General features: G+C 39.7%; 1 protein-coding gene and 1 pseudogene across 1 annotated transcript; both read right to left on the bottom strand.

Annotated features, from left to right (window-relative positions):
- Positions 1 to 44,695: 44,695 nt before the first annotated feature.
- C11H1orf87 (chromosome 11 C1orf87 homolog) lies at positions 44,696 to 115,764 on the bottom strand. The gene is made up of 12 exons (XM_057784578.1): positions 115,731 to 115,764; positions 113,744 to 113,876; positions 100,996 to 101,230; positions 89,048 to 89,188; positions 88,176 to 88,439; positions 83,254 to 83,375; positions 79,244 to 79,409; positions 72,201 to 72,298; positions 61,718 to 61,782; positions 55,413 to 55,486; positions 51,500 to 51,707; positions 44,696 to 47,150 (listed from the first exon to the last, which is right to left on the bottom strand). The coding sequence occupies exons 2-12, from the start codon at positions 113,848 to 113,850 to the stop codon at positions 46,990 to 46,992; spliced, it is 1,641 nt and encodes a 546-aa protein (XP_057640561.1). The 5' UTR covers positions 113,851 to 113,876; positions 115,731 to 115,764; the 3' UTR covers positions 44,696 to 46,989.
- LOC130883547 (60S ribosomal protein L13a-like) lies at positions 106,521 to 107,083 on the bottom strand (annotated as a pseudogene).
- Positions 115,765 to 144,179: the final 28,415 nt, after the last annotated feature.

Below are 144,179 nucleotides of genomic sequence, written 5' to 3'. Positions count from 1 at the left end.
CACACACGTATATAGTCCCCAGCTTAGAAAAAGAAAAAGACCAACACTTGTGACATTTCTGTATTGCAGCACTCCCAATGCCCTGATCCTGCGAGTCTTCCTGAAGTTGGTATACAGGTGGCAAGCAAGGCAGGTATCTGTCCCCTGCAGCTTCCTGACTCAGCATCCTTAGCTGCTGGTCTCTGAACTTGTCAGAAGGACCTGGGGTGGGGTCAGGGATCTGAGTAATGAAGAACCAAATTTGAGTTTGCTATCTTGAGCCAGATTGAAGCAGCAGCTAGAGTTTTGAATTCTAAGAACATTCTGGACTTTTAATCATGTTTTCTTAACCCAGTAAGAGAAAATTTTACTTCAAAAAGAAAAGGTGTCTCTCATACGTTTCATAAAAATTTGTTTACGTTTGTTTTTTGGGTTTTTTGTTTGTTTTATTTTAAGACAGGGTTTTACTAAATATTTAGCTTAGGTAGGCTTCAAATTCCAGGTCTACCTTCTGCAGCTTCCCAAGTACTAGGATGTCAGGAGTGGGTCACACCTTGCAGAAGCTACTGCGTTATAATTTGGAATGAGACTCAGGATATTTGGGTCTACTTGCTGTTTCTTTTCTGAGACGGGGTCGGCTAGCCTTCCCCTCCTGTGTCTCTGCATGCCTCACGGCAGCGATAGCCGTGGAGCTGTGGCCTATAATGATGGTCTTCTCATCACAGTGCAGCTCTGTCTCCATGAAAGGCAGCCAGATACTCTCTCGGGCTGTAACAGTGTTCAGGGTAAAACAGTCTGGTACTCAAAGAGGCAGTTTGTAAGTAATGCGGTCCCACCTTTAATGAACAGCAGCTCACCACTTTTAAACTGAGGTTGCGTCTGGTATGGTTCCGGCCAGACACTGGAAACCGGGAACCTGCTCCAGTCTCTTTCTCACCCAGCCGTACCAGGCCTGGGTTGCCACATCCCCGCCTCCGTTCCCGGGAAAAATCACTGCCTTGCTAGGGAAAGCCATGAACGCTGTCGTCAGAGACCCCCGCCCGGCTCGGACCAGCAGCGCTCGAATCGAGACTGCATCTGGACAGGAGCCCGCACTGACGCCTTCTGGGAATTGTAGTTCTTGGGATGCCCGCAGGTACTCTGCTTCACTGTCTTGAGTACAGGCTGCCAAACTAAAACCCTTTTTTCGGCGAGGCAGTCACATCCTGCTTCCTCTCTGACTGGGTCACGACTGCGCAGCCTAAGACTTCTTATGTGTGCTTTTGTAATTCTTACACTTCAAATGAAAATTAGAACATCTAGCTGGATCTACCCTCCAAATGCATCTCTGTCTTCCAGTCCCTTCTCACCATCTCCACTTGCCCTTGCCTCTTTTCTTCCCTGTGCTTGTTCTGTGAGCGGTCAGGCCCATTCTTGCTGGAGTAACACATTACAAACAAAACCAGGTCATACCAGGCAGTTTCTCAAACAGCTGTCTACTTGCTTCTCAGCTTACTTAAAGTTTTCACCACGTCCTGTGTGGCCCCTGTAATCCGACTTTTCGAATCCCCCAGACCTTGTCCACTACTCTTTTCTGTTCGTGCGCCTGGTCTCACTTGCCCTCAGTGAAGGCAGCAGGCAAATGGCTGTCTCATAGTCCCCTCTCCACCTGCAGAGCTGGACGGCTACATGGTTTAGTATATGTTCTCCTTAGGGGCTTTGCTCAAAACCTCAACAGGGTTTTTCCAGTCACCTGTACAAACCTCCCCTCCCCTTTTCATTTTCATTCAGCACAGCCCATGTCCAGATCCCGGATCGTCTCTCTCTGATGCCCAGTAGGAACTGAGCTCCCCATGGAAGCTGTCAGTCAGCTTGGGTCATGATGATATTGCTAGTGATTAGAAGCAGTTAAATGCTCAAGAGTTATTTTTGCCGGTTGAGCCCATAGATCCAAAAAAGAAAAAAAATCCCTCTCTAAGAAGCACGTATCCAAAAACAAAAATCTGAAAGACTTTGTCAAAGCTTTGAAAAGATTAGACTTCATAAGAAAAAAAAATAGAAAAGTTTACAGTAGTAAAAATTGTCCGTTGTAGTACTAATAGCACCAGCACAATTTCTAACTATGAAAATTTATCTTTTAGAATTCCAGTGATGCTATCTGAGACATGTGGTTTTTATTCATTGCTGACAGCCATTGGAAGGTTTCAAAATAAATTTTAGAAATGAATTTGGTGTGAAGAAGGTGAAACAGGCAAACTGAGGCATGAGGTCAAAATTATTTTCCTGCCCTTCTAATGGCAAAGACAAAATCTGGACCGAGGTAGTCCCTTGACTGCTAATGCTGTTATCTAGTCCTTTTTATTGCACAACTGTATTCATTCTGGCCAGGGCCCCTCTTGGGGACTACTTTTCTTATCTGTACAACAGAGGGTATGGTGTCAGAATGTATCATGAGCTGAATTCTGTAAAAGGAATGAATGTCAGTGGATCCTGTGTAGTTGCAAACTTAAAGAACACATTTGAATTCGATCTGGAGAACAGCAAAACATAGTTAAAACTTGAAAAGTACTGTTATTATTTCTATATATGCATTTGGACAACACAGAACAATACCCAAGGGCAGTGATTTGTAAAATTCATGGAAAATCTGATCGAAACTTTGAGCTGAGCTGGAGCTTATCTTGTGAGATGTGATGGCTTCACACCGCCCTCCGGTGGTAACAATGTGAAACTACCAAGCAAGTCTTTTTTTTAATATTTTATTGCTTTATAAATAATACCATTCAAAATTTCCACTTCCTCCCCTCCTCCCATTTCCTTCTTGCTTCCCCCCTCCCCCTCCAATCCTAAGGGAAGGCAGGGTACTCTTACTGAAAATAGGCTCTTCTGTTTCCTTCCAAACATTATGATCCAGATCTAGGGTTTGGCAAGACTCGGCCCATGTCCATACCAATGTATTTATTGAAAAGTACACGATCTGAAATAACTTCAGGGTAAGGCATGAATTAATAAGCTAGTGCATCATTCCTAGCCCTTTGTGATCTGGGGTCGACTTCCTTCCTGAGCTATGCTCCAAATAAAGCCACCTGTTTCCTGCTCACAAAGCTTCCGGATTTGCGAACTGGTGGTATCAATGCCTTATGCAACCACTTTTCTTAGAAGATGTCGCTATAGCTGGAAAGCCAACTAAAACATCTGTAGGACCAAGAGCTTCTGCCGCTGAAAGTTTATTTTTCCAAAGTTGGATAGTGCTTGGTTTGGCTTTTATATCTCCCTGAACATAAGACCATGTGACCTTAAGAAAGTGGGGTACACTTTGTGATTTAAAATATTACTTCTGGAATCCCAGGATAACAAAGACAATCCTGTACAATAAAAGAACTCTGGAGGCATCACAATCCCTGACTTCAAACTCTACTACAAAACTACAGTACTGAAAACATCCTGGTATTGGCATAAGAACAGACAGGAGGACCAATGGAACTGAATTGAGGACCCGGATATTAATCCATACACCTTTGAACACCTGATTTTTGACAAAGAAGCAAAAAATATCAAGTGGAAAAAAAGAAAGCATATTTAACAAATGGTTCTGGCATAACTGGATATCAACATTTAGAAGAATGAAAATTGACCCATATCTATCACCATGCACAATACTCAGGTAGGTCCAAATGGATCAAAGACCTCAACATAAAGCCAGCCATACTGAACCTTATAGAAGAGAAAGCAGGAAATACACTTGAACATATTGGCACAGGAGACCACTTCCTAAATATAACCCCAGCGGCACAAAAACTGAAGCAATTAATAAATGGTACATTCTGAAACTGAAAAGCTTCAGTAAAGCAAAGGACATGGTCAACAAGACAAAATGACAACCTACAGAATGGGAAAAGATCTTCACTAACCCGACATCAGACAGAGGTCTGATCTCTAAAATATACAAAGAACTCAAGAAATTGGTCATCAAAAGAACAAATAATCCAATAAAAAAAATGGAGTACAGACCTAGATAGAGAACTCTCAACAGAGGAATCTAAAATGGCTGAAAGACACTTAAGGAAATGTCCAACACCCCTAATCATCAGAGAAATGCAATCAAAACAATTCTGAGATTCCATCTTACACCTGTAAGAATGGTCAAAATCAAAAACACTGATGACAACTTATGCTGAAGAGGTTGTGGGGTAAAGGGAACACTCCTGCATTGCTGGTGGGAATGCAAGCTGGTACAGTCCCTTTGGATATCAGTGTGGCGATTTCTCAAAAAATTAGGAAACAACCTTTCTCAAGACCCAATAATACCACTTTTGGGTATATATCCAAAGGATGCTCAATCATGCCACAAAGACATGCACTCAGCTATGTTAATATCAGCATTGTTTGTCATAGCCAAAGACTGGAAACAACCTAAATGCCTTTTGACTGAAGAACGGATAAAGAAAATGTGATACGTTTACACAATGGAGTACTACACAGCAGAAAAAAACCCAACATCTTGAATTTTGCAGGCAAATGGATAGAGCTAGAAAGAACCATTTTGTGCGAGGTAACTGAGACCCAGAAAGACAATTATCACATGTACTCACTCATAAGTGTCTTTTAAACATAAAGAAAAGAAAACCAGCCCACAAATCACAATCCCAGAGAACCTAGACAACAATGAGGACCCTAAGAGAAACATACATAGATCTAATCTACATGGGAAGTAGAAAAAGACAAGATCTGAGTAAATTGGGAGCATGAGGACCTTGGGAGAGGGTTGAAGGGGAGGAGAGAGGTAGGAAGGGGAAAAGAGAAAAATATAGAGCTCAATAAAAATAAAAAACTTCATTTTTGAAGAGAGTGGTGGAGATTGACTTTATGGCCTTGGGCATGCTAAGCAAGCATTCTTCCACTTCTATCACTGAGGCGCAGCCCCAGCCATAAAACATATGTTTTTGATGACAGGATCTCACACAGGGTTTATTCTAGCCTTGAAATTGCTATGTAGCCAAAACTGATATTGGATCTTCCAGATCCCACAAGTTGGTATTATCTGCATGGACTACCACTCAGGGCTTAAAGTATTCTTTCAATTTATCCCAAGAGTTTTATACAATTGAAAAAACGATTAGCTAGCTCAGGCTGCTATTTCCCACTTGGGGGTAGTTAAATGAGCCTGTGATTGTTTTTCAGTTCTATTCTTCCTTTGTTCAGTCAGCTTCCAAACAGGTGCAGAATGCAATTTCCAAACCTAATCTCAACAGGCAATGATGAGGGACGTCTTTCTATTGCCACAGTGACGTCAAACAGCTAGGTTCGGTGCACCTACAACACAGATCTACTTAGGTTCTACGATACTCACAAGCTATGTATGGTACAGAATACATAAACAGTACTGAAATATCTTATGCATAATCTAAAATTGACCTTATACTGTCATATTTTGATGAAAGGAAAGTTATTGAATGTGTTTGATAGTTTTTGAAACTTGTAGGTCAATACTCTTCTACTTTTATTTCGTTTGGTATCCTACTTTAGTGACTGTTGTAGCAATATCATCATCACCATTATTATTATTATGTTTGGTGTATGTTGTGTAGATGTTTAGGAGTGTGAGTGAGTTTGTAGAAGTCACTCTATCACTTCCCACCTAACTTCTTGGCACAGGATCTGCCACCAAACCTGAAGCTCATCTATTTGGCCCAACCAGCTAGCCAGGAAGCTCTGGAGATTGTCTAGCTTCCATTCTCCCAACACTGCCACATGTTGATTTTCATGCTGCCACATCTGGATTTTCATGTGGGTGCTAGAGATGCAAACTCTTGTCCCCATGCTTTGTCACATGCACTTTGCTGCTGACTGAGCCATATACCTAGTCTGGCAATCCTATTATTATCAAAAGCTTTAAAAATCCAGTGGGGAGCCTTGTACACTGTCGGTGCCTGTACAAATCTGCCTTGGAAATTACTGCCTGAAAGAACAGAAACAAAACTCTTCAGGCTATGAAGACTGATCAAATCTACCTTTCACCCTGCTTCTGAATATTGTGTCCCTGTAGTTGACACATTTGGTCTCAGGCCCCTAGGATGAATTGTGGATCAATGGTGGCACACTCCCATACCCATTTCTATGCCCCTGTATACATGCATGGGATGCTCCTATAGACTTTAGCCTGCAGTGTACTCATCAATGAGTCCCCAGCTGTATTTTTTTTATTAAAAATTAAATTAATTTTATTGACCCACCCCACCGAGTACATTTGCCACATCTTGTGCATGGAAGTCAGAGGACAAGCTTTGAAAGTTCTTTCTTTCCACCACGGATTCTGTTGATCAAACTCAGATCTTCAATCTTGCAGTGAAAGCTCTTTTACCTTTGAGCCATCTTAGTGGCTAACAAAACTCCAGTTTGTTTCTGACAAAATCATGTTGACGCCACACTGTGAATCAAGACAAATACAGTTATCATGGCATTCTAGCCTTGCTCTTACACCCCACCCCGGGGGTGGGGGGGGAACCTCTCCCATATCCTTAGTCTTGACTCTGTCTGCATTTGTTATCTTCCATTCATTAACTTTTGACTAAGAAACACTTTGGACGTGTCTCCTCCTCCATTTCCCTGCACTGCCATCCAAACTGCGAATCTGACAACTCCATTATGTTCACAGTGGAAAGAGAAACCATGTCTGTTTTGCTTACCACTGTCTGTGCACGAAAAGGCCCATATACTATCGTGCAGCTTAAATTAACTAATCCCATTCTTTAGGATCGCCCTGGGAACTAACAAGACTCCGACAGATTGACTGACAGAGAAACATAATAAACTTCTGTGAGGCTGTCTTTGTGCCTTTGAGGGGCATAAGGGCAGGCTGTCTCAGAGGGCCTTCCCCTGAGTCAATCAACTGAGCAATCCCAAAGGAAGCCTGCCTAACATTGCTATAATGAACCCTGAGTCACAGGGACCAACTGATTGCCAATTCTCTATGCATATGGCGCTCTTTCTTGCTAAACTTCCCTAGAGCTCCTCCGCTTGTTTAACTTTCCTTAATAACCAGCAGATGGCTTCTGTCTGGGCAGTCATCAGCTGGTGCTTAGCAATGGCACATTCAAGAGGAGGCATGGGGCTTGTTAGGGGTGGGGATCCAGATGCTGACATGCACAATGCCAGGTGAAATTATCAGGCACTGTCTAATTGGTGTCTGAGAGGCAGCGAGGACAGCTGAGAGGGGTGTTAGGAGGACTCCTTCTTGGAAGGGATGACTGTTGCTCAGCAGCATGTACCAACTAGCAAACGCAAAGTTTGTGGTACCCAGGAACTGCTGTAGACTAGAGCCTTCTTATTTTATGAGTCCTCAGCATTACCCATGATGTCCTAGGTATGTGGGGTTTTCATTGATGTAGAGTGACTAGAAACTCAGAACCATCATCTAATTCATTCAAATACCCAAAAGTTTTGGTATGGTCTTGCAGTACATCAAACTACATTCAGTGTATTAGGATTCAATGTATCACTTAGGATAAAACAGTGAAAAATGATGTTTAATCATTAATTGTTATTGCATTTTAAGATTCATACTATTATTTTGTTTGAATGAAAATGATAATTGTATGGAGTTTTGGGTACAAGTTGGTGCTTTGATATATGTACATAGTGTGACGTTATATAAATATGAGTAAGTGTATTTATGAAGGAGAATTGGGAGATAAATAGCTCACTTAGCTTAAGAGGGAGTGATTTAGGTAGACCTTGAAAAAAGTTGATGTTGAGCATCTGAAAGACAAGATAACTGAAGTTGATGCTGCCGAGGGTTCCTGAGGTTGTGGTTGATGGGTCTGAGGGAGGTGATGACCACGGGTTCTTGCATCATCTTGCATTGAGGCTTCTAGAGAAGTGCCAATTCATACTGAGAGTTGGGCACCTTGGAAACACCAGAGGTGATGAGCATGCTGTGTTTGATGGGTGTCTTCTTGACTGCCTGCCTACTGGGCTAAGTCAGCTGATGAATTGCTGTTTCTGTTACTGCGTCCAGGTCATTAGAAAGGTGGCTTTCTCAGCTGCTGCTGTGGGAGGCGTTGTTGGGACCACTGTTCTCACCAGCACAGTTGTCATCTTCTAAGTCACCTCCACCTTGGGTGGGAAGTGGAAATGGGAGTCTAATTTGCTATCTACATGGGGCCAGGACTGGACAGTGGTGACAATGGTGATAATGGTATCATCAGGCATAATGGTCTGGTCCAGCTACATCTTCTTGGTGTGATGCTAGGGCAAGGGGTAGAAGAGGTGGGTGTACCCAGGTTCTGAAGGGAACTCTACTCATAGTGCAACTATGCTGTCATGGTGGCTGCTGGGCTCAGGGGTTTCCCTGGCCCTGGAGTTAATGGGCCACAATGTCCATACAAGACTACACAGGCTAACAACAACAGCAAAAGGAGCCTAGTGCCATCAATGGGTTACTTCTTTTGGAATTGTTGGTCAGTGATGTCCCACAGACACCTAAACATTATAGTTTGTTGCCAGTGTTCATGGTTGCCTCTCAAACTTGCTGACAAAACCCTATTGTCAAAGATACTACATACTTGAGTCATAGAAGATGGAGAAACCAAGCTAGTACTAATCTAAAAGCTTCGTTCATAGTAGGTAGCTTTCATAGTGCTTGAAGGTGATATGCAGTCTATTTGAGGAGAAGATTAATGATCAAGCATACCCACTTGTGAACCCTGTAATCTACACTGACTGTCTGGATGACATAGTCAATGATGAGTAGGGGCATGAACATCATGAGAACATTCAAGCACTTTAAATTGAATTCAAGGTACACTTCACAAGATGAAACACCTGCATCGTTATAAGGCACAGAACCTGTGGCTAGACAGGTAGTAGGCTCAAGGAAGAATATTAATATTATTTTACAAAATGGACATAATATTAAATCCACACATAAAATAACTTAATAAACTATTCATCTCTCAAATGCCTCTCTCATCCCTCATCTAAGAAGCTCATGTTTGTAGTTTATGATGATCAACACAGAGACCTTTAACTGGCCAAGGTGCAGAGAACAAAAGATGGCATAATATTCAGCCCTAAAGGGAACATATATACTGAACCGTCTGCTCCAAAGCTCAGGGATCATTGAAGAAGAAGGCATAGAAAAGCCATAAGAGCCACAGGCAGAAGATGACTATAGGATAGTATCTTCTGGATACAAAAGGGCAGCTGCACATATGAACTGACACCAACGTGAAAGCATGCACAAGACATAGGTAGAAACCAAGTCCCAGCGTGGAGAGGAAAATGGGGCATGCCTGCCTGAGGAACTGTTAGCATTTGTTCGCTGTTGTGAAAGGATGGGCCAATTTTATCTATGAGTATAGAGCCTATCTGTCAACCCTGCTCCAGTGGAAGGTCACACATACAAGACTTTTTAGACAATACAAACTAACCTTGATGGGAGCATAAAAATATATAAAGTTGGGTAGGAAGAGAAAGGAAGGAAAGGCAGATCTGGGAAAGGCTACATCCAGGAGATTAAATATGACAAAAACTCAATTTTCAAGGCACAGAAAGCCTCACATTGGTGGGATATAGTGTACTGACTTTCTAAATGCAAACTAATTACAACCAGACTGACTGTATCAAAGGCTAGACATGTGAATGATGGCTATTTAACCTGTATGAAAAAATTAGTAAGTAAAACGTATTTTTTTTTTAAAAAATATAGCATTCTCTGAGTTATCTACCTCTCCTTCATGTAAGATTTTGCTGCCTTCTGACAAATGGGTGCAAGAGATGAAGAACTGGTTGAGGTAGCACTTGGTGACTTATGAAGTGAGGCCGTGAGAACACTGACATTTCTGCCTGGTGTACAACTCTAGAAAGATATCTCTGATATACTGGTGAATAATGTCCTTCTACTCTTAGGCCTTTAAGAGACCCAAATGGAGAGGTGACAGGAAGGAGCCTAAGACTCATGAAGAGAGACAATTTGTCTCCCTTATAGTGCTGTTCTAGCACTATTTGTCTAAAACTGCAAAAGTGCCCTAACCTATAATGCACATTCCCTGGGCACTTACAGAATTTAGGGTGTACAGCAACTATGGGAGAACATAAATGGTTGTTTTTATCTTAAACCACTGTTTTGGAATAGATAACTGTCTCATGAAAGGAAAAAAGGAGGTATCAACAGAGAGGGAGGCAGTTTCTAGGGTTTGCAGAGGGGAATGAGAGCAAAGAGAAATTTAGTTGACACCCCAAACCTTGGGAAGAACTTTGAGGTAGCTCCTACCAAGGGAGGTGAGGGTGGAACTTGGATTTGGAAAGAATGTTGTTTGTACTGTTTTCTGTTTTCACACAGCAGCTGAGTCTGCGTTACCCTTTGCTGCCAGGTAGGTGCTTTCACTTTCCTTTGGCAATATGTAAAATGCAGCTCTGTGCAGAAATGGAAGCAGAAATGCTTCAAATTGAGCAACATCAGAGTAGAATTCACAGAGAAGTCTTCATACTAAAACTAGGAAGAGTTAATGAGTAAAGCCCTCTGCTTTATCCTGTATATACACACACACACACACACACACACACACACACACACACACACACACACAGCACCAATATTAAGGGTACTAAATTTTTAGCACTGGTCTTGCAATTTCTCCTACCAGACCATCAGGATGACACGCTCTTTCTGTGCTGTTCCTCTATCCTGACAGATGGCAGAGGTCCTTACTTAAGATCTTCCCATACCACTTGTATCTGTGTCTCTAGACAAGTTTGTGTTTTCATTGATTTGACAAAACGAATTCGACCTAATGACACAATCCTTACTTTGTTATCAGTAGTCTTCATGTCCATAGTCTCTTGTGGCTACACTTCCTTGTTCTACCTGGAACAAGCTTCTCTCAATGACACAATGTACTCCACAGTCATTTCACATAGTTCTATATTTCTTTTCACATCCTGTGTGCCTCAGTTGGTGTTTTTGTTGCTGAGAAGAGACACATGACCACCTCCGTATAGTGCCACTCCCTTTGGGGGCTATTTTCTTTCAAGCCACCACATTAATGATATTGTAATGCAAAAATGCATTTAGTTCAACTTCAAAAACCTGCATAGTGTATAACAGTCCCAAACTTATTTAAAAGTCTAAAGTTTAAAGTCTCTTCTGAGATTCATGCAATTTCTTGACTGTAATTTCTTGTAAAATCAAATAAAAAGGCAGATCACGTACTTTCAATATAATGGCATGGGATATACATTACCATTCCAAACTGCAGGGAAGAGAGCATACTGTGGAAATACTGGCCCAAAACAAGACTAAAAATCAGCCGGGCAAACTTCAAATTCTGCATCCCCATGTCTGATAACAAAATGCTCTTCAGATCTCCACCTCTGTTCAGCTTTGTTGATTGCAACATACTTCTTTCTTTGGGCTGGTTCCACTCCTGTTAGCAGTTCTTCTGGGCAGGCATACCATGACTCTGATATCTCTAATATCTCTAACATCTCCAAGGCAATCCAGGCTTCAACCTCATAGCTTCCCTCCATTCAGGAAAATCCCTGACACATGCCTGGCCTCAGCAACTTTTCTTAGCATGCAGGCAAATTCCATACTTATTTCTTCTATATTTAACTTTAAAGCCAAGCCAAAGCTGCCAAGTTCATCTGCTTGCTGTAGCTGTAACATGCCCCCCCTCCCCCTTCAATTACAACTTCATCAGCTTTCTGTTTTTTATTGTTGCCTTTACTGTCTAAGTTTGACTGTCCTTGAACTTCCTTGTAGACCAAGCTGGCCTCAAACTCAGATATCTCTGCCTCCTGAGTTCTGGGATTAAAGGCTTGCAACATTACACCTGGATTAAAGCTTTGCTTTAATTCCTTTTTACAAGTTGGAAACTTACCTCAGTGGCATCTTGTCCTAAGGTCCCCACTCCCTTTATTCCATTTCTTTTTCCATTTATCTTCTTAAACATAGGATTTACCTCTACTCCACTTCCTCACGCGTCTTTTCTCAAATTTTACATTTTGTAATTTACCCTGTTTAGCTTGTTCCTTTTTATTATAAATCTTCATTAGAGTTACCACTAATAACCAATGACAGAGTATGTACTAGGCTGTTTTGATATTTCTTCTGCCAAGAGAACTCTTCACTTTAGCCTTATGCAAACTTTTCAGACAAGGGCAACAAGAATGATCTCTAGGCAACATATCAAATTTTACTTTAAAACATCTTGGCCCCCACAGTTCAAATCATTCTCAGCATCATTGTCTTCCATGTTCTTAGTAGCATGGCCCATTAAGCAGGGCTTAAAACATTCTACTGCTTTCCTAATCCAAGGTACCAAAGTCTAAATTCCTCCAAACAAAAACATGGTCAGGCCTATCACAACAATACTCCAGTCCTCAGTACTAAGTTTTGTCTTAGAGTTTTGATTGCTGTGAAGAGTACTCATGACCACAGCAACTCTTCTAAGGATAACATTTAATTGGGTTGGCTCACTTACAGTTTTAGACGTTCAGTCCATTATGATCACAGGGAACATGCAAGTATGCAGGCAGACATGGTTCTGGAGTAGTACCTGGGAGTCCTACGTCTTGTAGGCAAGAGGAAATGGTCTAAGTGTCATACTGAGTGAAGATTGAGCAAAGGAGACTTCAAAGCCCACCTTCATGGCGACACACTTCCTCTAACAAGGCCATTCCTACCCCAAAAAAGCCACACCTCCTAATAGTGCCACTTTCTTTGGGGGCCGTTTTCTTTCAAGCCACCACACTGTGCATAACCGGAATCAAAAAAGCAACTGGTCTATGCCTCTTTGCCCTTTGATTTCTCTCTTTTACAATGCTAAAGTTGATGTGAGGCACAGTCCTCTCTAACCCACTAGTATACAGTTAGTGTCTGTCACCTTTGTTCATTGACATCCTGTTTGCTTTCTTTATTCCCACATCTACTCCTTTCATTCTACTCAATATTACAAAAATCATAATTTTCTCAAACAGTAACTACTTGCTTGATATCATTCCCTTCAGCAACCTTGATTTCTATACCAGGTGGTCTAATGTTTCCATTAAACTAATCTTTCTTGTCTTACTACAATATCTTTCCAAGTTCATTCACATGCTTATTGGCTAACCTTTGACTTTATTGATTTTATGAACCTTATTTTGATAGTGGGATCTCTTCCTACCCACTGGATCCTGTTCCAAAAGAGATTGCTCTCTCTATGCATACATCTCTCGCACCATCTCACAAATTTCTCTCTGCTGTTAGGTACCTCCTCATTTGCATCATCAATAGCTCTAAAATTGTTGAAACGCTATTGCAAGTCTGTAAGCATGCTTAGTATTATCAAACATGTAAAAAAAAAATCCAACTCCATGTTTCTTTGTTATTCTCTCCATTTAGAAAAATACTCGAAATGATTACATTTTATAGCCTTACTTTCTCCAAAAGTATGCACCCATTGAAGTCAAAAATGTTTTGTTTCAGATATCTCCAAAAACAAACCTGGAGATACGGAGCTTCTAGAGAGGGATTTGAGGGAAACAATTTTGGCGAACATTGCCAAGAAGGTGCAAAAGTGACAGAAGGGGAAAAGTCAATAAAGACTGTCGTACTAGCAAAGCCAGTCATTACTGTGGATGGATGGGGCTAACTCTAGCAACTCTGAGAAACAATTAAAACCACCAATTATTGATGACCATGATTTCAAGGTACATTCATTTGTAAATATGCAGTATTTACATACTGGACACATCAAGAGGTTGAAAGTGCTGGGTATGACTGTAATATCTTTATAGCCTTTTTTACAATAATATATTTAGATAATCCTTGGGGTAGGGTTGTTCCTTTTTCCCATGTGCATTCTCTAGTCTGTGTGGGGACAATTCTAGCCTTTATATCAGTGGGGACCAGCTAATGTGGTCTACTCTGTTCCAAGGAGACATCAGGTAAAGAGTTGAACTTCTACATTCACCCATGGCTCAGCCCCTGCAATGCCCCAGTTTCCTCCCTTCAGTTCCCTTTTTAGGTCCACACTGGAGAAAGGATGATGAAGGTCACTCACATCAATCAAGGTGGAAGAGGATGACTTTCTCTTTCTCATAGGAAAAAGATGACCTTCACTTCAGGTACACTTTGCTGACACACTTATTTGTATTTCATCATATGTATTGAAAGGCATCAAAAATCTTGCCACCAAATCATGGTTGCATCAGTGATGTTGGTTAACTGAGTTTTGGAAGCTCTTAAGTTTTCTCAGTCAGCCAAGATTCCCATTTCTAGCATCCTGTACACTGCTCTCACCAAAAGCTCCCTGCCCATGAAGGGAGGGAATTTGACTTTTGACTGAGGACTTACAGATTCTGTGCTCTGAAGGATCCCAGGCAGTTACCTTTCGGAGACCCATTAGAGGTAAATGAGTAGTTGAATAAAAATTTCAGGGTCAACTCAGGACTTGAATGAGGTACTTGAGATATCAGTCCTTGGAGCCAGGAATATGAGCTGAGAAAATGATTGGTCTTCTGTTTTGGTGCCACAGGAAAGCAAGCTTGCCATGGAAAACTGACCATATCTGAGCTGTTCATTTTCTTTACTGCTCTCATGCGAAACTTTATCTTCCTGTCTCCAATCAATGAGAAGCTGAGTGCAAAGTTCAGAATGGGTCACACTCTTTCCCTATTTCGCTACAGCATCTGTGCTGTCTCTAGACTGTGATGTCTGAGATGGAAAGAGAACAGAAGAAGAACTGACATGTGCTCTCAAGATGCTGGGGCCTGCTCACCTGGGACGGGACAGGTTGAAGACAATAGAAGATGGAGACCAATGAAATTGTATGTAATTCCTAGATAACTATTATCTCCATGTTATCTCTGGACAAATCACTCTAATGGACCCAGTGACATATCTCTTTATCTAAAGGGGACAGAAAATGGTAATTCATTTCATAAACAAAGTACTTATAAGAGTCAGAGTATTTATGAGATCCATGGCAATGGGAGCAGGGCTGCCCCTGGTGCTTTGACTGGTTCTTGGTCACCTATTCCTTATGCTGGATTGCCGTGCCCAGGGAGAAGTACACGATCTTAAGGCATCTTGTTAATGTGTGCTTTCTTGATACCCATGGGAGGCCTGCCCCTTTCTGAGAAAATATGGAGAAAGGGTGGATAGGGGAGGAAGAGAGGTGGGGAGGAAGGAGTTGGAGGAGAGGATGGAGGGGAGGCTGCAATCAGGATGTAAAATAAACAAATTTTAAAAAATAAAGAGTCAAAGTAAGCAAATAGTTGAATAAAAATTATCTAGCTTATAAATAGCATCATAGTAGTTATATCTTCAGTGTTCATTTTTTTTTCTCATCCTGTCATAGGTATGTACTCACTTCTGGTCTATTCTAGTAGTTCATTTGGGTAAGGCAAAAAGAATCAATAAAGGTTAAAACTAGCCCCTGGGAGAGCCATAATGGCTCACCATAAAATGCTCTCCCAACTGGCAAGTCTGTGGTTGCCTCATTTTTCTCCACCTGAAGGGTCCTCCTAGAAGTTATCAAGATAGAGTAGTTTCCTAGTCACAGTCTGGAAAAGCCAATAGTGTGCCTCTGCACCCTGTTCTTAAATGCTACCAGAGGAAGCTCTCTGATGATGACTGGATAAGGTGCAGACATAAAAAGTATAGCTGTCATATGCCACCTTTTTTGGGGTGACTTCTGCCATAGTCCAGTCGAGGCAGGTTTGTACATTTCACAATAGGGGCATGAGGATTAGAAATGCTAGGTAGGCAGAACAGAGATAAGAAACACAGAGACGTAGGGTAGTACTGAGAGGGCAGCTCAGGAGATACTGAATGCCGCATTTTGGGTTCTAAGTGTGCCCATGTTTATTTTTTGCATGCTTTTACACCCCAATACAAAAGAGGAGGAAAAAGGTAAAAGACTACTTTAACATGACACAAAGAACAACCAGAATAGGTGCTTGTTTTAATAATTGAGGCATCAAACCATTATTTTCTGAGTAAAGCATTTGATGTTTAGGGCAGTGAACACAACCTGGACCAAGTGTCCTGTAGGCAGCTACTCCCTATGTCAAACCTCCTATTTTAAATGAAGGAGAACAGGAGTATGCTTGACTTCTTTGACCTTTGTTCAGGGTGCAGCGGATCCACCTCTATGGGCCATCTTCCTGTTCAAAACACCAAGTAACCACACCCTAGGTCAGGATATCTTGTTTTGTAGCCACGCCTGTTGTCATCAACTTTGAAATCTCTAAAATTATAAAGATGGACAAAGAAAACACTAAGCAAACAGAACAAACAAAGAATATTAAAAGCTGCAAAAGAAAAGACCAAATAACATATCAATGCAGATCTATTAGCATTACACCTGACTTTTCAATGGAGACGCTAAAAGGGAGGAGGCCTGAAGTGTTGTGGTACAGAATCGTAGAGACTACAGATGTCATTCCAAACTAGTACATGCATCAAAATTTTGGTCACCATAGATGGAGAAAATAAGATCTGGTGATTTTAATAAAATGGTCCCCGTAGGCCCACAGGGAATAGCACTATTAGGAGAGGTGACCTTCTTGGAGTGGTAGTGACTTTGCTGGAGGAGGTGTGTCACTGGGGGCAGGCATTGAGGTCTCAGAAGCTCAAACCAGGCTTAGTGGCTCACAGTATCTTCCTGCTGCCTGTAGATCCAGATGTAGAACTCTCAGTTCCTCTTCAGCACCATGTCTATCTGCATGCCACCAAGTTTCCTATAATGATGAAAATGGACTAAACCTCTGAAACTTTAACCAAACCACAATTAAGTGTTTTTCTTTATCAAAGTTATTCTAGACATAATGTCTTTGCACAGAAATAGAAATTCTAAGTAAGACATAAGACATTCCATGATAAGATATTCCAAGTCAAATTTAAACATTATCTATTTATAAATTTGGTCACATAGAAGGTACTGGAAGGAAAACTCTAACCTAAGGAGGTTAACTACACCCATGAAAACACAGGAAATATTGTCCACTAGCAAAATCAAAAGAAGGGAGATAGAGATAGAGAGAGAGAGAGAGAGAGAGAGAGAGAGAGAGAGAGAGAGAAAGAGAGAGAGAAAGAACCAGCACCAGCATAGCCACCACCACCAAAATAACAGGCATCAATATCTGTCAATATCAATGATCGCAATTCTCCAATAAAAAGACACAAACTAAGAGAATGAAAAAGAAAACAGGATCCATCATTCCGCTGAATCCACGAAGCATACCTCAACATCAAGAATAGACATGACTCAGGGCAAAGGGTCAAAAAAGGATATTCTAATTAAATGAACCTAAGAAACAAGCTAGTAAAGCCCCTTTAAAATCTACCAAATAGACTTCTGTCCAAAACTAATCAAAAGAGGAAGGGAAGGATACTTTGTATTCAATAAAGGAAAAACTCATCAAGATGACATTTCAGTACTTAACATATATGCCCCAAACACAAGGGCACTGAAATTGGTCACCAAATTTTTTAGATGAAAACTCTGTGTCGTTTGACTGCACTGTGTTAAGCCATATCACTCACCTGTCTGAGAGCAGTGCATTCCAAGTCTTTGCAGCCATTCTGTTTCTCGGCATAACTGTTTTTCTCTTCAACAGATAAATAGCTCCAATGAGTGAGAACTGATGAGATTTATGCCTTCTTCCACATTTCATAGTTTTAAAAATCAATGTAGCTAAATTGATAAAAATTCAAGGTCAGCCTTGACTACCTACCAAATTCAAGGTGAGCTTGCAATATAGGAAACACTGTTGCGGGTGGGAGGGAAGGAGGGAGGAAAGGAAAGAAGGAAAGAGGAAGGAAAGTGTAACATGAGAGCCAGCTTGTTGGGGTTTCTGTCCTGCCCAGTTCCTGCAGCCGTTTAGCCTCAAAGAAAATCACACAGAGGTCTATATTAGTGATAAACTGATTGGCCCATTAGCTCAGGCTTCTTATTAGCTCTCGTAGCTTATATTAACTCATTGTTCTTATCTATGTTAGCTACATGGCTCAGTACCTTTTACAGCAAGGCAGGTCACATCCTGCTTCTTTGGTGGTCTGGGAAGGACTGTGGAAAGTGTTTCCTTCTTCCCAGAATACTCCTGTTCTCATTGCCCCACCTCTACTTCCTGTCTGATACCGGCCAATCAGCATTTATTTAAAATATAATTGACAGAATATAGAACGGTCCTGCACCAGAAAGCCTCAGCTTACCTCATTTCCCAGGCCTGAGCATTCCTTATTTATATATTTTTCTGGAAATGCATATGCAAAACTTGATCTATTCCAGGCAGTCTAAACTTGTTTATTGCCTCATTTAACTGAATTATCATTGCAGCCCCATGCTGCAGATATTTTTTACTTTACTGTTCCAGGTTTGCAGATGTAGAAACTGAAGATCAAGGAGATGTGTAGTTGTTAATGACAGAACTAGGAACAGATCAATTTAACTCCAAAGCTGCTTTTTTGTTTTTGTTTTTGTTTTTTTTTTCTGTTTTATTACACTGCTTTTGCCAAATGCCATGTGGCATCAGCTGGAAATGTAACAAATCTTCTAGGTGTGTTCTAGTAGGCTTCACTAGAAATAAGGCAGATGGGGTTGATTGAAAGTTTGAATGGGCTGCACATCTTTAAACATCTTTACAAGAAGGTTAGCAGTAACAGAAGATGAAGGCTCTCCCTCACTGTCTTCACCTATCAATCAGTTTGTCTGAGTTCAGATTAGAAAAAAGAAGGTGCAAAACATACATTTCCATCCATATCACCTAACCAAGCATCTTTGATTGCTTTATTGGGTGGTTGTTTATCATATCGTTGTAGCCTTTATGTCTCAAGCTATTGTATATTTCGAAACTTAGGTCTTTGGGCGAAATTGTTCCACACGCTAATCGAAAATCTTCCCCCTTTTATTCTTTCTTTGAAATATGACCTTGGCTTCCACCTCTGAACCAGCTAGCCTTTGAGAAGATGCAGTTTATCATTCAAGTTGAGAAACCCAGATTCAAAAGCCTACAGGAGTTTTAAGAATGAGCTGAGCTAAACACATAAGAAAACTCTGGCTGGAGGCGCCACAAAGCCAGGCGTGGATATTCCAGCCACGCAATTACAAGCAGTTTATGCAAACCTCTCAAAGGAGCTTCACACAGATACACATAAAATTTCCTCTTTGAAAAGGAGCTGTTTCTACCCAAAGAGTGTTTAGCAGAGCTTAGCTGAGTGTGAGCTGAAGGCTGAAAGAAGATGGGGCTTTAAGAGCAAGCCTTTTCATTAAAGAAGAAAATAACCCATAAGATGAATTATTACAGCCTGCCCTCAAGCAGCAGAGAAAGGGATTCTGTGACCCAGGGCATTCAGGTGGGCTGGGCACACAGTCTCTGCTTGTTGGACCTGCCTTGTTATCTGCCTCCTGCAGATGATTCTGGCTTTGTGTTTGAAGTCTTTGGGCATGTATCTGTGGGCAATTCGGCGTCATCTGGGATCTGAGTTTGAATGGGATGGGCAACATACTCAGTAAAGTATCTGCCTCCCACGTCTAAGTCTTGGATAAAGTTCCTTTCACATTTCCATCACACGAGAAGAGGAGGTCTGTGCTGGGTGTGGGCATAGTAGGATTACGGTATTTTAAGGCACGAATGGTGACCTTTTAAGTAAAACTGGAAAGTATTTCTATACACCTATAATTTAGTCGTTTTGTCTGGAAGGAAAATGAGAAAAAAATATTCAATATACAAAAAGTCAATATACAAAAATCTACAATATATTCAATATATGAAATGTCAAGCTATTGGGCAGTTCACCAGCCCAGGCAGGTCTGTCTTGAAATCCCAAGAAGTCCCTGGGTTGTCTTATCTTAGTTTCTTGTACAGGTCTTTATTCTTTTCTTTTTCTGAACAAATGGGATATGAAAGGCATACAGGCCATTCCATGTTAGATGTCTATGTATTGATAATAGTGTTCAAGATGACAGAGATGATATAGAAATCACTTACTTGAAATAGATATTTCAACTCTCAATAGAAAGTTTGTGGTTCTAGTATTTTTATTCCTCAAAAAATATTTTGTTCAAGAAGATTTCCAAGTTACCAAACATAAGATAAAATTATCTTAATTAAAACAAACAAAGCTATTTAGAATTGTTATGACACTGTGTTTTCTTCAACCCCTCCCCCTCACCTTCCCTGATACTGCTCTCCATTCTTGTCTCCTATCTGTTTGCTGACCCCTACTTCACCTTTACATCCCTTATTGGTCTCCTTTTCCTCCTAGGAGAGGCCAGCTACTAGAGTGCTTGTAGGAGATAGGTAGGGTTGCTGGGAGGAGAGACAGGGAAGGGCCACCGCCTGAACAGCAGAGAAGATTGTTAACTTTGATTCTAGGGCATTCCTCCATCGGGAAGCTCAGCAAAGACACTGGCATCCCAGCTGGCTATCATTGTGGTGTGGTGGGTGATGTCATGTGAACTACATGTCACATGACACCATCAACACTGACATCAGATGGGTATGAATGGTCTGACTAGGGACACTGCAGCTTGAGGATTACTAAGACAGCCATTCTATCTTTTCTTTGTGTTGAGCATGTGGCTGCAGGTGCTTCAATCACGGGTGCTGCTCAGCAGCTCAACATCATCCTTAGCCAGGTTTAAAACTGCCGGAGAGGTTTAATCAGGGAAAGCTATTGTCTTATTACCCTGGGTATGAGGGATAAGTCAACTGTCACTTCACAGTGTGATTCCTACCTCTCAGAGCCCTTGGTTCTTCTCACAAAGTGATGGCAACAGAAGTAACCCCGTGGTGTGCCCAATCTTGGTAAGTTGAAGACTGGCCTGTTACCATGAAGGAAGAAAGCCATGGTGTCAATACCAAGTGTATGGGGGATGGTTGGTGCTGAACAAGTATGGATGCTTTCCTACTCTGCTAGAAAAGTTTGGTCTTGAGACTGCTGTCTCGTGAGTCTCACAGGATTTGGATCCATCTGGAAGGCACCTGGGGACAGTCTCACCTCAGCACTCCCTGAAAAGGGGCGCTCTTAGAGGAGCTTGCCTAGTGACTCCCAGTGAGTTTTCCAGGAAAAACGCTCCTAGACAACATCAGGATTGTGGGGTTACCATATGCGTTTATGAATCTATCCAGCCCTGAGGTGACTCAAGTTGCTCTCTGGCCTTGGGCTACACTGCCTCATGTTTCTTTCCTTGCTCTCACATGGTTGCTCACTGATCCAGTTTCCAGATTCTATGAGGCAGCAACGGAAGGAAGCATCTCTTTGGTTAGAATCTTTGACCTGGATGCTCACACTTGTCTTCTCCTTACTTCCTTAACACAGCTGGAAGAACACTGTGTCTGGAGTGGACTGTCAGTGAGAATTTACCAGCGGCAGGGCAGGGTGGTAAGTGACTTATGCATTTTCATTGACTGGCACAAGAAACAGCAGCGGTGGTCAGTTCCTGCTTGCTTCCGGACCTCTGCAGGTGACCACCCAATTCACCCCAAACTGGAAAGAAATTCAAACACTAGCTGTGTCTCGAGGAAGGAATTGCATTTTATGCTTATCTTAGTTTGTTAATGGAGACAATGCAAGTTCTCTTTAGTCCCCTTAAGTGTCCTTTTCACAGATTTTACTCCCTGTCCACTTGAGGGCGCCGGAACCCACGTTACCGAGCCTCGCTGGAACTAATATCCAGGGATGCTCAGAAGCCATCCAAAGGGGCATGCTCCAGATGGTGGCACCAACCTTGCCAGCCTGCCTATCTGTGAACCTCCAAATGTGCTGACTCGCTCAAAGGAAAGCCCTAGCTCCCATTCAGGAATCCCACAGCACAGGTTTGAGCTCATTTTGAGAGAGGCATTCACCACGGTGGAAGGGACCAGTGGGAAATAATTGGAGAAGGGGGCACTTGCCCAGGGACTTGGCACCGGTTGGTCAGAAGGAACACAGATTTGGGGCAGTGGGAGCTGGCTCTGCCTTTCCGAAGGGCTTTTGTTTGGAAGAGGAAATAACTTCATTTTATGGCTCCTATAGCCGAACTGGGGCCTATAAATAGTATTTCCTTCGCTGTAGCGAAGAACAAGGTAAGAGGGCCAGCAGGGTGGCTGATGCAGCAAGCTGGGGTGGGATTGAGGTCCCAGATCAACCTATGGCCTGGTATTGCCACCACCTGAGAGTTTGACTAGCCACTTAACCTTTAACCATCTCCTATACTCAAACTTCGCGTCAAACAGTATCACAGTATCAGTCGTGTTTCCTGGGTATGGCTGTGGAGATCCCATAAATAGAATATAGAGTTGGGCATAGTGCCTAGCAATTTTATTTATCTCTATTTTTGAGAGTGCAATTAAAAAGGAGATCATATAGCTGACCCTAAAGGACTATGCTGAGCTCTCATGAAAGGCTGCTGGTTCCCTTTAAGCGTCCAAGCTAATGTAGTTGATAAGCACGGCTACTCTTTTTTTTTTTTTTTTTTTTTTTCAAAAGGGGCAAAAGCTGGGCTCAGAGAGCTAAGAGATTTGCCAAGGTTTCCCGGCTCTGAAGTAGTCATGCTGAAAGCCCAAGCCTGGTTTGTGTCTTCCCGTGGCCCCCCGCCAGGACACGCCACTGCCTGCCTGTGTCAATGCTGGGTCTGCACCCAGAGGCCCCTAGGTCTGGTGAGCTTTTGGCGGGTTTATTCATCATACACAATGGCGCAGGGGCACATATGTTGCTCTGGCAAGGCCGGGCATATTTTCCAACGTCGGGGGAAGCAGTGGATGAATGAATAATACAGGGAGTGGGATCAACAGAAGGGGCAAAAGGAGGCCAGAGCCATATCAGCTCCCCTGCCCCCAGCAGGGCAGCAGAAGGCGCAGCTGGCGAGCTGCAGACTGGTGCTCCAGTCCAATCATCTTGCCGCTGGATTTTTGCACAGCTTTTCTTCCCCATTCTTCTCGGTTTTGACACTTGTGATTATTACCAATCCTGGTGGCGCTGACGCACTGAGTGCAATGGTTACCATGGCATGCTTAATAGCGAGAGCAGATGTTTGGCAGGGAAACACCATGCATTCTAAATACACAAGGCGAAAGTCGGTGGAGGGCGTAATTGATTTGCTGACTGCCCTGGGAAGCCAGCCCATGCTTGCTCAGGGCCAGGGCACCCCACCACATCCTCACTTTAACACCATAGTCTCAGCAGCAGCTGACCTCTGGTAGGCCCCTGGTATCCATGCTATCAAGTCTCACCTGCTTGCTTGTCTTAAGTACTTAACACCTGCAGCCTCACAAACAGGCTGTGTCTGGTTTGTCTCCTGTCTTGGTTTGGCACAAGCTGTTCCCACAACTCAGGACTAGGTTCCTTTGTCTGCTGAACAACACCCATGCAGCCCCCACTTCTCAACCCGCTCGGTGGTGGGCCTTGATGGTGTCTGATTTGCTGAAGCCCTGCTTGCTCTCTTCATAGGACTTACTCATGTGTTGTTGCTTGCTTGACTTCTCTCTCAGCAGAATGGTGGTTTCCTGATAACTATAAGAAAAATCGACTATAATTGGCAGGGGAAATTACACCAAATCAAACTTTTATTTGTTACAACCAGGAATACATTTCTTGCAAAATAATACGTAACCCGTAGCAACACCAAGCGCTCACACCCTCCCTCCACACGGGACAGCTATCTGTATATACAGGGCCCTTTCCTATTCCCCCTCTAACTCTAGAAATCTGCAGTCCTTCTCTCATTCTTCTCTACCTTTTTGAATCCTGCCTGCCAATCAAGATGCTTCTTCTTAAATGCTCCGCAGTTTCTCTGGCATACCCTCTCGAACACGTGTGATCCCTTCTTGCTACTGCTTCCTTAGCACCTTGTGTTAATTGCTTTCTCATTGCTATGACAACATACCCTGGCAAAAGGAACTGGAGGGAGAAAGGGCTGATTTGTGCTTGCCTTCCAAGCAGGATACGGTCCATCATGACAGAAAGACATAGTAGTAGGCAGAGAAGGCATGGTGGCAGGAGCAGAAGGATGGCTAGTTACACTGCGTGCAGGCTCAGGAAACAGAGAGAGGGAACAGGAAAGCAGGCGAGACTTAAGTCCTACTCCAGTGTCTCACTCCCTGCAGCAATGTCCCATAGCCTTGTCTGAGAACACCACCAGCTGAGGACCAAATATTCAAAATATGAGCCTATAGGGACAATCCACAATCGAGTCCCAAGTTCCACACCTGACTCCTATCCAATTTCAAAGGCCCCTGTACTCTAACAATCCCAGTGCTGTTCTGTGATGATATTTTGTTTGTGGTTTAATAAATAAAGCTTGCCTGAAGATCAGAGTGCAGAGCTAAGCCACTAACTAGTTAGCCATTGAGGCCAAGCAGTGGTGATGCACACCTTTAATCCCAGGGCTCGGGAGGCAGGGACAGACAGATCTCTGTGAATTCAAGGCTATCCTGGGCTACACAGGATTGGTTCAGTCTAAAAGAGAAACAGAGTCAGGTGGTGATGCTTAATACCTTTAATCCCAGTATAAGTGAGTCACATGTCTTTAATCCCAGCACTAGGAAGGTGGAGATTGGAATGGATATGATGGGGTAGAGAATATAAGGCAGGAGGATACCGGAACACATGGCATTCAGTCTAAGGATGTGTAAGACAGGCTACCCCATTCAGTCTGAGGGTTTCATAGCAGTAAGAACTAGTTGCTGGCTGCTCTGCTTCTTTGATCTTTCAGCTTTTATCCTCCTAATATCTGACTCTGTGTTTTTATTATTAAAACCAATAAGAAATCAAGCTAAACTGTTTGAAAGTCCAATGTATATTCTGAGACTCACGGCAGTCTCTTAACTGTGAACCCTGTGCAATTTACAAAAATTAATTAATGCTTCCCCACATGCAATAGCAGAGCATACGTTCCCACTCCAATATGGAGGAACAAGATATAGCAAGGAAAGATAGAACCAAGCAAGACCCAAACCTAGCAGGGAAAATATTAAATGTTACAATTCTATATCTAGCATTTGGAATCATCTTGGTGACCTGCAGAGATATCTTTTCTAAGATGAAAGATAAATTATTACACCTGTGTTGTAGAATATTATCTTAACTAGGCAAAGTTGTGTTACATTTGTCCGTGCTGTAGAATAGTACTTTAACTGTGTAAAGGTGTGTTACTTTTTTTTATGCTGCATGTGTTTAATTATGTAAAGAAGTGTTGCATCTGTTTCACCATGCCTGCCTAAGGCACCTGAATGGTCTGATAAAGAGCTGAATGGCCAATAACTATGCCAGAGAAAGGACCGGCTGGGTTGGTGGGTAAAGAGAATAAATAGAAGGAAAAGATCTAGGTTCGAGAGAGAAGAGAAGAAGAATGAGAGAAGAAGGAGTAGAGAATGGGGGAGGTACTTGGGGCCTGAAGCCAGGCGGATACCAGTCAGTCAGATATAGAGAACAGCGAAAATGAGATATACGTAATATAGAAATGAATATTTTGCATTGGTATTGATCTTTGTCTATTGATACAAATTTAATGTTGAATTTTTACGTTGTGTATATATAGTTCTACTCTTATTTAAGGTATGTTTGTAAGCATCTCATTTTAAAATGTAATGTAAAATTAAGAAATATAGGTTAATAGTCATATATAATAATCAAACTTTTAGTTATGTTAGTTAGGTTTTCTAGATATACAGAGATACATTTCAGTTAGATATATAATCTTCAACTCTTCAAAGACCCCAGAAAGATATAATATTAGCTAAGTAAACAAGAAGTGCATTGTAAGCAACTTCCAAAGTTCTAGAATTGACAGAGATTTCTTGCAGCCTGGACAATCACCCAAAATTCTTTTGTAATGTTTGGGTATCCATCCTCAGCCTACAGACCCATAGTATCAAGCAGATTTTTTCCATAAAACGGGAAATTTGAAGATCTGTTTTGCCTTGTAATGGCAAAGTTCATCAGTTGCTTTCTTCTGTGTCCTACAGAATGTCTGGCAGTTTCTTCTGTGAAGCAGGGACCCTAAAGGACCATCCCATCTTTTGGAAAGATTTGCAGTTACTTTTATGTGGGTTCTGCATGTTCAGTTTAAACAGCATACCAACAAGTAATTTAGGCATGAGTAGTTTCTTGCTCACAACACCAGCCTGATCACAATGAGGACAAATTCCATAGTGAATTTCTTCAATACCCATCAACCTCTCTGAAGTAATTGGTGCTGCCAGAAGCAGACATGTCTCATTGTCAAAAAAAAGGTCTAAGTTCTTAAAACATTTTTAATGTCATATTCTGTAGATCGTTGAAGTCCTGAGGCAAAGGGTAGATAAAGAAGAATAGGTTAATTTAAGTAAAAACAGCTATTCAGGAATGTGCCTAAGAAGTCTGAGCATCCAAAACTAATAAGTCTGTGTCATGATTTGGCAACTGGTTGGTGGTCTAAAAGGAAAAGTCTGGTAGGCACCTGGCATCTCCTTTCAGCACGAAAGGAACACAATGCTTAGTGGACCTATTTGGATTTTGGAGATAGCACATTTCTCATATAGACATGTTTCTCTGTTCTAAAGACCCAGTGACAGGGAAAACTGCTGGGTTTTGAGTGAGGCTCAAAGCAGAAGAAAGCCCTTAATGGGCCGAGGATCCTGTACAGGCTGCTCCACCACTCTAGTCACATGTGACTCGGAACACCAGATGGTACCTAGAGTGTTAGTGGCAGGTAGGCATGCTATTTGAAGGCATTGTTGGGCCTCTGCAGGGGAGTCACAATGGAGGCCCTTTGGATTTAGGGAACAAGGTCTTCTGTCACCTGCAGACATTCATACACCCTTGTGAGACAATTTTTTGATTTGACTTTGGGCCTTTTGTGGAAACTGAATGTTTGCTATCAGATCATTAAGTTACTATGCAACCTGAGCTGACATCATGAGATGTTATCTGGCCCACCAAGTCATGATGAGAGTGCACAGTAGCAGTCCATCATGAAATGGAAGATGCATATGTATGCATATTATATATAAACTTTATATATATGTATATATAAGTGTATATATGTATATAATTACCTCCAATGGAATTTGAAGACACAGCAAGTAGCATGAAGAACTTGTCCAAAGGCTTTGATTTCTTTTACTTTTACAATGCCTTCTGTCTCCAAGCATGCACCCATGGCATCATGGTTGATTAGCTGAGGAAGAGAAGACTAGGACCTCTTTTAGACGTGGTCCTTAGACTACATAAGCACCACCCATAAGAGTACTACCACAGCATTATAGCCTCTTTATTGGTCAACTCTGAAGGACACTGATGCAAAGGCAGATCTTCACAGTGGTAGAATTTTGAGCACTTGAAATGGTTTTGTAGTTTGGTTGAAAGGATAAATGGCCACACACATAACTATATACTGATTTATTCTATAGCCTATAGTTTGACTGGATGATCAGTGGCTTGGAAAGGAAATGGTTAGAAAATTGATTTAAAAGATATTATGGAAGAACTATGTGTCTAAGTATCTCCAAATGGGCCAAGACATGAAGATACTTGCATCATATGCTCATCAAAAGATGACTTTAGCAGAAGAGGATTTCAATAATCAAGCATATAGGATTTCTGTAGTTAGTATCAGTTTCTTTTTACAGCTATCCCTGTCATTGTCCAATGGGTCCATAAATCGATAGTCACAGTGTCAGAAATAGAAGTTATACTTGGCTCAACACCATGGACTTCCACTCACCAAAGCTTACTTAGATATAGCTGATGCTGAGTGTCAAATATGTCAGCATCAGAGTCCTTGATATGGTATAATTCCCTGGGGATGGTCATACCAGGAACATGATGGTATGTGGGCTACATTATACCAGTTCTATCAGTTAAAGGGCAACACTTGTCCTTACTAGAATAAATACTTCTGCTTATTGGTTTGTCTTTCTTTCACCTAATTCCTTTTCCAAAACTAGCTGTGGACTTACAGAATGTCCTATCCAATAATAATATCATTTCTGACTGAGGAACTCACTTCATAGCCAAAAAAACGTGTGGTAGTGAGCTCATATTTATGGAATCCACAGGTCTTTCTATGTCCCCCATCACCCTGAAGTAGCTGGCTTGCTGGAACAGTGAAATCGCCTTCTAAAGATACAGTGCAGTACCAATTAGGGGGTCATAGATTGAAGGATTCGGTGGGGTTTGTCTAAAAGGCTTTATGAGCTCCAAGTTAGCATCCAATATATGACACTCTTCCTTCGGTGGCCAGGATTCATGGTCTGGGAATCAGAAAGTAAAACTGGGAATGATATCACTCTCCATTATTCCGAGACCCATTAGAAAAAAATTGCTTTCTATTCTCACAGCCTTATGCTCTTTTGGCCAGAAATTTTATTTCCAGAAGGGGAAATGCTTTTGCTAGAAGGTCACAATACACATTCATTGAACTGAAAGCTCAGACTTCCCCTAGTTACTTTGGGCTCCCTATAACCTTGATTCAACAGGTTAAGAAAGGAATAACAGTGCAAGAAGGGTAACTGATCCAGACTATTTGGGTAGAAATTGTACCGCTTCTCTATATTGGAGGTAAGAAAGAGGAGCACTTCAAGTGTACAGTAGATCCTTTAAGACATATCTTGGTGTTACCATGTCCTATGATTAAGATCAATGGGGTCTTATTGAAACTACAATAACCTAATCCAGATGAAATGATAAATTGCCCAAATACTTCATCAATGAAAGTTTAGGTCACTCCTCTGAGTAAAGAGCCACCATGTGCTGAGAGACTTGTTGAGAGCAGAGGAAATACCGAGTAGAGAGTAAAGGAAGGAAGTTGTCAAGAACACACAGCTCGGCACAGAAATGAGGATGGCAGTTACCAGGAGTGTTCCCATGCTATTCTGTTAAGAACATGTTTGTGCATATCTACACATATATTAAGTAGATATTTGTGTGTCCTTTCCTTTGTTTCTTTATCATGTAATAAAACACTGGTAATCAGATAATGTATCTATGCTATCATATTTACATTGTGGGACACTGAATGACTAAGTATTCTTTAAGGGACTTTGCTGCCTATCCTCAGGGAAAACGGTTAATTTGCAGTTTTGCATGGCATAGCTATATCATCTTGGGTCGAATTCTGGGGTTATTTTTTATTATTTTCATTTTGGAAATTAAACATAGCATAAGGAAGTAAGATTGGTTATAAGGCTGTCAAAGAGTGAACCTGTAATGATTCATCTTAGGTGTTAACTTTGCTGGATCTGGATTCAACAAACAGACAGGCTGATAGACACACCTATGAGACATTTTCTTGGTCAGGTTATTTGAAGTGAGAAGACTCATTCAAAATGTACATGGTATCTTCTGGTGGCAGTCTATATAAAAAGAAAAATGATTTTTCTGCTTTTTGATCCTTTGTCTTCATGTCTTGCTGGAGGGTTCAGCACCAGTCTCTTTGCTAGTTCATGTACGCTCTTCTGCCATCAATGTTGCTGCTGCCAGTGCTGCGACATTCCTTTTTTGACATCAGAATCTAGCTTCTTCAGTCTTCCAATGTGAATGGGAGACCAGTGGCTCTCTAAGGATTCTCTGGACCTTCAGTGCCAGACTGAGACTGCTGAGGCATCCAGCTCACCAGAATGAGCAACTCTTGGGATCTCAACATCCATAGTGTGAGGACAGCCATTGTTGTTTTATCGGGTCTAACACATCGCATTTTAAATATATACCAGTACTGTTCATCTAGAGATTCCTAATACACATTTACATACATCACTTCTGTGACATTAGGAATACATTTCTTTCAGGACCTTTAATTTTCAAGATGCAGGAAAGCCTCCTGTTATAAGCCCAGAGTTTGTCTACAAGACTAAGTTTGCATCCTTACTCTGCCAATGACTCCTTATTTATCATGTTGGTTATGTTAAATGACCTGTCTCAACTTAATCTTTATTTACTTGTTTAACAAAAATGTTTAAACCCGTGACTATGTGTATACTGTGTGTGGGTATATGGAGGCAAGAGGAGGGTGTTGGATTCTTTGGAGCTGGAGTTATAGGTGGTTGTGACCCATCTGCCATGGGTACTCGGAACTGAACTTAGATAGTCTGCAAGAACACATTTAACAGTTGAGTCATCTTTCCAGTCATTCATATTTTAATGAAATGGAGGTGATTATACTCCAATAGATGCTTTGCAAATTAAGAGACATTGTGATAGTTAATCTTGATTGCCCAGTTGATTAGATCAAAGAAATGCCTAGAACATTTCTTTATAAATAAGCATGTTTTCTGAGAGGATAAGCAAAAATGTCAGTGTGAGCTTGGGTGGCCCAATTCCATAAGCTGGAATAGCCACCAAAACAAAAAGAGAAGATGGTGGAACCCCTTGGCACAGCCATTATTCCTCTCTGCTTCCTGGCTGCAGTGGTGTGAGCTGCTTTATGCTGTCACTTTTCTGCACCGTAATGCATTGAAATTGCAGAGACTCCAAGACAAATATAGATACTTTCTCAATTAAATTGTTTCTCTCAAATATTTTTTATAGCAGCAAAAAAAAAATTTGACTAATGTAGATGATGAGGATGGGCATAGGAAGATCTCATTAAATAGTTGTTATTTAAAGGTGATTGTTTACATAGTTGCCTATAAAGCCACTAGTGACACCATTCCTTTGGTGTTGTATGTCATAATAACTCTGCATACCCTATGGCATGGTCTAAGTCTATTGCTTCTGTCATGAATCTTACCCCATCGATTGATATCTACTACCTTGTATGTAAATTAGACACATGAGGTAGAACATTAAATATTTTTGAGTATTTAATAATAAATCTTGGCTGGGTGGTGGTGGCACATGCCTTTAATCCCAGCACTCAGGAGGCAGATGTGGGCAGATCTCTGTGAGTTTGAGGCCAGCCTGGTCTGCAAGAGCTAGTTTCAGGACAGTTAGGACTGTTACACAGAAAACCCTATCTAGAAAAATAATAAAAAAATTCTTAAAGACAATTCAAACCCACTTAAAAGGTGCAATATAAGAAGAAATACACAGAGAAGTTTCTCCACCATTCCTACTTTACTTTGAAATTGCTTAGGCTAAGAATAGTTTGCAGTTGATAATTGTCATAGAGATACCAGTGAGTTTAAATTTCCTCGTGAAAGAATTCTGAACTTAGAAAAGGAAGATAGTCTTTGTCTATCTCTTTCTCTCCCTCTCCCCCCTCCATCCTTTTATCCCTCCCCCATTTCTCTCTGTGTGTATAGTGCAAGGTGTGAAGGTGTGGGACATTCCAGGGATGGAACCAATGAAATTTACCTGAAGACAAAAAAGAGGAACACTTATATGTTAGTATTACTTTTCAATAGTCACAACTAAGACTATTAATAGATTATGAGTTTGGTGATTGTGATCAAGGTGTCATGTGACTGGAGGGGAATAAGAATGTAAGTATAAGAACATAAGTGAGACCTGTGGACAGAGGGCCTTGCTACTGCCTTCCTATTCTGAAGAACTTCTGCAGCTTCCCACAAGAGTGGCAGTCCTCTAAGTTCTGTGGTCCACAGCGGTGGATTCAAGATTATTTCTGCTTTATGACACTGAGGATATTATCTGTTGCTTTCATTGGTTAATTAATAAAGAAAACTGCTTGGCCCTGATAGGACAGAAAATTAGGTAGGCAGAGTAGACAGAACAGAATGCTGGGAGAAAGAAGCCGAGTCAGAGAGTCGCCATGATTCTCCCACTCCAGACAGACGCAGGTTAAGATCTTTCCTGGTAAGCCAGCTCGTGGTACTACACAGAATATTAGAAATGGGTTAGATCAATATGTAAGAGTTAACCAATAAGAGGCTGGAGCTAATGGGCCAAGCAGTGTTTAAAAGAATACAGTTTCCGTGTAATTATTTCGGGGCATGAGCTAGCCATGCAGGCGGCTGGGTGCCGGGAACGCAGCCCTGCCGCTCTTATTACAACATCTTCTCATTAGAAGAACTCCAGTGTTAGACTTCACTATTATTGTTTATGTGGTGGCTTCTCTTCTTTACTTTTTCATTGGTTGACTTTTGAGGTTAAATCAACCTTCCATCCCTAGTACAGTCTCAGTTGGTAATATACACTGTTGCATTAGACTTGATAATATTTTGCTAAGGATTTTCAGAGTTTAGTCATAAGCCATATTAGCATGCACATTTCCTTGTAATGTTTTGGCTTTGATGAAAAATATGTATTGTCTCTGCTATTCCCTCTTCTATATACTAGAAAAACATGTATACAATTGATGTTTTTCTTGAATGTTTGTTTGAATTTTTCAGTAGACTGCATCACTTTGGAGGTTTTTTATGGTCCAGGGAAGTCCAGGTGATGGAGAGTCCTTTTAGGATGACCCAAGTTTCCTCCTGGAAAAGGAAGGAAGGTCCTTGAGAACCTCCATGGCAACGGTGCAGCTCAGATGGTCCCATTTTCTTGAGGTACCACCTGACCACTTCTGATGTTCTCCTTTCCATTTCAGGCCACCATTGTTCTGTTTCCCCAAATGGAGTCTTTGGAGATAGTGTGATTTGGAGGCTTGAAACTCTAAAGTCTCACTACTTCCTTTTGTATCTGTGTGTGGGAACTTAAGCTCACTATGTCTTGAGGATGGATTGGAAGATTACTTCCAAAATATCTGACAGCATAGTAAGAAGTGATTTGGGGATTTTTGATAGACACAGTAATTGTCTGTCTATCTATCTATCTATCTATCTATCTATCTATCTATCTATCTATCTATCTATCATCTTTCTAGATAAGATGCAATTTTTAAAAATTTACCTACACAATTATTTAGTGACTGATTCAGGAGACTTTAGTATATCCATCACCTTGAGCATTTATTACTTCTTTGTGTGGGTACCTTCAAAGATCTCTCTACTTTCTCCCTCAAATGTACAATGCATATAAAGCTCAGTCACAGTTGCAGAGGAACCAGAGAGCTTATCCTGCTTACCATTGCACCACTGTACTATGGCATCATAAGCTTTCAATGGACTCAACTTCCTTTCTCAGGAAATGGAGCCATTTTTCTCAATCTATGAGGCCCACCTGGGTAGAAAGTCTGCCAAACTACGAATCTGAGAAGAGTTTCCAAAATGGAGTCCTGGACACAAACGAAGTCCCTCTCCTTCCATTCCACTCTCTGTGTCCCTTCTTACTCCTCCTGTCTTCCTCCTTTCTTTTTCTTTGCTCTCTTTACTCTCCAAGATCAATCCTTTCACCTTAAACACGGCTACATTACACACTGCAAAGTGGAAATGATTTGGAGATGGGAACAATCTGTTCTAGTGTTTCAACTGTAGCTTTTTGCCAGATGCAGAGAGGACTCTCTTTGTTACTGAGGATCCTGAGCCTTCCTGATGTGTGTGAAGTAAAAGCAGCTTGTCCAATTCTAACTCCACTCTAGAAGGGGAGTTCTTTTTGGTTGAAAAAAAAAATCATGAGTCAGCTACTTAGAAAAGTGCATCTCTGATGATATTAGTACCTCAGAGCAATTTCATCAGTCTAGGAAGCATATTTTCAAGAGGCAAAACTGGCAGGGCAAGAAGGACAGAATATTAATAAAGCTGTCAGAGACAATACTGCTGTTTCAGTTCTGGGCAGCAGAGGGAGCTGTTAGCTCCAAATCCTTAAATCCAAGTTTGGCAAGGTGTCTGGGAGAATAAACTTGGCCCTTTCTTAGCAAAGTAAATTTGGTTTACTTCACTAGAAAGAACGGGAAGGGCAACATGTGGTTAGTTATAATGAGGGAAGGTACAATACATGAGACTTGCCTTGAGCTAGGCACTGGTCTGTACGTACGTTATGAATTTGAATGCATTAATTCTCAAAGTATGGAGAGGTGATATTACTGTGATCTTTCTGATGGTGAGGAAACTGAGGATCATTGATATTAAATGACTTCTCTAAAGTCACACAGTAATTGGCAAAGGTGGGGTTTGAACCAAAGCTCTCTGGCTTCGAAGTCTGAGGTCTTAATTATGAATAATCACCTACATATGCATGTTTGATCCCATTTAATATTGTGAACAGTTGATATTTCCAAAGTTCTTTTTCTTGCCATGATTTCATTCACACACAGTTACAGAGGTGGGAGAAAGAAGGAGGACAAAGCAGAGGATGATATCAAATAGAGAAGTGGAGAGATGAAGGGAGATGGGAGGGGAGACGAGGAGAGAAAACATTAGACTGAGAGAATGAACAATTTGTCTCAGGTCCTCACGTGTTTATTTTTCCTTAAACAATTTCACTGCTAGCATGTAACATCTTATGGTTCCATGTTCTTTATCACTGATCAATAACACAGAGAACCTGTCAAGTTTGACTCCAGACCAGGTCATCTGTCTCTAAGGCTAGTGCTGTTAATTATTCTATTGTGTCCTTCACCTCTTCCTCTATGCTAGATTTTGCTGTTAACAGTCATGACATTTAGAGCCTGAAGACTACATTATCCTAACCTCATCTCTTCTTGAGCCTGGGTCACTAAGTCAGAAACACAAGAGTTTCTACTGCTTTGATGCATCACAACACCTATGTTTTGTTCACAAGGTAGCATTTCATGGTACTTCTTTCCTCTCCCTCTTCTGTGAAATTTCCTGTGACTTCCACAGAAGTATCAGGTCTGAGCTATCTGCTGGTGAGCAGGCCTCAAATATAATCATAAAATAGATTGTAATCCCTGTAACAGCCATGCCACTATTGCATTAGTGGTACACATGGCTGTCAGGTTAGTATTTTCATAGCCAGCCTTTCCAAATCTTGGGAAAGCGTCTTACAAAATCAATATAACCTTAATATCACATTTCTACTGAAGCAGATCTCAGATAGTGAAGTGCTTTGCCCTTGACATTGTGGTAATATATTGAGAACCCAGAATATAAGTTCAATTTTCTGAGTTTAGAGTCTACTCTTTTATTTTTTAAGATCAGAAACTACTGATTTTATGATCTCACCAAAAGTGATTCTCTGCCCCGTCTAGCTTCAGGGCAGCATCAGGTCTTGACCAGGAATTATTCTTATTTCGTATGATAGTTTTCCACCACTACATGATACAGTTATCCAAAGCCACAAAATTTTTGCATCAATGGCTCCCATGCAAAAAGCGCTTGAACTGTTGGTATTCTGGTAAGAGTGTGTGTGTGTGTGTGTGTGTGTGTTTGACAAATAGTCTTAGCTTTCTCATATATAAATTGTGTAACCCTAGTCAGATCCTCAGTGTTTTCTTCTGTCAAGTGGGCATCTTATGTACTTGTTAGTTGCTGCAATTGTGCAATGATGAACACACTATGGGAATAAGGTCTAGAAGGTTGTCAAGTTCATGTGGAATCCAAGGTATTGTGACTCTTTCATCCTTCCTACTGTCTAGTAAGTGTTTTTTTCCATTCACTCTCATTACACAGTAACCAATAACAGTGGACAATCTTTATTACTAATGTGAAAACCATCTGGGAGAATCCATCTCCCTCTATCAAGACTAGTCAACAGGGCCTCATGATCCTGCTCTGTCCCGCTATGAGCTCATAGGAACAGATGGAAAATGGGTTGGGCAGATGGAAAGACTCCATTTTCTGACAGGAATTATTTATTTGTGAAGTTGGAAACACTTGGAGTGACTCTTTTGTATTGAGAGGATGAAATATTGTGAAATGCACAATGGGGGCCACGGAATTAACGAATGCACTGTGACTACGAGAGTCTCTGTGAAACAGGGAGAAGGAATAATAATGGAGCTTTGAAAAATGCTTCAAACACATAAATTATTTACTTGGTGTATGTCAACCATTCCCTTGCAGCTATTTCTGCTGTTGGAACTATCCTTCATGCCCTTCCTATGAAAGACGCTGCTCTTTGTGACTGAATTCTTACAAAACATGAGCATTGCAAAAGACATAGCTACCATTAGGAGATCTGTTTAGGGCTAGCCACCATTTGTGTTACTTTGCATATCTTATATCCAACCTTTATGGTAGCTTTAAAATGGCCTTTCCAGGTGAAGAATATAAAATTCAATGACATTGATTTCTCGAGGTCATTGAAATTACTTGAAATAGGCTTTTCATTGCCGTTGTTTTTGCATATCAGACCTGTTACTTCAAGTGGCAACCAAAACATTAATCAAGCCCCATGATACCCTGTGCCTTTTATATGACATCTTAGAGAATATTCAGCGTTTGTTGGGGTCTGACCCTACTTCCCCTGACTTTGTATCCTTGTTTTTCATCTGGGCTGTGATTTGTGCTTGCAAACAATTCACAGTAGAGAGTGGATTTCTGACTCAGAAATTTTGCTCGTCTTACTCTGCACAGAACATTCATTTCTGCTCTCCATGGGCCTCATTTAACCAGCTCTGGCCAGTTGCTTCCCTTTGTTTAGCTTTGATTTGGTCCTTGTCTAGGAAACCATTTCTGAAGCAGTCATGGTCCTGTTACCATACTGAGCACTGTTTCCTTGCATGACAGTTGATCGTACTGGCATTCTGTCATATGTCATTAACGTAACATAAGATACTACTACAGTCAACGGGGTCAGTGTCCATTTTCACAAAAACCTGGAACTTCTGTCTTACTTGTTACCATGTGAACGAATTTCAACATGAAACAGATTGTGTTTTCTAAACTGACGAATGAATGGATGGACAGATGGATGGACAACAGTGACAAGGGCTTCCTTCTAAAACATCCACAAAGAATGCTTGCAGTATTTGTGATGACCTTCGTCAATGTTTATTTAGTATCACCCAAGGTTCAGCCCTATTTTGGACCTTGACATCTTAGCACAATTGAATCAATATGTATAGGCCACTTGGAAGACTAGGGGTGTTGGAATATCACTTTGAATAGCATTTCCAATAGTGTTTCAATTGTTCTTAGAGATGGTTAAGGTGTCATTTGAAAATAATTTCAGCGGACTATGTTTTAGTAAAATAAAAGTTGAGAAGTTTTTTGTTTGCCTGTTTGATTTTAATTCCTCTGTGCCTTAGATAATGAGATATATTTTACTAATAGATAGTATGAGACAGGGTTAAACAGAATGGAGTTGATATTTCTCTCCCAGAGGAGAAAATCACTAGTCATAGGCCAAATCTGATATCAATGAGGGGAAGGAAGTATCATCCTAATGTGGATTTCCCTCTATATGCTGTGAATATGTTTTTATTACCATTGGTTAATGAAGAAGCTTCTTTGGCCTATGGCAGGGCAGAATATAGCAAGGCGAGAAATCCAAGCAGAGATAAAAGAGGACAGAAAGTAGAATCAGGGAGATGTCATGTAGCTACCAAAGGAGAAAAACACCAGAACCTTAATGTACAGATTAATAAAAATGGGTCAATTGAAGATATAAGAGCTAGCGAGGAGTATGCCTAAACCATTGGCCAAACAGTGTTGTAATTAATATAGTTTTTATGTGATTATTCAGATCTGGGCCTCTGGGATATGCAAGTGCAATCTCTGTTTACATCATTTTCCAGGGGAAGGAAAAAATTTGAATAATAGTTGTTCTGAAAATAGTATAATATTTCCAAGAGGGACCCAGGGATCTTGCCTTTTGGGGCTTGGGCATCAGATGGTCCAGTGGAACTGCTCACCAACCCAGACAAGGGTCACACTATCAACTCTTGTCAGTATTGTTCTTACAAGAGAGGATTCTGATTTCCATTCCAAGTTTCTAAATGTCTGAAGCCAAATCATTTACCAGGGGCTATTAACACCCCAAGTCAGTATTCTCTGGAGACTAGTACTCACAGTGAAAAACAGATTCCACAGTTCATTTCTGGGGCACAGCGGAAGATATGCAACCTACAGTGTTTATGTGTTAGGGAAAGTGGGCAATATGTCTTGACAGACATCAGAAGGGAGGGCATATTTGCTATTTATTTATTTATGAAATTAATATAATTACTGCAGTTCTTTTCTTTCCCTCCCTCCAAACTCTCCTATACAAACCTTTCTGCTCTCCTTCAAATTCATGGTCTCTTTTTTCACTAATTGTTATTGCATTCATGTTTGTTTATACATATATATTCCTAAATGTAACTTGATCAACCATGTGATGTCACTTGTATGTCATTCAGGTCTGACCATTTGTCACTGAACAGCCAGTTGACGGACATATACTTCCCTGGGGAGACCCTGCTCCCAGCATTCCTCAGCTGCCTATAGCTCTTTTTGTAGGGTTGAGACCGCCTGTACTTTTGCCTGTACTTTGGCAATCCTATCGGTGCCATCCTTGTTCAGCTGACATTTGGACAGTCATATGGGTGAGGTTTTGTGGGTGTAATTTGTGATGTTACTAGGAGACACGGTCTCACTGAGAACTCCTGGTCTTACAATCCTGCCTCCTCTTGCCCAGTATTCACTGAACCTTAGGTGCGAGAGTACTTTGAAGATGTATCCAATGGAACTGAGCTCAGCTGTGTTTTGATTGGTTGTGATTGTAGTGGTGTAAGTCTGATACAAAGAGAAGTTTCCTCGATAAGGGTAAAGGTTACACTTATCTGTGGATATAAGACAAGTGTTTATAGATTGTTGTTAGGGATTATGCTGGTTTAGTAAATTAGAGGTTATAGAATCTCTCCCAGAAATACAACTTCACTAACATTATTTGGTCTTTGTTTGTTTTTTGAGACAGTGTTTCTCTGTAGCTTTGGAGCCTGTCTGGGAACTAGCTTTTGCAGACCAGGCTGGCCTTGAACTCACAGAGATCCACCTGCCTCTGCCTCCCAAATGCTGGGATTAAAGGCGTGTGCCACCTGGCTTGCTAGTTTGTCTTTTTATGCACACTTTTCTTTTTCCTGGGAAGATCAAGATCCTACTCAGAACTTCAGCTGAGTGTAAGTGCCTTCTCCCTCAGGAAATGCCCATTGCTCAATTCCAGTGGAGACATTCCTTCCTTCTATTTTGCCCCCTTTCCCAGGGTAAGTCTAAGAAAAGGTTTAACTCACCTGCACAATCAATTATGTTCCTGTCATAATCTCGGTCATGTGCAGCATAAAAGAACTGCTGAAGTCCTAACCTCTAGACATTTGTTTAATGTGACAGTGTGCTTATAAAATGGGATGCTTGACACAGAGATAGGCATAAAAACAAGGAAAATATCAGGGGAAAATAAAGTCAGAGACCAAGGTCATGCTCTTGAAATTCAAGGAATGCCAAATGTCAGTAAACTAGGCAGAGCTAGAGAAATGACTTAGAACAAACCCCCTCTAAGCCTCAGAAAGAACTAGCCCTGCCACTCTTCAGTTGGGGACTAAAACAACACAATTCTGATTCAATCTCCCAACTTGCAGTATATAGTTAAAGAAGGCCTATCAAAGAACTAGAAAGATGGCTTGGGTAAAAGTGTTAACTGTTCCTTCGGGGCACACACACTGGACAACTCATGACTCTCTGTAGCTCCAGAAAACTCTTAGGCCATCTTTGAACCTCCACAGACATGTATGTAGAGTACATAAATTCACATGGATGACACAGATACACATACATAAAATAAAAACATCAAAATTATAATACATTTGCATCATTTCCCCTCCTTTTCCTCCCTCCACACGCTCCTACACTCCCCTTCCTTGCTCTTTTTCAACTCATGGTCTCATTTTCATCACTGGTTAAAATGCACATATATTCATAAATGCATCATTACAACTTTCTCAGTGTGTATATTATTTTTATGTGTTTATTGCTGATAATTTGGTATCGGGTTGCCAATTGATTAGCTCTTTCCTGAAGACTACCCCTCCTTATGTAGTATACCTTACTTGCCTATAGTTCTTTGTATAGGGTTGAAGCTTCCTGGGCTTTCCTCCAGCTACATAAACATGTCTACTGTTATTGTTCTTGTTAGCCTGGGCTTTCCTTCAGCCATATAAATATGTCTACTGTTGTCCTTGTTAGCCTGTGCTTAGGCAGTCATGTTGGGAAAACCTTATGGGTGTAGCTCTGACAATCTTAGGAGACACAATCTCACAAGAAACTCACTGATCTTATGGCTTTTACAATCCTTCTGCTCACTCTTCCCTAATGATCCCTGGGCCTTAAGTGTGACATTTGTGCTTTAGATGTATTCACTGGGACTGAACTCCATACCTCTGCATTTTGATTGGTTGTAGAGAAATTTCCTTGATGAAGGCAAAGGACTAACTATACTTTTCTCTCTGTGTTAGGACATGCATTTAGCATGTAGTTGGAAATTATGCTGATTTAGTAAAATGGTAGTTACAGGTTCTCTTCTAAGATCCATGACATTACTAACCATAGGTAGTTGGCTAGGTGTTCAGTACCAGGAATGATTTACCTATTGCTGATGGATCTTAATTCTCTAATCAAAAGATACAGGCTGACTAAATAGATCAAGAAAAGAATACATCTATTTCTTTTCTATGAAAAATACATCTCAGTTTTAAAGACATACATGGCCTTAGAATAAAAACATAGACAAAAGTACTCCATTCAAATGGAACCAGAGAGCAAACAAGTGTTAATGTCTTAATATATGACAAATTAGACTTCCAATAATACTAACCAGAGAAGATAAGGAGAGCACTTCATCCTAATCGAGAAAATATTTAGCCAAGAAGATGTTACTACCTAAAGGTATATGCACCAAATTCGGGTGCAACTAACTTCATTAAAATCATGCTATTGGATTTAATATTTAGATTAATCTTAACCCATTAGTAGTAGGTGATTTCAATATCACTACTTTCTCCAATGGACAGGTCATGTGTGAAAGACCCCCAGTGTGGGGAGAATCTCACTCAAGTCTTGGGATAACACGACCCCCCCCCCCCAAATAACTCACGAGAGACCATCCTTCCTGCAATCACACGAGGTTTAATCGATGAGATGGGAACCAGTGCACTGGGGCTGAGACTCATAACCCATGCAGGGGAAGAGTTCGACCTCGAGTGACCGGGAGAAGGGGTTTTTAAGGGAAGAAACCACAGCCCAGTGATCCAAAAGGGGCAGCAGGAAGGGTGTCACAGAAAATTCCGAAAATACCAGTGATGATCACAAGGGGGAAACTACCTGTTTCTCAAGATTATTCTCAAGATTATAATCTAACTTTATTTTTTATCTAGTTCCTGAAACACAGTCACTGAACCGGCTAATCCTAGATTTCTGATTCTTCTCTTCCTACTTAGATTTTTGGCTATTTTCTTCCTGCTGGGGGTTCTGGATTTATCCAGGTCTTTCAATGTGCACCAAAATATGAATAAAAGGAACTCTTTAAAAAGGACAATATCTTCTAGATATGGCAGAGAAGCTGCACGTACAAAACCTCAACACACGTGTGGTTGCTTAAACAAGACCTGAATAATGACCATGCCCATCAGCATGGCTAAGAGAGTTTACAAGGTTCAACCACTCAATGAAGAGCTACAAGCATTCTATGGCTGCTAAGAGAGGGAGAATATGTTTTCTCAAGAAACCAGCCTCCTGAGAGCTTATCCAACCCAAATGGTCAACAATAATCACATGTCATAGAAGCAATACTAAATTGAATTAGTAGGTTTGGTGTGTGTGTGTGTGTGTCTATGCATGTCTTTTTATGCATGCCTACTTAATAATAATAGAGGTTACGAATTTGAAAGGGAATGGGGATCATGAGAAGAGTTAGAGGGGAAAAAGAAGGGTCCATAGAAAGGATGTAAATATAGCATCCATATATAAAATTCTCAAAATTGAGAAAAATTTAAAAAGAATTTTTTGTAACTTAATGCTTTTATTTATACACGAATTTCTCTAGCTCTCTGCATATTTTGACACCCCCTGAACTTGAGTCAGTACTGTAGGAGAGAAACAAGACCCTCATTTCCTTTTTCCCCTCCTGCTTCTTTCTTTCCTTCTGCCAATAAAGGTCAGGAACAGTCTATCCACAGTCACCAATTTTCAATCTCTGTGTCCACAGGGAGTTTAGAGATGACTTTTGGAAGAACAGATTAGACTTGTCCAAAAGGATAGATAAGTAGTAAAGAGTCACATCTCAGAAGGTGGCCCAGTACAGGGAAGCTCAAAGAATTTCTCCTTAGAGCTAGCTCTGCGAAAGAGCAGAAAATGAGCTTCAGCTGCAACCTTCTGGGGACTGGTTAAGTAACCAGTACTTTGGAATCCTGATGAGGCAGAATCTTGGTATGAGGCTCCCTTGAGTAAGAACAGAAAACTGTGTGGGATATCAGCGTGTGTGCTTTAGGGCTTGGTACCAAGTGCCAATTGCTCTTCGCAGGATAAATCTCCCATGCCCTTTTTCAGAGCTCAATCTGCCTGTGAATTTGTCTGGACTCCATTCCTAAAGCACCATCTGCTAGTGATTGTCCTACCATCTGACCATTTACCCTTTGTCAAGTGCCCTCGTCTGGGCAACGTTGCTACCAGTTGGAGTCTACCCATTGTCCAATTTGGAAAAACTGAGTCTGAAGAGTGACAAAGCAGAGGAGGGAGGGGGATGGGAACACTGTCATGCACAGGTATCTGAGGCCAAGATGTGTTGTGGGAAGACCATGAGTCTTTGCTCAGAACCTGCAGAGGGAGCATGTGGCCAAGCCAGAGCCATATTGTGTCCCAGGCAGCCTGATGGTTCCACAAATAATATTGATGCCTTTTGTTTGGAAACTTTTATGGCGGCTTCCTACTTTCCAACAAGCCGTGGTAAACGCTGGGCCTCCCCCAAACCACTTTGCCTTTTGCATGGTTCTGGGCCAACTGTGCAGGCAGATGAGGCCCCTCAATGCTAATGAGGGGAAGGGCTGGCATTCCTGAGGCACCCAGCTCTGGGAAGCAGGCCTTTGTTGCTAAGGAGCATTGGAACTGTAGCTGAAAGGCTCATAAAGACAGGGGGTGAAGAGAGGGGGAGAAGAAAGCATGCACTTGTTGCCAGAGCGTCACAGTTCTCCAGACAGAATCAAAGCTGTCCATTTTCTGATCCCAATTAGAGTATCACCCCTTCCTTACTGTTGCTTTTAATGATCGTCGGAATTCCTCAGAAGAGTTAGAGAGCACTTAGCAAACTCTGGACTGTACTATCGCTTCTGTTGTGCTTTGGCTTCTGTGAACATCCCACCCCCAGGTGACTGGAACTTGCTCTTTGTTTCTGTTTCAGAGGGGTGATGGAGCTGGGGGAAAGCAGGTGGGATTTGTTAATGGTCATGTGTGAGCTTCATTCGCTAGGTTGCTTACCAGTGGCCCACTCAGTGAAGGATCTGGGCTTGGTGCTGGTGGCAAAGATGAAGAGGCTCTGCCCCAGCTTGGATTTGCTGCCAGGCTTGCTGGAGACTCAGGTCATTCATTCTGGAGTGTTCTGCAAGTTGTTTGCTGCCACTGTGGCCTGCACGGCTTTGCTGGACATGGAGTTTGCACAACAGTTTTCCAGTCCTGACTTGGTCCTTCTCACTAGGGCTATTAAAACTATGTGACTACAGTAAAACCTTGAGCCTCAGTTTCTCTACTGTGGGATGGACATAGTGATGCCAACCTCTTTTATGTACTAAGAACAATCACAGGCAGGATAGTAATGCAAAATATAGTTTCTACTGACCAGAAAGGACCCCTATGAATGAGCCAACTGCTAATTAATTTCAGTATCTGGAAAAGACTAATGATTATGCCCATTGCTTGAAGGTAAAGGGAAATACTGTATAAAAACAAAACACACTCTCACTTCCTCTGTGGTACTTCTCTGAGGTGTGCAAGATATAGTGCTAAGCTATTGATACAGTACCTCATTTAATATGAATAAAATGCTATTTTTCTGTTACGTAGTGAATTACTCAAGGCTATATGGTATGAGAGAGTCTGCCCTTGGTGAGATGATGCCTTTGTCTTCTCCTTTATTCATCTTTGAAGCTTTCAGTGCTTGGAAAATCAGAATACACACACACACACACACACACACACACACACATGCACCACTGGATTGTCTCTAAGAAACTTACTATAAACCATCACTCGCTTCAGGAAGCTTGTCAATCAACAGACATCAGGCTTTACTTCTCCATGTTTATTAGAATTCCACAATGACACGCAGGGGGTATACAACATGCTATCTGAGAGTAATACAAAACAACAGAGGCCACAATGACATTCTTAAGCATTAGGACATTATATTGATACTTATGTCCATTTTAGCTTCAAAACAGACGTCTTATCACCTCCACTAATCTATTGTGACCTTGATAAATATGCTTCTCTCTGAAGGTCAATTTTGTTTCTTTAAGTTTTACTTAGATAATAGTAATGAGTATACACACATATCACATACATACCCAGGCAGAAACAAACACACATCATTCATTTCTAGCCATAATTCTAACCATCCTATGGGCATGTGGTCTGACTTTAATTGAAATCATATCAGGTAGCTTTAGTTATAATCCCCATTCCCATTTCTGATGCCTCTTTTTAATTTTCCACATATTCATCCCCCTGCAATTTTGATCATTAGCAGTAAGTTTCCATTTCCCTTTGCCATATTGAAGTTGAACCCAATATCTCTCCTCTAGAGCAAAACTCCCTTGCAGTAGTTCCTATGCCACTTTGACAGTTCTAAGTAAAGACAGTCTTACTGTTCTTTTAAAAATAATATACTCTCACCGGGTGGTGGTGGTGTATACCTTTATTCCCAACACTTGGGAGGCAGATGCAGGCGGATCTCTGTGAGTTCAAGGCCAGCCTGGTCTACAAGAGCTAGTTCCAGGACAGGCTCCAAAGCTAGAGAGAAACTCTGTCTTGAAAAAAACCAATACACACACACACACCACACACACACACTATTTTAATTCTTGGAGAATTTCATACAACATATTTTGACCATATTTACCCCCATTTCTTCCTGTAACAGTTTACAGATTCACCCTCTCCCCCTCCTCCCACACCACTTCATGTCTCTATTTGTTTTAAAACAACACACAGACACAAACACACACACACACACAGACACACACACAAGACTTGGGGATAAAGCAGTGAAGAACACTAGACAGGAGGTGATTCAAAAGCAATTGTTATTTGATACTAGAAGAACAAAATACATATCAAAATTTGTTTTAGTATGGCAATGGCCTGACTCCCCTCTGTTACACAACACAGACCATTTGTTCAGTTTTTTTTTAGATTTCCTGAGAGTTCATGTTTCCTATGTGTGTGGAGCTGTAAAAATGGCGTTGTTTCCAGTGTTTATCACACTCTTACAAGGAGGTCCAATTACTTCCTTCTTGTAGATGAAGAAACTGAAGTTTGGGGAGATCAAGCCACTGCCAAATCTACTGTGTATTGAATGGCTTTTTGCTGTTTTTAGAGCCTGCTCCTTTTCTATTCTTGGTGTAGTCTGGATGGTGAGGGTGGAAACTGTGGGTTATGATCTGGCCATGGTTTCACTCTGTAAAAAAGCATTCATCCAGCCAATACTGTTGGAGAACTAGTTACATCCCACCTGTAGGCACACAATTCTGGGAACACCTCTTACACTGCAGTCTATGGAAAATGAGCCCCATCCACATACATTAGTTTTTAATAAGGCAACAGATTAACAACTCTGCTGGATGGGGATAGAAAATTCTGAGCAACAGTAAAACTTGTGCTGCTAGCAATTATGATTGAGTTTATTAATCTAATCTCAAATCAGATATGGGGGTCCCTCTATCCCAGCTGCCTTTCCTGCCCTCCTGCCCAGAGATAAATGGTCTACCAGGATCCAGAGCTCCCCATGGAAGCCACCTCTATCTGGCAAGTGATTAGCACAGCCTGGCACTTTCTTACTCTTTACTTTTCTAAGCATATTTGCTTGTCTGTGAAATGGACCTATGAGACATTTTATTAAAATATCAAAGTTGGGGGAATGACGTGTTAGCTTCCTGGTACTTAGCAGTTGTATGGAACCATTAGACCTAAAACCCTCATTTTCTTCACTTGGCAAGTTGGCAAAGTGAGAAAGCTATTCCTGTCTTTACTCTCTTGACTTAATAAGGCAGGTCGAGGAGTTCCAGGAGTTAAGATAGTAAAGAGTTTATTTTAATGGATCTAGGTCATTTTGTTCTTGGAAGTTTGTTCATGAGATGTTATCATGAGGTACCTCACTAGAAAATGGACAACAAGGCTGCTCAGAGGTCATTTTGTTTGATGCTTCCCTGACCTGGGTGATCTAACTTATTCATTTATCTCCCATACAACTCAAGGTTAGCAACCAAATTAGTTTGCATTGGTGATGTTCCTGGGGATGGCTTATCTCTGAGGTCTTCAGTGAACCCATGGCTATCTCTGTTGTGCTTAGGAAGGGAAGAGCTGAAGAGCATATTCAAGATAGAACTCTGTGGTTGATGGAAACTCTACCAGGCTTTCCTGCCCTGAGAGAGTGGAACATGTCTCAAAGTCTAAGTCCAGGCATCCTTTCTTAATACTTCTCTCAAGGATTTTGGGAAATATCCCTGAAGACACTGGTCACATTGCCCTGGAAAAGATGCTGGACTTATATAGAAAACTCTAACTTAAAATTATTGTACTGCTTACTGTTCAGTGTCAATACTATTATTTTTCTTGTAGTGGAAATCCTTCCTAGAATAGTGACTAGCATATGAACCTATTTGCCTACATTGGAAATTATGTATTGGAGCCCAAAGGAATCTCAGACAGTAAGACTACAGGTTGAAGGCCAGTCTGGACTATATATTTAGACCCTGTCTCCAAACATCCAACAAAATATTTATTGAGTTGACTCTTCATTAGATATTCTGGTGAGTTAACACCATCTTGCATGCTTTTTGATACATAAACTCATGTTGTTTACAAAAGCAGTTAGCAATGTAGAAAAAAGCATCAAACACATTGATAATAAGCTCTATAAGAACAGAAGAGCAAGTTAATGATTGGACTCTTGTTAGATCAGAAGAGAAAACCAGATTTCTCTAATCATTGTAAACAGCTCCTCCTGACGGCCAAATACAAGGCAAAAGTAGGTAGAACAACTATATCTGTCTCAGCTCAGACAGAGCCTCTATCCCAGCATGCAGATTGAGGAAAAGCACAAGTTCAGGTAATGGGAAGATGAAGGAAACATCTGTTCTCAGGGTGCATGCTTGTTTTTTACAGCTCCTTCAAATACCGCAGTGCTGGCTCTAAGATTAAGTTTTCTCCAGAACAGAATCTCCGCAAGGCCAGGTCAATTCTCTGAGGACTCAGGGACAAGTTGTAAATGAGATTGTAGTTGTGGATGAGGCGTCTGGCTCTTTCCTTTTCCAGAACTCCTGTGATGACATTGGTAGATTTTTTTTTTTTAAATGAGGAAAGAAGAATTAAGGAAAGATATAGGTTAGCTTGAATGAGTTGTAGGTAGATGTTAAACACTAATGTTTTAAGACTTTAAGACCTCCTGAGTGAATTGGGAGCATGAGGACCTTGAGAAAGAGTTGAAGGGGAAAGGAGAAGCAGGGAAGGGAACAGAGAAAATATAGAGCTCAACAAAAAATTGATTTTAAAAGACTCTTTAAATTAGCTTAAGACATTTAGAGTCTTGGATATGACTTATAGATCTTAGGGAGTGACTTCAGGGTAGAATAAAGCAGATGGGTCCAGTAACACCACACATATGTTCTGAAGAATTCAAGCTCATTTTTAAAATCCATACATCTTAGGGCAAATTTTCACAGAAGTGGGGTGCCTGTTAAAAGTGTTCATAAATATTATGATTTCTTTTTCTGATCCAAGTACCTGTGGATGTTCTGAAACATGTAGGAATTGAAGTGCTCCTTCTTGACACACATTTCCTGTGACTCTCTCCCACTAACCTGTGTGATAGAACTCAATGATGATAGCGTTAGCATAGTTTCTGCATGAAGGTTGGGTGATAGCCACAGAGAGGACTGTAAGTGCGGGCCACAGTATTACTGATGATCACGAACTGATTTATAAGCCCGAAATGGAAGCTTAGATATGTTGGTTGCTGCACTTAAGATGCAGGGAAATAATTCTGTTGTCTGGGGAAGCTCTCCAAACCATGAGGAAGATAAGCTATGCAAAAGATTAACTGAAGTGGAACGACAAATACAACAATGACTATTTTTCCCACAAAATAGCCTGTGCCTCAAACTCCATTCCAAGCATTTTACAATATTGATTTATTTGACCTTAACCATGACCCATTTCATAAAAGGAGAAACTGAGTCCTAGAGTTGTTTAATCATTTGCTTAAGGGTGCCCAAAGTAAACTACTATATCACATGAAATGAAGGTACGATATTCAATATGGGTCATATGATCTACTACTTGTGTTCTTTGAACTGTGAAATCTATGCCATAAAGTCCCCACCACCACCACAAAACAAAAGCTTTCCAATATCTTTAAGGATTAAAGGTTTACTCCTCATGTCCTGGTAAGTTTTAACTTTCCACTTGACAAACCTAGGATCACCTTGGAAGAGTCTTAAAGTTAGCACACAGTCATGCCTTTGGGATTTTCTGAACTGTTAATTGAAGTAGGAAGATCCACCTCGTTGTGAGTGGCACTATCCTTGGGCAGGTGGCTCTGAACAGCCTTAATGGTGGGGAACATTGACTGTAGAGTCTGGGCTTGAATCTGTATCTCTGGATCAAAAATAAGCAACACCTCATTCTCCTTCTAGTATGTCTTGAGAACTAGCTGTAGTGGGACATTGAGAAGACCTAGGTTTGAATTATGAATTCGATTCCTACCGGCCACTGCGTTATCACTTTGAGCTTGAGTTCTTCCCCTGGAAAGAAGGGCACCAACCATTCAGCTTCTGGCCAATTTGAAAATTTAGAGATGAAAAGCATGAAATATCCAGGCCTGGGGAAAGAATGTCCTTTACAGCATTCTGCCTCTTTGACTTTATTATTTTCTATTTGGCCTTTGGTTCACTAAGTGAATTCTTAGTATACCATTTGCTCTTTCTTTAGAATACTTGTCATTCCTTGTTTCTTCTCTCCAAGGCTATTTTCTTCACAAGCCCCATTAGAGAATCAGCTCAGTGGGTTCCCAGAAACACTGATTTGATGATGGATGGTCTGCCTGGATGCTGGATAGGGAATGCACTGGCCTACTTAGCTCCTTGCACATAATAAAGAACAGTGAGTCATCTGTGGGCAGAGCAGGTGTTGTCAGCTCCGCATCTAGAAAAGGTCTCCACGGTCTGTGAAACACTGTGGCTAATGAACCAACAGCGTGACCTTAGTTAATCCGCTTTCCCATTAAAGACAGTAGTAGATGTTCCCAGATCTGGCTGATACATTCCTTGGCTCTTGAGCAACTAGCAAACTTCATAGAAACGGAGAAAACAGGCATAAACAGTGAAGGGGGCATGAAAAAGGCATCTCATGGCCATCAGCATCTGTCCCCAAAGTCAGCAAAACTATATTTTTTTTCTTAGACTGTTTCATTCCTATGAGAAAGGTCTAAATCTTTGGGGAGTTTCCTAGCAACTAAGTTTAGGATCCAGCATCCATTATCCATTATCTTGATTTGACATTTTATTTAGAAATGTCTTTTCTTTCTACTCAGTGTGTAGCTCTGCGCAGGGTTGCTTCAACAACTTTTTATTCTCCCTTTTGCCCCAGAGAAATCTTCACTGACTGATAGGCCTCAACTTTCTTGATGACCTTCTCTGGTTGATCTTTTGATGGATTCTGGTAAAGGAGGAGGCTTCATCTTAGCTCCCAGGATTTAGGTAGAGTCTCAGTATCACCATGTGTCTAAGGACCTAATGGAAACCTCCAGGTCTGTTTTATTCATCCCTTCCCCCTGTCACAAGTCAGCTCACCTCCTAATATTTGCAGAAGATGGTTTCAACATAGTATTCACCAAAGTATTCCTTATATCATGTTTCAGGTCTAGTTATGCCTCCCCAGTACTGTCTCTGGTACTTCAGCTCATACAATATGCCAACCTTCCTTTCATAGCTTGCCTCTTTCCTTTTTATATTATCAAGTTCAATTGATACAGATTTATGGAGTACCCTGTGATGTTTTGCTAAAAAATAAAACTTTGTAAAATTTAATCAGAGTAGGCATATTTATCTCATACTTATCACTTCTTATTGAGGGAATTATCCAGAATTCCTTCTTTTTGGATTATTTGAAGCACATAGTATATATAACTCTTTCTCATATGTAATAGTAACTAAGCCCCCGATGTCTTTCCTTTGGACTACTTAATTCTCAATTCTTCCTTTAACCAAGAAACTTTATTATATATTATCTCTTTGCTTTGCCTTTGTAATGCTGTTAACTACTGCAAGTCTCTGTATCTTACCTAGAAGTCTGTCCTTGAGGACAGAAACTGCAACTCAGTCTCTTTGGTTTTCTTCCTGGTCTAGACTCTAACACAGTGCTGGGGTCATTAGAAGATTTATTTAATTATTTATTTATTTTTGATTTTCGAGACAGGGTTTCTCTGTAGCTTTTTGGTTCCTGTCCTGGAACTAGCTCTTGTAGACCAGGCTGGCCTTGAACTCACAAAGATCTGCCTGCCTCTGCCTCCCGAGTGCTTGGATTAAAGGCACGCGCCACCACCGCCTGGCTCATTAAAAGATTTTTAATACGTATTTTATTATTCAGTCAGCTTAATCTTGTATGTAAAGTTCTCAGTCCTTTCTAAATTTCTTTTTCTTTCTTTCACATAATTATTGAAAAAAAATTTGGCATATTATATAATTATATTTCAGGAGATCTAAAACTGTATTAGAAATTCAAAACAGAAAAACACAAAGAGAATAAAGACATTGCTATTTTCATATATGTGCTTTTACAGAGCATGCTGCACTAAGCCATTGGCGATCATTTTAACATTAATAAAGCCTTTGCTGATCCCACAAAAGGGGTCTTCTTTCTCTGAATGCCCACATGGCACAATCTAAGAGCCTGTGCCACCTCGCATGGTGTACTTCTTTATAGACATACAGTCTTTTATTTCCTCCAAATTAAAGAAAAACTGTTTGAAAAAATTATGCTAGTTTTAGGCAGTAGAAAAAAATTACTGTCTACTAGCGAGGGAGCAATAATCTTCAAGTAAAATGTACGTGATATCAATATGATGGTAGATGTTAAAGAAGCTGGCAAAGCCAGATGAAGTCTGACCTAGATCCATCTCAAGTCCCAGAGAAGAGTGATTGGATTCTAGTTTAAATAATATTGCTGGGAAGGAGACTGGGCAGACACAGGACGTGGACAAATGAGAAAGTAAGGCATATCCTGGGAGAGGCAAATGACCTACTAGGACTGTGCGAGGAATGCTAAGAGTAAAAATGGTGGAGGAGACAACTCGGGCCCACAGACGCTAGGTTTCGACTTGCTAAGTAGTTTGGAATTTCTCTTGAAAGCAGAAGGATTTAGGGAATGGCGAGAATGAAGCCTGTGTTAAACTGGTGGAAGAGTGGAGGTAGGGATAAGAAACAATGCCATTTTCAGTCACCTCATGGGGAATTCTTCTTTGATTTATCTTTGTATTTTCTGATTGTGCCAGGCACCTGTTTTCCAGATAAAATGTTCTATTTCCTTATACAGTGGAAGTAAGCCAGGCATTTATGTGTAGGTTAGACCACAAATAGAGATAGGCTCGTGGACTTTGGAATCCATACTTTACCTGTGTTGCTCAGGTCACATAAGTAGAGGGCGTTTTCCAGCTTTCTGAACCTGTCTATCCACAGCTCAGGTTGTTCAGCCTCTTTCATCATGGCTGGACTCGAATCAGGCTGAGAGACTGGCCTTTTCTTAAAGGAATTCACTGGTTCTTTTGGGGCTGAAATCATAGTGGTAGGGTTTTCCGGCCAGAGATTCTCTTCTGGAGTTTTCTACCAAAACAACATAAGCATCTCACTGGCACACATTCAGTACCTGGAGCTCCAGACTGTTGGCCAGAGATGAGGCCACACAAGTAGAAAGATTTATTGCAAGTTCTGCCTTTGGAAAGCAAGGGGGAGTCTCATGTATTTGGCAGCCCAAGGCTCTCTCTGCCAAGTTTTTGCTGAATGCAAACATGGTGAGTTTTCCTTTCTTTGAGAAAGGTGACATCATCACTTTTGTCCAGTTTTCTGCTTTGAAACAGGCAAAGGACTTGGGACCTGAGTGACAGATCCGATGTCCTTTTCTAAGGGTTCTAGAGGAATCTACATGGACTGAACTTCTGAGAAAAGTCACTACTTCTGCAGTGGTTTGTGGTGAACGAGTGACTGGCACAATAATAGTGTCACCTTTGGCCTGTGGGTCAAGTTTTAAGAATAGCTAAGTTTCTCTCTGTATAATTTAACAAGGGAGATAGAAGCTAGGAATGGACAAGAGACTTTTAAAATTGCGCAGGCCTCATACTAGACCCAAAACTATAAGCAGGGCATAGAAGTGATGCCTAGCTCACTTCAATATCCTAATCTCATGCCTACGACAGAACAAAGAAGTGTGATGATATAGACAAATGAGACCCTGTGGTGCCAAGTAAGTAAGACATCCTGGCAGCTTCTGTGAATGTCTGTGGCCTGATCAGCACTACTCGGGGCTTTCAGGAAACTCACCTCCTGCCTGTCTAGTCCACGTGGTTAAAGGAAGACAGTGGGGCCGATCTATTGGGAGCTCACCAAGGCCAGCTGGACTGTGACTGAAAAAGCATGGGATAAAACCGGACTCTCTGAACATGGCGGACAATGAGAGTTGACGAGAGGCCAAGGACAATGGCACGGGGTTTTGATCCTACTTCATGTTCTGGCTTTGTGGGAGCCTAGACAGTTTGGATGTTCACCTTCCTAGACCTGGATGGAGTGGGGAGGACCTTGGACTTTCCACAGGGAACCCTGACTGCTCTTGGGACTGGAGAGGGAGGAGAAGAGGAGTGGGGGGAGGGGGAGAGGGGTGGGAGGAGGGGGAGGGAAATGGGAGGCGGGGAGGAAGTGGAAAAATTTTTTTTCAATAAAAAAATGTTAAAATAAAAAGAAGAAATAAAAAAACAAAATGTTATGTAATATTTGAAGAATAATAAATGCACATTTATCACTTAATAAAAAAAAAGGAAGGAACACCATATATATTGCATGGTCTGAGGCTGGGCATCCAATGCAAAACAATTAGTGCACCTATTGTCCAGCAGAGAAGGGGCAGGGAACATGAAGCTCACAGTAAAGATGAGAAAGCTTGCTTATGTTTGACTCCTTGGTTTAGTTCATGTTACACTTCTGTCCATATTTAACACAATTTTCTGGTTTTTTTTTTCAGTTAATTATACTATAAAGTTTGTTCTGTTCATCACAGTCTAAAATGTTCAGCATAAAACAATACCTCTGATTTGTACCATCTGAGTTCCCTTAACCTTCAAATAGTCGAAGCTTTGCAGTTCTTTCCCATGTCAAACTTATCAATTGGAAGTGGTATGCACCCCACACTCGGAGAGGAATGACTGTAACAAGTTCGCCTGTGAGTTGGGTAACAGACATGGATGAGGTTGCTCCTGGGGAATGCGAAGAATTTTTTTGTTTGAAATACTAAAACACTGTGTGAAATTGCGCTGACACAGTTGACAGGAAACTGGTAAATTATCAGGATGAATATAAAATAATTCCGTTTTGATAAAATTAACTTTGGGACAAAGAAAACTTTCACATAGAAAAATAAAATAGTGATTCTTACGCATTTTTAGAGATTTGGGCAACTTTAGATATGGCAAAAGTTTTAGAGAAATCTGTTCATTTACTCTACTTGCATACATGGATATTTTTAATCAAAAATTCCTGTTTTATTTATTCATATTTAATTTCTTTGGGTACTTCCCCACTCTCTGATAACTAAAGACAAGGGGAAGTAGAGACTGTATGAACCCAAACCAGACCCAGTGAAGGAGCAAGTAACTAACATAGCCTATGTGACTTTTCTGTGCCAGAAGTTCAAATTCTTGCTTGGTCCAGTGGACATTAGTGTTCTTTTTGCTAATTTCTTTGCTTATCTTTTTTGGTATTACATGGGCATTTTTTTTTTCTCCAGGCACATAAAGCCTGACAACTGAAGGTGTCTTTTGTCTTTATCTCTTTATGTTATTCCCTTAGTTACAGAAGCCCTTTTTGATGTTCGCACCTGAAATAATTGAGCTCCTATGAAACTTGCAAGACCCATCTCAGACCCTATTTCTTGTACTGAATTCCTGTATAGACCAGGATGAGCAAGAGTTTATTCTTCGTCACCCGTTTGCCTGTCCAGGCACTCACAATTCAATATTATATTTGTCTAAGTATCTATTGCCCTAGAGGTAATTATTGATGTATTTTCAAGGTCATATGAGATAGTTACTGAAAAATCTCAAAAATCTGGGTACTGTCTAACGAAAGTTTTCAATACGTGCTTGTTGGGTGAGTATGCCAATGAATGAATCAATGAATAGACATACAGGATGAATTATTTTCTCTGGTATCATAGGAAAGCTGTTTTTATCAATCCCCTGCTTCACCTCCTTTTTAAAAAAGAGGGACAATGAAGACTGATTATACAAGGCTGTGAGAAGAGTCAATTATTATGGAAAAGCAAAAAAGCCCCTTCAACAGGAGGCAAAATAAAAGAGCAAAATGTATTTTTTATAATCTTATTCACAACAGATTTAACACTCAAGGAGAAAAGCATTTGTGGTTGTTTTCTGCATGGCAAGATGCTTGCCAAAATGGATACTGTTTTCTAAACTATTTCCATGTGTGAAGTGCATGAAGAGGCCTCCCATCAATTTAAGACAAATCCTGTTCTAATCTGGACATTTCAAAACACCAACAATCGAAAAACCCATGCTGCTTTTCAATTCTTCAAAATTTCCTCGCTAACTGCTGAGAATATTTTTTTTCTTTTCTTTTTTTTTTTTTTTTTTTTTTTGGTTTTTCGAGACAGGGTTTCTCTGTGGTTTTGGAGCCTATCCTGGAACTAGCTCTTGTAGACCAGGCTGGTCTCGAACTCACAGAGATCCGCCTGCCTCTGCCTCCCGAGTGCTGGGATTAAAGGCGTGCGCCACCACCGCCCGGCACTGCTGAGAATATTAAGGTGGATTTTCAACCATTTGCTAGATAGTTGTTTTCTTATTTTTTGTTTTTCTTTTTTCTTTTAAAATTAGAGAAATTCTTAAATTTTAAGAAGTGATCCCTTAGGGAAAGGACACACTCAGGTTCTGGAAGCTGGCGTTAAGCTATTAAAATGGTCTTCTGAGTACCCTTTAGACTGATGACAATTGGTGGCCATAAGCTTTGGAAGCTCACCTGCACACATGCGACAAAAACAATTGCTTGGGGCACATGACAAGCCCATCACTGAGGAAGGGCAGGAGTCTTCCACATGCTAACCAGGATGAGAACTAAACCATACCATATCTTAGGAGTTAATCTGTCTCTCCTTACCATGTGAGGCAGGTCCTAAAGAGAGTCTAACAGCAAGGTGTAGGGAAGGAACAAAGAACCCATAGGGGAGGGTGGCCTTCCAGCCCAGCAAAAGTTGGGAGTCAGGGTTCTCAAGGCCCTCCCAAGAGCTCCACATGCCCAGATGCATACCACATGTTCAGTTTTGCTTTGGGGTCTCTCAGAGACTTCAACCAAGGCCCCTGGGGTTTTCTTTTCATTCTTTCCTAACAAGAAAAACAAAGAGAGAGAGAGAGAGAGACGAGGGTTGAATTTGGCATGCATATTTAACATATACAAACGCATGAGGAAATGCAGCTCTGTGGCTCTGTTGGGTGGTTTGCATTGTGCTAGGCAACAGGGAGACCCTTGGTGGATAAAAGGCAAGTTTCTACCTGTGAATTTCAACATGGTTTCTCAGACAAACTATTTAGATACAATTAATATACATACCACAGAAAGGAAATATATGGACATAGGAAAACATTTCAGTTTATTTAGAAGCAGTAGAAGCAGTGGGGAGGGATTATTCTTAGAGGAAGTGAGGCAAACTGATGACTGGAGGAATGAGCAGGAGTCATTTGGACAAAGGCACTGTGATGGTGCCCGTGAAGCAAAGGTGTGGACCAGCTGAGTACAACCTGTGGAAGGCCCTGAATCAAAAAGGCCTGTTCAGCTTAATGAGACTGACAGTCTCTTCCTGTGACTCCATCCTTTAGAACATAAGCTCTGCACTCCCTTTCCCATCACCTGTGTGTACACATCTCATTCCCAGACTGTAGACTTCTGACTTCATGGATAAGGCCAGTTTGCTTTAGTTGCAGAACAACCAACCTTCTGTTCAATCCTCCCCAGCTTAGGGAGGATTTTACAGACTCTAAATCCCTGTGACTATCCCGGAGTGCTGAGTGAAATTTGATAGGTCACTAACAAACATACTTAGTTCTCAGTTGGGCCTCACTATTTTTAATAAAAAGGAGCCCAAATAAGCAAAGTTGGAAGGGGACAATGTAACATAGTGGGCGACAATGTCAGTTCTGAGGTGGAAGTCTTGGATTTAAATCCTAGATATTTTGTTTATGAGATCTATGACCTTGAAAACCATTTCTCTGTGACTTTGTGACAGGGAGGAGGACACCTTGTGTAACTGCTAGTATTAAATGGGATTAGCTAGAACATAGCAGGCATTCAATAAGTGTTAAAAAAATGAAGAATGTTTCCTAAATTTCCACAACAGGCTTAAATCACCTTTGTAATACCCTAATAGCATTGCATTCCTGGATCAATATGAATTATGCTTTTCAATTACTTTTTGTATGTTGGTGTTCACATATGCATAGTAAATGTGGATATACATGTTTGTGTGTGTACATATGTATTGATGCACTATGAACATATGAGTACATGTGTGTGTAGTGACCAGAGGCATCTTTCTCAGTCACTCTCCAGCTTATACCATCTTATATTTTTGAGGCAGGGTCTCTCCTAGAATCTAGAACTTACCATTTAGCTAGACTGACTGCCACAGTCATTCTTGTCTCTGCATTCCCAGCCCTGTGGTTATAGCCACTCCATGCCCCGCTGGACCTTTTTTTTTTCTTCTTCACATAGGTGTTGGGAACCAAACTCAGGTTCTCCAGTTTGTAGAGCAAGCACTTTACAAATTAAGTCATCTCCCCAGTTCTTCTTCAGTTTGTTGATAAAGAAGAAAATGCAATTTCATATTCACCTGAAGCCCCAGGACCCAGCAGAGAATGGTCCTCCCAGCTTGCTCCTATATGAATGACTATGCACATTCATATTAAGTTTGGAAAATAGAGCCACTAAGTGTGTAGCTCCTTTCTCCGATTCCTTCTTCAATCCTCTGAGAACACGGATGTGTCTCTGTATTTCTTTATCTCTCATAACCTACCCAGACACCATGAATAAACTTCAACTGATGCTGTGGCAGTCTGAATGTAATTGGCCCACCAAAGCTCATAGAGTGTGGCACTATTAGGAGGTGTGGCTTTACTGGAGTAAGTATGGTCTTGTTGGAGGAAGTGTGTCACTGTGGGGTCTTATACATGCGCAGGCCACACCTAGTGTCTCAGTTTACTTCCTGTTGCCTGTGGATCAAAATGTAGAATTAAAAATAAAAAAAAAAAAGATGCAGAATTCTTAGCTTCTTCTGTAGCATCATGTCTGTCTGCATGCCACCATGTCCTTCCATGATGATAATGGACTAAACCTCTGAAACGTAAGCCACCCAACTAAATGTTTTCCTTTATAAGAGTTGCTGTGGTCATGGCATCTCTTCATAGCAAAAGAAACCCTGACTAAGACAAATGCTCACTGAAGATTATGATAAAAGTCCCTTTGAAGCAAATCTGAATTAATCTGTTGAGAATTAATCATGGGAACTCATGGACACCTACTTGCACTGAAATTTGCTCACTGCATCACATTTGTGAAAGAAAAGAATTTGCTCTTTATTGCAAGAAGAAATGCCCAGCTTACTCTGAAACAGAGATGGACAGCTAAAGAGCCTCTAGCAGCCCTGTATGGCACAGAGGCAGGAGTGTTGACTAAAGTCAGACAAAACTAACCATTAACCCTGTATTTTTCTTCTACCAACTGTGAACTTTTGGACCAGTTCTTTCGCCTGTGAAATTCCAGGAACTTGCAGTAATACCACGAGGTTAAAATCATGTATGTAAAATACTCAACAACCGAAGGTGTTTAACATTAGGCAAATCTCATTTCCTTACAGGAAAAGATTTACCATCCAGCATGCTAAGCATTTTTCTGAGCATCAGTTAATGCATGACAGTTTTTAGAATAAGACCTAGAACATAGACTTATCTCTTTCTAGCTATTCCTTGCTGTCTGAGCCTTTCAAAGTTCCCTTAGGAGAAGATATGAAAGGTCTGCTTAGTTTCTTTTAATTTACCCCTTTCCCTTGTCATCTGATGGCGTATACAAAGGTAATCACTTGCATATGTAAACATTGTTTAAAGACCTGTGCTGGAGATCTCTTTTTCTTCTTCCTAACACAGCAGGAAGGGCAAATGAGAAACATCTGTCTAGTCAGCCAGTGGAAGATTTGCACTGGGGAAATAAACCCCATTGACTTCTAGAAGTTTCCAAGCATGGGAAGGACCAGGATTTATAAGGCTGCCAGGAGAGTGTGATGTTCATACAGCCATCCTTCCTGTTTGCTCATACTGACTGTTGGAATCAAAACTCTTTGGTGCTGCTGTATTTTAGCCCAACCTGGGGAACTTCAACCAGTGTGCAAATGACTCACAAGACCAATTAAATCTCGATTTCAGGCAAGGAGAATACTTTTTTTTGTTTTTGTTTTTTTGAGACAGAATACTTTTTAAATGTGTTCTATAGGTGATTCGAAAATAGAATGAAGCTGAGGGCATTTAATCCAAGTAAAAGCTTCTGAATTGATGAGTTCTAATAAATGAGGCTTATGTGATCAGCAAACTAACATATATCAAAAGTTTGCCACATAATCTAGAATAATTCTGTGAGGTAGAAAATATATCTATTCCACAGATGACCTAACTAAGAAGATGAAAATTCCGGTTGTCTGCTAATATCAAAGGTGGTTGTAAGCCTGCTTCCAACTCGTTCATTCATGGAAGACACACTAATCAAGTGTTTACCAGAAGCTGGCATTGTCTTGGGAAGGACACACAACAGTGAACAAGACAAGCTTTCTTCTCATGCAGTGTACATTCTAATTGTGAAGCTAGGAATCACAAACACAACAATGTCAGGTCCAGATATGTGCCATAACAACCAGACACAAATTCACAGGTAAGAACCACAGGGGGCACCAAGGAATTTGCCTAAAGCCTCCTAAGAAGTCACAATTAAATAGAATGCTCAATAGACAGAAAACAAGGGAATAAACCATGCAAATGCCTGGGGGGAAATCACTTGGAAAATTACATGGAAGGCAAAAGCTTTGGCAGCAGTGCTTAGTGTGTTCAACAATAGCTGCAAGGAGAGAGTTGGTGTAGCCCGAGGAAAAGCAAAGAAAAAACATGTGTGAAGAGTTACAAGATCTCCTGGCTGAGCCTTAGCATTGATGCTAAATTCTGGCCATTTACCTTTCAGCCCTCTCTCATTCCCTGGGGATTCTCCTCTTCCTTTACCCTCTTTGGAGATGGAAACTACATTTTGCTATGTAGGACCACTCAACTCAATCCAGTGCCCTCTGGTTTGGTAGGACTGATAAGCACTTCCAACTCTGAGATTGTTCTAGTTAATCTAAGCCTCTAACAATGTCTTAACCACTGTCTTTATGGTTCCAAGCTGGACATCAAAGTTCCTCACAGATCCAGTCATCTAGAAATGGAAAATTCTCATCAGTAACCGTGAGTCCATAACACAGAGCAACAATGGCCATTCTGTCCTGTCCGCCTGGATGCTCTACAGTGAGTAACATTATCTGCTGTTTGTCAGGCTCAAGTCACTCTGCACACTGCATAGAATCCAGCTCCTTAGCACATGCAGTTTCTTATTCTCCCTTTTCCTTTCTCTCCATTTTTAAAGATGATTAAATAAATAAGTCAGAGTGCACTAAAGTAAATACTATAATAGAAAGTTATTACGTATTTATGAAGCCAGTACTTCATCTGTTTACTATGGGATGGACTGTGTTTCTGTAGCCCCTGTGTAGTGATACTGTCATGTCATGTAGCTTGGATGTGACTGTATTTTGAGATAGGGCCTAAAAAAGTGATTATGAAACTGAGGATGTTTGGGTACATACCAACATGATCTGACTGATAAGCTTAAAAGTTAAGGAAATCTGGTCTGAGAGGTACTGGGATGCATGCAGGCAGAGGAAAAGTCCTGTGGAGGATGGTGCAAGCATCTCCCTGGTGCTGAGGAAGGGCTGAGTTATTACACTCTTCATCATTCTCAGCAGGAGTTATATGTGAATTCACAGGCACAGGAAAGCATTTAGAGGTCTTAGCATTATAATATGGGATTCTGTTTGCAAGTATGCCAACCTTCCAAACTATAAGGCACTTAAGACCCAGCATCCCAGGATGTCCTGGGAAATGCTTTCTCTAACTCCCTGACTTTCATTAGAGATACCTGACCAGGTGAGTAAGAATACTGCCTTCTAGATTTTTGATGTAGTGTGCTGATCTGTAGTATACTTTCTCCAGCCCCAAGGGTTGGAAATGTTTCTTAGTCACTAAGGTCTGGACTGCATCAAAGCAAAGTACTGAGTTATGTCTCTGTCCCCCAAGTTACATGTTCAATTCCTACCCACTGGCACCTGTGAGTTTGTCTTATCTGAAAACAATCTTTATAGATGTAATCAACTTGAGAACAGCTAAAATTTTTTTAAGAGGAAGGAGAGGTCTTTAGATACAGAGACACAGAGGGAACGGAAGGCCAAGGGAACATGTGAGCAGACATGGGATCATATGTAACAAACTTTTGGAGGCTTCAACCTCCTACTCAACGTAAGAAGCAACCAGAGGCCCTTTCCAAGAGACTTCAGAGGGATTATGACTCTCAATGATTCTTAGATGTAATATTTACAGACTTCAGAACTATGATCGAAACCTCTTCTACTTTTTAAAGTTCCAGGATCATAAAAATTTGTTATCAAGGCTGGGATCATAAGTACATTCTTCATACTTTTTTTCCACTTTTTCAGTCTCTGATTCTCATATGACTAATGTTTCCATATACCTGTTTCCATGTTTCCCCTGGCCACTTGGATATAGACTGATATACTCATCCCTAGCAACCCCACCATACACACTTGTATCTTGCACTGTGATGCACAGTAGTTAGTGGGTGTTTAAGTAGAGAAATCATAGCAACAGATTAATACAAATGCATATGTTTTTCTCCTGTCATATTTAAACTTGCTAATTGCTAAATATTTTGCCATATTCATCTTTAAAATCTCACTCAATAATATGTCATGGAAATCATTATGTGGCAGCCCAGTTGTGTTATTTAAAACTCAACAATTTAATCAGCCAGTTGTAGTATAATTTAATTAAATGTTCCCAGAAGGATCTTTTTCTTGTTTCTAATTTTAAGACATTTATAAAAGTTGCTGTAATAAACATATATCTAGGCACATACACCATACATATTTGAAACCTATATTTGTATATGATATTTGGTGATTTATTACTCAAATAGATGCTAACCTGAAGGATTGCTAGATTCAAGAGACTGCATCTGAAATTTAAGCCAATAATACCAACTTCATGTGTAAGTGTGTTATATTCATATCAAAGGGTTGCCACAGAAAGTAAAATATGGAGCTAGAACACTCACATTTTTCCTTATCCAAAAAGCTAAAAAAAAATAGTTTTAAAAAAATTTTCAGTTTTGTCTTTTCTTCATTGAATATTTTTGGGAAGAATGAAATAAAACCCAGCTAGGTTTGCTGACGAATAAGAAAGAACAGTACTCACCTACAGGCAAATCGCACAACAGATCAGAAGAAGCCCTCTTTAGCCACTTAACAAAATTCTGCCACCTGTGTAAGAAGAGGAGCCAGGATTGAGTGATGGGTAGTGATGCTTCCTCTACCTCGGAGCATGCGCAGCCAAGCTGAGTTTTTTTGGTTGGCAGCAACATTGAAACGGATTTTGATTCAGTGTAGGAAACAAATACCTTGAAGTATGTATATCTACCAGGAAGAGCGTTGGCACAGGGAACCAGATGCCCTCAGAGTTACAGGAAGAGATACGTGAGTGTGGGACCTAGGCCATCAACCCCAGAGTATCAGGGGTAGGGGGCGTGGCTAAAGCAGGAGGATTAGGGGATTGAGGCCAGCCTAAACTGTACAGTAGTACCCTGTCTAAAAACCAAGCAAACACATAATAATGGACCATAGGTTAGAAATTCAGCACCCTGAAACAAATGAATGAAGTACAGCAAAGCCAGCAGACTGGAGATTGGGGTCTGCTGTCAAACTCAGGGCATCCAGAGACCAGGAACTATGAGAAAATCTGGCTAAGGTCACAGTCACCTCTAGCCATAAAATCAGTTACTGTTCTAACGGCAGTAAAAACATGACTAGCTATTATTTTTGCATTGTTACATAGGAAAATGAATAAGTCCATGACCTTTCAGTGTTAACGCTATTCTGCCCTCTTTTCCACCTCACAATCTTATACCTTTATCTAGCAGTGATATAAATTAAATCAGTCATGGAATCTTCATTTCAGGTGGTTATCAGAAATGTCCCTTTTTGTTGCCATGAGTGTCGAAAGGATTGCAACACACAACACACACAGATAATTACATGTGCCGGACTTAACATTCAATGACTTCCCAGGAAGAAATGTGTGTCGTAACTGAAAAATCAGTTACCTAAAGCATAAAATAATCCATCAAAATTTTGGTAGTGTAAATCATTTATACTTGCTTGCCTAGAACTCATTTATATATTATATAAACATGCTTCTCTGGCAGTAATAGGTACCTGGCTTCCTTTTGGATGTAGTGTGGTTAGGACTATAGTCAAATATCCATCTTCTGCTCAATTAAGACGGTGATCCACCTGTTTATGAATTACTTTATTCCTTCTCCTCTCTTCCATCCCTCCTCTGTCTTTGTTTTTAATCTGTCATTAAATTGTTTCTGGTCCTCCATGATTTTTATTTCCCCCTAATATTGTGAGTTGCTTCACATTATTAACACAGAGACTCACACCTGGTCAAGGTACATAGACTTCCAGACATACAGCCCTAAGTGACACACCTGCGTCACACCCTCCTCCCACATGTCAGTGGTCACTGCGAGGGGTTAGAGAGATGGCAAGAGCCAGAGGCGGTGGTTGACTAAACAGAAACTGTTTTGTAGGTCCAACAGAACTGTTGCAGGTGCAAATCCACAGCCACTGTGACAGCATGCACATGTCTTGCACAAGTCCAACCCAGACCATATCCTAGCTTGAAGAGGGGTGGAGGCATGAAGTCCCACCCCCTAATGAGGTAGCTGTTGGAAGCTGATCGTTTCTGGAGAGGGAGAGCCAGTTGTTCTAAGAGTGAGACCCCAGTGCAGGTTACACATTCAAGAGTATACAGGCAGCACAAATTAGAGTCCATACTACGAAAGACAGGACACAGTTGGGTAGATGGGATGGGGAAATAAATTTAGAATAACTGGGGCATGAAATGAATATGATCAAAATGCATTATATGAAGTTCTCAAAGACTAGTAAATGAGGAAAAATGAAGAAATTGACATTTGCTCATGTTGGGGAGAGACAGCCTCTGCTCCCCACAAACCGACTAAATGGAGAGATTAGTTTCTAGTTCACCCATCAGCAGACCAACTGAGACAGAGAGGAAGTTGGCAAAAATGTGTCTTAGGTTTTCTCAAGAAGTTCTAATATCATATAATTTTATTCTCTTTAAATAGAAGTGATATGTTAACAATGAAACCAACTTTACTTATATCTCATAAACCTTTTCCTATACATGGATCACATATCAGAAGCAGTCTTTGATCAGCATGTGGATTCTGATAGGAGATTTGAACATGTGGCCTCCAGAGCTCTATGTGAGAAAGAGGTAAATTGTGATATGCAATAATGCAACCATAAAACCAGGTGACTGTATGAGATGCAGCAGGCCTAGGATGGCAAAGAGAAGCTGGAGGAGAGAAAGCTCTCATGGGGTAATAATCATACAAGCATCAGGTATTAGCTCAGCCCTGGAAACAGACTGAAGCTTTCTTCACTGCTTCATTTTAGACACTATTTGAAAGAGTAGGCATATTCTTAGACCACCTTCCAAACTTTTTACAATAAAACCCAACCAAGAGCCTAGATCTACTGGTAGTCATAGACTGCATATTCCATTTATTTTTCACAGCCGTCTGAAAATGTCAGGCCATGTTGTCAGATACCAAGTAAGAGAGAATGGCCAGGGAATAAAGAACCTTGCTAGAGAAGCCCAATAACGTGCACTTGATCCCTAGAACCCACCGTGGAAGGAGACAATTGATTCTGAAAATTTTCCTTTGAATTCTACAGGCATGCACGTGATCACATACACAACACACACACACACACACACACACACACATTGATGAGAAATGAGTACATAAACAGAAAAAACTATAGGAGACAAGGCCCTGGATAAAACACTACTAGAAACTTTTCCACTTTTTCTTGAGTATATGCTGCGAATAGGGGGAAAAGAAGGTAGCAAATATTCCTAAAGCTTCAGCTTGGGCATTGTCTGACATGAAAGGCATAAGGGACTTGTGTGATCAATACATTTCTTATGATTATTCTACAAAATAATTCTCATTTCTATATCTCATTTATAGACCTTCAAAAGGGTATTCAGCTTAAATGTAAGAATAGGTTTCTGTCATAATAACAGGTACTAGTAATTCTAATAACAAAAGTATGCACCAAGCTTTCTCATTCCAGTTAGGGAACAAAGACTGGGATGCTGATTAGATATTCAGGAAGACTCAAGCTTCACATTCAAATTCTAGACTGGGAATGTAGCTAAGTGGGGAGAGCGCTTGCTTAGCAGGCATGAAGTCCTGAGTTCACTCTCTAGGGAGCATAGTGTTGTGTATTTATGATGACAGTTGGGAGGTAGGGATCAATGATCAGGAATTCAAGGTCATCCACAGATACATAGCAAGTTCTAGACCAGCCTGTGCTACAAGAGGTTCTTTCTCAAACACCAACAAGTTTCAAATTCACCTTTGTTTTTTTTACTTAATATAGATTTCAGAGAGTGTACTTGGTACCTTTTATTCATTATTGTAAGCTACTCACCCTGAGACACAGGTTGAAGGGATGAGTCATTACCATACTCCTTTCATCTGACTCAAGATGCACGAGTGGGCAGGTTATACAACTTGGCTTCACAGCCATATTGTCCACTTTGTAATTATGGGCATTCTTTCAGTGTCTCCTAACATTGACCATTGTAGAAGTCTGTGGTTAGTCTGGTTTTTATTCATTGTTAATTAATCTCCCCTTTATTTTTCAGTAAAGATCTTGAACAAATTTTATTTGTCTTTATAATACAAATTTCTCACTGTAATATACAAACACAAGGGCATTTTTTTTTCTTAATTTAGCTTAGATCGTAGTGAGTTTTCAATTTGTATACACAGGGCTCTTTCTCACCAGCTCTGTAAACTTTCTTTAGTTGGTGCTATCCCTTGAGTATGGTTTGTGTGGATCACCTAGTATATACTAGACCTCCACCCGCAGCTTGACAATATTGAGGCATTAAGATCCTTGCAAGGTTGAGTCTAAAGGAAAGTTATTAGGGCACCAGGACTGCTACCCTTGGAAGAGATTAATGTAGTTCTCAAGGGACTCTGGTAAATTCCCTTACAATTAGTTGTTGCAAAATTAACAATACTGGTCTTCCAAATCAATGGCTTTCTGTCCTGCCACACAATATCTCCTTTTGTGTGTATTTCTGCCACATGCCATTGGTCACATTGTTACTCAGGTATAAAGGCTCTAGCCAGAGGCCAAGCTAATGAAGCCACCTGATTTTGGATTTTCAGTCTCTAATGCTTTCAGCTGAATATACTTAAAATTACAGCAGAGAAATTCAGAATTTTGTAATGTAAGAAAAATGAGCTACCATAGGAGGACTTTGGTGTTTATTTTATTTTATTTCTCTATTTTGTTCCTAATTTCCAATGACGCCAAGTCACTTTAGTATTCTAGTCTTATATCTAATATGCCCTATCTTTTTTCCCCAAGTTTTTATTTTTTTCTCCAGGTATAGATTCTGTAGAAGTCCCTTAAGTTTGGCATAACATATTAGATTTTTCTATTGTGTTCCTTTTGTTTATTTTTATTGATTCCTAGTGACTTTAACTCTCCTTGAGAAGTTTAGGGTTCCTTGAAATCACCCATTCTTCCCCAAGTTTTTCATGATTTTATCCAATCATCTTCAATACTTTTTAAGCTTTATTTTTTAATCATTGGTTTGTCTCACTATTCTTATCTCTTTATTGTTTTATAATTCATATCAACAGGTTGCATGGCTTTTGCAACTTTGAAAGAAGCACAATAATTTCTCAAACTTTTCTAGGTTTTAGAGCTGAAATATTTTATTTCTCTTTTTCTTTCTTTTTTTTTTAGAGTGGAAATATATTCGAAGTGTTATTGAAGTTTAGAGAACATAGGATTAAATTTCATTTCCCATGTTCTGTCATGCTTATTTTACTTTAGAGTTTTTTTTTTTTAATTTCCTTTTGAAATTATCTTTTAGGTTAAAAGTACTCCTTTAAAGTAGGCTTTGTATGTTGGGTTTTTTTTTTTTTTATTCACCATTAAATGAGAGTTTGTCCTGATTTCCATGGTTCTGCTCACTGTTCCCATAGGCCTGCAGACAAGGGACAGGTGACAATTCCTGTGTATACTTGGCATCTCAAATTCTTCTTTCTTAGATCCCTCACCATACTTGTTGGATACAAGATATGGGTATCATATGTCATAATCCATACTCTTCTTAGTATACACAACTACCATACGTCTCTGCGCTAACTGACACAACTTAACTTTCAGGGATGGCACTGCCAGAGGCAAAAAGCCCAGGCTTTCCGCTTCCTACCTTGCTCAACCCAAATCTTTCCTGTTGTTTCAAAGGTGTGTTTTCTGAATAGCTATCAATGAGGACTGTGTGGGGAAGAAGCCACTCACCTATGCTTATGCAGGATGGGGGGATAGCGCTGACAGCAGTACCACGTCATGTTTCTAGTATGGGAAGACTTGTCTGTGGTCTCTCAACCAAGCGGGAGGCAGCAGTGCATCTTCTGCCTGGCACGCTTCTTAGAAAGCCTGGGTCAGGTAGTTTATGGGTTCCCTCACATCCCGCTAGGTTATGACTGCTGACAATTCATTCTGGATTCTGACACATCAAAGGAGTGCCCATACATTTTAATAATGTCAGTGGGTTTTCTCTTAATTTTTGCCCATTTATTTAGGGACTATAAAGCAGATGTCTTTTTATATAATAACCTTTGATATTTAAAAAGACATTAAGCCTCAACACCAAAAAATCAAAACATGAGCTATTTTACAGTGCACCCTTGTAATCTCAATGGAGCTAACTCTGGGAAGAATGTTCTCCTGGAAACTTCATATAGTCAAAAAGAACTCTGGGTATCCACCCAAGCCAGCCGTCTTTCTTCATTCTCCATTCTGTTCACTGTGGTCTTAGCATCAGGGCGTGGTGAGCTATATTTGCAAGGATTGTACTTCCTGTACTGCTGGGTTGCTTCTGTTTGTCATTGCTCACCAAGTTAGTTGCTGCAGATCCAACGGTGCTCAGCCAGGAGGGCACAGAGGAGGCAGCTCTGTCCAGACTGCCAGGTAGAAATGGTGATCTTGGACTGGAGAAGTTCAACTGTTCTGGAATTCTTAACTCTTACAGAGTGGCACAAAATGTGCCTGTCAGAAGAGACATCTGACCAGCAAGGCAAACTTTTCCCAGGGTTCTCTCATATATTTGTATTTATGTATTCTTCGATTGAAATCTTTGCACATGATATATTAGTAGATAGAGTCTTTGGAAGGTTTAAGTCCTGAGGCAAAAAATCATCAGGAACTGGACTGATTTTCTAGTAACAGACCCTTCATCCTCTCTCTCATGCGAGGTTACAGTGAGAAAACTGAATTTCCAGTCTCCAGGATTGCGAGAAAATGGTACCCGTGGCTCATACAGCTGTGCTATAGAAGCATGTATAGACTAGAAAAATATGCCATGGCAAAAGCCACAGATCCTGGGATGGAAATCCAAGTTTTAATTTCAGTGGAGGGAAATTCTTCCAGACAGACTCCTCCAGTTCCAAACTGGATCCAGTACCAAACCGAAGTGTGAACTCCAGCACACAGTTTATCCAAAGCCGGTTGCCCAGTCACACACAAACTTCTCAGAACTGTAGGACTTACAGGAAAGTAACTACATTATGTAGTTATGGTCGAAGACTGGAGCTGTCAAACCTACATTAACTCAGCCTTTCTGATGAATTCATTCATCAGGGTCATGGAGGTTTTCCATTTCCTCATTTGAAAACTAGAATAGCACCTACCTCATGGAGCTGTTGCAGGTATCAAAAAGGTTAACATTTAACAGAACACTTGAAATATTGCTTGGAACTGTTTAAGTTCTACAAATGTTCTCTATAAGCAGTGACACCTTTATCGGCACTGTCATCATTATGAGAATGCAAACTAGCAAGCTGGGTTTGCTGTCTACCACCGAGCCAATGGGTGAACACAGCACATCTCCAATAGTCCTTTGTGAAACACTTTTCCTATTCCCTTTAAACAGCAACTGCTGAATGAGACACCTCATGCTTCCTTTATCTCCTAAAATTCTCTGCTCGTTCCCAGGATTTGCAAAAAGTCCTTTCCAACCTAACTCTATTTGCTATAATGGGCCAGATGTGTACGCTACGTATGTCCTCCTTGTGGCTGTGTCAATTGGTCTACGCCATTCAGGAAGCCTCCATAGCAGCTTTATTATTTATCTCCTCCCCCAACACAATTTGGCTTGTGCACGTGTGTTCTAAACTGGTTTGAAGCATTTAATTTTGCCAATATAATTTTTCGAGTATTAGATTGCCTCCTGTTCTTGCTTTGCCCTCCTTAATTACCATTTATTACAAAGTCACATAGAAACATTAAATGTGAATTCTGACTTCCATCTCCCCGGCCAAGAATAGGGATAATAATTTCCATCCAACACAACCTGAGCTCATTTTCCATAAGGGTGATTCAGAGTGGAGATTAGGAATCGTAATCAAGTCTTTCTCACAATCGCCTTATCCTGGCAGTCATTCACGAATGTCTCTGCTAATTGTTAGGAACATGGGAAGATGAAAAATGAAATCTCCGATTTAAAAAAGCATTATCTAAGAAACAACAACAACATCAACAGAACACATTTTTGTTTCAGGACTGGCAAAATTGTCTCTCTTGTTAGCTCACAACATGCGAGTTTAAAAAGGGAACACAACTCATTTTATTTGGCTAGATGGGGCTAATCCCACATCACCACAATCCCTCCTGATGTTTTATTGATTCTAAAAGACATTTAATCAGGAAGCAGCTCAGCACTAGAATCCTGCTAATTAGCGCACAGCCACATTCCAAATGGCTTTCCAATTGAACGCAGATTAATGGACAATATGTACTAAGATAATGATTCGAGCATTCAGCTCCTAAAATGTGGGCCTACATTGCATCTTTAATCTCTTAAGGATATAGGTTTGCATACAAAGCACATAATGGAATGGGTTTAATTCACAGATGAAGCTTTAGCTAATGACTGTTTAAAGATGAAATTTGTTTATCTCTTTTAACCATATTTTTTTTCTTTGATTCTCATGGTTTTGAAATCCTAGCCTATTCTAAGGTCAAAGAAAGCAACTGTCTGCTCTTATACTCCAGATCCCTGAAATACTGGTTCTGAATTAGCTGTTAATCAACAATATCAATGGAGTCTTTGCTATATCCTATGTATAATGTACACTCTGGTGCTTGTTTTTTATTTTTAATTTATTTATTTATTATTTATATATATAGTGTTCTACCTGAAGGCCAGAAGAGGGCACCAGATCTCATTACAGATGATTGTGAACCATCATGTGGTTGCTGGGAATTGAACTTAGAATCTCTGGAAGAGCAGCCAGTGCTCTTAACCACTGAGCCATCTCTCCAGCCCTTGATTTTTTTCTTTAGATTAAAGCCATTTTGAGAACTTCCTTTAGATTTCTAGTCTTCTCCTAATTCATTTGTCTGCTTTTAGTAGCTTAGCCATCTCTAAGGAAATGCTCATGTGCAAAACTGGCCCATAGGAAATCATCCACTGGGTTGGACTCAAACTCATTCACTTATTAATGCTCTTTGCAAATCTTAAACTGCTTTATTTTTCCTTATTGCCCCTATGACTTTGGGTTATGCCATATATTTTCCTTTATTTTATTTTAAGTCAGGGTTTCGCTGTGAAGTCCTGGCTATCCTGGAATTTATTCTATAGATCAGGCTAGCCCCATACTCACAGAGATCTGCCTGTCTCTGCCTTCCAAGTGCTGCGATTAAAGGTGTGCACCACCACTGTCTGCCTATGCCATATATTTTAAATTATTTATCATTCCAAGTAGAATATATCTTCATGAGGAACAGGCTTTGTTTTCTGCATAGCTGTACTCCCACTGTCTGGTATATTGCTGGTTCTTGGCAAATGATTGTTAAATAAATGAATCATCAAGCTCAGAGAACACACACCATGTAATCTAACCACACTGTAGGATAGATGTTCTGACCATTGAATGTGAGAAAAGCAGCTATGTTTCTTGCTTTAGGGCGATCATTGTATAGACATAAATTAAGAAAACACACCATTAAATCAGGGTTCTAAAGAGAACATGACTAGGGAATAACATGACTAGGTGCTATTAAAGCATTTAGTACTGTGTACCTGATTTCGCTGAGATGGGGGGGAAAGGCACTCTTCAGTTCGACCATGAACTATTTTTAGATACTTCTCTTCTAATTTGGTTCAAGCGCATAAACATTTATCATCATAATATCTACTGCTTTAGACATTTGGTATACAAAGCTGAATAAAGAATCTGCTTGCCTTATGGTACTGTAGTTTACTATTTCTCACAATATGGCAATGAAGATAGCATGCTAAATCAATGTTATTTCACTTATTGGAAGTTAAGGGAATTTTTTGCTCGGTATAGAACATATATTTATATGAAACATCCCAATAGAAGTTGGCAGGTTTGTAGAGCAAACAAAAGCAAAGCAGATAAAGGGGGAGAGAATGGAGGATTAGATTTCCGCATAAAGTAATTCGTGTAGCCCACACAGATTATGTGTGCCCTGAGATGTTTTCTATATTTTCTTTTCCAGTGTTATGAGCAGTTTCCTAATTTCATTCATAAGCTAGTACCTATAAAAAGTCTTGAAGACAACTCTTTAAAATCTCCAGGGGATGTCTGTGGGGATACATGTCTTGTATACCTACATACCTGGTAAGGTATGCTATATCCTCCTTGCTCTTCTTAACCTCCAGCTCTATCTCATTCCAACTATTTGAAGGTTCTAGCCCGTTATTTTTTTCTCTTTCCTCTGCAGCAAGCAAAGCCAATCTCATTGCTTTCCTGCCTTTATCACAGTTTGATGACAATGCTCGATCCTTAACCTCTGAAACACTATTTCATCTGTCTGATCCCACTCTTTAGCTGTTTCAGGAGGAATGGCAAGTATAGACCACAGAGGTTCCTAATGGCTGAAAGGAGAGGTCTCCTCTGAGAACCCTTTGTCTTAAATATTTAAAAATATTACATCTCTTTCTTTAGTGTATATGTGCTTGCACATGTGTGGAGGTCCGATGGGACCTTGAGAACAGGTTCTCTCATTCTGTAATGTGGCATTCTGTCATCAAGCTAGGCAGTAAAGGCCTTTACCAACCGAGCCATTTAGCCAGTCTCCTTTAGTCTTAATAAAATGTTCTTTAACCTAGCTGGCAAGTGATTGAAATTGGTTGGTGGTCACATGGAACGTGTTCTCTAAAGGCAGATGTATGTGCTTGGCAATAGAATGCAGTAGGGTTACGGAGATTCCATAGTTCCACAGGTAGCACGGCACAGATGCCAAGTGCCTAACATCAGACACTGTCTTTTTCTAATGGGGCTGAGATGACAAAAGTTTTAGTTCTGGTTATCGCCTTCTTGGTGTGTCTTTCTAAGGTAGAAAGAGAAGGAAGCTTTCTTGGCTTTTTCTTGGAAAATTACTATTTCTCCTAGGGTGCTCCAACTTCATCTAAATTTAGTGAACTTTCAAGGCCTCGGTCACCAAAATCATCATATTGAGAGTTAGGACTTTACCATATTTTCATTTTGGTGGGGCAAAACCTTCAAAATTCAACTTACTTTATTTCACCTTGGTAACCCAAATCTTGGTGGTTAAGCAATGTTTGCAGCAGGGTCAAGGTTAGATACAATCCATGCTTGCCACATATAGCTCTGACCTGGAAATAAGAAAGGATTTGAAGCTTTAGTAAAATGAAATGAGTGTTTGGATTTCTCCCCACTATAATAGCCCATATGATTCTGCAAGGAGCTATTTATTGCTCAGGAGTATATTCTGTCATTGAGGTCAGCGTGTGCTTTTTCAACTTCGTCATTATGGGTAACAAACCCTTATATTCAGTTGGCAGATTTTTCAGAAGCCACTTGGCATTCTGTTACTGATCTTATATTTTTGTCAACCCATGTGTGGTTAAGGCCTGGGAAGGATCTTCCCTCACTCATGCTGATACATTTTTGTATCATATATTTCAGTTTGTAAAAGCAATTGTGTTGTATTCATGGTTAATGGCATTTTCTTGGATTCTTTTCTTGTAGTTGTGAGACATTGCCCTGACCAAAGCAATTTAAGGAGTAATGAGTTTAAACTGACTCAGTTCAAAGTTCAGTCCAGCATTGTGGCAGCAAGGCAACAGGAACACATAGAAGCTGGCCAGACTGTATAGTGAGAGCAAAGAGCAAGAAATGCATGCATGCTAGGGCTTAGCTTCCTTCTTCATTTTCTATGGTCTAGAATCGCTAGCCTAGAGAAGGGCCTTCCTTTAAGGAGAATCTTCCTTCATCAATTAACATAACCAAGATAATCCTCACAGACCTGGCAAAAAAAGCAGATCTCCCAAACTGTAGATTTTATCAAACTTACAATTAACACTAACCATTGCAATCTGCCCTTCTTAGGTTAGTTAAGAGAGAGTAGAAAACTCAGCTGAATGTGAGCAATTCAATTAGACAAAGGCCTTTATAAGTACCTGCAGGGTTCCACTACCACTTGAATTTTCATCCTGGAACAGGAACCAGGAAACCAGGGACAACCTTCAAATTCCAGCATTCAAGGGAGTTGGTACAAGGCAGCTAATCTTGAGCTTGCTTATTTTGCTTTGCTCATTCATTATGCAAGAAACATAGGAAAGGGCTCTTGCCCATCTTCCCCTTTTGTCCTATACCACAAAGGCACCTCCCTGGGAAGCCCTACAAGGTGTGGTGTCTTCTTTTCAGTAGCAATTGTCTACTGACCTGTTAGTATCAGCATAGCCAATAGTAATGGAGTTTGCATCTTAAAACAGTGAGAAGGGCGTAGTAACATTTTCTTTGCTTAGGCAAGGTCTTGGGTTCACCCTCAGCACATAGTAGGCAAGCAGAGGCAAAATGCTCATCTTTATTTATTTTTCTGAGGTTTTAAACTTGCTTTCTACTTTCTAGGTGTAGAGGAATTAAAGTCAGAGGGACTTTAAGAGGAAAATAAATAACAGATTATTTTGAAACATTTAAACAAAACAACAAACAGACAGAGTTTACCCAAAGAATAAGGAGTTGAGGAGAATGCTGGAGAGGACAAGGGTATATAAATAACAAATGAAAAACAAAACAAAACGAAATGAAACGAAACTCCAGTGCTATGTAGAATGGTAAGTATCTTGGTGTTGCCCATTCTGCTGTAGTTTCATGCCTCTTCTTGACAGGGCAGTAATCCTATTGCCCTTCTGAGCTTCCTTATGAGGCAGTGTCTTTTCCAAGGTGAGATGGTCCTTTATTCATTTTTTTTTTATTACCACTATTGCTTAGCAGTCTTGGAAAATAAAGGATTCAAGTCAAAGATGAATGCAAATGGAATGGGTTTGGGGAGAGGTTAGCAAAAAAGCAAAGAGATACAGAAATTGATCACACATTTTGCCACTTTTATTTAATAAACAAATTGCTATCTTTAATAAATAAAAATGGATTAGCCTCATGATTATAGCATACTGATGTGTTTTTGAACACCTATATTGAAAGTCTATTTTCAAAATAGAGCACTCTGTCAACGTTCAGTTTTGCTGTAGGCTAAAATGAATAGCAGATTAGAAAGAGTACATCATCATACCTAGACACAGGCTGATTGATGGTTGCTAAAAACTGACTGGCAGTCATGAGGAGCAATGAAAACGTCTACCAGAAAAATTAATTAAGACAGTGTTTTGCAGGATTACCAGTAAAACATAACTTTAAAGCATAAATATTAAAACTGATGACTCTTCGTAAGAAATGCTTAATAATTTTATCTCAGTGAGGAAATGGTTTCAATCAGAAGTAAATACTTTTAGCTGGGTAGTGGTAGCAAACACCTTTAATCTCTGTTCTCGGGAGGCAGAGGCAGGCAGATCTCTATGAGTTCAAGGATAGCCTGATCTACAAGAGCCAGTTCCAGAATGGCTAAAGCTGTTAACACAGAGAAACCCTGTTTTAAAAAACAACAACAACAACAACAAAAAGAAGTAAAAACATTTATTTCAATGTAAGTAAATAAACTACATTGTTTAGCAAGTGACAGACTGAGGGACTATTTATGCTAATAATGTCTCAAGAGCTTAGATACTTATTACAAGCTCTTGTCTTCCCATGTTTTGTGTTTTACATTATTACTTGCCTCAACCATCATTATTAGTTACAAGGAACTTCTATGGGTTTCCAGTTAGCAAATTTAGTCCTATTTAAAGATGATCTCTTTGCAGCATGGGACTGGAGCTGGAGGGTCATGCTCTGTTCCTACAAACTCTCTGCATTGCTGTCTTTAATGCTCCCATATCTCCTTTGATGCTAATCTTTTTCACAGACTTTTCTTGCCTACCGACTCCATAAGGAGTACCTTCTTTAGTCTGCTTACAGCCTCACTCTCCCGTATGTTCTGGAGTGGTCTTCAATGCTCCTATGATGTCCCATCTATCTTGAAGAGTCTCAAATCATTATATAATTTCAGGCTTACTGTGTAAACCAACAAGTTCAAAACTCGGTCCATCAGCCCATACTCTACTCCTTCACACTACTCCTGTTAGTTTCTTATTTTAGTGAATAGCTTTATCATTGAACAAGTTGATGAATTTGGAGTTAGTTTTGGCCCACATTCAACGACACACCCAAACCTGCTTTATCTTTTGTACTGTCTCCATCCTCCCTGTTAGTGCCTTACTTGAAACATCATGGTTGCTTTCTGCTTTACTGGAACAGCTTCCTACAAGGCTCTCTTTCCTTTCAGTTTTGCTTGTTTGAAAAATTCTCCAAATTATATTAAAATGTTCCTCTAAATGTTCAAATGTAATTATGTCATTTGAACATTTAAAATGCTTTGGTGGTTACAAGGATTTTATAGGATAAAATATCAACTTCTTGGAAAGACCCTTCATACACAGGCTCATACATTTTATTCCACAAGTTGACTTGAAGCTATTCCTTTAACTGGCCATGGTCTCCCCCAGTCCGTATTCGGGAGATAATTCACACTGTTCACTTGATCCAGATAATCATTTTATCTTCTCTTTCTTTGTTCTTGGTCAAACTTATATGTTGACAAGAAGCTCTCTGGACCACTTTCAGATAAGCCACACAGGTGTCTAGTTCTGCATTCAAGTTAATAACTAACCCTAACTTTGTCACAAAATTTTGATGGCACTTGCCTTTTCTTAACTTTCTGGTGAACAAAAAATTTCAAATTATTGTTACTAGTGCCTAACACACACAGTAATTAATGTATCCAAAAGTGAAAGTCAATTAAATAACATTGATCAGAAATATGACTATTGCATTGAAGGCAGAGAACAATCCAGAAGTAGTTGAAATATTTGGACTGTTTTAGGACAGAAATATAGAAGCAATGAAATATGAAAAGGATGACCGAGAAACTGTAGAAGGTGGTGAGGGAATCTGACATGCTAGCACACATTCAAAGGAGACTTTTAGAAGTTCTCCAAACGTGTTAAGCTGAGACTCAAGTCTGGACAGTCCTGGCGAATGTATTCCTTCTCAGGAAATGGACAGGTATAGCGCAATGCCCGCTCTATGTGCCATGTGCTATGGTAAGGTTCGCGAGTCAGGCAAGGGGCTGGAGATTAAACACACACACACACACACACACACACACACACACACACACACACACACACGGGTAATGCTAAGAATGCCCCAAGAATGCTCTTCTTTATTATGTTCCAGGGCAGCTTATATAGGGTCTCCTTGACTAATGGCCATGCCCTAACTTTCAGCTGCAAGCCCTCCAGAAACCACTCCCCAGCCATCAAGAATTCCTGAATGTCTCATGCTCAGAGCAGCTGCAAAACAAGTTGCTTGCTCAGGGCAACTGCAAGCATAGGAAAACAAGTTGTTTACTCCGGCAGGCAGGGGGGGATCACAGGAAATTCAGGGTCTGGGAGTTGGGAGTCCCCAACAGACAGGTGTGATAGCTAATCTCAATTGTCAACAAGATGAGATCTAAAGTAACCTGAAGGATGGGGCTCAGGGGATAACTGTTAAACTAGGTGGGATGACCTCCTCATTGTGGGTAGCACAATTTCCTGAGTGGGATCCTTGACTATCTAAAAAGAGGAAAGTGAGCTGCCAAAAACCATTCATCGTGATTCTTTACTTCCTGACCTTGGATGCAATGTAACCAGGTACCTCAAGGTCTTATTGCTTTAACGTACCTGCCACGATGGTCTGTACCCTCTAACTGTGAACCAAAATAAACCCTTCCTTCCTTGATTCTGCTAGGTATTTTTTTTTACAGCAACAAGAAGAGTAGCTAAGACAGTGGAACAGTTAATAAAGAAATACAAGTGGATTCACATTGCCTTTGCAATCTTGTCAAATCAGCATTATACCGAAGATGTGCCAGAGAGCAAGATGAAGGATAAAGATGACTGACACCAAATTTGCTTAGAGGGTGTTTTTTGGTCACTGGTCAAAATTCAATTGAAGATCTATAGATTATTTTCGACAATGTTTAGATTTCTTGGGAGTTACAAGAGGTCTGCAAACACTTTGAACTGAGATGACTTTGGGTACTTTATTCCCTCTTTATCCTTATTTTGTTTGTTCTTCTGGTAAGGAGTGGTGTATAGCTGTCATGGACTACTTAAGAACGTTCTCTCTTCTGCACTTTAAAAAAGTTAAGATTTACACTTCCAAAACTTCAATGCTTCTAGTACGAGCATGGTCTTTCCATTCTGCCTTCAACCTAGGGTCCGGGAGAAAGGAAGTTGTGGTGTGGCTGCACCCTGTTGCTTCCTGTATCAAATATCCCTTGGGCCTTAATTTGCTTCACATTCTGAGGAAACCGAATTCTATTTAACATGCCTCCCAGAACTGTATTAGTCTTTGAGTGAGTTCCAGATGTCTTAAGAGATGCCAGATGGCTCATGAAAGACAGACCAGCTTTAAGGAAAATACACCCCATTTCCTTGGATTTGAACCACAAAGTTAAGCTTTCAGGGCCAGCTGTAGACGAGAACATTTAAAGACTGTTGATAGCCAAAGTTTAATGTTGTATCATCTGACCACAGGACAAAAACCTCAGAAAACTGATGTGTGTGTGTGTGTGTGTTATAGAATTTATTTAGAGCCTTGTGCATGAGGTTGTTCACAAATACTTTCATATATTTAGTCTCATTTAATCTCCACAATAGTCAACGGAGATGTTATTTGGAACCTATGTTTTCCAGATGAAAATCTGAGACCAAAATAGATTAAATGAATGTGTTTTAATTTTCAAGTTATTTGTGTTATAGTCTATGCATAACGTCTGAGAACACAAGGCTTTACCAGTGGCATTACGTGGTTTCCAATCTAATAAAGAACTGTTGCTTCTTAGTTTATTCTTAGTCCTCTCATGAATACAAAACAGGCAACTCATGAGGTTCAGACTCTTTCTACTGAAACATGTTTGTATGTAGAGTACACAAATACATAGGTACATGCACACGGAGACATTAGCATAACCCTTGCTTTGCATGCCAACTGCCTAAATGCAGTCTCAGAGAATGGTAGCTTTTGTTTGGGAGTGAGAACCCACCTGTACTGTGTTGTATCTTTGCTTTCTTAGTAAATATCAGAAACTACTTTGACTCCCTCAATTTTAACCCCTGCATGCCCAGAATGAAGGATATGTGACAATGTGTTTGATACAACCTTTCTCCCTCTAATTTTCAACCTTTCCTAATGTTCCAATTTCTATCTTTTGAATACTGTTGTCAGCAAAATCTTCTGGATATCAACTATTTATTAACTTCTCTTTGCTCACCAGTTTCCAGCCTTTCCTAAGCTTCAGATCTTGACTTTGCCCCTTGTTACTTGTGACCCAGGAATTAGTTCAACTGTCTTTTTAAAAATTCAGAATTTATTTCACTTATGAAGTGATAGCACCAGTAACAACACATTTCATGATATAGAATATAGAATATTGTGTAAGGAGTTAACTTGGTTGAGGTTACATGAGATCATGTCAGTTAAGCACTTAGCACAGTGATTAGCACCTAGTAAGAATTAAGCAGTGTGAAGCCGAGGTATTATCAGTGCAGTTATAGTAATAGCAACAATCATCATTCCACCTCTATCCAACGAAGCTTTGAGAGATCAGTTTATTTGGCTATGGAAGATTCATGAATTAATACAGTTCTGGGTCCTCTTCCATGAAACACATCTGCACTGGTAATTACTGTCTCAAATCAGCATGCTGAGCTCTGTGCACCATAAATTACATCAACTCTAAAATATGGTGCTCCCAAGGCATGAGATGCCACATGCTGGCCCCCGTAGAAGCTGCGAGAGGATGTGAGAAATGAGTTTGGCCTTGAAAAGTACTTGTTTCCATTGTGAAGTATTATTTGGATATTATCATATATTCTATTATTAATATTAAATATACACAATTTAAGTAATTGCTGGGCCAATTCTGCACATTCCAAAAATCTCTTCTCTACTTTGTTTTTCTCTTCTCAAGCACACACACAACAAAACAGTGGTGTGATGTAATTTTCACAGGGAGAATACAAATCATAGCTGTACCTTATTGTTAATATAAACTCAATGTTATGTAGTACTTCTGTTGACGCTTGCCAAATCTAAAATCTAATTTTGGTTACCTTGGGCAGGGGAAGGCAGCCAGAGAATGACCGATCTTCTTTGCGAAGGCTCAGATTGAGGTTGTCTATGTTGACTCTGCCTTGGCATGTTCTTAGTGCCATCTTCAAAATCTCCAGCAAGCTCTTGTTCACTTCAGCCAGTAAGCCAGAACCTTGAGGGGGTGTGCTGCTTAGAGAGGCAAATCGAAGACTGTAAAAAAAGTTGGCTTGCTAAAAGTCTCTGTGTTTTCACGTTTTGTTTCTTGGTTCAGCTTTTCCCTGGGATCCACGTAAATGTTAGTAATGTGGACATGGGCTGCATGTGCAGTTTTTATAGATTAACAAATTTCTTTTTTCACAGAAATGAGCTCTACAATTTCTTCTCAGAAGGAACAAACCAACTGGGCTACTACATAGACCTAGGCACCTAATTTTTTCTAGCTCTTTTCTCTCATTTGAGAGGAAAATGGCAACAAATAGTAAATGATATTCTTAACCTACTTAACATTCTGCTTTTAAATTCAGTTAATTACTAATAGCTGTCCAAACTTCTGATTGCCACAAGCAAAGCCAAACAGATGCTGCCTTATTGTAATGGGTGATTTACACAGGAAACCCTCGATTGGGAAGATGTATTGCAAGGATTCTAACCTTCCTCTTTGTGTTGGGAAAACCTAGTGTTTTGGGAATAACATTTACTTATAGTCTTACATGCAAATCTATAATTATTAAGACAGTCATATCTGGCTATTGCGTCTTTAAAGGAATGGTAACAGTAGCCGGGCACTAAATGGATGGCCAGTAAAACTCCCAGGACCATGATTTCACAGTCTATAGTCCATGAAGGCTGGTTGCTGCTTATTTAAATTTCCTATGGCTCATGGCTCCTAGTAGCATAGCTGTTTTTTGAGCCACCCTTAGCTGGAGTATCCATGTACTAATATAATTTTTTGTAGATTATGATCCCGTAAGAAAGAGAATAGGCCTGTTCAATTTGGGGATTGAACTATTTCCAGAAGAGTGTACTTGGCAAAGAAATTTGTAAAATTTATGAATCACACTTAAGGGGTGAACTATAGGAAGTATCATTGTAGCAAAGAATGGGATCTACTTGTGGATAGAGACACACCATGTCTTCTCCCTTTAGAGGTCAATCACCTGGCCAAGGGACCACCTCTAAGAAAGTCAAGGTCACAATAAGCCATACTAAAGAGATGGGAAAAAAATTCCCTTAATGAGACAATGTGCTTTTTCACTCTCTGTGCAGTCAGTTACTGAGACAAAGCCATATTCACTTCTGTAAGTCTTTCCACAATTCTGAGTTATTCGGGAGGGCATAACTTGACTTTCTTCTTTCTATTTCTTTCCTAAGTATGATTTTTTTTATAGTTCAATTTTTACCACATTTTATTTTTTTTATGCTCAATAAAATTTTTTTATTTACTTATTTATTTATTAAAGATTTCTGCCTTTTCCCCGCCACCACCTCCCATTTCCCTCCCCCTCCCCCATCAAGTCCCCCTCCCTCATCATCCCTAAGAGTAATCCAGGTTCCCTGCCCTGTGGGAAGTCCAAGGACCACCCATCTCCATCCAGGTCTAGTAAGGTGAACATCCAAACTGCCTAGGCTCCCACAAAGCTAGTACGTGCAGTAGGATCAAAAACCCATTGCCATTGTTCTTGAGTTTCTAGCCATAAATAGGGGACGTTGAGCTTATTATGCGCGATCCTAGAGAAGCTAATTAAGAAGGTGAACCCAAAGAAAAACATTTAGGCGATGAAAGGAGACAAAGACAAAGACCCACATTGGAGCACAGGACTGAAATCTCAAGGTCCAAATCAAGAGCAGGAGACAGAGCACGAGCAAGGAACTCAGGACCGCGAGGGGTGCATCCACACACTGAGACAATGGGGATGTTCTATCAGGAACTCACCAAGGCCAGCTGGCCTGGGTCTGAAAAAGCATGGGATAAAACCGGACTTGCTGAACATAACGGACAATGAGGACTAAGTATGATTTTCATAATCCTTTGGGGTTCCATTTTCTCCAAAGCTCACCTCCCAGCCCTGTGTCTGCCTGCCTGTCGTGTGTCTGACCTCTTTGCTGGCTCAGCTCAGGTGTCACAGTGTCATGACTCCTCTCCTCCTCTTCTTCATCTCTGTTGTCTGGTGGGGCAGCTGCCAAGGTTTACATCTTGTCTGCCTTGGGGTTTTACTTATAATAAAATTGTCTTTGAGCTTTCTTCTGAGTTCCTTCCTAAATTATTTTATTGATGAGACTAAGAACGCAAAGGGTAAACCGTAATTTTCCTGGTACATATGACAAGTGCAGTGGGACTTGCCAAAATTTCGAGAACAGAATCAACTCCACTGCCTGGTCCAGGGATGTTCATCCCCAGAGCTACAGCTTCTAATTACGAAGTAGCCTTATTTCTATCTGAAAGGAGAAATAATAAAAACCACCATGTATCAGGCACTGTTCTAAAGAACTTTGTGCTTATCCATTTATTTTATGTTATTTTATTTTACTTTTAGTTGTTTTATAACAGAATTTCACTTCATACCTCTGCCTGTCTTCAACTTACTGTGTAGAAAAGGCTGATGTGGAATTCAGGGTTATCCTCCTGCCCCTGTTACTTTCTTTTAAAATTAACTTTCTGTGGTAGAATGGAATACAAAACTTTTCATTATGACAGTTTTGCAACACATCTCATTATATTTTGTTCTCAGCTATCCTGTTACTCATGTCCCATGAGTCTCTGCATACCTCTGACTGGTTCCCTTGATTCACCAAGAGTGCCCCCCCCCCCGAAATCTGCCTTCAGACACATGAATTCCATTGTTCTTTTTTTCCTACCCCTTTAGCTCTTTCTCTCCTCTTTCATGGTGTCCTTTTAGTTTTATGGCCTATATTCACACAAGAATAAATATGTACATGCACACACTCATGAACACACTCATGCATACACACACAAGCACACATACAAACACTTTTAAATTTAAGGTAGATGATATTCAGAAAAGTGAAAACTTATGATATTTACTGATCTTGGCTTCATTACCAGTTAAAAATTAATGAAAGGAAGTTTATTTGAGTCTCTGTTTCCCACTGGACCCTGAAAGCCCAGCAGAAGTGGCGAATTCTACGGTCACATAGTTATTCTGTAGTAAAGAAGTTAAACCCAGGTATTTAACGAAGAAGCCCATGTTCCTGACAACTGAACGCCCTCCCCATTCTTGGGAAACACAAACATTTCACACTTCATTCTGCTCCATGTCTAATATATCTCTCACATACACTTTGATTAAAAAAAAATGTTCTGTCATTTCTTTCGCTTGCATCTAAACAAAAACATTACTTATTTTTATATTTCAAATCCTTTGCCAAAACCAATAATCTAAGACTTCACTAATAAAACCTACCTCTAGCCTTATACTTTATAGGTGAGTTCTACATCCTACATGAGTCTTTCTTATTTTGTAATGAGATTTTTCTTTTTCAAACATAAACAAAAAGGCAGATATTTTGATATTAAGAAGTAAATGAGGTTAAGTCAAATTACTTTCTATGTTGAGAGGGAGAGAAATTAGAGTGAGGAGATATGGGGAGGGATGGGGAAAGGGGGAGAGGAAGGAGAGAGAGAGAGAGAGAACACACAAGCCAAGCCTTTGTGAACTGGGTAAGTTACTCAAGTGAATATGCCTCTCCTATCCTTAAAGCTCTATCTAGAAGCTTAGAGCAATGGGCTAAATATTAGGTTCACAAATCCAAACTCTGGAGCCTTTGGTCATGAGGTTGGAGTCCTCAGGAAAGGTATTAATGCTGTTATAGGAGAGGTTACAGGGTTTCTTTCTACTTTTTCCTACTGTGTAAGGACAAGAAAGGAAGTGACATCTGAAAACCAAACCTAAGCATCTTTCATCTTAAACTTTGAACTTTCAAAACTAACTAGCAACAGCACTTCAATCTACTATAGCAGTATGGTCTGAGATATGGAGGAACAATATGCCTACACAAAGGAAGAGAATACCTTTGTCTGTGGTGGCTTTGATTTGGAGTTTTCCTTGGGTTAGGGTATACAGCAGTTCCATTTTTATGCAAATGGTCTGTACTTGCCCCCTTTAAAAACCGGAGTAGCTCTCCATAATTCACCTGAAAATCAAATATTAGATAGAACATATTTATTTAATTTGCATTTAAGGGAAGGGAGCCAAGGTACTTGGAAAATGTTTACCATTGATATTTTTTAAAAATCCTTTGTAAACAATTCAGGCCCATAATTATTAGTGGCTTGGGTTTGACGGTCTTATCTGGACAACAAAACAGTGCCTCCTCATTGTTACCTGGTGGTTGGGTATAACCCAACTTCTAAAATCCTGGATATAACACACTATAAGTTTTTGAATGTGCAATAACCATATATTCACTCAAAACCTAACTTGCAAGGCGTTTTTGGCCACTCTCTTGCATGATTACTTCACTGCAGCCTTGATTGGAGCACACAATATATGCACATACACTGCACTTGCATCATATCATGCAACCTTGGACTTGCACTGTAGACTGCTGTGAGCTTGGAACTGCAGGGTTCTGACTGTATGTAGAGTTTTCTGCTCATACAGAAATAGTGGACTTAATTACAGAAAACAGAGACTTTTGATACTTTTATACAATCATTCCTCAGAATATATCAAATTAGCGTATTTTTGGATTATATTTTGTCAGAATGTTTGGTTTTCAAAGCTGATGTTTTAGTTCCTAACTTGAGTTTCATGAAAATGGATTCGATGAAGTTTGGCTTGGGATTAGGATAGAATTTTCAGCTTCAGAAATAGCTTGAAACAGGCTTCTGCAATTTTGAAGCACATATTTTTTGTGATGAGGTGTTCTTAGCATTGGTGACTATAAATATCAAAATGTTGTTCAATTTCAATCAAATAACATCTAAAAAATGTTGAAGATGCTTTACATCCTGCAGTAATAAATACTCCTTTGAGACTGAATTCTTTGGTTGTGTATATGAATGTTGTGGTGTCCATATATATACATGTTTTTATATGTGGGCACGTGTGTCTACTTGTGGAAGGCTGAGGGTGATGTTGGGTGTCTCCCTTCATTATTCTTTGCCTTATATATTGAGGCAGATTCTCTCATTTGAACCCAGAGCTTGCTGATTTGGTTAGTCTAGCTAACTGCTTTGCTCCAGGAATCCTGTCCTCCTCTCCCATGAGTTAGGATGAGAGGTGGGATGCCATTCCTCTGTAGCATGAATGTGGGTGCTAGATTTCTGAACTCTCATTCTTTAGGTCTTCCTTTCTCCTGAGCCATCTCCCCAGCCCTAGAATTAGTTCTTTATAAATAATATATAAATTCTATATAAATAACATATAAACAAATAAATATCATTTACAAATAAGGAAGCTTGACAAAGCCTAAGGAATGATATTGTTTTATATTTATCTAAAATTATAACTAATACATGAAAATATACATGAGTTATACACCTTAAATGAAGTTATGGCACTTGGTTTGGCAGTGTTTTCACAAGAGCCGAAGATGGTCAAAAGCAAAAATCACAGAATCAGGCATGCAAAACTTCAGTTTGGGCTTGTTGGTCTAGATAGTCCATGTGACTCCCTGAACAATATAGTCTATTGCTGTTGCCTTTAGTTGCTTCTCACAGGTTGAAAATAAATCCCTATTCCCGAAGACTGCACACTGCAAACATGGGACTTGGGAAATACATGCTGGATCTGAGTGAAAATCTTCCTTCTTGCAGCCTAGCTTTTACAGTATAAGAAAGCTCCAAGCAAGTCATCAAGGGAGGGAAGCAATCAATATTCCTATGCAACTAAAATGTATATGTATCATACCTGCAGTGACCAGAATGGCAAGATATTCTACAAGGTGCAATGGCAACATTCATATCTTGATGATAACTAAGAGCTATTTAATTGGATTTAAGGTCTACGGAACAGAAAGGAAATCATGCCTAGTACTAGAAATCTAGGCATTCAAGACTAGTGAGGATATGGATCTTAGAGCTGTAGAACTATTAGTTAATAGACCAGAATAATTCCTAAATGTATTATAAACCATACATTATAACCACAGATAAATTTAGCTTTCCATCCATATCAAATAAAATTCTCTTGGCAATAAATGAGAGCATCAGAAGAAACTGCTAGTAACCATAATGCAGAGATTAACTGATAATAGAGATGCCAGTCCCATGGATATATCAACAGCACAACTCATATAAGGCTCAGGGAACATCACCGAAGAGAGGGCAGAAAAATTTTAAGAGTGAGAGAATTATGAAGTCTGCTGTGAGAGTGTTGTCTCCTAGAAATGACAGGAAACTTCATTCATGAGTATTAAATAATATGGCTGTTTGAATAATACCTGATCAATGACAATACCAATAGACATGTTAACACAAAATAGGGGAATCTCACAGGATCCCACTCTTAGACAAAGAGCTACAGGCTGTTAGTGACTGTTAAGAGAGGAAGAATTACCCTCTCCTAGTGATGAGATGTCTAATTGGTTATCCAATGCAAAGTGCTCAACCCTGAAATTAACCATATAGACACAAGCAACAAAACCTGGTTCAGAAGTTGTATTTTTGCATATTTATATATGCAATAATAATCATAATAAAAGAAAAAGAGGCAATCAGTTTGAGTGGAGAATGGAGGGGAGTAAAAATAGAAAGAAGTGATGTAACTATATTTTAATTTAAAAAATGAATAAGGGGTTGAAGAGATGATTCAGTGACTAATAGGACTTGTTACTCTTACAGAAGACTTGAATTTGGTTCTCAGTAACCACATGGTGGCTCACAGCCATCTGGAACTCCAATTTTATGGCATCGGATGCTTTCTTCTGACCTCTATGGCCACCAGGCATAACATACATACATGCATTCAGGCAAAATATGTACACACATAAAATAAATAAATAAATCTAAAAAGAAATAATTAAGTAAATAACACATTTATCTCATTAGTATAGAAGCTTGCTTTCGTCTTTTATAAATATTGAATTTTATGTATGCCAAGGAATTATTTTTGAAAGCTCTTTGTGATTCATAATCAGTAAATGCTTGATTTGTATACCTATTTTATTTCTCTGTATATCTGAGGTAACAAAACATTTTTTTTTGGCAAGAAATTGTCAGGGGTGATGAAGTTTATAGAACCATGGGAGAGCTTTGCAGCTCGTTCTGGCTAAAGCACTCTGAAAAGAAATAAAGAGAACCATTTTTGGTTTAATAATTAAGCTTCTAGCATGAGATCCTTGGAAGTCTCACTTTTGCCCTTTGGAATCACAAGTGAAAGTATTCCTAAGTAGTTGTTTCATCAGGATGGGTCCAGCAGCTCAAACAATATTAGTGCCTACTATTGTAATGTGCATTAAAAACTAACAACTATCAGGACTTGGCAATGTACCTCCATTGATACAGTGCCTAATGAAACATAGTTCCTGCATCAAATAAAACCTGGCATGGTGGCAAATGCCTATATTCATAGCTCTTATAAGGTGGAGGTAGGAGGATCGTAAACTCAAGGGCATTTTCAGCTAGACGGGTGCCTTCAGATGCCAGCCTGTGTTGCATCAGACCATGTTTAAAAAAATCAACCAATGACCTTTGTTGTTTTAAACCACTGAGGACTTGGGGTTGTTATTGATGAATAACAGTGTTTAGCCTCTTTTCCCCTCTCACATCACAGGAATGGTTATTGTATATAGTATGTGCTTATAAGTCTACATGCATTTGTATATTCTAGGGACAATAATTTATTGAGCTAGATGATAAAAAATCAAGATTTCTTTCCAATATTGTGAGGGATTGAAGGATAGTCACTGTTTTCCACTCCTAAGACAGAGACCACCCAGAGACTGTGAATATTAGAACCTCCAGAGAAAAGAGGAACAGCTATGGAAAGAGTTGGGGAAAGTCTCATATGGGATAGGTCTTAAGCCATAAAGTTGTATTAAACTCAAGTTCCATGTGGTTTGTGTCATGTATTGTCAGCATACAGATAAATAATTCTCATAAGGATAGAAAAAGTTCAATTACAACAGCTGAGAGGAAAGAAATTTATTTCAGCATCTAAGCACTAGATAAAACATCAGTGTTTTTCATTTGTCATATCATTAAATCATGATATGATACCAGTGAGACCTGATTTTTTTAGACAAGATCACTGAGGTACCAAGGATGTTGAGTAGAACAGTCACGTGTCACAGAGTTGTAGCTGCTGGCATTTGGGTCAGCACCCTGAGCTTCCTTTTTGAGGTCTAGTCTGTCTAAGACCCTGTGGTCAATGATACTTACTCAAGGTTTTCTCATTGCTATCATTTCCATTTCAAGATATTTTACTGTAACTCTGTGATTTATCTATATTTCATCCATATTACAATCATACACAAGTGAATTTGTGCTCAATGTCTAAATATAGGCCATATCCAAAGCCACTGTGTTGAACTCATGTCTCAACTCCATGTCTGCCATTTATTCCTTGGACTCCAGTTTCCAAAATCGTTGTGATAAATTATATTTCAAATTATATTTCACCTCTGACCTCTAAGAGACTGTTATAATACAAAAGAAGTCTTAGGCAAGCCCTCTACTTTTACCCTGAGGCTTGCAGACCAAGTCAGCTCACCATCGGACCCATCATCTTGAAAGAGTACAGGCTTCATATGTTTAGAACAGATGGTGAAAGTTGAAACAAGAGCTCTTTAAAGAGAAATTGAACATAACTTTATTTCCTATTCTGGTGTTTTCTGATGAAGACTCCCATTCATGAATATTAATAAGTTTAAAAGTCCATATAAGAGACTATGGTCAAAGATGAAACTGGCTTCTTATTTTATTACCCTGTTGGGGTAAAAGCAGAGACATAAAAGGAACACACTACTCAGATCACATGATAGCCATACCATTTCAGGAGAATCCCTTCTAGAAAATCTTTGGCAGAGTAGCTTGACTGTTGGTAACTGTAGAGGGACTTCAAGCCTTAGGAAGAGGCGGCTCAGCTGCGACTGGAGGAGAAACCCTGAAGAGATGGGATCCAGAGTCTTCAACTCTTTCAGAAGTTTGTCCCACAGACTGGAGCTCAATGGGTATGACTTGAGTTCTTTTCTGACCAAAGTGAGGAGAAAAGCATCTTCTCTTGTCATAATACTTGGCCTTAGAACAGTTTCCTAACACAATAAAGGGCAGAAATGTGAGCAGAGCTTTGAGACAAGACCAGTAAAAGCCTAAGGAGGAAGCAGAAATCACTGGGGTAGGTGTCACAGATTGTACCTGCAGGGCTGGTCTAGGATGAGACAAGATGGTACTTTCATTAGTTTATGGGGCCCCAGATCTGTTCCTTAGGAAGGAAGAAAACAACCCTTCTGAGAATACATGCACAGGCTCTTGAACACCTATCATTGTCTTGCACAATGAACATAAAAACATTTCATCTTGAATAAAAATTTAGAACAATACATTTTAAAGACTTGCCAGATTGACAAGCTTAGTGCTCAGAGTAAAACAAAAGATGAAAGCTGAATCCAGACTGAGTTAACAGGACTGCAGGAGCCCTTGTGGGAAATTTGGAGCGAAGGAAGTTGAGGTCTATGGGTTTGCCTGTAAAGTTCCCAAGGAAGATTCCTTCCTATAAATCTGCTGAGCATGGAGATTATGACATCTGCCAGTCCATCCTCAGACTTTCTAATTAATATATCTAATGAAAATACACAGTCAATGAGCAATGCTCATCATCCACACAGCTGTATAACACAAGCCAATAATTCAGTATACACACCTCAGGCTGGCCAGTTCTCTCCTTGGTTATATGTTCCAAAGAGCAGTCTCTAGATTTTCTTCTGGGGAGATAGTGCATATAGGATAGAGACTGGTCTCCAGTTGGTACAGAGCTGCAGTAGACGTTTGCCTCATGGGAAGTCTTAAAGAAACAAAGACACATATAAGCAAAGAGCAGAAAAGCAGAGAGGAAAAGAAAACCAAGAGGGGGAACAGGAGTGAGGCAAGCAGCTCCTTTCAGCAAATTGCGGTTTTAAAGGGACTTCAGTCCACACAAATATTGAGGTCCTGAATTTCCAGTGAAGAAGGCACGTGCTACACCAATGTCGTCAGTAGACAATGAAAACATATTGAACAAAAATGTTAACAATATACTACTGTCTTATCTGGGAAAGAAAGGTGTTTTTGACAGACACACACAGAAATTAGGTAGAACATGAGGTGTTTATAGGCAAATGTGTGCTTTTTCAGAAATATCAGTCTTTGTAGGATGTTTTAATTAGAATGTTTATAGAGGGTGGTAAAGGTAATTATGAACTTTGGCCAGAATGAAAGAAACTAAAAATGTTACTCTCTAAAAGTATTATTAAAGTTTATAACAAAATAATAATGGATTTAGGGTCAAGGTTAAAACATCATCTCCTTGTGCCATAGAATATGGTGAATTATTGATTCTTTATAATTTTTCTGTATTTATGTTGGTTTATCACATTAGCTGATGGGGCCTTGTTGTCGAGGGGAGATTGATTGATCTGCCTAGGCATAGCTAGATCCTGAGGACAGTAAATGACTTACTTGGAAAATATGTTCCATAAACTAACGAGCTGCTGCCTTTATGTAACTTTCATACTTTTAATTATTGACTAGCTAGTACCCGGATTCAGATACACAGGAGCAATCCTTTTGTCCGAATTTGGGGGAAATTCTTCAAGCTAACCAGTAAGTTGTTTGTTCTGTCCTGCCTCAGTAATCCTGAGAAACTTCACAAACATACCTAACATGGCTATAAGTCTGATTGTTACAGATGACTAACTACTAACCTACATTTCTTAATTATCCTAAGCAGTTTTTAATAACTGCCTTTAAGAACTGGAAGTTGACATTACATTTACAAATGATGTGCATAGGTACAATACCTTAAGCAAGAAAAGGAACAAAAAACACCTTAATTTGTATCAATATATAAAATTTCATGCAAATGTAAAATATTTGAGATCAGTAGTTGCTTTTTAGTTTAAAAATGTTTCAACAATTTATTATCTTAGCCTATCATCTCTATAACCAACCAATTTTTAGAACAAGATTCCTGAGTCTAACCTCATTTGCTTAATTTTTTTCCTGATCATGACCAATAACAATTTGCACCAACCTCCATCCTAAACAATGACAAACATCCATATTTCACTGAATGCCCCAAAAGCCTCCACCCCACCTCTTGTGAATGTGGACATCATGTTTTCTAGACTGCTTCCTATTGTCTGGTAGTGATAGCACCTTTAGGAGGCCCTGAGAAGATTAGAATAATGGTCAAGTCCTGGGAGACCTAGCTGTATTACTTTTTTCTCTTTAGTCTCTGTGTGATGGGAAGGTATAGATTTTATCTGAGGTTCTGGCTGGAGTAGTCTATGAGACTGGACCATCTCAGTTAGCAGCTTTGAAGTTGTTTGGATGTAGAGTTTTGAGAAACCTGCAACAGAGTCATTTTGAGAGTTTGGATCACCTGTGTTATTTATCTTTATTGGTGTCTTGTCTTTTTTTTTCTGGAAAACACACAAACTTTTACATTAACACAAGTATGGAATTGAGGTGTTCACAAATCAGCTGAAGATGATTATTTTATGTTTGAGCAGGTAAAAGGCATCTGTCACTTTATAAGTCTGTTTAAAATGCATAATCTAACTGTAATATAAATCTCTAGAGATGACTGTTGAAAGAATGACATGTAATAATAAGTTATGAGGATTCTGTAAACAACAAGATTCACCATGTCTCATCCAGTCTCAGAAATGTTCCCATGTCAAGAGATCAGCTTATATGTCACCTATCTTGTAGTTTTTCTTGTTCTTTTCCTTCATATCTGTAGCTGAGATTTTCAGGACGTCTCATACAACCAAATTCGATTTTTATTAATTTTGAATAAACCTATAACTTTTTGTTTCCTGTGGAAACAAAAGTAAAACTTCTCCCCCAATGCAGCATATTTTCTGACTTCCATTCTGAAGTTAAGACATTATTTTTTAAATGTTTTTCTTCTTCTCATTTATTCTTTTGTGTCTTTCACATCATGCATCTCCATCCTGTTCATTTTGTCATCCCTTTGCAACCACCTTCTGCTCTTGCAACTCAACAAAATAAAATAAAATAAAATAAGAGAGAGAGAGACAGAAAGAGAGAGAGAGAGAAGGAAAAAAAATTCAATCTCATAATAGAAACTGTAGTTTGACACATTGAGTAACACAGAAAACACTTTCATCCATATATTTTTATTTGCAAGTGTTCATTGCAGAGAGTCATTGGTCTGGTTCAAGGTCTCTGATTTCTGCCACAATATCAGTGCTGGGCCTTCACTGGAATTCCTCTTAGTTATTCTACTATTGCCTTGGATTGTGGAAATCCTGAAGCTTTGGATCTGCATATATCAGTCCCTTCACATCCTCCAGCAAACCACAGATGGGGTGAATATTAGGGTGGACCAACATATAACCCTAGTTCTGGGCCTGGGTAGTCAGATTTGGGTATCTCACCAGATCTCCCTTGTCCTTAGCACCAGCATAAGCTCTCCTGCATTGTCCTGGCGAGTTCACCCTTTGCAGTGGTGAACAAGGGGATATGTAGGTTGCTTCAATATAGCAGTTTTTTTATACAATCAAATGTCTTTCAGAAACATTTTCCTTTACTCATTAGCATTCAAAAATATATGCTTGATTTAGCCAAAAGGCCGAGAAGCAATAGCATTCAAAATTTTAAAGTTACTGAAGCAATGTACAGGATCTAGGCACCCTGTGTATTTCCTATCCTTATGTGGCTTATTTATTTATTTATTTATTTAACTTTACTCTCTCTTTAAAGACTTTCTTTATTATTTTAAAACTATTTTTTTATGACTGTATACACCCATTTTCTTTTCTCTTTAGTGACTACACACATTTTAAAATACAACTTATCTTTCAGAGTTTTTCTCAGTTTTGACCTGGCTCTTTGTGTGTATGTGTTCATGTATGTCTGTATGTGTGTGTGCATCTGCAGTGTTTTTTAGACTACATGAGTAAAACTTTATATTCTCACACCAACTGCAGCACAACTCCACTTAACCACATGTTGCTGGTGGCTGACTCTACCCCAACTCTGGTGGATACACACTAAGCCTCATGCCCTTGGTCCCCGACAGACTGGGAGCCTTGTCTATCTGTCCCAGCCCTGGGAAGTTTATAAGGCCATGCTGTTTTTAACTAGTCTCCTGACCCAGTAGTACACAGGCCACTCGAGTGTTCGGCTACATTAAAGGGGCTGCTCCTCAGTATGCAGCAAACACCAGGCCTGCCTGAGAGTCCAAGGTTACCCAGAAGCCACGTCTGACTCCATGTTCAGAATGTTTATTTTTAGCAGTTGCAGGCCCTATGTGGATTTACATGCCAGACATTGGGCACCATATGTAACAAGCTTTCCCAAATACAGTCAGACTTTCCTTTGTGGGAATGCCAGCTTCCTAATAATGACATGGAGCCTTAATATCAATTATGAAAGCTTGGCCTTTACTGTAGGTTTTTTTTTTTTTAACCAACTAGCTCTTATAACTTAGTTAGCCTGATTTTATTAATCAACATTTGGCCACGTGGCTCAGTTACTTCTCTGTACCACCATATTGCTGCATCACACTGGTATAATCTGAGGGTATAGATTCCCCTTTTCTCTTCCTTTCTCTCCTCAGACATCCTACCTATCCTCTCCCACCTAGCTACTGGCCACTCAGCTCTTTATTAAACCAATCAGAAGGTGCCTTGGCTAAGACACATCTTCACAGTGTACAAAAAGATTATCCCACAACAGAACATCATGTCTTCTTCCCCCTTAGAAAAAGCAATCATTTGTTCCAAACTATTTAAATTAATTAATTTATAGTCTGGACTATACCTGATTTCAACTAAATCTGGTAAAAACCCAGAAGTTTGGTTAGTTTCAGTTCCAGGCAATTGGAGATAATATCAAAGGAACTGTGGCAACTTATTGTTTTCAGTCAACTGACAATGGTGGCAAATAATCATCAACATGTCAGAAAACCTACAGGTGCTTTGTAATTATGAGTTATTTTAAGACAAAATCAAGAGTCTCTTCAGAGTGTACAAGAATATCAGTTACAGAGTATTCACATCAAGGAGAGTTATTTGTTCTGTGACATACTCTGAACAAGGAACCATATTGGGGACTTATATCAATCAATTTTACTCTTATATCGATGCTGTGGGTAGATGGTATCAGCTGCTTTTTACAGCTAGAAAGCAGAGGTTTACAGAACACACACACATGTATGCATGTACTTATGTATATATGTGTGATACATGTATGTATATATAAAAGTTTCATTAGTCTCTGTCAGGCACTGTGATAGGCCCTAGAATGAACAAAGCAAAATCAGTTGTTTCTCTCATAACTTTCAAAGAGTGAAATGCACAGTAAAGAACCACACCAGTAATACAATAAAGGGTAGGAAAGCTCATAGATCCACCTAACAAAGGCTTAGGAGACCAGGTCAACAGGCAATGGCACCTAAGTCTACTCTTGAAAAAGAAATTAGATTGTATAGGCTAACAACTGGGTAGGAATGGGAAAGGGCAGAAAGATGACAGAAAAATGGAAATGAATATAGAAAATGCTAAAGGAATACACAGTGTACTAGCAAGAGGGAGAGATCTTTTCACAGTCTAATTTAACTTTTGGAACAGGCAAAAGATAAAGCTGCAGAGGGAGACCAAAGGGAGGTAATGAATTCCCTTTAGGACTTGCTAAGTTCTGTGCTTTATCCAAGGACAATCACAAAATCCTGCTTTTAGATGGCAAAAACAGTCTGCAATAACTTCAGTCAATGCTAGTTTTGTTACATTTGCTTGTAAGAATTGTTAAAAATTAAGCTTAAGAATTTTGCACACACTTAAGTTTTCTTGGGGTTATTAGAAATGTTGGAAGTCAAACAAATCTTAATTATTGCTCTATATGGGTCTAATTCCATTTTTATGGATGCTCAATTTTTCAAGTTCTATTTATTGACAATGCTCTCTTAGTGTGCATTTTTGACATCTGTGTCAGATATCAAATGGCTGTATTTACGTGTACTTATGTTTGTCTTTTATTTTGCTCACTTGTCTACCTATCTTTTTTTCTATGTTACTACCGTGATGTTTTTATTCCTACAGCTTTTAATAGAAAACTGGACTTCTGGTACCTTTAGAATTGCTCATTTTACTTAAAATTGCTTTGACTCTTCTGGATATTTTGTAGCTCTAGATGAATTTTGGGATGATTTTCTATTTCTGTGAAGAATGTTGTGGGAATATTGATTGAGAGTGCATTGATATTATAAATTTCTTTGATAGAATGATCACTCTTATAACATCAATTCTACCAACCCATCCCATGGTCGGTATTTCTATTTCTGAATGTCTTCTTCAATCTCTTTCTTCAAAGATTTAAAGTTAATTAAATCTTTGGTGGTATTTTGTAGCACTCTCCTTGGTTAGGGCTATTCTTAATGTTTTTGAGACTATTGTGAATGAGAGTGTGTAATTAGGAATGAGATCATGAACTTGAGAGGGTGGAGACATGGAGAAAGATGGAAGGAGAGTGAGATTGGGTCAGAATGAAGTATATCATGTATGAAGTTCCCAAAATATAAATTATTTTTAAGAAATGAACAGCATAAGAAAATTATGGAAGGATAAGAGAATTTTGTTTATGGGGTAAAATTTTATTTTAGTAAAAGAAAATAGAGAGAATTGTGTGAAGAAGTTTGAGTTTTATATCAGAGAGACAGAGATTACCAATGAATTTTAAATGTTTGAAGAAGCTAAAGCTGATAGGTTTTGAAGTTCTTTCTAAAAGTTGGCAAGCACACACACATACACACAATTTTATGAATATTCCTCTCATATATATATATATATAAACATTTTTATTTTTTGAGATTATACTTTTATTTTTTGAGATTATAATGTAACTATATCATTTGTCCTTTCCCTTTTCTCCTTCCAAGTTCACTCATGTATCTCTCCTTGCTCTTTCAAACACAGGGCCTCTTTTAAAAAATTAGTTGATGTTATCTGTGCATAAATGTATATATATGTATATATATACACATATGTATAGTTTTTAGAATACATATATATTCTTCATATACATTAAACATCATACATATTTCAATAAGAAAAATACATAGCACAATAAATGAAATCCCAATAAAGCCAAAATATAAGAGAAAAAATGGCCTGAAGCAAGTTTCTACTTTGGAGACAGTCCAGCCAATTTCAACTGGGATCAATTAAGTTTGACTTAGTTCCCACCTAGAGATGTGCACATGGTAATTGTCATAAACTACCCATACATTAGGTGTTACACGGCAACATTTCTTGCCATAGCTGGCCAGTACAAAGGGGGAGTTTGCAACCAAAAACATCCAGTGGTGTGAAGATCTTTAAAATCTGTATAAGACAGATTCTTATTGGAAGAAACAAAAGAAAGAGACACTGGAAAGGAATTGTGTAAGGAACTTAGGGACTGGAATTAGATTATGGAGTGAGAAGACAAGAGCATGTCTAGATTCTTGCCAGTGCAACTGAAGGAGTGCAGCAGAACCCATTTGAAATCAGGTCAGAGGAAGATGAACAAGATTGAGGACTCTGCTTTGAACATGAAGAATTGAGTTACAAATACACATGGAAGTTGGACATTCCCTTATATCTGTCTATTCACCTCCACAATAAAGGCAAAATTATAGAGTTCTACTGTATAACTAAATGGCAACTTTCCAACGGGGCTTTGAAGAGCACTGTTACAAACTGGCTGTGATAGCTATTGAAATGAAAGCGCTCACACTTTTATTTTCATACTGCCAGATGCTATAAGCACTCTAATTCATAATTTAAAATCATGTTACCGCCTTTGATGTTAGTCACACATTCTTTAAACAAATTTTTAGTAGAGAAATCAGAACTGATGTTTCTGAGAATCTCTCTCTCTCTCTCTCTCTCTCTCTCTCTCTCTCTCTCTCTCGTGTGTGTGTGTGAAACATTTTCAAAGGTTTATCTGTAGGAAGAAACAGATTAGTTACATAATAATCCAATTCTCAATTTAGAAGACCTTTAAGATCTCTGAGTCTCATTCATGTGTGAGGTTAAGATTTGTCCTGTTGATTTCTAGATGTCTTACTATTCCTAAGCATATAAAGTGTTATGTTCTTATAACATGTTAACCTCTTATTAAGGCTACCCTTTGACCATCATCTGCTATTTTCTGTTTGTTTGCCCTCCTTCCTGCAGTATCGGTCTTTATCAGTAACTTCTCTTTTGGAGCAAATTAATCTGTCCAGATTGTGGGCTCCATCCCAGGCTTATTTTTCTCTGTGTGTGAGTGATAAAGATCTAGAAGTTGTTTTGATTGGTGTGCTTCTAAAACTACAGCAGGATTCCATTTACCACTTAGTCAAGGTGGTAATGAGGGTTTCTGTACCAGGCAACTGTGGTTGCCATCTGGCAAGCCAGCATTACATGCCTGCCTGGCAGACAGAACCAATTAGTCAGACCCCACACCTCCCAGGAGGCCTTGCTGTATTTGGTAACTGGTGTCCCACACTGAGCCTCTGACAAACCCATTATAAATTCTAAGTGGAGAGAGGAAGTCATTTCCCTTTGGTATCAGAGAACCAGCAAAGAATCCGAATCACGGAAGTCCATGAGCTGAACTGCTGATACAGCAAACTTCTTCCAGGTGGTAGTGATAAATGCATACTCCATGTCAGTGAGGAGCTGAACGCAGGGGATGAACATCAAAATTAGAATTAGCTTGTTGCTACGAGGGCTTTGTGTTCAAGCAAAGGAGTAGATTCAGTCTGGGGACAACAGGGCCTAGAAACTGAGCTCGCATCATCTGGTTGACACTTCTCAGCCTTATGATTACTGCCAAGGCAACTGACCTCATCTGTCAGTGCCCTTCTCCATGAACTAAAGAAGTAAGTGTTTCTGGCATCACTGGGTGATTTGGGGTAGAAATTAGTTAATATATATAAAGATTTGACACACAGCAAATCATGGCTGCTAGCTTTAAATGAAAGAGCTCTTACAGTTATGGAATAAGACACACTTCTTTCATGCTAAGGGAAGAATCCTTGATGTGAAATTAATTGAACAAGAGAGCAAAGAATACATACAAAATGATTCTTACGCTGTGTCAACATATAGAGTGTAGAAGAAAATGAAAGCCACCAGAACCGGTTTTCATCTTCTACCTTCTATTTGTTGCTGGGCAAGGGGATAGCCCTGTTCCAGACCAAGAACTCAGTCAGAAGGAAACTATGGAAACACAGACTACTTGGAAGAGAGGCACCATCACCAGTCTGAGGTGAATCCAGTCTTGAATAAAAGTGCTTGAAAGAGCAAGGGAAGTTTGTTACTCAAGATGTTGAAGGCAAGAGATGGAGACTGTAGAGTTAGATCACCCATTCTTTGTTGGGATTCAATACCACACTGATTTCCTATCCAGGCCTATAAAGTCCTCCTCACCCTACTTTGGCATCCTTCTGACCTCTGTCAGGAGGCTCCCTTACTACCTGCAGAAAGGTTGCCAGCTCTCATCCAGGGTCATTTACAGTGACAGAAGTGGGGACAGCTCCCCGACTCTAAAGTCATTGAACTGAAGTTTCCCTCAGTAAATCAGGACTGGTGTGGATGATTCTTCAAGAAAGCCTTTGACTTTTGATAGTTTACAACTATGACTCTGACACTTCCTTTAAATTAGGTTTTAATTAAGATTCTTTTATTATGGGGAAAAGGTATTTGGAAAACGTTGTCACTTGCATGTCCCATCATGGATATTGAATCTTGCGACATATGTATTTGTGCGACAATTCCCTTGCAGTTTGTGTGTTTCTGAGATGGGAAGTCGGGCTCAGAAGGGGACCTGATGGTGGCCAGCAGCTGTGGAAAGTCATCAACCACTTTGTTTTTCTTGTCACTTGCGTCACTGTCATTCAGGTGCATCACTGTTATTTCCCTGGGGTGCCATCTTTTCCAGTGCTGGGCTGCTAAGTGTGAATGTTGCTGGAATCTCAGTGCTGCTGAGTTGTGGGGGGACCTGGAGCCAGCTGTGTTTGGCCCTCGCCATCCAGAGGGATGTTTGGTTCTTTGGTACATCAGATATGTTCTGTCTATGAAGTGTCACATAAAATCCCTGGGACTCTCGCTACTCTGCTTGTTCTTGGGGCTGAGAACACTCCTTGCATCAAGGGGCCAAGAAGCAGGGAAATCTTGAAAACTAGTTACGGGCATTCTCTTGCCTATGCAGCATTGACTTGAAGGTATCTTTTTCTTCTGGAATGGTGTTATTGTAGTTGAAATACAGTCCCAAAACATATATTTTTTTAATGTGACATAAGCAAAGCCATGTGCCCACACTACAGTGGCTGTCTCAATGTATACTCCTAACATTAAATAATGTGGAACCATTAACGAAAATAAAAGTCACTGCTTTTCTATTTTAGGTTTTATTTTCTAATTATTTGTATTCTGTTCCTTTCTCGCAATTATGTAGTACTTCATGATTAGGAAAATCAATTAACTTTCACAGAAAATAGAAGACTGAGGGCATAGCTCAATAGTATAGTGTTTATATCTAGCACGCACAATGTCTACGTTCCATTCTCAGCACCACATAAACCAGGCATGGTGGTACATGCCTGTAATCTGAGCACTTAAGAGGGAAAGATGGGAGTATAAAGGGTTGAAATTAGTCCTCAGCTACATAGCGAGTTTGAAAACAGCTTGGAATACATTGGAACTTGTCTAGAAAAAGAGATGGGGGAGAAGAGAAGGAGCAAGAGGATATAGAGCAGAAGGGAGGAGGAGGCTGAGGAAGGAGGAGCAGGAACAAGGAGGAACAGGAAGAGCTGGGGGGGGGAGGCAGAAATGGACCAGGCACATTATTTTTACACTTTTGAGTCGCTTCAACTTTGGGGTCTCAGGTTGTCATCTGTTATAGTAATAGAAACAACAGTGGCACCGGCAGCAGGTATCGCAACACACAAAAAGCACATAAAAGATATACCTGAAAGTACCTGTTTATAATAACGTGTCTTTTTTTAAATAAAAAAAACCATAGTCTTATTACCAAAGTCATTTTGGGGAGTGACAAAATAAATCAATCAATACTAGAATCAAAATTAGAGGAAAACTCATAGACTTTTAGATGTTCTTACAGTATTATTTTAGTTTTGCTAATTCATTCTTTCCTGCCCTATGCAGACCATATAACTTCAAGGCCACATCTCGGGAAAGTCAATGGAATCTACTGAATGGAGGCCAGAAGGTCTGGGTTTCAGCCTCAGTTATACCACTATCTTACTGGCCAAGTTACTTTCATAAATGGACTTTGGTGCTCAGCTGGAACCTTTGGAATGCACTCTGAAATCTAGTGGTGCGTTGACAAGCATTCCAAATGTACAGTTTTTTGTCTGGATCGTATGCACAGAGCATTGGAATCCATAGGCATTCATTTCCTCATATGGAGAAAAACTATCTAGCATCCCAGTGGTTTTTAAAGGCCTATTAAAATTATAAGCTAAAAATATTTCTGTTTGAGTTTTATGCAGACTTTAATCAGTATTCTACTAAAATATCTGGCTGTCACTTAATGCTTGGCAGCATTGCAAGACGCCCACTCTATGTATCCATTTAATTGAAATTTCAGTAATTTTTGGAAATGGCATTTTGTTATCAATGAATCATTAGTTTCGTCTTGATTTGGATCCAGTTTTCAATTGGTGCTATGTTTGGCTTTAAATTTCAAATTACTAATCATTTAGATTTATCCTTCTCAAGACAGATTTTATGGATTGTTTGGATGGCCACTAACAGAGTCCAGTGATATGTATTACCATCACGACAGTTTGGGGAATTTTTTTTATAATTAAACATGGCTGTATGGGATTTTGAAAATTACTAATCTATTTTTGTAATGTGAAAGCAGACAGACTTTCCTTTTCCAACAGACTTGAACCTTACATGGTGTCTGGTCACATTCTAGTCAACTTCACAAACTTTAGAGTCATCCAGGAAGAGGGAACTTCAATTGAGAAGATTCTTCTTTCAGATTGTCCTGTAGGCAAGTCTGTGAGGTATTTTGTTGATTAATGACTGATGTAGGAGTGCCCTGCCCAGTTTGGATGGTGCTACCCTTGGTCAGGTGATCCTGGGTTATATAAGAAAGTGGACTGAGGAAGCCACAGAGAGAAAGCCAGTAAGCACTACCCCTCAGCAGTCATTGCTTCGGTTCCAGACTCTAGATTTCTTGCCTTCAGCTCTAGCCCCGACTTCTCTTCATGATGGGTTATAAACTACAAGGTAAAGCAAGCCCTTCCCCCCTCCCTAAGTTGCTTTTGATGATGCTGTTTTTCCACAGCAATAAAAAGCAAGACAAGACACATGGCTGGTGACCCTTATTTACTGTATTGATTACCAAGTATCAGTGATTTTGCCACAGGCAAGTTAGGTTGACCAACTCAGTTCGGTATAGGCAGATACAATATATAATATCCCCTTGAAATTTATTTTAAATTGAAAAGTATCATTTGTAATTTCTATTCTATAAAAATATACTAATCTCTATTTGTATATGTTTGTGTGCATTTGTTTTTCTCTGTATCTTCCTAATGAATTACCAAGGAAAGCTTGGCTCTTTCTTGTTACTCACCCTGCCATCCAGGAATCTGTTACTGGGTACTCTTGTTAAGAATTTTTGGTTGTTCTCTGGTTTCTGACTGCTGCCTGGGTGCTTGCTGTCCTCCTTCTCAGCAGGGTTAGAAGTGATTTTCTGATCAGAAGGGTTGGAGGGTCCTGGCAGGTCTCTGTTCACCTGCCTTGCATAATCAGGCTGGGATTTCTGGAGTGTGGTTTGAGGTTCTGTCTTCGACTTTTCATTCTGATTGCTGTGAAGAGAGTTTGCACCTTGTCAGTCATAAGGAACACTCATCATGCACAACACTGGCATGAGAAACAGAAGGTGTTAGTCTGGAAACGTGAACAGCAGTAGCAGCCTTGTGGGATGTGGTGGTTAGCGTGGCTGTCTATCTAAGCATCGTGCACCAGAGAGAAACCATGCTACTCTCTGTCTTCTCAGACTATCTTTTTTTTTCTACTCAACCCCTGAATAATCTGTTTATCTGCTCTAGAACACTTACTATAAGAAATGAACAGAGTCAAAACCGAACAGTAACCATTAGCACATTGCTCTCTTATAAACCAAATAGGTGCTTCTAGTTTTTGCACCGGAAAAAGGAAGAAAATCAGAATGTGTTGCCAGGCCCAGGCCTGCTCTTTTTCTCCTTAGTTTTACCCAGAGACTTATTTTTCTCTCAATAATCCTCCAGATCATTTTAATGTTAATTAGAAAAAAAGAATAAAAACTATAGGGATGATTTAAATATAGCTAATAAACATAAAGTCAGCCTTGTCTAATAAGTAAGGATTTATGAATAAAAATAGCAAGATATCACTTAAATGTAGAAAAATTTTTTACAAATAAATTGAGAGCTGGCAAAATGGTTGACCTCTGATAACCTAAGTTCAATCCCCAGGGTCCAGATGGTAGAAGAAAACTGATTCTCTCAAGTTGTTCTTTGATCTCCATTACAGTAATGCCCAGCCCCCCACAGATGCAGATATGTCAATAATTGTAATAATTAAAAGATTAAAAAATAAATTAAAATGCCAATGACTACAGAAACAGATACAGGTCTTAAAGTAGAGTCTTGTAGAGGATCCAAGGTTAAAGAGCTGAAACTTTCTAATACATAGACACATTCCAATATATATAATATATATAATGAAAAAATGCAAGACTTTAAAATTTTATTTAGTAATATATGAATATAATGAATACTTCTATTTTATACATGAATACATGAAACCATTAGAACAGTTGTGAATAATTTTAATTATTATAAAGGTATAGAAATACCATTTCAACTATAAAAAATGTATTGTACACAATATGAAGGACAGCAAGTCTAAAAAGTCTGCCAGAAGTTAGCCAGTATCTCTGGGTAAGAAACCTGGGCTGTCGTCAGCTCTATGAAGTCATAGTTTGTCATACTATGTTGTTTTTATGCTTTCTATATGAGAAAATATTGCTTATCACCAGAAATGATTAATTTCAAGGTAGTTACGCTTGGTGTCAAGAAAGCATTCTATAAACTGTAGTTGTTATTAAAAATGAAGATTTTCTTTAAGATATGAGTTATGTCTGAGCATTAAACATGTTTTTGTACTTATTGATCTGATCCAAGTTAAGCTATGGTCAGTTCCTTGAATAAATGTGTAGATTTTGTAGTTATCTTTTTGTAATGGTGCACGAAAGGAAAAAGAGTTTGGAGAGAACTCTGATTGGCATCTGTGTAAAAGAATGAAGACGATTCCTAAAAGATGAGTACAGAGAAATTCCTAGGGAGTCAGGGGAAAAGCCAGGAGCATAAATTCAGCAGCAAAACAGAGAGCATATTTCCAGAAAGAGGCTCAGACAACATATTCAAGTGCCAGTATATTCTGTAAAGTGACTCTAGTTTAGCCATATGGACACAGTCAGGAATCTTAGCAAAGGGTATAGGGGGTGGGGTTAAATGAGCTAGTGGAAGTGGACACTAGAATTGAGTGGGTGAAGGGAAGACAACAACAAGGAACCATAGACAGAAAGTATAAAGAATGGTGTGAAGAAGTCTACACGAGGGGAGGGTGGCGGCGACAGGCACATATCTGGGCTTTCAGACAACTTATTTCTACTGTTGCATTTAAAGGTGGCAAAGATTTTCACACATTGCAATACTAACATGAAGGAGAAGGTGTCACTAGAGAAGAGCAGTGAACCTGATAAAGTATGATGTTGTGACAGAGAGGCCCAGAGCAGAAAGGAAACCAGGGAAGATGCAATCAGGGACTTGTGCAGTCAAGGTTTTGTTTGGTGACAAAAGGCTGATAACTGCTAACAGCTTGGGTTTCCCCCTGATAACAAGGCTTGTCAGGTCTCACTGGAAAGATAATAGGAAGGCTGAAATAAGGAGAAAAGATTTCAATTATCTGGTATGAAGAGTGGAAAAGAGACCTGGTAGCTGGATGGGAAATGAGGACAGGTAGTCAGCCAGTTAAGATGGAGAACATGGACTTTGGTAACACCAGGTTGGGAGTATGGATGCTCTCTTCTCCAGCTCCTCTGTATCCCTCACGGAGATGCGGAGAAAGCAGTGGGGTTCACCAAGGACTAGGCCTTTGCCAGATTTGGAAACCCCAAAGATAATGGTGAAAAGTAGAAGGCTAGAAAGAGAGAATGCAGATTTGACAAATAGTTCTTATAGTGAGAAAAAAAATACATTGCTTTCTTTAGTCATAGTATTTAAATTGTCATTAAAATAATATACTATTAAGTTTGGAATCTTATTGTTTAGAACTGATCTAGATTTGATTCTAGAAGTCAGGCTAATGGCTACCTGTGGGAGTTAATATAGAGTATATAGGGAGTGTGTGGGACTTTTGGGATACTGGTATCTTCCCCTTTCTTGAATAGGACATTTGCTGCATGACAGTATGATATTTGTGAAAATCCAGTGAATGGCAGGCAAAGAACATGTGCTTTTATGTCGTTGCAGCTATAGTTCTCTGAAATGTCTAGGGAAACTGGTGTAAAACTTACAAATATATCTACCTGATATATATGTGTCTAGTGAGCATTACAAGGAATTAGTACTATTTGGTGTTCAGAGGAGAGAGGCATAACTATGATCTGTGACAAGTAAAATAATTAGATTACTGATTGCTTACTTCCATGACGCGACCCTGTAGCCCTTCCCATATCTTAGTTTATTTGCTCATCAAATCAATTCCATAGAAAACAGATTCTCCTCATTTTCGGATGATGAAATTAAGGTTCAGGGACTTTAAATGACTACCCGGATGTTCAATGGTATACTTTGATTTCAATTATCTACTAGAATGCCCAGCTTTACATCCTGCAGGCAGTGGAATCATAGAGAGATCATGGATATTTGGGATTGTGTAAGGATCGGAAAATAAAGGAGCGGACACCCAAAGCAGGAAGTGCAGGCTTTGAAGGCTGTAGAGCAGACATAACACCCCTAGTTGAAGGCAAAGAACTTACATCATCTTTGCTTTACACACCTATAAAATCCTTTTCTTGGCAGATTCAAGACAGAAATGCCCAAGAAATTCTGTAATCTATTTGTCTGACTTTTAGAACAACTACACTAGATGTGAAACCAAAAATAACCTGTTAAGTTTGTTTCAAGTAAAAACTGTCTTAAAAAAAAAAAAACATAGCACTTTAAAAATGAACACGAAGTAGACTCTCCAGCTGAGAAACGACATGTGTCTCTGCTTAGCACAAACAATTCCTCAACACACATTTCTTGTTGTGTTGTTCACAAACTCTTAGTTCTTTCTGCTAGGCCGTGCGTTAGCTACCTACTTCACTGAAAATAGAAGTTTGCTGTTTTTTAAAAGAAAGAGGAAAGTACACTGCCAGCGTATCTTGGAAGGACAGCAATCAGTCTCCCTGCATGCACTTCTGACCTCAGCTTCTGATCCTTAGGGCTCCATGAAGAGCTCAGTGGTATCCCATCCTAGAGCTATGAGGGACAATCATAGTGTTCCTGAGTGATGAGTAAAGGAGAGGAAGTTGTCCAACTGTTCCTGCTCCCATGCTGAAGACTCGCTGCAACCTGACCTTTAGGGATACCCACTGCTAAAAGACAGAGTCTTGGGGTTAGAGAGAAACACTGCCGGGTGAGTAGCTACTTTCTTTGAGTTGGAAGGTTCCTGATGGGTCTCCCATGCAGCTCCAAATCACCAGATCACACATTTCATTTGGATTACATAAGATCTCAAATAAAGGACCCAGGGGGTTCAGCAAAAGGTCACCAGATGCATCTTAAAGGTCTGCCAGCCTTGACAGCCAATCAGTGCCTCCAATTTCCAACCATGTGCCAACTATCATTTGGAGTAGGCAGACTGGACAGTATCAGCAGAGGGACTGGTGGTCTAATTATAATCTTAGTAAAATGTTCTTATTTAAAGTCATGAAATATCATCAGCACAACTAGGGTCTTGGTCATCATCATCTTTTTAGAAAGATATTAAATGTAAAATAGCAATAGGGAAGGAATACACCTGAGATATCTTCAAACTCCATTCGATAACTGAAGGATAAGTCTGTGATAAAGTATGTTCAAAGTGTTATTGTGAAAATCCGTGAGGATTTTAAACTTTTTCTTTCCTTTCTTAAGCTACGAGAATGAAACAAATGATTCAATTTCCAGAAATCTGTTAAAATTATGTTAATTTTACTCCTGTACTCATGCCCAAATCAAATCCCTTCTCTACCACTAGTGATGTCATAATGTATACATTACCACACATAAAGTCACACATATTCCTTCATGCTGAATTCATGGTCTACAAAGTAGATATACTTCCATGGTAAAAATAGATGATCAAAGAGATTAAGAAAAATATACAACGCTGCCTTTCTAGTCAGTAGAGACATTAACCCAGACCCATATGGCCCCAAAGCCTGCATGCCTCAGTTTCACACCTGTAATTTTCAAACTATCAATAATTAAATAGGGCTTTAAGTCTCTTGTCCGTAAAATGTTGATGCAAATTTTAGTAAAAAGTAACTTAGAGTGACATCTATTCTATCTTTTAATCTAGTGTTTTTGTAGAACACCAAAGTGATCATTCAGCCTGTGTTTGTACTTTCTCAGACACAGGGATGCTACAATCCCAAAGAAGCTCAAAAAGACACAGGTTAACAAATTGGATACGAATACAGAGTCCATTCTTCTGCGGCATACAAGAAATACACCTCAACCTCAAAGACAGACATCATCTCAGAGTAAAAAGTTGGAAAAAAAAATTTCCAATCAAATGGACCTAATAAACAAGCTGCTATAGCTCTCCTAATATCTAACAAAACAAAATTAAAATTAAAAAATCAGTCTCATCATTACTAAAGCTTTCTAATTGTGGAGGGTAAATGTGCAAATCTGTTCCCTACTAGGGTTCAGCCTTAAAATTTATGAAAGGCTATGAATTGAACCCTTATGTTCAGCACTATCTCTACATTATTTAATCATAAAGTACTTATGCCAGAGTAATATAGATTTTTGGTTTTTGCTGTTTTGTTTTTTTGAGACACAGTCTTTATTGGGCTCATTCCAGGAGTCCAATGGTTATGAGAACCTTGGCGAACTTGTTGATTTTCTTCTCTATGTTTTTTTCTTCCTGCTTCTGTAACCTCATGAGTTGTTCCTTCTTCCAATAGTGAATCTTGGTCTTTTCCTTCTGATTTTCCTCTGGAACTACCTGGTGCTTCCACTCTACCTCATGAGTCCGTTGTTAAAAGGTAAGTAACTTTTTAGTAGGCTGCATTCACACTATCTTCTTGTCATAGGGTCGAGAGATCCCACTGAGGCGTTCAAGGCAGTCTGGCCTCACTTGATTCTGTGAGGCAGCTTGTCTCTCACAGTGCACCAAAAAATGCAACACCAGGCTCAGAAGTGGTGGGGGCCTGGAGAAGAAATGGAGTGCATCTGCTTTCAGAGAAAGGCCAGCTACTTTAACTTGTTTCTGTAGAAATTTCCAGAAATGTTGATGTCCTCACAGAGCATAACCACTATTGTCCATCTCAAAAGTACCTCTTTTGCCACAAGGGCTGTCAGGAAGGCCAAAAGATAGCCTTGGCCAGCTAGTACTAAACCCTGCCCCTCTGCCATCTTCTGCAGCTGCAAGAGGGATATACTATTACTAATAACATATACTATTATTTTTCTAGTACTGAGGATCTGTCCTGGTCAGCTTGATACAAGTTAGAGTCATTTGGAAGAGGGAGCCACAATTCAGAAAATGCCCCCCACACACACACACTAGATTGGACTGTGCTGCATTTTAATTTTTTTATTGATGATGGATGTGGGAGAGCCTAGGAGCCAGCTGCTGAGTATGCCTATGAGAGTTTCAAGATTAGATGAGCTGAGAAGGAACCCACTATTACCGCCTGGACTGGAGTTATGGGATAGGAAAGGAGAAAGCAAGCTAAGTGCCAGCACTCGCTGATCTGTGCACCCATCGTGGACGCAGTGTGAGAAGCTGCCTATTGTTCCTATTGTATGCCTTCCACCAGAGCCAGTCAACACTTCTACCACAGTTAACATCAACCCTTCTTTCTTTTAGCTGTTTCCGGTCATGTGTTTTGTCATAGCAAGCAGAAGTTAACTGATATAACCTCTGCAGGAGAGAAAGAAGTAACTCAAGGGAGTATAAAAGGCACAAGAAAGAATGATTTTAGCGTATTCATTGATTGAACGTGTGAGAATGGACATGCTCACCACTCAGTGTTCAGTTGTTTTTAAAGATCTGTTTACTTTAAGTCTGTGTGTATGAGTGTTTGGCATGCATGTACATATGTGTACCACCTGTGTGCTTGCTGCCTTTGGAGGTCAGCAGAGGGTGCCATTCCCTGGAGTTACAGACAGTTGTGAACTGTCGCATGGAGACCTGTCTCCTCTACAGAAACAGCAAGTGCTCATAATGACTAAGCCATCTGCCCAGCCCCCAATTGTACATCTTAGAAGATTATAGTTATAGTATGATCTTTATTCTCTTCCTCCCTTGATGTTTCCCTCTTTCCCGGTACTGGAAATTGAACCCTGAGTGTGGTATATACTACGTAACTTCTCCACCACTGAGTTTTATTCTCAGTCCTCTAATATTTCAACCCATCCATATATCATTCACTGAGGTCAATAATTTACAAAATGAAGTTTATTCAGAGTTTATTGAGAAGCTATAATTTCACTTTCCCAAGATTATCATTACAGGGCCCTAAATTGTTTCTCTCTCCCGTTACTCCCAGTTCATCCACCACTCAGCCATCACCATGTTTTGGGAAGGGTAAACATGATACGCTATCCACTGTTCTCAGTTTTCCAGTGGTCCCTCATCCCACATAAAACAGAGTTCACACCATGGGTCACACAGCCCCAGATCCGAGGCTGCTGGCCTCTCTGATCTCAGACATTTTTTTGTTTTCCTGTTGCTGTTATTGTTGTTGTGCTCTGTGCAGTCAGCTTAGTGGTACTATGTTTGTGGAAGTTGCTAGGAAGGCCAGATAACTGATATCTGAACTTTGACCTGTGGAAAGTTGCAACCTCTTCTTCTGAAATAGAGGAAGAAAAAAGATGCACATGTCTTTACAGTAAATGAGAATCTACTAAGATGGTGACTGCTGGAACTCTGGCCGGTCAGTCCCAGCTCTCTTACTACCAGCTAACCTGGGACCCTTCTCATGTATGCCACTGCCTGTGTGCTACCACCAAGACTTGGGCAAATGTCCCTGCTCAGAGAGGCCTCCTGAGAATACTCTTTGTATCCTTACAGCCGTTTCCTCTTTGTCTGATTGTACTGTTCTCATCTGAGTAGTCACTGCTTGCTTTGTGTCTCTCGCCACTAGCACTTTATGTGTCCCGCTAAATCCCCAAGGTGCAGTCATCAGTTGGTGCTCACTCAGAGGTCTGGAAAGGATAGCGATGGTACCTCACATTGCAGCACATTGATTTCTAAATCTGTTGGCACTCCAACAAGTTTGAGAAAAATCATGCAAAATTTATTATTGTGAATGACTTCAGAGGATTAAACGTGACAATTAATGTGCTCTAAGAGACGCCTGTGAGAAAACACCAGAGAAAACACGAACCTATAATACTGAGGTAAACTGTTACAAGTCTTTACCATCTTTCCCATTAAAACTTTACAGGCTGTTTTTCTGGAGTCTAATACTGCTCTGCTGGTAACCCTATCTACATACAGACCAAAGGGATTTGTCACCTGCCTTTGGCACTGGAAGAAATTATAGAAGTCAACTTTATTTACTGAAAGATGTTTCTTAGAATATGCACACTTAACTTGTATTCATTTTCCCTTAATGTTCCATTCCTGCCATATTTTTACTTACTATAGCTCTGCCATAAAAGGCCTTTTGTAACACTCTCTGCATCCTTCATCTTTACCATGACGGGGTTCCTTGTATCTAGAATCTAGTACAGAGGGCATCAACATCTCTCTGGGTGTCTTAGTGCATGCTCACCACAAACACAGGCTAACACCTAAGCATTTAGCCTTTGTAATCATGACTGTAAACTCTCACCAAGGGTAGACTTTGCATATACCATGTTGGTAAGGTCGTTAGCATATTTTCCTGCCAAGGCCCCTCAGGAATTTGCCACTTGTCTCTTTACTACAATGAATACCTGTGTGTTTTCCTTGATTGTATGTTAGAAACTGTCACACACAAAACCTCCCCACTTCAGGAGGTGGAGTTGTTAATCATTCCATCACTTAAGAGCAGCTATTTTGATGTCCACTGTAGTTTTAATATGGTCTGTGCCCTCTAAAACTCATGATGGAATTTAATCCCCACTGTGAGATACTACGAGGGTGAAAATTCAACCAAGCTATTATTTTTAGAGTGGGAATTCTGTGAGATGATTTAGACTAAGTAAAAATCTAGACCAGAACCCTGTGATAGAATCCTGAGATGTGAAAAGAATGAGTGAAAACAGATGAGATAAACATGCACACACTCTTTTTTACTGCCTTGCGTGTCTGCACCATTTTAAGACTCTGCCAAGAGGAAGGCCATCTTCAGACACAATCCTCATCCCTGGACCTCCAGAACAATGGGCCCAAGCTAACCTGCTTTTCTCTAATTTGTCTGATTTGTGGGATGTGCTGTTAGGAACAGCATATGAATAGCAGGATATCACTTGCCACAGTAGTATGCTTTGTGTCCGGCCATTGTGAGAAAGACAATCCATCAGAACTGACAATAGCACATCGTTTCATTCCCTTCGTGTGGGCTGCACAGTCTCATCAGTAAGGGGATGAACTGCACAATTGAATCTGTTTTTTGTCAGCATGCACTGATCCTTGGAGATCATCTCTTTATGTTTTGTTCTTCTAATGATTTATATTTGGCTATTTGGCCTTAATTTGTCCAGGGGTTATTCACAAGCCTCTGAATTTCATTCCCCATTTTTATCTACTGTTTTTTTTTTGAAATTAGATAGAGGCATATTTTCCTTTCAATGGGCTATCAAAGACTATCCAGGAATCCTGAGTAGTAACATCTGCATGCCATTTGAAAGCTTGGAATCTCAGGCCTGAAATCCTTTAAAGTTACTAAACATTGTCTTTCAAATTTTTATCTTCCTTGGTAACTGCATTGCTCTAATTCATTTACTCAGCTTTCAACATGTACAAGACTTTGTATTTTCTGATAAGGATACAGTTTTACACGTAGGATTTCATAGTTAAATGAGACAGACGAAATTATAGGAAGTTTCAACACAATATGATCTTTGTGGGTGTTGTGGGTGCTACCAGGTGCAGTGGGTTTGAATTTTAGAAAGACCCTGATGGCCACAGTGTAAAATGGGGATTCTCTAACCAGAATGTGTAGGAGTCACTTGGGAATCCATCTAAAATGCAATTCTGACTTAGTACACCTGCAGAGGGAGCTTGGGATCTTTTCAAGTTCCCAAATAAGATGGGTGCAGTAGCCCATGCAGGATACTTTGAGAGCAAGGCTTCCTACAGTCCACTAGGGGACAAAAAGGTCAGAGGCAAAGCATTGATTCTGAAGGTTTGGATGGAGTCTCAAAAGAAAATGATGATAGTACAAACCACAGGAAATGTGCTGCATTTTTCAAAGGTCTTAGTTTGATCTTCTTTGGGAAAAGTAATTATATTAAGTAGGTCTTGAGTATTTTGTACCTAATAACATCAGTACAGTTTGAATTTATAGGAAAGAGGGGGTGGGGACATCTATTAAGTATAGTATAATCTTAATTATACCAGCTGCTCTCAATGCCCTCAGTTATTTTACTTGTGGCAGAGACGGCTGGTTGATATGGGCGAATTGTGTTGCCACTGAGATTACTATGTTTAAGTCCCAGGTCTTGTACCTTAGAAAATGGCTTCATTTGAAAATCAGTTTCTTGCAGATCTAATGAGTGTATGTGTGGGGGCACATAGTGGGCTCATAACCCACTTGATTGGCATCCTTGTAAATAGGGAATTACAAGTGCAGATACGGAAAAGCTACATAGTATTGAAAGCCAGATGATAAGCAAGGGTGCACACAGGACACTGAAAAGTCTTTTCTGGCACCTCTAGAGGGAACTCAGCTGGATGCACACCTAGCTGTTGGACCTTCAGCATCCACTACTTGTGAAAAAATAAATTCTGTGATTTCTTGCACTTTGACAGAGTAATAACTTGGTCTTCAAGTTTGCCTTCATATTTCATTCTCAACAGTGTCCTATAGGAAATCTCAGCTAAATGTGCTTCTAGTTCTTCTCATTATTCTTTTGTGATTTTTTTTTAAATTCAGATTTTAGTTTTGATGACACCTCCTATTTTTGTTAAGCTTCTTATGCAGATTTTTACTAATTAGTTCAACTCAAAGTTACACCCTTTTCAGGTTGTGACCTTGTGTTAATACATTTTGGGACTTGAAGGACATAATAGCTGTTGGTCTCCTTTAGTTCAGCAAAAGCAGGCTTTTTGACAGCCATTTATTTTTGAACTACAGAAGATTGTTTCAGCAAAGCATGTTAATTATCTTGGGGCAATCCAGCAACAACAGAATTAAGTTCACAGAAAACCTACCTCAATATAAAACATTCATGGTGTGTGTGTGTGTGTGTGTGTGTGTGTGTGTGATTCAGAGAAGAACCTGATGCAATCAGTTTTGTAATGCTTCAGGGACAAGAACTATGTTTTCTACTTCACAATTTACTTAATGTACCCTTTACTCCTTTATTATTTAAGTTAATCAAGGGTTCCTCCTCACTTTCCTTTTAGAAACAAGTTATACTTGACATTTTTAAAAGAAGAGTCTTTGGATAGAATGAGGTTAATCAACCTTAGGAAGAAGATGTTGTCTTCCTGGTGGATGTGTGCTCAGTGCCCAATTCTCTCTGATTTTCTCATAGTAGCAGGAAATTGGTAAAAAGATCTTAAAATGGTGATTTGTCTCATCACAATTTTTTATCTGTCAAACAGAAAATGACCTACTTCTTGTCCATTGAATATAAAAGCAATGGCAAGAATTTCAAAGAAAGGTATTTGGTTTTCATTAAACACTTTGCATCCTTGGAAAGATATGTTTCAATAGCAACAGCAGAACCATTTATTAGGTATGCAAGATATCCTGGACCCTGCGAAATGCACATATACTTTTCTCAATACCCTCAATGACCTACTAGACAAGTGTCATTAAATTCCTGCTTTATAGATATAGAATAGAATGCAAGACCTTGCACCATGATTTTTCAATGTCAACACAACAGATCAAGAAGGAATAGAACTAGGATTAAACTTCTGGCTCTCTCCTCTGTAGAGATGTCAAAATCATGGACCCCATTTTGACATGCTCACTTCCTAGTCCTTAGTCCTGACAGCATTCATGTTGGAATTGCTCTGGTGCGACAATGCTACTGGAGAAGCAAAATCATTTGATGTTGCTTATTCATAATGGCAACACAGGTCCTGTGATCTGCATTTGAAGATTCTGACTCAGTTTCTCTAGAGTTGGACTTTAGCGGTTCATTTTTAAGTATGCTTTTGGTGATTGTCTTTTGAGTTTAATGCATATTACTCGTGTATCTATATTCAATAATGCAATAGTGGAAAGAACTAAAGAAATCATCTTTGGAGGGAAAGGCAACCAGCTACTGACTTGCCTAAAGACAATAGGTATAATTGGCATTCTTTTCTTTTGCAAACCACTAAAGCTCAAGAAGAAAGAGGTTGCCATGCTCTTCTGTGCCCAATATCTTGTTAACTTTAGAGGTGTTTGAATGACCCCCTCAAATGAGCGATCAGTAAGGGAAGGAAAGAAAAGCATGTGGGCAATGTTCTGAAAAGTTTGCTTAGAGAAGGAACAAATGCAAGAAGAATAAGTGAAAACCTTACAGGTTGTGATTCATTATTAATCCCACTCCTATAATTCACAACAAATTGACTAATAGTCTGCCTCCCTGTCTCCCTCCCAACACAAAATTACTGCATGTAGTAGATTACAAACTTGACTAGGAGAAGCAGCAATATTCCATTAATATTTATAAGTGTCATAATGCTCATATTTCCCATCTATTTGGAAAATCAGCCCAAGTAATTAAAGAGAATTGGGGAATTATAAAGATGAAGATATCAGAAAAATTGTTCATGGAGTTATCAACACTGTTTTATTTCTACTTTTACATCTTAATGACTTAATTTTGCACAGATGGCAGTTTTAAAATTTCTAAGTAAAAAAAAAAGCAATTTCATTATTATCCAAGAAACAGTCATTTTTCAGAGAGGAAACTTACATCTTTGGCTTTTCCACAAGGTATCGAAAATATTTACTTCCAATGATTTTCACCATGATCTCTGGCATTGGCTCTGATCTATGGCGGATCTTTGAAGCTGAAGACATGGTCTCTCTCCCAATCTTGCCAGATCCTTAGGGGTGAAAAATAAATACGTCCTTCCTCTTGATTTCCCACCAGATAGTTATGGATTCCTCATCAACAATAACATCAGGACCTACTGGTGTTGTACCTGTGAAGGGCTTATAAAGACTACCACTCCAGTGACTATGTTAAAGATATTTGAAAACATCAGGGGAAACAGAAAGATCATTCAATCCATGATGTACCCTAAATGCAGAAGTTGAAATTTTGATGTGAAGGATGCAGCACCGTTGTCCTTTGAGAAGTCAGGATGAAGGCTGGTCTGAGAAACCTTGTTAAAACAACTCTCTTCATACCTCCCCAGATAATTCAGTTGCTCTATTTAGACCATTCCCTACCTGGTTCTGATGTAAGCAATTTATTCTAAACACTTTCTTGAGAAGTCTCACTTCCTTACTGGGGACAGGGTGGCCGCTTCTGTGCTATCTAAAGCTTGTATTACTTAATGCAAATGTGTAAAGCTTATTTTACATAATGCATATAATTCTTTCCTGTTAATTCTCGGAATAACCAGGGCCTATGAAGATTGGGTAAAAGGTTGTCACCCCATACCTCATCTACTACTCCCGATAAAATTACCTTTTAAAAATTACATTCATGGTGTATGCGTGCATGTTTGTGTGTGTGTGTGTGTGTGTGTGAGAGAGAGAGAGAGAGAGAGAGAGAGAGAGAGAGAGAGATTGAGATTCAGAGAAGAACCTGATGCAATCAGTTTTTTTTCTACCATGTTTCCCAGAAAGTGAGCTCAGTCTGAAAGGCCAAGTACTAGTCCCCCCAGTCAGGCTGTGAGGTTCTATTCATAACCACCACTCTTCTTGCTTTACCACCGAGGAAATAGGTAGATGTAACTAGAGCTGTCAATTCCAGAAGGACTACAAAGTACACGTATTGAGTCCTTAGATGACTATAATCTTTCTGCACTACAGGGCCTGGTATGGGATTATCCTGAGGCCAGAGTTGAAAACTGGGCTTTAGTAGAACACTCCAATCAAAGATCAGCTAGGATACTCCTGTTCACCATCTGTGATTCCTGTTGTGCTCAGAGACTTCTGGTGAATCCAGAAGACAAAGTGATTGAAGAGGCATTTTACTTTAAAGAGGAGTCCTTAGCTCCCATCTGTACCCACAACTACCAGACTCTGTAGCTGGCTTTTTGGAACCCACTCCCTCTGGTGGGGGGAAGCTTTGCTCAACCTTGACACAGGAGGGAGGAGCTTGGTTCTGCCTCTACTTGAGATTGTAGGCTTTGTTTTCTCCCCATGGGGAGTCCTTACCCTTTCTGAGGAGTGGGTGGGGATGGGGTAGAAAGGAGGTGGGGGAGGGAACTGGAGGGAAGAAGGGAAGAGGAACTGTGATAGTATGTGAAATAAATTAAAAAATTAAAAGAAAAGGAAAGAAAAGAAAACTTGCTTGAAGATAAACCCAGGATGTTTAAGCCAGACTGGTGATAGGTGAACCCGGCTGATCGCTTCTTTCCAGAGAATTCAAGACGCATCTAGAACTTGTCTCTAATTTAAATACTGGCTTCGCTGGTTGAGAAATCGAGACCCAAATGCTTTCTCACAAAAGTCTTCCAGATTGGAGGGGAAAGGAGAGGGTGGAGGTCTCTCCAGTGTTCTGCTCTAATACCCATGAAAGGGTCCTTCCTTAGAGTACAGTTTACTTAATGTGTACAGCGCTAAAGCCCAAAGAGACCCATCCAGCCCACCTCAGGCTCTCTGAAGCTGTGGGTGTAAAAAGTCAAAACTGGGATTTGAGACTATCAGGTTTCCTATTTGCCCCACAGTGGGACATCAGCCTTGAGACCATCCCCAGAAGGGACCAGAGGGGCAGGCATTCTTACCAACGTGGAGCTTCCTACCCAGGAAGTTCAGAGTTGCAAGTGCTTCTGTCTGAAAAGCAACCCAGAATGTTGGCAAGGAGCTTCGGAATCCAGCCAATCACAAGACCTGGCTCTAGGCAGGGGCCTTGCTCTCCGGTTGCTAAGGACGCACAGAGGCTGTTGCTGGGCGGGAGCCAGATTTCTCCTCACCAGCGGCCACCGTCATCCAGAGGGTTGGGGAGGGAACAATTGTTCCAGGCTGTGATTGCTGACAGGAGGAAGCTGGATATTTGAAGTCTGTGCTGAAAGGGTCTGGAGTCTTGCCAGAAGTCTGTCCTGTTCACCTCTGAACTGATGCTGCCCCGCCCTTCCGCTTACGTTTCTGCTTTCGGAAACTTGCACAAAGTTGGATCTGTAGATTAACCCGTGCTTCGGATAGCATGGCTTTGGGTAAACCTCTTCTTTGTTCCAGGATTGTTTCTTGCTGTACAGAGATGCAAAGAACGAACAAACACGATGATTTGTTAACATTAAATACGTTTAGAACACTTGGAGATGTAACTCGGCTGATGGAGTACTTGCCTAGCCTGCATGAGGGTCTGTGTTTAATCCCCAGTACGAAGACCTGGGTTCTTTTCCCAACATTACATAAACAAGATGTGATGGTGAGTGCCTATAAGCCAAAAAGAGGAGGGCCAGAAGTCCAAAGTCATTCTTGGCCCTTGGTTCTGGTTAAGTCTTTACACATGAGACCCTGTCACAAAATAAAATAAATTCTAATAATAATCTTGAATGCCATCTACATGCAAGATCCCTTATTTGAGTCAGATATTACATTATTGACAAATGGCAACTAAACAATTTACTTTTATTTTAAAAAAACAAATGACTGAAGTTTGGGTGTGGTGAACTCACCAAGACCCTGCAGAGGCAAGCGAAGGAGCTCAGCGATCACAGGGCCTCTCTGATCATGCTCAAACATCTCTTCAGTTCTAGAAGCCCATGAATTGCATAGTTTGTTCTCAAGATAGATTGGTCCATTCTAGCTTAAACCCTGCAATTTCTGTTTGAACAAACTTCTAATGTAGTGGTTCTCAGTCTTCCTAATTTTGAGACCCTTTAATACAGGGTCAATGTTCTGGTGTTCCCCAACCATAAAACTATTTCATTGCTACTTCATAACTGTAATTTTGCTACTGTTATGAATCATAATGTAAATATTTTATATGTAAGATATCTTATATATGATCCTCATGAAAGGGTTGTTTGACCCACAGGTTGAGAACATCTGATCAAGTGGATAACACACCCAGTGGAGTTGGACTTACTCAGTGTAACCCCCAATGTATCCCTCCACCTAAATAACTTTTTCATCCAACTCATATTTCTAAGTTCTCTGTCCTGTGTTTAAAGACTGTAAATGTAGGTAATGACACTTTAAGTTGACTCCAAATGGTATTGTATCAAGTCCAACCAAGGACCTGCCTTCAGCCCCTCGTCTGCTATGCTTGCAGTTCTACTGCGGCCTCTGCTGCCAGTTGCAGGCAGAGAAGGATGTCCTTACTTCAGAGTCTCATTCTCTGGCGGTCGGAGGCACAGGCACATTTCATGATGTCGAGTACTATGGGAGCAAAATAGAAAGGCAACTCCCTCTCCCATCTGCAGCCCTGTTTTCACGTTTCTGCACAGCCTTCCCAAGGCCCAGCTCTAACAGGACCTCTCCTCTACTCATGTCTCAAAGATCTCAGCAGCCCCAGAAGCCCATGGCTTGCATATTCCTGTCTCACTCCAGGCTTAAACTCAGCAATTTCTGCTCGATCCAACCTCTAATGAATAGAGTACTCCCTGAATTGAGCTTCTCAGTATAAATTTCCATTCTCCTAGATAACTTTTCCATCTAACCCTTTCTTGGAGATGCTATTTTCTATTCCAAATAATCTTTGTGAAGCTGTCATTTAAAATGTTCCTTCAACAGTACATCTTAAAACTGATCGGACTATTTATTGACCAACAGACTTTAGAAACCAAGGAGGCCTGGCATCTAGTGGGACTATCAGACAGTGAGGATGGGTGTTGAGACTTTTGGTGCATGTTTGTAGTCAAATACTCTGTTAGGAAAGCTGGTCAACGGAACGAAGCAGAGCTGAGAATGAAACATGTGGAAAGGAGGGGACAGCATAGAGCCTGGGTCCTGCTGGGCATGCAATGGAATTTAGGGATGTCAGAGACAGGTGTGAACAATGTCCCATTTGCTGAAGATATTTTTTTTTTTTTTTTGATTTTTCAAGACAGGGTTTCTCTGTGGTTTTGGAGCCTGTCCTGGAACTAGCTCTTGTAGACCAGGGTGGTCTCGAACTCACAGAGATCCGCCTGCCTCTGCCTCCCAAGTGCTGGAATTAAAGGCGTGCGCCACCACCGCCCGGCTGCTGAAGATATTTTGAGATGGACCTTTGTTAATAGTTACGCCTAAAATCACCATTGATTCTCTTGAGAGTGCAGATTCCCTTTAAAGTTCAGATGTGGGGCACAGTTAATCAACTGCATGGTATGGTGATTTGCATAGGTGTGGCCTGCATAGTCCCTTGTGTCTGAATGCTTGACCTATAGCAAGTGGCATTATCGGGAGTTGTGGCCCTGTTGAAGTAGGTGTGACCTTATTGGAGGAAGTGTGTCACTGTGGAGGCGGGATTTGAGGTCTCACATGATCGGGCTACACATTTCATTTCTTGCTGCCTGCGGATCAAGAAATAGAACTCTCAGCTCCTTCTCCAGCACCATGTCTGCCTGCACGCTGGCATGCTTCTTGCTATGGTGATAATGGTCTAAATCTCTGAAACTGTAAGCCACCCAATTAAATGTTTTCCTTTATAAGAGTTGCCATGGTCATGGTGTCTCTTCATAACAATAGAAACCCTAACTAAGATGGCATGTCCAGTGTCACTGTACTCTGGTGTGAAACTTGAAGGAACGGTGAATTATGTCCTTTGACTTTATAGGTTTTACAATGGCCAACTTTAACTAATAACACTAGCAGGAAGATGAAACTTGTTATGGTTTTCAGACCCAAGGGAAGTTCTGCTTTACAACTTCTGAACCAATAAGCATGAGCTTGCCATCTAATTATTTTGTCTGTAAAGTGGAGACAAACAATAATAACTGCTTCTGCATTGCATACTTGGCGCTCGAAAATATTCCCAAATAAGTTCCAGGCATGCAATAGACTATGCATTTATTTGTAATAATGCAAATAACACTGTGAATATTTATCATGTGCTAAGAGCTTTACCATCAACACTTCGTGGTATTAGTCATAACAACATTCTAAAGACCATTAATTCTCTTGTTTTATAGATAGGAAGCTGAGCTTAGCAAAGACACCTTGCTTGTGGGAATGTAACTGGGAAGTCAGAACTGTAAAGAAAGTCCAGGTATGCCTGACTCCAGGAATCATTAGCTCTTCCCCCACAGTTCCTCTGTGGATTTTAGTTGTCATTGCAGCAGTCGTTAGTGCTAGTGTTCCTGTTGATGGAATTTCAAGGCTGAGATCTCCTATAGCACTGCAGAACATACAGTGATTCTGAAGCAGGACTGGGGACTTTCATCTCTCACTTTGCTTTATGAAATGATAGAACCAAGAAACACCTCTCCTGTGGTTTATATTAAACAAGCCAAAACAAGAGGCTCTGCAGTAAATGTCTCCATAAGATTAAATGCTGTGGTTAAAGCTTTCTTCCCTGGATTCAGCAGCTTTAGATTATGAGTCACCGGAGAAAGATTCTACAGAAATGTCTCCATTCAATGTCAGCTCTCTCCTTTCCCCCAAAGAAAGATGAATGACTGTAATAAGAGAACCAAAGAAAGTCCCCTCTCCAAATGTCACGACTTTCCATTTACCATCAGACAAAGGTGCAGAGACAAGAATCCGGTCCAGTGCTTCACTTTGGTCCGTATAAGTCAAAGAGGAATGAGTGTATAAACAGGAAGTAATAAAAACTGCTCTTTGAGAGGCTTAATCAAAGATCTATAAAAATGAGGCATTTTGTAGTGAAGTCCCTGACCCACAGAGAAGACATCAATGCTAAGCTGTTTTACAAAAAATATGTGGATTTCATTCCTTCCTGTTTCATTCTTTCCTTCCCTCCTCCCCCTCCATCTTTTTCTTTCTTCCTCCTTTTGCCCTGCAATCTTCCCCCTCTCTCTTTCTCTTTCCTCCAGAAGTCTAATGGAGTATTCAGCTGGCCAGGCAAAGGAGCACAGGCTGCTTCTAGAAGAGAACAGAGAATAGCTATCCCTTCTCCTCTTCTTAGAGCTTTCACTATTCTGAAAGGAGGCTGTAGCATACAGGCAAGATGGACACACTTTGGCTATGTAGTACCAAAGTGACACAAAATGAGTAAATTCGGTAAAAGACATATGTCCATTCTGAACCAGAGTTCAGCCTGCAGTTTGGCAGGGCTGACTCTTTCAGAGTCTAAAGGGCCTCTTTGCTAGTCACAGACAGCTTGCTGGCCACCTGGGCATTTATTTCTTGACTTGTAGATAAACCTGATGGTCATGATGTATCCTTTTGTGGTATGAGTATGCATTTCTCCTTTTTACAAGGACGCTAGATGATAGTGGCTTAGACTCTCATCTCAGCGTAACTTTTTTACTCGGTTACTGTCTTATGTCTATACAGTGTCACAGTGGGAGATACTGAAGGTTAGGTTAGTACTTCTATTGTCAAATTCAGGGACACACAGGCCAATCTTTAACAAGCCCAGGAGCCAAGTTAGTGCTTAGCATGGTACTGGTACTATACACAGCTACCTTACTTTTCCGTGATCCGGTTTATTTTTGGATAATACTAATCACATACATAAATATGAGGATAAAATATTTTAAAAGATATTTAAAAATATTTAGTACGTGCACCAGGTTGCTGCCATCACATTTGTCTCTTTAATGTTCTTTATTAAGGCTTTCCTGTTTGACCCCTAAGCCTTTATGTCTAGTATTTCTCTTCCTAGTCAGTTGTTTGCATTGCAGTCACATGGCACCAGGGATTCCTGCATGCCTTTGCAGACCCTTTGTTTGCCTGAGAAACAAACAGTAAAGCTTCCTCATGGCTCAGATTCTGACTTGCAAGATTAGCTCAGATTTGATTCCATGGGGGAAGCTATGCCACCATGTCTCTTATCAATTGACCCACTCTTCAGTAAACTAGCACTTTTTAATGAAGCTACTCTTGCCACTGTAATTAGTTCTTTAGTAATTCACCTCACTCTCCCCTTTTTTATTTTTTAAACAATATTTTGATTAAATGTTTTCTTTGGCAATTTTATCCAAGAACATGACTACACTGTGATCAGTCTCCCCTTCCACTGGTTCTTATCCCACTCCTGTCTCAGACTCCCCAACAAACAATCCATTGTGCAGATTCACAAATTTTCACTTTTTCTTTCATCCCTTTAGTTATGTTCACCTATTAAGTCTCTCACTCTTCAAACTATTTTGAAATAAAAATTACTATCTATTAAAATGATAATTATTTAATATTTATTAATATTAAGTGGTAATTATTTAATAATTTTGTTATTACTAATCACTAATTTTTATACTAACTAGTATTAGTATTATTTAATAGTTACTAATTACTTATAATTAGTATAAAAATAGTAATAATTATTTTATATTAAAGTAGTATTATTAGAGACAAGTTCTCACTGTCTAGCCCTGCCTGGCTCAGAACTCAATGTGTTGCCCAGGCTTGAACTCACAGAGATTTACCTACCTCAACCTTTCCAAGTATGACTGCTGGGATTAAAGGCATACACCATTGTGCTTCTCCTTCCTCCTCAGGATCATGACTGCTGGTCTATGAGGGTAGAGGGAGCAGAAATGGGGAACAGGGTTTAGACAATTGTGGATATGATGGAGACAGCCTCTGGAAGATGACTTTGGTGAATCAGCTCAACTTTATTCCGGTGTACAGGAAAAATAAAGGATAGGAGAGCAGAGTGGGGGGAGGGGCAAAGGGGGACCCTAATTTGCATTAAGTGTGTGCTCCTATTATAAGGCTGGGTTAGTGGCAGTAGCATTTTGTAGCAAAGGTCCTAGTACAAGGCTTAGTTTCCATACATTCAGCCGGGGGAAACTTCTAGAAGGAAACAGTGCCAAGGATCACACTAAGAGATAAATCAGGCATCCAGGTTTAAAGGTGGCTTTCAGATAAGGTCAATCTTGTGGGCCTGGAGACATTTTCTAGATAAAGGCAGACAGAGAGCAGGACATCTCACTGGGAAGGAAGTTCCTCAAGTTGCTGAGATTTGGAGGGAGCTGCCAGGCCATGATAGACTGCAACATCTAACCATCAAGGCCTCCAAACACACCATGACACCTAGTTATACAAAGTACATTTTAAATTTGGTGGCAAAATAGGTCTCCATGTGACTTTTTTATATTCCCTTTGTTTTGGTTAGTCCTCCCCTTACCTCCTCATGTCCTCTATTCCCTTCTGCACAATCATTTCTACCCTTAGTATTTAGTTGCTTTTATCAATGATAAATTCTGTGTCCTATTCTTATAACTCATTCTATGTAAAGTATTGACACATAGCATAGGACCACAAATGTATATTAGATTCATAAAAAAGTGGTCATGATATATGATTTGTAATATAATATGATGTTGGCAAGTAAACATATGTGAAAAAAGAATCAAAGTATCCATATAGAGACTTTATTCAAGGTTTACTTTCTGTAAGTTACTGGACAAGGCATTTTTTTTAAATATATTACCTCATTAAATTTCAGTAATACAAAGAATGTATGATATTCCCTGTTATTGCGACAGGATAAGTCAATGCAGAAGTTTCTTCCTTTTGCATTCTTGCTGAGGCTACTTTAGATTTCACTAGAATTTAGTATTCTTGACAGAGAATCCCATGGAAAAATTACCCAACTTTATTCTAGGAATGTGAGGTCAAAATGCTCCAGCTAACTTACTTTGGTTTCTATTAAACTGTCTGCTTGTGCAGAAACTCCTTCTACCTTCAACTAACTGCTTATCTTAGCTTCTGTTAAATTGCTTGCTTGCACACCACACCACACCCCCCACCAGCCTGCAGCTGCCTAGAGAGATAGCAGAATGTAGTTTTTGCCTTAAAAAAGCCCTTACTCTAAATGCTTGGGGCTGTACTGGGGTCCCAAATATGTGAGAGTCATACCAACCAATTGTACTACACTCACTTTCAATTGACTATAGACTGTGTCTGAGTGGTCTTCTCTGGTAGACTCCCAATAACATTATGATGACAAGGAAGCTGTTCTCAGAATGGATTAACCAAAATGTCTCATAGTAGTGAACAGACCACTGGCACCAACTGTAGCCAAAGGAGAGTTCTCATAGAGTACAAGTCAGGGACTTAGAGGAGAATTTCCCTTTTCTGGTTCAGATCAGCTCTTCTCTGTTAGTTAGCTGTACCTATTCTTGTCTCTGATATTCATTGGCGTTTTTTCATTTCTCAGACAATAGGAAAGAAGATCACCAAACTTAGTTCATGAGTTTACATCATTTCCCTTAAAGAAACTCCAAACCGAAAGCTTCTCAGTTGGTCCCATTAGAGCAAAAATCAGTGTGACCAGCAAATCTCCGAGAATGTCAAAACTGCCCAACTCTTGTATTAACAGAAGATATACAATACGGGATCATAAATAAAACTGTTTCTTAGAGCCCTTAGCCAAGGGTTCTAAGGTTTAAAAGCCTGACTTAGATCAACCTGGCAGGATGTTGGATAACTTGTCCAAGGTCTTGCCAACAGTAAACGGTACAGCCATGACTTCGAGTATTGTTTGTTGAAGTGGCTAGCTTATACCTCCTCCTCAGAGCATTATGTTTATAAACTATAGAGTGCAGTAAATAAGTCTGAGGAAAGGTGAACAAAAATCCCAAGAAAGCGTCCTCTGCTCTGGAGTGTTAGGAGAGGTACTTGCTTTTCAGAGTTAGTATTTTAGACTGAATATACCCCTTCACTTCATATGTTGAAGCATCCCCCCTACAAAGTGGTCATCTTAAATTGGGAGGCTCTGGAGAAGTGTCTGGTAGTGTTGGAGCCTCAGAGCAGCCAGCTAAAAGTTAGAACCAATAAGATCTCAGACTCTGATACTGAAAGTTCTGGATACAAATGTGGCTCTGCCATGTCCTGGGGTATTTGTGGTTAATATTGGAACCTACCAATAGTGGCTAATAGCAGTTACTGCATCATTCTTATTTTAGAAGGTATGTTACTGTAAAGTATTTACCAATTACAGACACTCTGCTGAATGTTTTGTATACTCACCAACATGTTAATCATCATTAGAGTGGGGAGTATTGTCCCTAATGAACTAAACAGTGGCAGGGAGAAAGTAAGCACTGTATGCAAGATGGCAGTGAGACTGACTCCTCTTTGCATGATCATCTCCTTGATAGCCCGTCGAAGATCAGATAAACCTATGACACATGAACAGAGTACATCATAGTTCTAGGTGTACATTATATCCTCTGTCAGTGCCAGCATCTTACTGCTGGGAGTCTCAGTGTCATACTTCATTCATTAACACTTGAAGAAAAACAGGGAAGATGAAGCTATTTCCTAATACTGCTTCAGGGTCTGATGGAAGAACCGGTGTGGATATTCAGGACTTTTCGAGACCTAATATTCCTACAGCTCATCAATAAGCATAGCCTTCTATGGGAGAAACTGAAAGTGGTCCAGAGAAGGAATGTTTCTTGATAGCACTTCTAAGTGGCATCAATTGATATTTATGATGAAACTTATTGGTAGAGAAGTATCTATCAAACATATAGTGAATATAATGTTAGGCATTATAGCGAGTCATTGAGGATACAGTGATGAATCAAACTGCAGTTTCCCTTTCTGGGGCAAGAAAAATAAAACATGACTACAAATAAATTACTCTATGGAATATAAGGCAAGAGGTAGTTACAAGAAATAAATAATTAAATTTGATAGACAAGAAAATTGTTTCAAAATAATGATATACAAAGGAGGATTTTATTGAGTTAATGTAAGGATTGCCTTTTAAAGGTAATAATTGACAGATAAAGAGGAGACAAAATATACAAACAAAGGGAATAACAAAACCATAAATTGTGAACACTCTACTTTCATCTGAAAAATGTGAGAGACAGAATTGGAAAGGGTGTTGACGATCTTGAGTATCAGATTAGAACGCATTTATTTTCATTACGGAAGAGAGTTGTACATATTTCATATATGAATGAAATCATTTCTCTATAGTGTTAGTTAGGAAAAAAACAAATTGCATGTGCTAACATATATTACCTACATCTCAGTGCTTACAGAAGTAAAAGTCAGGCCAGCAAGATGGCTCAGCACATACCAGCACTTGATACTCAGCTGCATAACTTTAGTTCAGTTCTCAGGTCTATATAGAAGAAGGAGCGAACTGACTTCCAGAGGTTGTCCCCTGATTTACACACACACACACACACACACACACACACACACACACACACACACTGAATATAATAGAAAAAGAAGTAAATGGAAGCCATGTTTGCATTTACATAGTATGTAAACATTTCTCTAGGACAGTTTTCCTCGAAGTGTTGTTGAAATATTTGGTCCAAGTTTCTCATTTCCTTGATATCTGTGGACAGAGAAAAATGTGTTGGAGAGCTACCCAACTTAAAGAAAATGGTTTGTTTCATAAGAATTTCATGCAATTTCTGCTTTCATCCCAGTGGTTAGAGTGAGTCAGAACTTCCTAACAGCAAAAGAGAGGGTCTGGAAAGTAGGTTTCCATGTGACAGAAAGAGCTAAGTATGTAAAGACAAGCTCCTTGGTCTACCATACTCCACTTACATAAAACTATGGTTCAGAACAAGTATGTAATTGCAAACAGAATGGAGACATGAAGATTTCTAAGAGGCCATTAATAGCAATTTTCCCATCTGTTGCATTTACCACTTTTAAATAAAGGAAATGTTACTGTTTATCTACCCACAGCACATATTGAAAGAAAGATACCTACTCACTTCTGTACTCTGCCTGTTATTATTTCTAGAGGCTAGAAACTGGTGTGCCTTGCATGTGATGTGGGCTTTGCTGACACACAGCTGATAATCGCCTTTGGATTCAGCTGTAGGCTTCTTGACTTAGCTATAATCATTCAGCTACCCAATCACACCATGATGAGGGAGAACACAGTGCTCACAGAATAAAACATGTATGTACAATGTGACATACTTTCATATATGCATAGCCTCTGATGTTTGATATTTTGCTGTATTACCTCAAAACACTTTCATTTTTATGTGATAAAATGTAGTTTACATGCTTTAATCAAAAGTTCCTGGGCTCTGGAGTCAGAAAAGATGAGGTAGGAATCTAATTCTATGAACTAATTGTCTTGTGACTTTGAGTCTCAGTTTCTTTATTTGTCAGTGGCACTGCTGTACAACATCCTAACTAAAATTGAGAATCTAGTGCATGCCACGTATCTTACATTTGACTTTCTTGCTCATAGGCTTCTCCCTTTCTTTCTCCCTTATTCTCTCCCTCCCTTCTCTCCCATCCCCTCCCTGTTACTGATTATAGGTGATTGAACTGAGTTTCAAAGTTTGTGGTCTCTTATTCAAAAGATTAACATAAAGACTTACACATATTTGCAAAAATAGCAAGAAAAGTTTATGTAAAAGAAAGCAATCGTACAGATACAGGTCAGAAATATTCTGCCAAGATTGACAGTGTGTCACATGAGTGAAAATCCTCAAGGATCATAATTATTACTTGAAACTTCTTATTGTAGGGTTCAGGAAAAAATAATTATAATTATTATAGTATTTTATTATTATAATATTCATATGCATATGTGTCTTATAATATGTGTAAATATTATCAGAAGGACATGCCCTATAGAAAATGACAATCTGACATGATCTATCAACTAATTATAATTATGTAATGGTCATATAAAATATTATATGTATATATTAGAATTATTACATATAATATTATTATTACAATATTATGCTATGCATTCCCAATTAATCATAAATATAGGATAATAAATGGGAGGGATCTTAAAAGTTCATAGGAAGACTCAGTTTTACCTTACTGTTCATTCACCCCAAATCAGTTCAGGCTGATTGTTTCTGGATATATTGGTAATATACTGGAGTAGAAACTGTCTAAGTCTTATTTTTGTTAGGGGAGAAAAATCCTATTGTATTTTTCAGAGAGGAGTGCATGCACTCATAGCCCAGAGCTGGTAGGGTATAAGAATATTAGATTAGTTGATTGGAGAGAGGTATATGTGCAGAGAACAGGCAGGTAAAGCAGACTGACCATCAAGTGCATGTTTAGAAGATAGGATGTGCATATTCGAGCTGAAATAGACTCCCATGTTACTAAACTATTCCCATGCCCTACGCTTGGCTGCCTCCCTCTCTCTTTTTCATCTATCTATCTACCAGTCTATTTAAACAATGTAATCTATTTATCTGTCAGTTGTCAACATGTGTAAAGGAAATATAGTTGGATCACTTCAGAAGAAGTGGAAAGAGAGATTCCAGTATGATTGTAACCTGGTATTAACATAATCTGCTAATTTGAACAGGTGTGCAATGTTGGGGGGTGTTCAGGAGAGGAGGATTACTTTCCTCTCCAGGGGTGGAGAAGAGTTGCTGCAGGAAAAGAACATAGCACTTTTATGTGAGTAGGACTAAGGCTGAGGTAGGATAAAAATTAGTGTTTATCTAAAATCTAGATCTAAGGTACCCCAATCTACACATTGCTCAGGTACGATTACATAAAATATGTGGGAGACTGTGAAATAAAATAAAACATGCAATACTTGTTTAAACAGTAGGTGATTACATGTCATGCAACAGGGAAGGGATGGCATGTCCTTCTACATTGGCATAAGGCCCAGTGTGGCCTCCATACTGTATGGTTTATAAGGAAGGCAGCTATGTGGTCATCTGCCAAGAGTTTGGTATTTTGAGTACTCTGGACAACTTCCTTGGCAGATATCCAATATCCTCCTTTGGATTCCCCTCATCTGAGACTGGCAAGCCAGTACTCTTCTCATGTGGTTTCCTTGATACTCCCACGAGAGGAAAAGAAAATCCACAAAAGGACAGCAGTGATATGTTGGTGAAAATGGGAGGAGTATCCAGTGGGATGCTTGGGATTTGTTAAGAGTAAATGTCTTTACTATCAGATATATTAATTCTAATTGAGGTCCCAGTATGACACCCCTCAGAAAGTATGAGTAGAGAAGGAAATAAAAATGCCTGTTTATCTGTGATGTCTGGGTAAGACTATTTCAGTTGAGACAGTACTGGCATTCTTCATTGGGATGGACTGTTCAGAGCACTACAGGCCATTTAGAATTCTTAGCTTCTACGAACTAGCTTGCGGAAGTGTGAACCATTTGTTGTAGTACTTCAATTACTGATCAAAAGGCCCTCAGCACTGCTGTGTTGGATGAGGGTCATTGTGTCTATGGAGACCCATGCAGCTTCTGCAGGACAGACCTTTTCTATTTGTGTGCTCAGCACATGTGATTGGGTTTCTCCTTTTCCTTGGTGCTTCCTTGGCATCTTCCAGACAGGAGCCCCACTTAACAACCCATTAAGCCTCTGCCAAGGTAGTTTCTGTAGAGATCAAACTTTGGTTTGCAATGCCACTGATGTCTTGGTCCCTGTTCAGCAAATATTAAAGATTGGAATTCTGATAAAAATAGATCTGGCATCCTTCTGATCTCCCTAACACCAAGGTCTTTCCTGGGGGATGGTCATATGTTTAGAGCAGACTTTGAGATGCGTGTATGTGTGTTTAGCCAAGAGCTTCTTGGCTCAGAGATGCAAGCTTCCGCAGAATGTAATACAGAAAGGGGGAAGTTTCCTTTGAGATACTGCCATTGTCCCCTCATCCAGATAAGGCCTGATGTTTGTCAGAGGTGTAGGCTACTTTTTGTATTGCTGTGACAAAATACCTGACAGAAGCAGCTTAATAAAGAGAGCAAGGTTTGGTTTTGACTCTCAGTTGAGGACACCGTTGCGTGTGACAGACATGATGGCATGGCCACAGCAATCAGAAAATCAGCCATCAGAAAAGAGAGAAATGAATGCTGGTTTTGTTACTTTTGCTTATTATTCAGTTCCTATCTCTAGCCCACATTTAAGATTGGCCATCTCACCCCACATAACCTAAACTAGAAACTCTCTCACAGACATGCCCAAGGTAGGTCTATCTCCATTGTGGTTATTGCTTGTGTCACTTGGATAGTCAGTATTAATCATCATACCACATTCCCTGATCAGCATTAACTGCTTTTCCCCATGAGGGCCTATGGCTACACAGAGGGTGGAAAAGGATAGGAGATGAGGAGAGCTTCCTCTCTATGGTCTGAGCAACAAGTGAAGACAAAGAGGGTTGCCCTTTAATGTTCTATGTGTTGCTGCTCTGTACCATCACGACTGATTATTTTATCATAAAGTCATATTATTTTCAGAAAGTTGGTATCTTACCTATACCACCCTGCTTCTGTGTGATGGAGGTTGAATTTTAACTTGACTTGGCTTCACTCTTAAGTCTGTTTGTATATTGCTGCATATGGATATGCTTGTATACATTTAACTGAATAAGTGATATATTATATATAAATATAAATATTCTTAAGCATGACTGAATATAGAGACATAGATCGAAGCTTTAGTTTTGAATTTTTTTTTTCAGGTTTTGTCTCTTTGCACTGGAGATTCAGAAAATTTCATGTCACAAACTCTTCAATAAGATATCAGTCAGCTGGGAGGTGGTGGCACATGCCTTTAATCCCAGGACTAGAGAAACAGAGGTAGGCAGATCTCTGTGAGTTCAAGGCCAGCCTTGTCTGCAAGAGCTATTTTCAGGATAGGCTCCAATGCTACAGAGAAACCTTGTCTCAAAAAACCAAAAACCAACCAACCAACTAACCAAACAAACAAATCAAAAAGACATCAGTTACTTCTAAATAAACACTTCATATATCCTGTGACATATGTTTATATTATATTAACAGGGCTGCCATAACAATGTCCCTCAAACTATGTGGTTTAAACAAACATTTTTCTTACAGTTCTGGAAGCTGGAATCCCAAGTTCAAGGCATGGGCGGACTTGATTTCTCTTTGGGTCTCTCTATTGCACAGATAACCTCCTCTTCATTGTGTGCTCATGAACCTGGTGTGTCTTAGTTAAAACATGACCATCACCAGTCATGTTGGATCAGAATCTGCCTGGTGGCCTCACATCAGCTTAAATCCTTAATTCTCCTTATTTGCATAGCCAGATTTTGAGTTCTTTGGCCTATACCTTTAATATGTAGATATTTTATGAATATAGTTTTGCTCCTAACTATACTGTGATGTTAAAATATCGGACATGTGATCTAAGGAGTGGGTGGACAAGAGTTATCAGAACAAAGAGGGCTGTTATAGTTTCAGTATGCCTCCTTTACAGATTGGTAAATTGAGGCAAGAGGATGTAGATTGTCGAGTCAGCCTGGGCTACAACAAGATGAGGCTGTCTCAAAAACAAAAACAAAACAAACAGACAAACAAAAAAGGACAGACAAAAACAAACATAAAATATTCAAATACCCTTTATCCAAAACTGAAAGCCAGAGAAACTTAATAGACAGACAGAATGCCAACTTGATGTTATAGGTGACCCTTCATATGACAACCTAATATGTTCAACTGGGACTGTGTCCTTTTTATGTGTGTGCATCCATATGTATTTGTATGTATGTGCTTATGTTTCATGTGGGGGGGAGGGAGGTTTTGGGGTGAAGTTGAGAGAGTGAGCCTGGCAGGAAAGGGAGTTTCTTCTCAACATTGCCTATTTGCATCTTATCATTAAAATTAAAACCACCCTTATTTTCTCTGCTGGAAACACCAGCAACAAGATTGCCAGTTCTAATCTAGACCACTTGGTGGCAGTAAAACAGAAATGTCTGCAGACAGTAGAAATCCCTTCAGAATTGTAATACATTTTATAAACCAAGAGACTGCGGTTGTACAACATTATCGTGTATCAATTGGCATATTTTCTGATCAAATCTTTATAAGGCCCTAATAGGCTTATAAATACTGAGCTTTCTGGTTTGCCTTGCTCATGCTTCATGCTTCCGTTTAAGACATTTTGGAGGGATGGAAATGGAGCAAATGGTTGAAATATCAAAGCAATATGCCGCTGCCAATTTGTTTTCCTGCAATCGAGGGAAAATATATGTGCCTCGATTAGAAACACGACCCAAACAAGAAGAATCTGCTGCATTCGAAGCTGAGCTCATTTCACATGCAAAGCACAGCCCAGGCTGGAGTAAACCAAGAGCGAAATCGTTTTGCTACTTGATTTTTGTAAGTAAGCTCCAATTTCTATTTCCACAGGGTATCATTATGCAAGGGATTTTCTTTCATAAATAGTTATTGCCTGATGATAAAATCAGCCTTGATGATAAACACTTAGAAGCACATGGCAGAAAGTGTCAGCAAAGCAAACTCTCGACAAAACCTTAATCATGTATTCTTGGTCCAAAAGAAGATGGGGAAAATGTGGTATGTGTACACAATGGAGTTTCAGTCAATCATAAAGAAGAATGGAATCGCCTTATTTCCATGGAAATGGATCAAACTGGTGGTCATCGTGTTAAATGAAATAAGCTTGACTCAGAAAGGCAGACATCACATTTTCTCTCATATGCAGAATCTACATTTCAAAAACTGACATGAGACAGAAAAGAGACCACTTGGGAAAAGTACAGGGACTTGTGGAAGGGGGGGGAGATAAAAGAGGAATCTGAACAAAGGACATAGTGCGCTTCCATGAGCATATCACCATAAATCCCATGTTATTATGCCAATTAAAAAGAAAGAAAGGAAGGAAGGAAGATTGAGTTGGTTTATGACTGGCCCAACACACCAGTAGGAAAACTGAGGTCTGGGTATTCGGTGACATGCCAAGAAACACCACAGTTGAATGGGTGCCAGATGGTAAAGTCAGACTTCCCACATTTGGCCTCATTCAGTAGTGTTTGTCTCTGAAGCTGAGCCTTCTCTGCTTTGATTTTGTGCCTGTGTATAGTGATCATCTTAGAAAAGGGCGGTGCCACTGGGAAAGCTCTGCTGCCAACACATAGGCTGCTTAGCTATATTAGTACCTCCAGACCATGGGGCTACTTACGTTGTTAGTATTTTCAACACATGGAGTCTACTTTTTCTTTTCTTTTCTTTTCTTTTCTTTTCTTTTCTTTTCTTTTCTTTTCTTTTCTTTTCTCCTTCCTTCCTTCCTTCCTTCCTTCCTTCCTTCCTTCCTTCCTTCCTTCCTTCCTTCCTTCCTTCCTTCCTTTCTTCCTTTTGTTTAGGCGGGTGTTTCGAGACAGGGTTTCTTTGTATAGCTTTGGAGCCTGTCCTGGAACTCACTCTACAGACTAGGCTGGCCTTGAACTCACAGAGATCCACCTGCCTATGCCTCCAGTGCTGGGATTAAAGGCATGCACCACCACCAGCTGGTCCACCACTTATCTCTCTTCTTCTTCTTTTTTAAAGCATATACTATTCTTTATTTTTTTTTAAAAAAAAAACAACTTTATTTTATGTGCATTGGTGTGAAGATGTCAGATTCCCTGGAACTGGAATTACAGACAGGTGTGAGCTATCATGTGGGTGTTGGGAATTGAACCCGGGTCCTCTGGAAGAGCAGTCAGTGCTTCCAACCATTGAGCCATCTCTCCAGCCCCCTTATCTTCTATTAGTACCTCCAACACATGGCGACTACCTATGTCCTATTAGTACTGTCAACATGTGAGGAATACATATTATGTTCTATTAGCAGTTGAGGATTTTATCTCTTGCAATCAGTTCCCTAGATTAGGCCCAGGCTTGTCTTTCACCATCAATAGATCTGCTGCCGCCTGGCTTCTCATCCTGCCTTCTCATCATTGAGTCTAGCTTGGGTAGAGCCTCTTGTGTGTTTTCACAAATGCCTTGTCTAAGTACTTTCCCAATAAAGGAGCAGTCCTTTACTTTTCATTATGCTTCAGACAGAGACAATGCCTGCTGTGTTACTGGGTGTTCTAGACAGGGACCCTTAAGTAACCTATGTGACATGAGAAAATGGTCCTATCTCTTTCCTTTAGAGAGTGGCTCTCACTTTAAATATGGAGATTTATTCAATAAACCTCAATAACACACAGTATATAATGTTTAAGTCCTATCATATTACTATACATTTGTTTTTATTTTAAGAAATATCTTCTTACTTACATGTAAGCATATACCATAATAATGTATATTATCTATGTATTTTGTTTTTACGGTCTAGATACACATAATTGCTTATTTTTCTTTTATCATAAAATGAATTGTGTACTTGGGTACAGTTCACACCCATCTGTGTTCTCCTTAGAATTCACTGTCTCTAAACTCTGCAGAGCTAATGGGGCTCAGAGACGGAATGGAACCTTCTAAATTGAGATGGTGGCACAGCTGAGTGGTAGAACCTGGGACTTGAAACTCGACCCAAATCCTTTCCTTTCAATCTCACAGAATCTATTCTGCATAATGAGAAAAAGAGGTAAGATGTTGTTTACATGCAGCTGGAGCACTGCCACAGATCCAAGAAACCATGAGGCCCAGGCCTCCATTGGTCCTGTTTACAATGGCAGGCATATTCATTTGGCAGTTGTATGGGATCCATGTGAATAGATGCTAACTTGTGGAGAGAGTTAGTTCACAGAATCTTTCATCGTTATGACTTTAACTGCTGAAAAAGTTTAGAATTAGGATAGGAAGATTTTGTAATTTATTTGTTTACATGAAAAAAAAGTATTTTCCAGCTCTCTCGCTCTTGAGCGGCTTTCTGCCTGAGCCATCTTGTTGTGCATTTGTTGAGAAAGTTCGTCATTTCCAGTTTGGATAAGACCACTCTTGTCAGAGAAATCTAGGCACCAGAATTCAGAAAAATATATTTGAAGCAGTCTAAAAATGGAGAGGACTATATTTTCTCCTAACAAGCAGAACACTTTAAAAAATCAATAATAAGAACAACAGCTAGTGGTGATGATGCCTGTCCTGACTCATAGGGATATTAAGAGTCCAATGATGTAATTGATGGGAAACACTTTGAAAAATAAAAGCACCATGCAGCATAAGATATTATGTTTATCATAAGATTGTCCCTATGCACAGATAAAAGAGAGCTTTTATCTCTCTGAGGACCCAGTGTCATCCTTGACAAGACACATGCAGAGCTACCAGAGTTTAAAGGATGTCGGTGGGGCTCCAATCTCTTGTACTTGTTACAGTCCTACATTGGCGAGTTCAAAGCTGTGACCAAAGCCAAGACCCAACCTCTTTGTGCCTATGATCTCAAGGCTTAGAGTTATGGACCAGTATAATTGATCATTACTACTAAGTACATAATATTTATAAGCATCTTGGGAGTTTTCATCCACTTGATTACAACAGCCATTTTTTAGTGACTTATTTAATAGATGAAGAGAATGAAACATGGAATGTAGGAATATTTAGACCAAATGACACAGCCAGACTCAGTGAAGTGTCTGTAGAAATCCATGAATCTTAACTGTAGGGACACTAAATGTACTGAATTCCAAGGTCAAATTTCAGATCTCCAGCATACTTTTATCTAAACCCTCTAAACTACTACTACTACTTTTATCTAAACTACTCTTAAGAATTGCCCCTCCCCAGAACACATATCATAATTTCTGATAGGGATATAAGGATTATGTACCATTATGTGATCATAGAGAAGAATTTGTTCAGGCCCAAGCAGGTACGATAACCCTCTAATCCTAGTCCTGTTCATTGACTCTGGGGTGGCTCCATGATGAAAGTCTGGCATTAGATTCAGTGGGATATATATGAACCAAGAAAGGAGGGACTGCTGGGTTTGGAGGATTGTTGACAAGGATAGTAGGTCTTAAGAAGTTGGTTTATAGAAGAGAAGAATGAAGTCAACAAAACACCAAAGGCAAGAGAGATGAGAATTATCCTTATATATCCTTTATGCCCAATGACTCATTAAACTAGAATTTCAAAGGAATAAAAGTACAGATGCAAGTTTGATTTAGGCAATCGCAGTTTTAATATTTCACAGGTGCAACTCCTCTATTATATAGGTTTTGATGCAGACACCCTGGGCCTCTGTCTCTTACAATCACTCTTGCCTCTTGGATTTAAGGCCTACTCAGTAGAAGGGTATTCATGCCTGGTACTAAAAATTAAGGCAACTACCCTTGGCTGATGAGTGTACCAAAACTGGAGGAAAGCCTATACCTGGCACTTCCTAAACAATACAGTCTCTAACTCCATCCTATAAATGTATACACACCAGACAAGTGTGGGAAGTTTCTTTCTGCTGCAAATGGAGACAGAAATCCAGAACAATCCAGAACACATCAAAAGCAGAGAACACCAACCCATAGAATGCCATTGCCATTTTTAACTGAGCCAAATAAATTTTCCCTGTTAGAAAAAAAAGAGAAAAATACATAGTAAAATTGAAAACAGTGGACGAAGGTACTTAAGTAGATAAAATTAAATGAATATTGTCATGTAAAATAAAAGCAGTGATGTTTGTGAAATATAATATGGATGTGTTAGATTCTTTGGCACGAATAGTAAAACACTCGGGAGAAAGCAATAGGATACAAAATAAACAATTTCAAAGAGAATATTTAATAATCTGGATTAGAAGTTTCTTGAATATACTAATGTAACTCTATAGCCAGGTTTTTTGGAATGCCGTCCCTAAAATCATGACACAGAGATTTATTATTAATTATGAATGCTTAGTTTTAGCTTAGGCTTGTTTCTTTCTTTTTCTCTTTTTTCTTTTTTAATTAATTAATTAATTTATTTTTAATTAGGCTTGTTTCTAACTAGCTTTTATAACTTGAATTAACCCACTTCTATTTATCTATGTATTATTACATTCTTTATGACTTTTACCTCTCTTTCTGGATGGCCAGCTTTCTCTGTGTGGTTGGCAACTCTGCCTTTCTTCTGCTCCAAGTTCTGTCTTTTCCCAGAATCCCAACCTAATCTCTTCCTAGCTATTGACCATTCAGCTCTTTATTAAACCAATCACAGTGATACATCTTCATACAGTGTAAAGGAATATTTTGCAACAAAAACCCATTGAAAGTATGAGAAGATTACAATGTACCAGAATCAGCTGCAAACAGTGCCTTTTTAAAATTAGTTTGAGTACTTTCTATTGACCTTATTCCTAGTTTTTTTTATTATCCCACTTCAAATTAGTATTTTTTTTGTTTGTTTCTGAGTTTTGTCTAGAAACCACTCTTAGCTTTGATTGGCCTTGAACTGACAGTAAGCCTCCTGAAAAATCATCCCCAGTGTTGAGACAATAGGTACATGATGCCAGATTTCAAATTTTTAATGTAGATCAGTACATTTTGAGTTGTAGAAATTTCATTTAATTTTTGCATGTTCAAATATTCAGATTACATTCTTTATTGTTCACATTAATCATAGGTTTGTAGTTTTCTTATCTGATGACTATAAAATCTGGCTCTTAGTTTTGATATACTTGCTATGGAACATCATTTGTCAGGTACTATGTATCATAACTGATGGCATTTTTAAATGATATCATCTTCTGCAGAATGGGTTTATCCTATAATTGAAATGGTAAGTAGAGGACTGGTTACTATGGCATAGTCTAGGACTTAGATAATTCGAAGCAGGGTTCCTCTTTTGACATAGTTCTATTCACCACTACTTTATTCTTTACCAAGAATGTTGTCTCTGGCGTTATTACTTATTTGACCTTAAGTTATAACACACAAAATTACTTTGACTACTGAATTTTAAAGGTAAAACAGTGGCTTATATATCATAATTCTGTCATCAGAGAGAAGCTGGTTCATTGACTAATTCATAGACTTGTACAACTGGCCAATCATTGAACTAGTTTGACTTCTCTGGGATGTTCTGACTATCATTCCTATGATGCTTGTATAGCTGGGGCAGACCTAGGTGTTGCATTTGGGTGGCACAAGTCTGATGAATGGGAGTGAGGCTTGTCTTTACAGAGCTCTAGGTCAGAGTGAACAATTCCTTTTCCAGAGGTCTGTTTTCTCCAAAGGTTCACCATACACTGACATTCATCCAGAAGTTAGTCACATACCCATCTCCAAACTAGAGTCTTCCAGAGGAAATATTTGGTTCACATATTGGTCAATAATAATCTCTTACACTGGAAAAAAGATCTTTTATGTGATCACACAGTCATGGTGAGAATGGATAGCAAATTTTACTTGATTAACAAGGAAGGAATGACAGGTAAATGCCACATAGGTTGATAACTCTCTCCTATAAAGAAGTCCTCTGAGAAACATAATACAATTACATGTTGAGTTTTCAATGATAAGAACTCTAATATTTAGAGATGTTAAATGCCCAGCACAAGGTCAGGTATAGCTCTTAAAGGGTAGGCTCACAACTAAAAATAGAATCATGCTCTGCAATCCGTATTTAAACAAATCTGATCCTGTGTTCTGACTTGAGCAAAATTTCCTCTATGAGTCATTATTTATAGCTGTCCCTACATGACCTTCAACCATATAATGTGAACATCATGGTTGTTTTCCTACATGTTGAGGCTTCACTCCTCTATCCAGTTTATACCCTAAACCCTGCTCCCTTGTTTATCTGTGTACCCTAAACCCTGCTTCCTCATTCATCCACATGCAATAACTCATTTAATAAGCATGTTGAGCTTCAGTGGTGCTGTGGTTTGTCTGTCAAAGGGCCTAGTCTACCAGACTCCAGCATTTTGTCTGTGTGTCCATCTGTCTGTCTTCTCTTCATTACTCAGGGCCCCAATCAGGTCTGTCCCTGAATCTGAACTAGATGTGGCACAGGTATCTTAGCGACCATTTCTCAATATGTAATAGCCATAAGCGGCCCAGAGTCTAAGCATAATAAGGTGTTGCTATGCAAGCTGGAAACACAAGGGACTAATTAGATTTTTCACTTCCATTAGCAAATATGATTTGTGTTCACTCTTTACTGCCATTCATAATTCTGAATTTCTCTCTACTTAAAATGCTCCTTCTCAGTTTCAGCTGGGTGATTTTCACAGAATTTGTCTCTTTGAGAAGCACATAAGTGATTGATTAGCTTCCCTTGCAGCATTTGCTAAGCTTGGAGAACATTAGCCATTTCCATTTCTCTCTGCCCTTCGGAGAGGAGGTAGGGAGATAAGGATCCCTGCAGTCCAGGGAGGAGAGGACAGGTCTATGATGAAGCAGCTGGTACCAAGGCAATCACAGCCCTTGAGAGCAACTCACACCATAGGGTCAGGGGAGCAGCATTTTATGTTCCTTTGTAGAATAAACTGAATATTTTTATAAGAAACAAATCCTCCCTCTATGATCCTGTTCCCATTAGTAGGTCAGAGCAAGAGCAAACCAGAGCAGCTTAATTTACTTAGAAGACATTCAGTATAAATACTGTATTCCCTTGTGTGATGTTCGTGTTCTGTTAGCCTTAATATGTGCACAATTTTGATATGTCCAGAGACCACTCTTCTTATAACATGGTTCATCTTTTAGGCTGGATGTCAAGAAGATTCAGAAAGTTGACATCAACACAGCATGTATTCTCACTCCACGAAACTACTCTACAATCTGTAACTGCTAACCCCACAAGTTTGAAAGTTTACCTTAACATTTGTGGGAAGCAGATGGTTTCCATATACTGCCAACCTGTTGTTACCGAAGCGTTTTCTAAGAATTGTTTCCCAACCACAGTCATAAGCATAATTAACCTTTCTGTAGATTGAATAAATAAGAAAATGATCTCTAGTTTGCAAGAAAGCTAAATATTCTATTTAAGTCTGCCTTAGGGCAAGCCCCTGGATGAACATAAAACCACACACATTGTAATGACTGATCCACATTTGGTGATGCTTTCTCTGGACACGATATTGTCTTCTCCCCCATTCATTCCACAGTGTATCATCTCTTTCTTGTTACATGCTCCTACATGCCTGCTTCTCTCTGTATTCACTGGTCCTGCCTAGCTCTGTGATATTTGTTCTCAATAAAGTAGAAACAAGACAAGACATAAAGGGCAATGACTGACTCAACATGGACTTCATTGTCCTTGGATGTCCATGGGTTACCTCTTACTGTATGTGATGGGCCTCTTTGTCTTGGTTTCTGATCTAATGTCTTGCTGTGCTTTGTACCTTTCTCTGTTTGGTTAGATTTCATGTTTCTCCTAACTTTTCTTTTTTAAATTCTCTGTTTGAAAGCAAGTGGAGAGTCATGTAGAGTCACATGAAGTTTTCCTCCTTCCCTCACACAGATATAAGTAGATAGAGAGTCTGTATGCATCTTTTCGACTTCTAGTTATTCATAACTGTACAAAACACCCACAGTAGTAAAGCAGCATTATTACACTCTGTGGAGCTGGTCCATGTTTTTTTTTATCAATTGTGTGTGTGTTGTGTCCATCTGTAGTTTTTCCTTTTATAAACAGGGTTTAGTGTATTCCATGCTGATTTCAAGCTTTCTGTATAGCTGAGATCTTTAACTTCTGAGCTTTCGTATTTCATCTTCTGTCTGGTATTTCTGGAAGTTTTTGTGTTCCCATGGAACACAGCCAGGGCTTTGTGAATGGTAGGTAAGCATCGTCATCCATCCCTGGCCTATCCCTGAATTTGAAGAATATCTTCAGTGCTTTGCTTGGCTTTCACATGACACAGCACCACATTCAACAAACAGTCACTAAAGGGGTGTGTCAGATAACTCACACAAAGTTGTTCAGTCGTTCTTCCCAATAATCTTTGAAAGAGGATATTAGATTATGTGTTATTCAAGAGGAATTCAAGCAAGCTTCAAGGACATTATATGGGAGTCCCAGGCTCATCTAAGAAATGACCAAGCCTAGTCAGTAGTTACGGTGCTGGTCCTTCTGTTGTGACACAGACCAGGACTCTTAAATGAACTATGCTCTGCAGTCACAGCTTGAAACAGTGAGCTTTGCAAGAGACTCTGACTTTCAGTCACTCTGTTTTCTGATTGACAGACTAACTTTCACGTGGATGTGCTATTTGCTTTTCTGGTCAGATATTGATGGTTAAACAGAGTGCCCAGCAGCCCATGACAGCTTGTGCCTTAAATATTGGCAGAAGTTACTGAAGCTCTTCTATGCATAAAGTTGGTTGATTCCCACAAGTATTGAGGGTGGGATTGAAATTTTCATTCCTATTTTGCAGACGAGGTAACTGAGACTCTGAAAAGATGAAATTCTAGAACCGAAGGTGGAGTCTAAATAGGACTTGGGCCTTTTCTGCTTTAAGTTGTGCTACTGCTACAGATTCAACTTTGGTAGGAGTGGCTGATCCGAAACAACAAGTACGGTTAACTGAATATCTGTCATGTTCCATGCATTTTGAGACTCCTTATGTCCCTTGTACAATTTTGTCCCTACTGCCTATCTTATCAGGCTGATTATGATGATCCCTAGTCTATGGGTGAGGACACAGACTCAGAGGTCTCAAGTAACTTAGTAGCAGGCACAGTGACAAAATTAGTATTGAAATCTGAGCCTGTTTTCCAACTTGAACTAACACACTATACTGACTACACTTCTTGTTCTCACGGTAGCAAACAGCTGCCCTGATTTTCTCTCTAGATATAAATATGAAACAGAAAAGTTCAAATTCTGTGATAAAGTCTAGAGTTTAGAGGTAATAAATTATATATTAAAATTTGAAACATTTACCAATAACTGAAAACTGGGAAAGTTTATTTACAAATATGGATGACTAGCTTTTCATGATAGTTCAACAGAATGGGCCATCATTATGTGGTCTTCCTTTGAATGTGTGATTTAAGATTTGCTAGAGTTCACCAACAACCTCTTTTTTGGTTACCCTCAATGCTCTGCAGACATAAAAATGGGTGTGACTCTTCAGAGGACCTATCCAGGGAAACAAATTTAGGGTCAAAGTCCTGGTTTTAAATCACAGTTGTAACATTTATTGTGAGTCTCTGAGTGTTCAGGGTGAAGATTATACTTTCTCTTATGTGAGTTTTTGTATGACCAATAGAATATATTGTAGGGAGGCTGCTTGTTTGTTTCCCAGCTGCCCAGACTCCTGAAATAATCACACAGAAACTATATTATTCAAATTACTGCTTTGCCAATCACTTAAGTGTATTGCAAGCTAGCTCTTACATCTAGTATTAACCAATTCCAGTATTTTATATTTTACCATGAGGCTTGTGGCCTACCAGCAAGGTACCAGCATGTCTGTCTCCTGTGGCAGCTCCATGGCTTATCTCTCACTCTGCCTCCTTTCTCCCAGCATTCAGTATAGTTTTCCCCACCTAGTTCTACTCTACCCTATCAACAGGCCAAGACAGATTTTTTTTTAATTAACCAATGGACCAATGGTATTTACAATATACAGAGGGGAATCCCACATCAAGAATATGTGATTCTTTTCCAGGTTGTAGATATTGTACAGTTTGTATCTTGTTCCCAGGAACACAGGTTAGGAGCTAACTAGTTCATTGTTTTGGAAAGGTTGTGTAGAGATGCTTTGGTCAAAAATTCCAGCTGAGCCCAGGTTCTAGCTCTCCTAGCCAAGGTACCAGGCACAGTAAAGCTGGACTCAACACTGTCAAGGAACCCACCTGCCAGCTGAATTCTGCTAGTATTATATCATGGTACATAGGACACAAAAGCTGCACAGTGGAGCCCTGCTCCAATGTTATTGCCATATCATGAGATACCATTACTTATTTTTCTCCTTCAGCATAAATTTGTTTCAGCAAGAAATTGGACACAGTACTTAAGGCTCTTTGCTCCCATGTGATTTTTAATATACATCCTGACCTCTTTACACTGTTCACTGTGAGGAAGAAATTTGAATCAGATATGATGTATTGTCATGTGATATCCAGGTAAGATTATTATGACTTACAGAAGGCTCATGGCTTTGTGGTAATCTTCCATTCTTTAAATGTATTCTTTGACAACTTTATACATGTATGTGATCCATTCAGTCCAGTCTCTTTCCTCTACTCTCTTATCTTTTTTTCACCCCAACTTCTACCTGTTTTCAATGCAGTAAGGCCCCATCCCACTTCCGTGTATTTTTGCTCCGATTCTTTCCTTGAGACCTGCTGAATATAACCAGGGGCACTTATATGTATATAGGTGCAGTAGAATATAATTTAAAGATATGTTACATTTGCTTATGCTGTGGAAAATTATATTTAATGATGCAAAGATGTGTTGCACTCTTTATGTTGCATTTGTTTAAAAACTCTGTGAAGTTGTGTTACTTTGTCTGTCTAAAACACCTGATTGGTTTAATGAAGAGCTGAACAGCCCGCGGTGAGGCAGGAGAAAGGATATGTGGGGCTGGAAGACAAATAGAATAAAAAGGAGGAGAAATCTAGGAAGAGAAGATGAATGAGTGAGAACAGGAGGAGAAGAGAACATCAGGGACCAACTACTCAGCAACACAGCAAGCTATGAAGTAAGAGGAAAGGGATACAGAAATAAAAAAGATCAAAGCCAAAAGGCAAAAGGTAGATGGTATAATTTAAATTAATAAAAGCTGTCTAGAAACAGTCACGCTAAGGCTGGGCATTCATAAATAATAAGTCTCTATGTGTTTTTTTTTTTTTTTTTTTTTTTTTTTTTTTTTTTTTTTTGTGACCTGGGTGGCATGTCCCCAAAGAGTAAAAGAATCAAAAAATAAAAAATAAAGCCCAACCTTTTTGTAGACAATGTAGCGCTCTTGACTGATGGAGGAAGGTCATTGGTTAAAAATAAAGAAACTGCTTGGCCCTCATAGGTTAGAACATAGGTGGGTGGAGTAAACAGAACAGAATGCTGGGAGGAAGAGGAAGTGAGCTAAGATGCAGGGCAGCTCCTCTGAGAGACAGACGCCATGCTCTCCTCTCCAGAGCAGACACGATGAAGCTCTGACCCAGGATGGATGTAGGCTAGAATCTTCCCGGTAAGCGCACCTTGGGGTGCTACACACATGAACAGAAATGGGCCAAGCAGTGTTTAAATGAATAGAGTTTGTGTGTTGTTATTTTGGGGCATAAGCTAGCCAGGACCAGGAGCTGGGGCTGCAGAAACGCAGCCAGCAGCACCCACTACGCTTGACTATCCCTAGGACCTGAGAAAGCTCAAAACCAGAACCAAACCAAAATAAACAAAAACAAAAAGCCAAAGAGAATGTGGTTCCTTTACAAAGTGCTGTTTTATAACAGAACACTTAAACAGCTTTTTGTTTGTTTGTTTCATGCTAAATAGAAATAAAAAACTAAGTAAAAGTTATCTGTCACAGTGCAGGGCACCAGCATTCCAGTACTGGGGAGCTGAATGCAGTACCTGGTCACACACCTCAGACAAGGCCATGAGCTTTAGGCTTGGCTTTCACAACCTGAGAAGTGGGTGGAGTCTGCTCCTAGAGCAGCTTAGAGGACACAGCTGTAGGTTAGCAGTTTAAAGTTTTCTCACAAGGTCAAAAAAGACTAGGGATATGCAGTAAAAGAGGTTCAGAAAGAAAAAAGACAAAACTCTAGGTATCAGTGTGTTTTACAATGTATGTAGGCTTAAGAAATAAAGAATATGGACATAGTCATAGAAAGAAAGAGTTTTAGAAATAATAAAATCTTTAAAGTAATATAAAAGAAAAACATTACGTAAGATGCAAAATACACAGGGAGTCTGGATCCCATCTAATATTGTGTAAGGCTGGGCATTCATAAATAATAGTAACTCGCCATGTGATTTATTTGGAAGCTGGGTGGCAAGCCTCAAAAGTGTAAAAGAGTAAAAAAGAAAAACAAACAAACAAACCCAATAACATACAGGTGAAAAAGTATGTGCTAAGCAGGAGTGACTCCTCAGTGCTGGCATCAAAACAGGCAATGACTCCCTTGCCTCTAGTAGCTCCTGACTCTCTTGACTGTTGTTCACTCCTGTGGGCAGGCAAGGCCTCCTAAGCCCCTCCCCCATCAAAGACTGAATATTTATTGGCTCAGGTTTGCTTAGGTCCTGTGTAGTTAACAGCAGATGGTGTGAGTTTATAGATGCTTAGGCCAAACCAACCAACCAACCAACCCACCAACACACAGAATCCCTGGTTTTTGAAGCCCTCGTCCTGTCTCTGAGGTATTTTATTCTTTTAGTCCTGTCTTCTGCAATGTCCTCTGGTTTTTAGAGGGAATGATGGGGTTTCCTCTTTAATGTTGAGCACTGGTTTTCAGTATTGTGACTAGTCATGAATCTGTACTAACTGTAGAAACTAACTCAGTTTCTTTATCTCTGTAATGAAAACAATAATAGTGATTACTGACTTTGAGTAACACATTAGTAT

Source organism: Chionomys nivalis, chromosome 11 (genome assembly GCF_950005125.1).
Source record: "Chionomys nivalis chromosome 11, mChiNiv1.1, whole genome shotgun sequence".
NCBI classification, from domain to species: Eukaryota; Metazoa; Chordata; class Mammalia; order Rodentia; family Cricetidae; genus Chionomys; species Chionomys nivalis.
This window is presented reverse-complemented; position numbering and strand designations above follow the sequence as displayed.

Bases quoted from the DNA above. Each gene is read 5' to 3' on its own strand.
- C11H1orf87 (XM_057784578.1), bottom strand. From the start codon at position 113,850: ATGTCTTCAGCTTCAAAGATCCGCCATAGATCAGAGCCAATGCCAGAG. The intron at 88,440-89,047 runs GTGTGTATACTG...TTATTGTGTTAG, and splicing joins AGAGAACTGGCCAGCCTGAG to GAAACTGTTCTAAGGCCAAG. The intron at 55,487-61,717 runs GTGAGTACTGTT...TTTTCTTGTTAG, and splicing joins GTTGTGCGATTTGCCTGTAG to GAAAGAATGAAAAGAAAACC.